General features: G+C 40.1%; 9 protein-coding genes and 1 long non-coding RNA gene across 19 annotated transcripts; 2 read left to right on the top strand and 8 right to left on the bottom strand.

Annotated features, from left to right (window-relative positions):
* Window positions 1-14,301: 14,301 nt before the first annotated feature.
* Window positions 14,302-16,901, top strand: LOC115683056 (L10-interacting MYB domain-containing protein-like). The gene is given in 3 exon segments (XM_056312652.1): window positions 14,302-14,499; window positions 14,596-16,028; window positions 16,111-16,901. Coding segments are annotated over 2 exon segments (915 nt in total). The 5' UTR covers window positions 14,302-14,499; window positions 14,596-15,710; the 3' UTR covers window positions 16,708-16,901.
* An 8,706-nt stretch (window positions 16,902-25,607) lies between these two features.
* LOC115683054 (uncharacterized) lies at window positions 25,608-29,936 on the bottom strand. 3 transcript variants are annotated; one of them, XR_008816902.1, is made up of 9 exons: window positions 29,692-29,936; window positions 29,150-29,252; window positions 28,938-29,045; window positions 28,741-28,850; window positions 28,364-28,471; window positions 28,249-28,294; window positions 27,547-27,678; window positions 26,235-26,368; window positions 25,608-25,993 (listed from the first exon to the last, which is right to left on the bottom strand). XR_008816902.1 is itself a non-coding variant. In XM_030607459.2 (8 exons), exons 1-8 carry the CDS (start codon window positions 29,898-29,900, stop codon window positions 26,285-26,287), a joined length of 900 nt encoding a protein of 299 aa, XP_030463319.2. In that variant the 5' UTR covers window positions 29,901-29,936; the 3' UTR covers window positions 26,064-26,284. The 3 variants fall into 3 exon arrangements, 1 of the variants encoding a protein (XP_030463319.2); XR_008816901.1 differs by lacking the exon at window positions 25,608-25,993 and adding an exon at window positions 26,064-26,120; XM_030607459.2 differs by lacking the exon at window positions 25,608-25,993 and having other exon boundaries at window positions 26,064-26,368.
* A 2,087-nt stretch (window positions 29,937-32,023) lies between these two features.
* Window positions 32,024-32,518, top strand: LOC115683006 (egg cell-secreted protein 1.4-like). The gene has a single exon (XM_030607381.2). It carries the CDS (start codon window positions 32,045-32,047, stop codon window positions 32,456-32,458), a length of 414 nt encoding a protein of 137 aa, XP_030463241.1. The 5' UTR covers window positions 32,024-32,044; the 3' UTR covers window positions 32,459-32,518.
* Window positions 32,519-35,421: 2,903 nt separating this feature from the next.
* On the bottom strand, window positions 35,422-37,501 carry LOC115683009 (tyrosine N-monooxygenase-like). Of its 2 annotated transcripts, XM_056312605.1 has the most exons (3): window positions 36,696-37,501; window positions 36,399-36,596; window positions 35,422-36,245 (listed from the first exon to the last, which is right to left on the bottom strand). In XM_056312605.1, exons 1-3 carry the CDS (start codon window positions 37,362-37,364, stop codon window positions 35,616-35,618), a joined length of 1,497 nt encoding a protein of 498 aa, XP_056168580.1. In that variant the 5' UTR covers window positions 37,365-37,501; the 3' UTR covers window positions 35,422-35,615. The 2 variants fall into 2 exon arrangements, with proteins under 2 accessions (XP_056168580.1, XP_030463242.2); XM_030607382.2 differs by having other exon boundaries at window positions 36,399-37,499.
* A 9,202-nt stretch (window positions 37,502-46,703) lies between these two features.
* Window positions 46,704-120,137, bottom strand: LOC115664860 (probable cinnamyl alcohol dehydrogenase 9). Of its 2 annotated transcripts, XM_056312491.1 has the most exons (5): window positions 119,935-120,137; window positions 111,986-112,099; window positions 110,588-111,101; window positions 110,158-110,311; window positions 46,704-47,101 (listed from the first exon to the last, which is right to left on the bottom strand). In XM_056312491.1, exons 1-5 carry the CDS (start codon window positions 120,030-120,032, stop codon window positions 46,902-46,904), a joined length of 1,080 nt encoding a protein of 359 aa, XP_056168466.1. In that variant the 5' UTR covers window positions 120,033-120,137; the 3' UTR covers window positions 46,704-46,901. The 2 variants fall into 2 exon arrangements, with proteins under 2 accessions (XP_056168466.1, XP_056168467.1); XM_056312492.1 differs by lacking the exons at window positions 111,986-112,099; window positions 119,935-120,137 and adding an exon at window positions 111,808-111,954.
* On the bottom strand, window positions 47,088-48,533 carry LOC130138425 (probable mannitol dehydrogenase 1). The gene is made up of 3 exons (XM_056312495.1): window positions 48,303-48,533; window positions 47,883-48,036; window positions 47,088-47,216 (listed from the first exon to the last, which is right to left on the bottom strand). The coding sequence occupies exons 1-3, from the start codon at window positions 48,423-48,425 to the stop codon at window positions 47,212-47,214; spliced, it is 282 nt and encodes a 93-aa protein (XP_056168470.1). The 5' UTR covers window positions 48,426-48,533; the 3' UTR covers window positions 47,088-47,211.
* Window positions 49,668-51,168, bottom strand: LOC130138426 (uncharacterized). The gene is made up of 2 exons (XR_008816824.1): window positions 51,068-51,168; window positions 49,668-49,943 (listed from the first exon to the last, which is right to left on the bottom strand). It is a non-coding gene; the product is annotated as an uncharacterized LOC130138426 (long non-coding RNA).
* LOC115663047 (probable mannitol dehydrogenase) lies at window positions 53,190-66,968 on the bottom strand. Of its 2 annotated transcripts, none has more exons than XR_008816823.1 (2): window positions 65,823-66,968; window positions 53,190-53,378 (listed from the first exon to the last, which is right to left on the bottom strand). XR_008816823.1 is itself a non-coding variant. In XM_056312494.1 (2 exons), the coding sequence occupies exons 1-2, from the start codon at window positions 66,148-66,150 to the stop codon at window positions 53,219-53,221; spliced, it is 309 nt and encodes a 102-aa protein (XP_056168469.1). In that variant the 5' UTR covers window positions 66,151-66,968; the 3' UTR covers window positions 53,190-53,218. The 2 variants fall into 2 exon arrangements, 1 of the variants encoding a protein (XP_056168469.1); XM_056312494.1 differs by having other exon boundaries at window positions 66,002-66,968.
* LOC115664978 (L10-interacting MYB domain-containing protein-like) lies at window positions 81,822-85,917 on the bottom strand. Of its 5 annotated transcripts, XM_056312487.1 has the most exons (5): window positions 85,415-85,917; window positions 84,130-84,447; window positions 82,685-84,050; window positions 82,373-82,604; window positions 81,933-82,285 (listed from the first exon to the last, which is right to left on the bottom strand). In XM_056312487.1, the coding sequence occupies exons 1-3, from the start codon at window positions 85,415-85,417 to the stop codon at window positions 83,460-83,462; spliced, it is 912 nt and encodes a 303-aa protein (XP_056168462.1). In that variant the 5' UTR covers window positions 85,418-85,917; the 3' UTR covers window positions 81,933-82,285; window positions 82,373-82,604; window positions 82,685-83,459. The 5 variants fall into 5 exon arrangements, with proteins under 5 accessions (XP_056168459.1, XP_030442722.1, XP_056168462.1 ...); XM_056312484.1 differs by lacking the exon at window positions 84,130-84,447 and having other exon boundaries at window positions 81,822-82,285; window positions 82,685-83,199; XM_056312485.1 differs by lacking the exon at window positions 85,415-85,917 and having other exon boundaries at window positions 84,130-84,602.
* Window positions 94,584-96,821, bottom strand: LOC115669566 (tyrosine N-monooxygenase-like). Its single transcript, XM_030590754.2, has 2 exons — window positions 95,751-96,821; window positions 94,584-95,475 (listed from the first exon to the last, which is right to left on the bottom strand). The coding sequence occupies exons 1-2, from the start codon at window positions 96,714-96,716 to the stop codon at window positions 94,846-94,848; spliced, it is 1,596 nt and encodes a 531-aa protein (XP_030446614.2). The 5' UTR covers window positions 96,717-96,821; the 3' UTR covers window positions 94,584-94,845.
* Window positions 120,138-129,558: the final 9,421 nt, after the last annotated feature.

The raw sequence follows: 129,558 nt of genomic DNA, 5'->3' as shown, positions 1-129,558 counted from the left end.
TCATAACTCATTGGCTTTACTTTTTGAACAAACGTGCATTCAAATGAATACATTGATGGGCTTGGGCTTGGGCTTGGGCTTAGACTTTCTTTTGGCGATCTCCCAAAGCAAAGGTATTGGGCATCTTCTGCACTCCCGATAAATGGTATCGGAGTCGATGTTTAATTGGTGGCCCACTCCAAATGTGTATCAATGTTTGGCCAAAATTTTAAGGAAGGAATCTAACCAACACGGTTTTGAGTAGCCTTCATGGTTCAGTCTAGTGGAAGAGACCTGGAGTGAAGGTGAGCATTATGTTGGGAAATCCTTCGAATAGATTTTGAAGTTGACAAAACTATTTATGAGATTTTTATAAGTCTGACAAATGCTTTGAAGTAATCTAAATCCAGGAAGTTATATTCTAGAGAAAGCAAACTCTTACTTCAAGAAGACTAGATTTTACATGAATCAGAAGGAGAAGTTCAGATTCTATATCGCAAGAGATAAAGTTCAAACTTTATATACGATAGATGAAGAACTTTATAACCAGAAGGTTCAGACTTTATAGAACAACCCATTCTGACTTAAGTTCTGAATGCGAAACAAGATTAAGACTTTATCATAAAACGATCACAACGGCTAGTAATCTGGCTTGGATTTCACAAATGGAAAGTCTTGATTGATTTGATCTTAAAAGGCTATTTTGTAAGGATTATTCATATCACAAAATATCTTTGATTGATTGACAATCAACCATGAGACAAGTTTATTTCTAAATGGAGAGGCTCTTCTTATGGAAACCGAAGTCCTGGTTGTATGGACAACGATTTAGCGGATTCATATATTTTCATTCAATAGCTACTCAATCCTCTTTATACAAATATATCCAAGATGAAGATTAGAAGATGACCCTCTAAAGGCTGTCCAACGGCTAGTTTGGAAGTGAATGAGTATAAAAGGAGACAAACTTTTGAGGAGCAGAAGAAGCGAGACGAAATCGAGAATCATCCATTCCAAAGTCTGAGTATACTTCGATCAGTGATACTTGTCTTTTTTGAGCTAAAATCTGCAATCTTGAGAGACCTTTTGTAAGAATGATTAAATGAGATAGAGTGCCTAGGGGTGTGCAACCGGACCGGGTTTACCCGGAAACCGGACCGGTTCTTGTTAGAACCGGTTCTGGAACCAGTTCCATTTTTTGGAACCGGTTAGAACCGGTCCGGTTTTCGGTTTCAAGTAAAACCGAACCGGACCGGTTTTAGAACCGGTTTTAAGATAATGTAAAAAAAAAACCCTAAATGAATATCACATTGCCCTACCTCTCTTCTCTCTTCGCCGCTCCCCTGTATCACTTCTCTCTTCGCCGCTCCTCGTCTCTCGGTTCTCTTCTTCGCCGCAAGATCACGTTCGCTTCCCGTCCGGCTCTTACCGATCCTTTCACTCCATCCACACAACGCCATCGCTGAGACCCCACTCCCTCCTCTCCACCAATTTCGCTGCACCCCGCCCAAACCCATCACCCGCCACCACTACCCCCGCCGCCGCCGCCGCCGCCGCCGCCGCCGCCCCCGCCCCCGCGAGAGCTTTGCCGAACTGTTGCTGAGTAACCGTTGCTCTTGGCCCCCGCCGCCTGCCGCCACAGCTTTTGAGCATTTTTTTTGTCACGATCAGGTAAAGTGGAGCTCGGGTTTTGAAGCAATTTTCTTGAATTGGAGTTTGGAAATGATTGATCTTTAGATTTGGCGTGTGCCCTTTTTGATCGTAGTCTCAATCACGTGAAGCAATGCATGCTTGGTGCAATCGATATTGATCAAAATTAGTTGGTGTTTGGAGTTGAGGGGATTATTCTTGATTAGGATTCTGGAAATTTTTGATAAGGAGAGAAAGTGATGTCATTTCAAGTTTCAACTGTCTCGATTCTCTTCGAGCGCGCGCACTTGTCCCGAGTAAGATGATATACGATTGTTCATCCCTTCTCTTCTTGCTTCGCATCTCGGTCTCTTGTTCCAATTGTTGTTGTCTCTCACCGCTTGATTGATCCGGCTGCCTCTATATGCCCTTCGCTTCTCTTTCCATCTCTCGCACATCACCTTCGTTGAATTACCCCGGCAATGAACTACGCCCAATAAAGATGCATATACATATTTGGTTTGTCCTATTTTTGAAATATCCGTATTATTTGATTCTGGGTATGTTGAATTCTGCCAGAGTTACAAAGGTTACATTGTTGAGATATTTTGCATATTGTTGCGTAGGGTTTGGCATTGTGTTCAGTTGGTGACTATCAAAGGGCTGAAGAAGCACATTTAAAAGCTATCCAGCTTGATCGAAACTTCCTTGAAGCATTGTCTCATTTGACACAGGTTCCATCATGACCGACTTTGTTAAAGGGATTGTTACTTTTGATGGATAGTGATTTTTATTATTCATCTTCTATTTTGATTTGCTAGAAAAAAATGAAACCAGAAAAAAGGAAAAAAAAAAACAGGTTCTCGGGTAGACCCTAAAACCGGATCGGAAAAACAGGGTCGGTTCCAAAACAGGGTCCAAGGAAAACAGGGTCGGTTTTCACCCCTAAGAGTGCCCATTCTTACATTGAGAGTGATCACTCAAAATCAGTAATCTCTTGATTGATCATATAGTGAAATCCAGCTAGTAGACTGTCAGCGTGGGAGAGTGGACATAGGTTTGATCTAAACCGAACCACTATACATCTTGTGTGCAATTTCTCTTTTCCCTAGGAGCTCTTTTCATTTACTTCATTGCACATTTACATAATTGCTATTACAAGACTAACATTGTTCAGACTTTGATCTTGATAGATTATTTCCGCTTTAAATACTTCAAGATCTGTTTAAAATCACCTATTCACCTCCCTTTTAAGTGATCCTTGCTAGTCACCTCACATTACAGTGTAGCAATGTGGTGTGGCGAAAGAACCTAGAGTGAAGGTGGCGTTATGGTGTAGGAATGCGGTCCTAACGATAGCCTTTATGGTTAGGTCTGGAGAAATAAACTTGAATTAAGGTAGACGTTGGATATTCAAGTTGAGATATGTTGGTGTAAAAGAATCTCTAAATTAATGGGGAGAAGATTTAAAATCGAGCTCACTAGTGAGGGGAGGTTGTTGAGATACACGTGTGAGTTATCTTAAAAAAGTCTCACATTGGAGAATCGGCGTTGTGTGAAATAGTTTATATTTAAGTTGACCCATAACTCATTAGCTTAAGTTTTTTAATATATGTGAGTTTAACTAGATACATTAACAAGCTCAAACTTGGACACCTACTTGGCCATCTTGCCAAATGAAGATATTTGTGTTTCTTTTGTACTCCCAACAAATATAACATTGAATTGACTCTTGACTCTAGAAACATAATACATTGAATTGGACTCTACAAGAACATAGAAATACTAAAAAACTCGTCAATTTCTTGAGCAACACTTAGGCTTCGTTCGTTTTACGGAAAATAACTTCCAAGAAAACATTTTTCAGATTTTTTGGCGTTCGTTTCACGGAAAATAAATTAGTCATGGAAAACATTTTCCCTCAAGGGAGAAAACACCTTCAAAAGTGAGGAAAATGTTTTCCACTTTTCACAAAACGGAAAGCATTTTCCATATATTCTTTCACCTCACTTCCTTTCACAAAACACATTTTAATTTTAATTTTAATTTTATTTTTTTTAAAATTGATTTTTTTAATTAGTTTTAATATTTTTCTTTTTCTTTTCTTTTTCTTTCTCTTCTTTTTTCTTTTTTCTCTTCTTCCTTCCTCTGCTGCTGTGGTCGGCGACCGATCACAGGAGACGCTCAGCCTCGCTTGCCAGCCTCGGGTAAGGCCGAGAGTAGCCTCGCCTTCCCAGATTTGGCGAGGCAAGGCCAAGCTCGAGGCTACAAGCTCGAGCCTCACCTTGTTGGCCTCGAGCGAGGCGAGGTGAGGCCGATTTCGAGGATGGCGAGCTCGAGCCTCACCTTGCCAGCCTTGGGCGAGGCGAGGCGAGGCGAGAGCTCGCCGGCCTAGGCGAGTGAGGCCGGCGAGGTTGGCTTGTATCCGATTGCCGGCTGTTGCTGTGGCCAGTGACCGGTAGAGGAAGAAAGAATAGAAAACAAAATGAAGAGAAAAAGAAAAGAAAAAAAAGAAATATGAAAAATAAAAATAATTAAATATTCGAATATTTTTTAAATAAAATAAAATAAAATAAAAAAAAATTATTAAAAGGAGTGCAAGGAAGAAAATCAAATCAGAATGGTGAAAAATATTTTCCAGTTCATTTTCAGATTTCAACCGAACAGCGGAAAATATTATCGTTTTCCTGGAAAATGACTTCCTGGAAAACATTTTCCAGAAACGTCACATTTTTCGCAAAACGAACGGAGCCTTAGTATTTTGAGCGTGACTCTCTCTAAAAAAACTCTAAATTACATGACACTTTATCAATTTGAAGCTAGACGCATAGAGCTTTCCATCTTTATATTACGAGACCACATTGGAGCAGGAAATCATCATCAAAACTGAGTAGAAAGTGATCTTTGAAATTCTGCCCATAAGCATGGACTTCACTCACCCCTAAGTAATTTTGCATTAAGTATCGGATAAGTCTTACTTCTCTAGAAATGATCCTTTATCAAGGTTGCTGAGAACAGGTCTCAAATTTAAACCGTGAACGAAATTCTGCCCGAATTAAAGTGTACAGAAGGTTGATCACATGAAAGTGCATAACCCATGGAGTTGCTGCGGGAAAAGAAAAGTCCAACTTAGACTTTTATCAAAATCATGTATTTTCGGTTTGAGAAACACGACAATTTCCGAAATCAAGTTTGCAGTCGGTCTGATCAAAGGATTTCACCATTATTTAAAACAAATAGTTATTGTTTTGGGATTTGTCAATGTGCTGAGTGCTGTTCGAAGAGGCGCCTTTGATGTGGAGAGAGTGGGTCTGGTGCAATTGGTGGGTTTTCCTTCCCGATTTGGTGAAGAAATTTCATCGTGAACTATACTTTGAAGAACCAATGCCCAAGGCAGAAGAATCGTTTGGTACAGTTCTTGTGTATTCCTCTATGAAATAGAGTGATTATTTTACAAGAAATTGTGACTAGTAAATACTTTGAGAGTTATTCGATATAGTTGAGAGCTGAGAAACATTGAGAGTATTTGAATAACTTGAATGCATGTTGTATCGCTTAATCTGCATTGGAATTTTGTTCTGCTCTTTTGGTGGGTAGATTACATTGACCAAACCACGTAAATTCGGTATCGGAGTTATTTACTCATTTCATTAACTATTGTGTTAGATCGCTTGTTTTGACAATGCTTTTCATTAGGGTCAGCGTGATTCGTCTAAATTTACAATGAATACACCTTATTGCAAATTTGAACTCGAGAGAGCAAGGGTTTATGCATTTTAGAACTTTTTGGCTGACTTAAGATTCGTAATATGTCAAATTGCCAATCCACTTAACGTAGGATCAACTTCTCCCTCCGATAGCTATGCATTTGAATTATCGATCAATGTACTCTCTCCATTAAGAGATTATATGCCAATTTGGCGTTTTGACCAATCTAAAGTTTTTCTATTTCAATTCAACTATATTTCATATATATGCACAACCCAGATGAGTACTTCGAAGGTATTACCCTTTCTTTTGAAATCATGCAAATGTGAGAACCATGAGATAACTGACGAAGGTGCATACTTTAACATTTAAAGCGTTTTGAGACGTACGTATCATTTTTAAAACAATGTTTATATTCTGTCCTAAAGGTAAAAAAACGCACTTGCCCTTTTCATATGATTTCAGAAAGCAATACATTTTGAAGAGCAACATATGATAACAAACTAAAAAAGGAGTTCGAAATTTCAAATGGATTGAATTTTTCTATACCCACCCATAAGTAGAAAATGTCCTAATACATAAATTATCTACTGGTGGATATGATGAAAAACCCAATCCAACAATTTACCATAAACATTAGACCTCATTAAAAGACTAGTCGTCAATACTAACTCGATAAAGAAAATTTCCCCGTTGGATCCTATCGTCTCGTCGTGAAGAAACCCAGTAGCAGACCGTCGTTAAAAGCCAGTGGAGGCCGATTGGTAGCGGTCAATTGCGCGGAGTAGTCGGTGGCGGGTGGTAATGGTGGTTATCTCATGTGGTCTAGCTAATTCAGTACCAACGGGAAAACATGTATCTGTTTCACATTTTCACACATCCGAACTAGAAGAATGCTAGTACTTGTTGCTATTGCTCCTGAATTACGGGAACCCAAATGGTCCGATCACGAGCATTATATTCCGATTCAGTTTCTTTGTGTTTTCCCTTCATTAACACCAGATGAATTCTTTTTCACGATCATCATCTAACGGAGCCCATGCAAGAACTCTTTTTCTTTTTTTTTTTTTCGGTCGAACATGCAAAAAAAACTCTTGAATCGCTAAAACCCTTAGGAAAGTACGCAAAGTGAAGGTAACGAAGAAATAGGATTCATGTCAGAGAGAGAGATCATGATTAGTTAATAATAATTTGTTCTCTTTGATAGCCTTTTAACCCGTAATCTCAATCCAAACTTCACAACGGGAACAAATTATTCATGGTCTTCTCCTCAATGATCATTATACATCCCCCGCATCCACGGGCTCGGTCTCTGCATAAATTTCTGCAATACTCTTGTACTTCCTCTTCTTCTGCTGACGAAGCGAATCGCCTCGATCAAGAACAGCCTCGGTTCCCTTTTTCTCGGTCGCCTTCACCTTGCTCCGGCCCTGATGATTGCTGCCCTTGGACCGACCTTTGACGGCCCGGCTTGATTTGTTACTGCAACGGGTGCTGTTATTACAGCTCTCTGCGTCACTCGGCTGCGTCTGCTGGGTTGGCTGCCGCAGCTGCATGAGCTGCTGTATCCCCTCGATATCGGATGCTGTGAGGCCCTCTCCACTCTGTAACTCGATCATTCTCTCAGTCTTGTCCATTTCTATTGCTTCAGAATTTCAGGAAGAGAGAGGCTGATTCTGATATATAGGTATATAGGGGGGGGGGGGGAGGGGAAAGTGGGGTTTTGGCGATGGCTTAGCTAGTACACATTTCAAGTTAAATCCGGACCATTAGATCTGATGGGACCCAAACGAGATCCATCATTTCTACGATTTGGATTCAATTTCTCTATAGTAGGCTCATGCAATGATCTTTCCTTAAAGGAAGTGGAGTAGACCGCAATTCTCATGATTACGATACGAGATAAGAGAGAACATTTCAATGCTCATTCCATGAAAGGATTGGGATTGGTTATTACACGCTTTATTTTATGGTAATGTTGGTTGAATATCGGAAAATAAGTACTTTGTAAACCCATTTTCTGGAAATAAGTATTTTTTTTGGTACGATTAGACGTGAACTTCTATAATTTCTTGAAATGCAATTGATTTGATCTCAATTGCTTGGGAATTTAAGTCAATATTGGCTCAGGAAAAATATCTTTTTCAATTTTTTTTGGTGTAAAATGTCAATATTATAAAGCGAATGAAGTATAACAGCTTAGGGGTATCCCCCAGCATTACAAATGGTGCTAATAGCTCGAGAAGATGGAGGTGGGAAGTCTCCACATAGTAGCCAATATAACATTTGTTTGAGAAGGTCTAATGTCACTCTACCTCTTACATTTTTACGCATGTTGGCCAAAATAATATAGATATCAGTTGACTTGTTTTGAAACCGTCTTCGGTTGCGCTTCATCCATATACCATAAATGGTTGCTAGAAAGGATACCTTAACGAGTCTAGCCGCCAAATCTTTGCCCCTTGTTGCTCTACTCATCCATTGAAGTTCCTCATTCCATCCTCCCAAAGGATGCCTAATCCCCTGTTGTGCAAGGATACTGCGCCATAAGCTACCTGTCCACTCACACTGGACGAATAAATGTGTTCTGTCTTCTATACTGGCCTTACAAAAGTTACACTGGATATCAATTGAGGTCATCCATTGAACGACGATTTCTACCGTCGGTAGTCTGTTTCTGCAAACGAGCCAGCCAATAAAATAGTGTTTGCTAATACCGCTGGTCCAGATTAGGTCATACCACTCCACAACCGGTCCCGCATGTCTGAGTTCATCATAAATTTCTCCGCAACGGTACCTTGAGCTATGGATAACCGAGATTAAAACATGTAGTAATTTAAGGAGACATCGCCAACTCCAAGCCATACTACCCGTAATATTGATCTGCATTGGTTCCAATAGTTATTAAGAATCGTTTAACAATTACTAAAAATATCTTGGGACAAGAAATGGTTATTTTACTTAACCTCAAAGACACCTAATACTAGTTAACATGAATCTACAACGATATCACAAGTAACTATATCGATTATATTCATATCAGTGTAACAAATAATAGTGCGTAAATTATTTTAATGGATTAATTGTCTATAATTGGTTCGGAAGTAGTTGCTAAAACTAAAGGAAATTACATTTTGTCATTTTATCAACTTTGTTTGTAGACACTAAGCTTGCCTTATTAAATTACCTATGAATGGCGAAATTTTTTATTAATACATCTATTACATTCTTGATTGCTGGAATCATGCTCGAGTGATGAGAAAACACTGTGTGTCATCATTTTATTTTATCAAGTGGATATATATAAAAAAAAAGAACATTAGTGCGATTTCATTTGATTGGATCAGCCGATTTGAAAAGAATTAAGAGTATTGGTGGAAAAATTGTTAGATTGATTATGTTTATGAATGAAATAACCACAAATAAAATTATACACCCACCATTTCGAAAAAAAGAAAGGATAAAATGAAACATCAATTCCTCATTATTTAGGTTTTGTATGTTTGTAAAATTGATACAAATTGACCCCAAACTTTGGTTCAATAAGCAATTTCATCCTTAAACTTTAATTTGATCAATGTGGTAATTGAATCATTCCTAAAATTCAATCTGATTTCTTTAACTTTCAATTTGTTCAATATAATTCATCAACTTTCCATAACAAAGTCAAATCAGTCCTTCAGTACTATTCACAAGTTTTCATAATCACACTATTGCTCAGATTTTAGAACATCTTCGCATTTCAATCCAATTCCTAAATAAAAAAATGTATACATGGCGTGGACTGAATCTATGAACTTGAAGGTGTTTGCTTCCATTCGCTTACCAAAGGTATTTCCTCTCATCGAAAAACCTTCATGAACATTCAATTCGTCAACTACTGTAAGTTTATTGCAATTTTCACCTGTTCATATTGACAATGATAAGAGATCATGCAATAAAAAACATTATTATCGCAATAAATTTTCTTACATTACTTGCCAAAGTAACTAAAATAAACTTAATAACGACAACAAATGACGTGGAATTTTTTAAGTGCAAAAAAAGATACTCAATTTTAGACATAGCATGACTGAACCGCAAGAATTTTGCTCGCTCTTTTTTCCACTAACTTGGTGACATTTGTGACTTAACTTCATAAAATATTTAAGCAAAATTTATTTCATATATGTATACCGAATTTATCGAATATTATATGAATCACACAGTAAAGAGAAAGCACCAAAATCCATCATACAAACGCAAGCTAGTAGTTTATTATGCATTATGGTAATTCTAATTTAATAGACAGGATTACACACATATTGAGTAAGTAGGCAATGAAATCTGATGATTATTAATTCACATTCCATCAAGCCTGTGTATATAAAGGGAAACTTTTGTCCAAAGTGATAAAGCAAAACCTTTATTTATAAAATCGCGAAATAGAGAAACCCAATCTCGCTTGATCATTTTTAAAGCCTCCTCGAAAAGAGGAAGTACAGGAGTATGGTCAAGATTTACTCAGAGACCGAGCCAAATGAATGAGAGGATATCTGATTTATTGATGAGAAGACCCTGAATAATTTGTTTTGTCTATTTTATTGTTCGATCACTTGCTTCCGCAATACTAAACAACAATCTCGCTCCATTTTGTTCTTTCTGACGGCGCTTTAACTTCTATGAACGACTAAAACCACCTAATCTCAATCCAAGCTTACATCCTTAGCTTCACAAAAAGAACAAACTATTCAGGGTCTTCTCGTCAATGGTTATCACATATCCTCTCATCCATTTGGCTCAATCTCAGCGTAAATCTTGGCGATACTCCTGTACTTCCTCTTTTTTGAATGAAGCACCCTGCCTCGATGGAGAAGTGCCTTGTTTTTCGTTTTTCTTCGTCGAAGTCGCCTCACTCAAGCTCTGATGACCGCTGCCCTTGGACCCACCAATGTTTGATGGCCTAGCTCTATTTGTTATTGCAATGGCCGGTGTTGTCGCAGTTCTATACTATTGGGAAAAGGGAAAAGTACCAAAAAAGTTCTCAACCTACTGCGTTGGTATCAATTCAGTCCTAAACCTTTTAATTGGACCAGTTTAGTTCTAAATCTTTTCACATTGGTACCAATTCAGTCCATCTGACCAATTTAAGTCGGAATTCGCTGATGTGGACGCCGGTTGTCCTTCGGGGTATCGCAGACACTAACGTGGACAATTTTTTATGTTTTTTTCCTTTCCTTCTCCTTCCTTAAACCTGTGGCCGGTGACCGGCCACAGGGGAGGGTCACCCACACCGACGAGGGCCACCTCGCTGCTTGGGGGAGGGCCGCCCTTGGCAGATCTCGCGAGGGTGACCCTCGACCAGGCCGCGAAGGTCCAGCTCTCGCCAGATTCGAAGAGGGCCGCCCTCGCCAAGGACGCGAGGGTCTAGGCCCTCGCCGGCCCCTGCTTGTGGCCGGTCGTCGGCCACAAGTCCAAGGAAGGGAAAAAAAAGAGGGGAAAAACATAAAAAATTATTAAAAATTGTCCACATCAGCGAATTCCGGCCTAAATTGATCGGATGGACTGAATTGGTACCAATGTGAAAAATTTTAGGATTAAATTGATCCAATTGAAAAGCTTAAGACTGAATTATTACCAATGCAGTAGGTTTAGGACTTTTTTGGTACTTTTCCCATTGGGAAAAACTCCTAGTATATTTTGAAGTTAACAAATCTCTCCATGAATTATATCGCTAAAATAAATGCAAATGGTGCTTATGTTTCATGTAATATTCGCACTAAAGGAATTCTTTATAATTAACATAGCGTCACTAACAAGTCTAGAGCAATGAGGAGTTCATATTGACTTGGAAGTATCAAGGTTTTATCTATGTAACTATTGTTGTCAAAGTGTACTGATTAGAGTAGTTGATCATATTCAAGAAGCTGGAAACAACGAATTGCGTGGATATCAGTAAGGTAACTGCGTGAATATCAATAAGGTAACTGTGTGGATATCAGCAAGGCAAAAACTATATGTCAATAATAGGGCGAAGGTTGGATATGAGCAAGGGAAATGCTGGATATCAGCAAAGCACTGAATATCACTAGAGTACTTGAATATTTGAATATTAGCAAAATACCTATTCTACCTGCAACGAAGTTTTTACCACGAAAAATTCTTATCTAATTCATTACCACTAGTGATTTGACATGAATTCCTATTATGGAAAGATATCATTGATCATTAATCTCAAAGTATATCTACATGAACTATTATAAATATGTGTAACATCTTTGTGTAGTGGCAATCACCATGAAGACTAAGAACTTTCCATAGTTGAGCTACTATATTTTAGGAATCAAGATTTGATTGTATGGACAACCAAATATATGGGAATTTAGATTGATTGACCACAGCGGCTACCTAATCTTCCCTACAATCGTCCAATGAGTAGATTGGGGATTAATCCTTAGAAGATTGTCCAATGGGAAGCTTGGAAGCTGAGGAGTATTAAAGAAGACCAAAGACGTCGAAGAGGAGGGGAGAAATCAAGAGTTCATAATTCCAAATTCCAACGGCACTTTACATATTTTTCATTGTCTTCCATGAGCACCAATTGTAATCTTTTCAAAGGTGTTGTAACGCCCTAAATTTCCATAAAATTTGAACCTCGCATTTGTATATAAATTAACTTGACTTCCGATAAATAACTAACTTATCCTCAATTGTACAAATAATTTAACTTTAACTAATATACATCAAAACCTCCTGTACAGTATAGAAACCTATCTCCACTTTTGCTACGCACTCTGATCCGATTCTTACTAGTGATCTTCGGAAGCGTTAATCTAATGCCCCTGAACTCCTAACCTGACAAATCTGTATAATATATTAGGGTAAGCCTAAGCTCAGTAAATGAATTCTCTAGGTCTAAGGTAGAAGATTATTCTACCACTCAAACTGGGAGCACAACAACATAAAAACAACCAATATTTCATAACGAAACACTTATAGGAATCACTATAATTAGAGAACGGCCTTTCACTGTCTATATAAATATAACCGATTCTTAATTAATCATGTATTCATAACATAATAATACTCGAGAAGGACTATACGCATCATGTATGATTCAAGCACTCGTCGTCCAACCCAAGTATGACATGTCAAACATTTCATCTTCTACGAACACGCATCATAATATACATCAAAATCTACCTCTTCAACCATATATTCAAATTGCTCATCACTTTCCCACTTTAGTAGCAAGGATATCAACAAAATAACGTGAGTTCAAGACAAGTACAAGATTATTACGTTCTACAAGTGAGGAAGTACATGCACTGCCTTTTCTATCATGATATGATGATGTAAATCATTAATAACATTGCATAAGATTATTCATTAAATACAAGCAGATGGCATATCATTTCATGATGCACAAGTATCATCATAGTAGCTCACCGATATACACAGGTGAGTTCATATTTGTCACTGGCCAGGACCATTTCGATTAATGAGGCATCTTGACTAACGAGGCATCGTCACCACCAATTCGTGGGGAACGGAATCATTCTTACCCTTTGCCATGCCTCAACCTATTCATCGCGGGTGTCCTCTACTTCAACGAGAATAAATACACCACTGTACATCCGCATAATGATAGCCATTTCTTAATATCATACCATGACTATGCAAGCCATGTCATGCCACGACTGCACAAGTCATGTCATCATAGGATTTTATGTCATTTCAACCTTGTAGACAACTGTCTCATACGGTAGAACATCTGACTAACTCCAGAGTCTCATCCACATACTCATACAATGGAATTCGCTCGGTGGCGAATAGGCCATGGCAAAGGTTTTAATCGCGTGGCATCATTCACATACATTTCATAACACACATAACAATCGACAATATGAACATCAATAACTCAAAGAATCGACCACGTAATTAATCGGCAACACTTAGCTAGTATTTCAATAACTTAGTCGAATTACAAAAATATTATGATTATCAAGCCATATTAATTAAATTAAACACCAAAAGCCATTTATTTTTCATCTAAAACATATGTGTATTTCATTTACACTCTGGGCATGCCACATATTTTATAAAATTGCCAAAACAGCCCACTTCAAAATTAATTACACAATTAGGTCCAATTTTGCATAGTTAGATACTTTGTCTAGATTAAGCAATTAACTCTAAAAATAACATAACCACCTATCATAATAAGGTTCCTCCACTGTGAACAGTCCCCATAACTTTCAGTATTTACAGATTCGCCCCTCAACTTGGTGAAATTACAAATTTGCCTCTAAAGTTTATGAACTCATTTTTTTAACCGGTTTGATTTCCTTTAATTAATATTACTTAAAAACCCACTAAATGACACTAAAAATCATAAAATAACACTGTTCTCAGACCCTCTTCATTTTTGTAAATTCGAAATTGCCCCATACCTTGACAAGAAAATTACCAAAATACCCTTTTTATGCCTAGTTTTACCATTTTCTCATTCTTTCCCATCTAAGGTGCAACGAAACCATTTGGGTATTCTTTCAAACACCTTTTAGGCATGCATTAAAGATTTAAATATAGACAAGAAATCACTACAACTCTACTTGTAAATCTTGGAACCTATTTGCACTTAAGATCAAATTTAAACTAAACTAAACTAACAAACATAACCAACCAATGGCCTGTTTGGTTCAGCATTTGAATGCTGCTTTGGGGCTCTAAAGGCCCTTGGGCAAATGCAAAGTTGTTTGGCAAATTTTTTTGCAAGCTTTGAGGAGATGCAATTGCATCTCCAAAGCTCTCCAAGGGCCTTTGGCTGAATGGAGGGATGAAGGAGCATTGGGGAAGTAGCATTTTCGGGATGCAACTGCTTGGTTTAATGAAAATTTGAAAACTTCCAATTTTACCCTCATTTATCACCGTAATTCCATTTTTGCCCATTTTTAAACAAAACCCTAAGTCACTCTGCCCTCTCTTCTTCGCTGAAGACTCGCTCAGGCTTCGCTCTGCCCTCTCCTCTTCGCTGAAGATTGTTGCTCTGGAGCTCTCTTCCTTCACGCCTCGAGCTCTTTTCCCTCACGCTCTTCCTTCACGCCCGCCCTCGAGCTCTCTTCCCTCACGCCCACCCTCGAGCTCTCTTTCCTTCAAGCTCGCTTCCCTCACGCCGCGATTGCCTCTCTTCCCAAGCACTCGGTAAGCTCCCTCCCTCCCTCCCCCCACCACCTTCCCCTTTGCTCTGATTCCGCGCACTAGAATCCGGGTCTAATTAACTCGGCGGTTCTTCTGTAGACCGTCTGCAAGGGGAGGAAGAAGAAGACGATTGAGCACTTCGCCGTGAAGAGCGTCGACAAGTCTCGGAAGAGCAAGGTCCTCTACGAGGTGAGTGTCCGTGTATCGCCCCGCAATTTCGTCAATTTACGCATTGTGGGGGCTTGCGGGTGCTTGGGGGGAATTCGAGTGTAGGATAGGCTCTTTTAAGGAATTCTGGTGGTTACGGTTTGATTTGCTACGGGTGTGATGAGGTAATGTGCAAATTGGATGGGATGATTTGGTTTTGGTTTGTGTTTCTTGGTTTTAGTGGTTTGGCATGTTGATGGGGGGTGGATTGGTGTCCTTTTGATTCGGTTTGGTGAATTGGGTGTTGATGATTTTGCTTGATGCGGTTTTGGGGTACAATTTTGTTCATGCAATTGATTCTTTTCACTGATTTAGAATTTTCATGATTCTTCATCTTAGTTGGGGAACTGTTCTTGGTACTGCAAAGAATTTTTTCCTTGTCTCTCTTCTTGGTTGAATTCGTTGGCTCTTTGGTGGATATTATTATTTGTTCAGCGTTACTTGTTGGTTGCATTATTAGCGCTTAAAACTTTTTAATGGATCCGTGGATTGTTACAACTTGCGGTTAGAGAGCAGTTCTTGCGATCATTGATAATGGGAATTAGAAAGATTTGCAGATAAAGTCGATGTGATCTCAGTTCCTGTATCACTTATGGTCTTGTCATCCTGTAGAACAATTTGTTTCTCTTTGACTGACTGTCCTTTTTTGTCTTTAGATAGAAAACATAATCATCAATGTACATAATTTGTTCTCTAAAACTTTGATAGAATACATATGCTCTGATGTTCAATGATTTTACTGCTCGAATATATGGATACAACTGATGTCTCTATTAGGTCTTTGCATAATCTTGAGTATGGAATTTGAAATAGAAGTTTTTCATTAATTGTGGAAATATTTTTTTGTACAAAATTTGAGTGTATGTGAGAAATATTTTGTATGTTTTTTGGTAGATCATATGTATATGTTTCCCGATTGTGTGTGCTATGCACGGCTGTGCTATTGTTGAGGGTTGTATGTCATTTTTTTGTGCCTGTCAAACTTGTTCATTTTCATATACTAGAAGATGGCAAGTTCAACCAAGGAAAAGGCATATTGGACCACCGAAGATGTGGAAACATTTTGTCAATTGTGCGTTGAACAAATCGATAAAGGCAATCGTCTTGCAACCAACAAGAGGGATGGATGGACAGTCATAATTACTAAGTTTGACGAATTGAGGGGCAAAAAGTATGATAAGAGTCAAATGAAGAGTAAGTGAGATAATCTTAAAGAAGAATGAAAAAGATGGAGGACATTGGTTCATAGTGAAACAGGACCAGGATGTGATTCAAGGAAGAAAACCATTGATGCGAGTGATGAATGGTGGGAGAGTAAAATTCAGGTATTTATCTTTTCTTCTTTTACTATTCCGTTAAGTTCTCATCTTCAATGATACAACTTACTCAAATGTTCTATTATAATAGGCCAATCCTAAAGTGAAGGTTTTTAGGACGAGAGGCATACCTCCTAATCTTGAAGTGTTGTTAGAAAGAATGTTTAGGGATACAGTTGCTATTGGAGGAATCACATGGAATCCTGCTCAAAATTTACGTATCGATGAGGATGTTGAGACCACACAACCTAATATCGGTGATGGTACAGGATCTACTGATGATAACTTGGAGTGTCATGAGGGTGAACAGATTGCTGAACCAACTGTAACTCGGAGCCGGAAAAGATCGGCGCAAACTTCAACGAGCCAAGCTCGAGGGAAGAGAGAAAATAGATTCAGCCCAGTACAACAGCTTGGAAACCAAATTAATAGGCTATGTTCCACTGTTGAAAGTAGGAACGCTGCCCTTGTTGCAGCTCAAGCAAATGAGGGATTCGGTCCTTACAAGGACCTCATAGCAATGTTGGATAGCATACCTGAGATTGCACAAGATGAAAAGTTATACTTTTTTGCAATCAAACATTTTAAGGAAAAGAAAGACAATAGGCAGGTCTTCATGAGCTTGATGAGTGATGCACTAAAAGTCAAGTATCTCAAGCTTGAGTTGGAAGAGCTTAATCATAGTTAGGATGTCATAGCATTTTTTTTTTAACTTTTTGGTATGCTACTTTGTTCTCGTACGACATCTCTAGTTGCATTACGTGTGAACCCAATTTCTATTAATGTTTTAATGTGAGTGTGGTGTTATCTTTATGTGGTTGAGTTTGCGTATATTTGATTGGTGATGTTGTTTCTCTTGATGGATGATCAAGTTTATTAATTGTTGTTCTTGCTCTAACTCAATATTTTGTTACGTTAAGCAGATATGGATGATTCTCCTGAAAGGGAAAATCGCGAAACACAGGAAAATGAATTATGGGATGTTCTCTCAATTGCTCAAGCTTCAGTTGTTTATCAAGCAACGAACCTTTGCAAACAACCTTGCATGACCTCATCATATACAGGTTATGAATGGTTGAGAGAATTGATGGATGAAGATGCTAATCCGATAAGGTGCTATCATATGTTTAGAATGTATAGGGTTGTATTTAATAATTTAACGCGTGAGTTAGTAACACGATATGGCCTTAAAGGATCTAGGAATACTGATGTCGCAGAAATGGTTGGAATGTTTCTTTTTATGTTGGGACATGGTATAGGTAATAGGTTAGCACAAGAGCGTTTTCAGCGCTCCGGAGAAACCATAAGTAGGCATTTTAGCTTAGTTTTAGATAAAGTATGTGACATGGGGAAAGATTTGATTCAACCAACTGATTGCCAATATAAGGAAGTTCCAGAGAAAATCAAGAAAGATCAACGATTTTATCCATATTTTAAGGTAAGTTACGATTATACAATAAAAATGAAAAATGAAATGCAAATCAAGTAATATTTGTGTTGTTTGTGTTAGGATTGCATTGGAGCTATGGATGGTACACATATCCCAGCGGTGATACCTATGTACGATCAAATTCATTTTATTGGTCGAAAAGGAAAGGCGACTCAAAATGTGTTGGCCGTATGTAATTTTAACATGGAATTTGTCTATGTTTATGCCGGTTGGGAGGGACAAGCTCATGATACCCGTATCTTTTATGATGCCATTGGAAGACGTGATGCATAATTTCCTCATCCTCCTGCAGGTTCGTTAATTAATGGTTTATGTACATCCATATGTATTTATGTGGCATTTATTAATTAAATTTACATTATATTTGTGTAGGTAAATATTATTTAGTAGATGCTGGATATCCAAATCTCACGGGTTATTTGGGGTCATATAGAGAAGTTAGATATCACTTGCTAGAGTTTCGGCAAGGTCCTGCACCTACAGGTTATCGAGAAGTATTCAACCGTGCCCATTCCTCGCTACGCTCAGAAATTGAGCGAGCATTTGGCGTATTAAAAATGAAGTGGAAGATTCTAACTACCATGCAAAGTTATCCATATGAAAAGCAAGTGCAAATTGTTATAGCAACAATGGCTTTGCGCAATTATATACGAAGAAATGCCGTGACTGATAAGGATTTTGAAACAGCAACTTTGGATCCCGAGTATGGATATTCAGTTAATCATGATGCTATAAATGAGGAGGCGAGTACTTCAAATGATAATACATCTTCTGACATGACATATTTACGTGATGAAATAGTCTTGAGTTTATGTAATAGTTGAGGAGCTTTGTAATTTTTATGGATAACTTATTTCTTTCATCGGGACATATGTGATCATGTTTATTATATTGAAATTACTCTCTTTTTAATAGAGAAAGATCCACTTTCATGTGATTTTTTTAATTTATAAATTTGTTAATATATCTCTTTTACATTAATCTCAACGCGAAAATGTAAAAGTTACAGTCATTAATTTTTTAATTTTAAACTAATTAAAGTTAAAAAAAAACTTAAATTGGCATAGCAAAGGACTTTCCAAATATAATGTTTACCAAACAGCATTTCCCCCAAAGTTGCATTCCAAAGTACTTTTCAATTACAGTTTACCAAACAGTATTTGCATTTCACCAAACCCCTTTCCTTTAAAGGTATTAGCATTTTCCCAACGGTTTTTCCCAAAAGCCGAACCAAACAGGCCCTAAGTCAAGAGTACTAAGTAGATCAATCTGACTTAGCCCCTAGAGTTTTCACTTACCTTAAATGGGATCTTGAACAACCAAAGCCTTTACTCACTTTGTAAGACTCTTGAAAGTTGAGACTAAAATCACAACTTAATAAGATAGTTGGAGGTCGATCGAAACTTCGAATTGGAAAAAAGTTGTTTCGTTTATGGACGATAGGGAGATGAAGCAATTCTTGAAGTGGAAATTGAAGGGGGTGATGTCTTGGCCAAGAAAGGGGAAAGAGGGTGTTCTTTTATTTTCTTTTTCTTAACTTCACTAATAATGATTGCTACAAACCTTGGTTAAGTTAAAATGTCATGAATGATGTCATTTTGATGACTAAGTTCAATGGCACAAATACAAGCATGTGGGTTAAATACTAGGTCTAGAATCAAGAGAAGTGTTCAAGTGAAAGGGTGACAAGTGGCTTACTTTGGTTGATTAAAAAAAGAAGATATTTGATGCTTCATCAAGATAGTTTGCAATTCAGTAAAGACACAAGAAAATCAGTGCCTGTTCTAAACATTGATAAGTCTGAAAAATATTTTAAACTCAATGAAATTATCCACAAAAGCTATCGAACGTTAGGAAAATCTTAACTTAGTGAATCCATAGGGTGTCGAAAGGTGCTTAGAGACGAAAACCAACCGAGGCTCGGCAATCTTTTGATTCTTGTTGTTGTGGAAGGAGAGCTTGAGTTTGGCGAGACTGTTGAAGAGCTTACAAGAGACATGTGGAAGAAGATGGAGCACTGTTGTACTCGAGGTGACTTGAAGGGCTAGCCTCTTTGGGAATGAGAAGAGGATTTGAGGTTGTGCAGTGACGGTTGCAGCGGTGACGATGGCAATAGTGGTAGTGGTGGTGGTTGGGAAGTAGAGGATGGTGGGACCGGGTGGTTAGGGTTCAAAGGAGATGGTGACAAAGGAGAATATGAACTGAAGTAAAGGAGAAAAAAGAAAATAAGAAAAGAAAAAAAAAAGCCCAAGATGACAATATCTCTGGCCAGGGCTTCAAAAGTAGCATGTGAGATGTACATGCTTGCCAGTTGACATGTGTCGACGAAAATTTGGCTAGCTGATGAGCTTGAAGCCTAATTTGAGATTTTGTTAGTCACTTCAAGGTTTTATTTATGACAAAGTCTACTTTGGGCCATATTATGAAAATAACAGCTCCATTTCGGACCCTTAGATGAATTTTCCCTGACTTAGGCTGTGTTTGTCCGAAAAATATTTTCCGAAAAATATTTTTCGCGTTTTCAATTCGGGGCGAAAATATTTTCCGTGGGAAAACATTTTCCTTCCTCACCCCAAATCCTTCATTGTTTTGAGAAAATGACTTCCGTTTCGAGAAGCGGAAGTCATTTTCCGGAAGTTTGAAGCTCTGCTTTGCTTGAGACTTCTTCCTATTTTCTTTTTTTTTTGTCTTCGCTTCTTCTACCTTAGCCGCCGGCGGCCGGCGACCGGCGAGCTCGGCCTCACTGAGCCTTGCCGATGACCTCGGCGAGGTTCGCCGACGTCCGGCGACTCCGGGTGAGGTTCGCCGACGCCCGGGCGAGGCCCCAGGCTCGCATGGGTCAGAGCTCGGGCCTCACCGGATCCGGCGACCCGGGCGAGGTCGAGCTCGCCCGAGGTCGCCAGATCCGGCGACCGGGCGAGGCCGATCTTGCGAGGCTCGAGCTCGCCGGCCGGCGAGCCGGGCCTCGCCGCCTGCGGCAACGCTCGAGCTCGCCTTTGTCCGGTCGCTGGACGTCGGCCGTGGCCGTGGCCGGCGACCCGCCGGAGAAGAAGAAGGAAAAAGAACACAGGCCGGGCGGCGATTGTTGCCGAACGGCGGAAAATATTTTCGAAACTTTTTCATATTTCAGTTTAACACGGACTAAATTGTGTTCCGGAAAAATATTTTCTAGGAAAATGATTTCCGGGAAAACATTTTCCAAAAACACAATATTTTCCACCAAACGAACGGAGCCTTAAATTACTAGGTTGAAGTTATTCCTCATCATTTTGAAATATTTCTAATGTGAGAACAGTGAGATGACTGATGAAGGTACATGATTTAGTATTTAGAAGTATTAATACTATGAAAAACCTTAAACTAGTACACATGTGACAAATTTACCAAAAACTAATTTTTTGACCACCAAAAAACCCAAATCGGTACATCTATGACAAATTCACCAAAAACCCCAAACTAGTACATTTGTGACAAATTTACCCTATGTTGGTTTCCGTTAAATTAAATTAATACCACGAAAAAACATAAACTGATATACCTGTGATAAACGGAGGATAAAACCCAAAACCGGTACATCCGTCAATTATCACGTGTCATCAAACTCAGCAATTCAATAGTAAAATTTAATGAAAACTACTAGAAGATAAATTTCTCACAGGTGTATCAGTTTAGGGTTTTTTGTGGTCAAAAAATTAGTTTGATGTAAATTTATCACGGGTGTACCAGTTTGGAGCTTTTCGTGGTATTAACCCTATTCAGACGTATCATTTTTAAAATAAGCTTGTGTTTATATTTCTTGGAAAAAGGACACCAAAAATACCACAACTTTGTAAGCACTCATTTCAGTGTCAAAACTTTTAGAGTTATCACTTGAGTTCCAATTTTGTAAACAAAAGATCATCTTAGTGCAATCAAATCCGACGTTGCAACTTTTTAGTTTTATATGTCCGACATGGCTCGTCGGCAAAGTGAGTCGGCATAATTGGTGCTAAACAACATCGTTTAACACATTAATTTGTCCCATATTGAGTAGCTGGGGCTAAATCACAACTGTTTTTCAAACCCTAACCGTAAATTGAGGAATTGGGGCAAAGAGGAAGGCTCTACAGACGAAAGAAGCGGAGAAGGAAAGAACGCTAACCTTTGCTTGAGAGGAAAGAACGCTTTCCCGGAGGGTAGAGAGAACATGAACATTTCTTGGAGGGTAGAGAGAATTTGAATGTTTTCTTCATATCCAAACCATTGCTTTAGATCAAAGAGGAACATCAACAGCAAATCAATTTTCTTCTTTCCTCTGAAACCACAACCCCAAACAACAAAGAAAAAGGCGATGTTCATTGAGTTTTCTCAAGACTCGGGCTTGCCCTCATTTTCTCGGAGGAGAGAGACAGAGGGGAAATGCCAGAAATTCTGGGCTTACGGCATGCGAGGCATCTTCTCACGGTTGCAGTAGTGTCACCACTACTTGCACTAGGAGCTCTACTAAAGATGAAGGGCAAATTGAGCGGATCGAGAAGAGAGAGATGGTGAGTAAATTAAATAAATTTGCCAGGTGATCTTGTCGTTTATCTATATTGGAGATCAATTTCTTTTTATAAAAAAGTCATGTTGGAATTAAAATCTCATTAAAAAGCCACCTAAGACGAACCATAGGAAGAGGCACTAAAGTTATCGTTTTTCATCAACGTAGCACTCAAGTGAACGCTCGAAAAGTTTTGACATTAAAGTGAACGCGTAAGAAAGTTATGTCAATTCTAGTATCTCTTTCGGATGATTTGAGGCGACTAATACTTATCGAAGAGCAACATCAAACAAAGTCAAAAGATGAATTAACTTGCTTGAAACTGCAAATTGACGAAATTTTTCAGTACTCACCCAAAAATTCACAATAAAATTTAGATAGCATCAAAGCTTCGTTTATTTTGCAAAAAATGAATGATTTGGAAAATATTTTTTTTACACTGATTATTTGTAGGAAAATGTTTAGGAAAATGTTTTTCAAATCATTCATTTTTCTGGAAAACAAATAGAGCTTAAATGATTATTTGTCAATAATAACTCCATAAAGGAAATTTCCACGTACGATCCTATGGAAAATTTCTCCTCGCAAAAGAAATCCAGTAGTAGACTGTGTTAAAGGCGGGTGGAGGCCGACCGGTGGCGGCCAATCGTGCCGTGTGGGCAGTGGTGGGTGGTAACGGCAGCTGCCTACTGTCGTCTAGCTTAATTATTCCATAACGATTTCTCATTCTTTGAAATGCAACTCAGCACCAACGGGCAAACATATATCAGTTTCACATTTTTCACGCATTTGAACCAGAAGAATGCAACTTCTTCTTTCTATTGCTCCTCACTTACGCCAACCCGAATGATCCGATTACGAGCATGATACTCCGATTTAATTTCTTCTTCTTTTCCTATCACTAAAACCAAAATAATTTTTTCGTGATCATCATCAAGCCCAGCTCATGCAAGAACTCTCGAATCAGTAAAACCCTAACAAAGTAGGCAAACTGAAGGTAACGAAGAAATAGGATTCATCTCCGAGAGAGAGAGAGAGAGAGAGAGAGAGAGAGAGAGAGAGAGAGAGAGAGAGAGAGAGAGAGAGAGAGAGAGGGAGTGGGGAGGGAGATCATGATCAGTCAATAACAATCTTGCTCTCTTTTGTTCTTTTTGATGGCCTTCTGACTCCTATGAACGATTAAAACCACCAAACCTCAATCCAAACTTACATGGTTAGCTTCACAGAAAGAACAAATTATTCATGGTCCTCTTGACAATGATCATCACCTATCGTCACGTCCACTGGCTCGGTCTCTGCGTAAATCTCACTGATACTCCTGTACTTCCTCTTCTTCTGTGGACGAAGCGCCTCGACTTGATCGAGAACCGCCTTGGTTTTCGTTTTCCCCATCGACATCGCCTTGCGCCGGCTCAGACGATCGCTGCCCTTGGACTGATCTTTGGCTGGGCCGCCTCGATGGAGAACCGCCTTGGCTTTCGTTTTCCCCGTCGACGTCGCCTTGGTCTGGCTCTGTTGATCGCCGCCCTTGGACTGACCTTTGAGTGCCCCGCTTGATCTGTTGCTGCCATGGCTGCTGTTGTTGCAGCTCTCTTCATCGCTCAACTGCATGAGCTGCTGTGCGGCGATGATCTCGGAGGCTGTGTGGCCTTCTTGGCTCCATAATCTGATCAATCTCTCAGTCTTGTCCATTTTTATGGCTTCTCTGGGCTTTCAGGAAGAGAGAGCTTGATTCAAATGGTTCTCTCTCTCTCTCTCTCTCTCCAGAGGCTGAGTTGTGATATATAAAGGCCAATGGCTTAACTAGTACATACATCGAGATAAATCTGGACCATTAGATTTAGCGAAACCCAGATGAGGCATACCATTTCGACTGATCTGGATTTAGTTTATACATACGTGACTCATACAATGATATTTCCTTATAAGTATGGCGTAAACGGCAATCTTCATAATTATGTGAGCGGGATAAGAGAGAAACCTGCGGTACCCACTCCATAAGAGGAATGGTTATGACGTGCTTTATTTTATGGAAATGTTGGTTGAAAATCCGAGAAGTACTTGATAAACTCGTTCCATGAATATGAGTTTTTTTTTTTTTGTGAAGTTAGACGTGAACTTCTATAGTTTCTGGTAATGCGATTGACTTGATTTCAGCTGCTTGGAGTTTTAAACTCCATATTGGCTTGCTGGTATATTTTCCAATTGGTTCTAATAGTTGCCAAGAATCGGCTCATACCTATGAACGGCATAGAATTTCGTTAATACATCTTTTAAACTCTTGCTTGTCGCATTCATATTCGAGTGACGAGAAAACATCAAGTGTCGTTGTTTTATTTTATTAGGTCAATGATATACAAAAAAAAGAGAGGCATTAACGCGGTTTATATTATACACCATATGAAAACAATGGAGCATGAATTTATCATGTATAAAAATTTGATTGTGTCTCATTCAAGGAAAGAAAATTTTTGATTTTGAGTAGTTTTTTCTCCCACATCTTGTGCGAAAAAATGAATTTAATACAAATATTATTTTTCACCCTCTGACCGTCAGATTACATTCCATCAGCTCCCTCGGTCTAGTGACTGGTTCTTCTCTCAAGTAGTTGGCTAAATCTGGTCCAAAAATAAGAGGCCCTCCTCATATTTTTTATATTTTTTTTTAGGTTTGAATTGAATAAAGTACCTAATGTCGACTTTCTTGCTATAGTTAGTGACTTCTAATTTGTTTCAATGCTCAGGTTGGCTAACCGGAACGTAATGCAAAATTAAGTCTATCGTCACACATACCACAATCTTGACTGGGTCCGCCTAGTTCACAAGAATCAAGATTAGATTTGATTATGTTTATGAATAAAGTAACCACAAATCAAAAGATACACCCTTCATCCGGGACGTAAGAGAGGATAAATTGAAACATACATTTCATGTTAAATTGGTTTTGTATCTTGATACATTAGAGATGATTATTTCGATTGAAGTGCAAATGGAAACCGCTGGGGAGAAATTGTACAATTGGTCTTAAACTTATTTTACTGATGTCATTTTAGTCGTAAAATTTTAATTTGTTAATTTAGTTCTAAATCTTTATGCAAAATTTCAATGTAGACCTTCTGGCCAATTTTTTATCAGAAATGACTGATGTGACGGTCTAATCATTGACGACCATCCCACATGACATACTCCCACGTCAACGATTTCTAGCGAAGATTGACTGAAACGACTACATTAGAATTTCGTGCAAATGTATATGATTAAATTGACAAAATTAAAAAAATTAAAGACTGAATTACCATCCGCATAATAGATTTAGGATTGATTGAGTTATTTTCCCAAATCACTAGCCCAAGTGGGTATTAGGAGTAGCTTTTGTTTTGAATTCTCTTTTTTTTTTTTTAATTTTTTTGAGGGTTTTAAATCAGACTATTATTTAATGTTTAGCGCATCAAATATTACAAAATACATACGCAACAATGTTTATAATAACCTGTGTCTTGTTAAATAAAAAAAATTCACGTACGTCCATTTATTTTGGCTCAAAAACTAACATGAACTCAGTATACAAGTCCTTTTTGGGGCCAATAGAGTCATTAGGGAGTCAAGGAAACGGAGCGTTGACGCGACCCGTAGAATAGCAAGACTTAAATTGTTTGGCCAAATTCTTAGCAAGACTTGGTCAATAAAATCATCCTATGTTGATTTTGTCTGCTCTAATGTAATTGGTAAAAAGCCTACTGTTGCGTAAGCACATCATTCATCAAACCCAGGAAAAAGTAAACAGGACCAAAGTCCATATGGTCCATCTCGTGAAAGACGTTTTTCTTTGGACATTCTTTTATCTCGGTGCTTGAAGAGCAAACAGTTCGAAACTTTGCGATGCTTCACCGCGCACATACGAGAGAATGCCGAACTCGCACCTTCTGCGCAATGACAGGAGTGAAGGATACAATACAGCCCTTGATTAAACTGGTATATTTAGACCGCACGACCGCAATATCGTCTGCAATCATATAAGCGAAGCAATGATTAAAGAAAAGGGAAACCATGAGTCCCTCCATCACAGACAAGAATTCGAAATGCAAATTCAGCTCATAGATTATCAATCCCTCCCATCGATGGTACACAACCTGTAAGAAATTTGCTGGAAATGCAATCGGAACACTCCCTAGCTAGAATATAATATACATGAATCTCAGCTTTCGAAATTCAGCAAAAAAGTTTTGCTACCCAAAAGTTATTACCTCCCAATGGAGCATGAAACGATGCATTGCCTGGGGCAAGCTGAACAGTTTCACGTCTTCCACACCTTAATTGTGCCATCCACGGAGGCAGTGATCATACAGTCTTCCTTCGGATGATAACTTACACTTGTCACCTGCAAGAGAAAAGAGACAACAACCACAGTGAATTGGAATATTTACAACTCCGAAAATCTGGGCATTGTGATGAAGATCCATGGTGAGTTCTATCCACAACACTCCAAAGAATCAATAGCATCATTAACGTTGATTGAAAATAGGCTGCCCTTGTGACCTTTGTTCAGGCCGTGGGAATATACCTTTGTCCTCTAGGATTTTAAGGACACTTGATTGCTGGGACTATACCTGTCCCCTAGAATTTAAGGCTGATTGATTATCATCAAGCAAATTAATATGAGCTAAACTCAACCTACAAGGAATTCTGGATGGATCTCAAGAAACAGAATGGCCCATGGAACGAAATAAGAAAAAAAAAAAGTAGGAAGGATTTCCACCATTAAATGACATTCAAGCCACGAAATGGGAGAAGAAGATAAATTTTCGGCAAATCCATGTTGTCGATGCATGAAGGAGAACTTCTATTCTTTCTGTACTTCCAATGAACATGGTAAATTTGGAGAAGTTTCTACATTCTACCAATAAGAATTGGGTCATAGCAAGTTCAGTGGACAAGAAATCTAAGCTTGGCAGAGTGTAAGAGTCCTCCATTAAGAGAATGAGCTCTCTAGTTATTTTCATTACTTTGGAATGAAAAACTCAGAAGGCTATTAAATTGGAAACATATTTGCTATTTAATCATTTAGAGGGCAAAATTCATAAGTTCAGTGCAGTAAAAAAGATTTTTATGGATGTAACTGCTGTGATAGACACTGTAAAATGCATATTCACCCTAATACAAGCGCCTGCTTCCGGGCTTTGTGCTATTTCTGTACATTTCACAATCCGTTGATGCATCTAAAAATAAAAACTTCGAACTAAACCAAGATCACCCCATCTTATGTTCCATCTCAAACACATGTTGAGTTTAAGATCTAGCGGTACGGGTAGGGGCTGGTTACAAGGTATAAACAGAAAGACAAAAAATTAAATCACAAATTGATAATTGAGAAGAAACTCATAACTAATCCTTTTTGTAATATCAGCATCCGGCTTGTTTCCACTAAAGTGACAATATGACAATGCATCTTTCTATATGAAAGGGCACATATAAAATACAACACATGTTATGAACGATCAGCACCATGTATCAAGACATATGGTACAACATGTACAGCGTAAGCAAGAAAAGACTCACCACAGACGCATGAGCTCGGAATTTGGATATCACTGACACATCGACCAAATCCCAGAAGAAGACATAGCCATCCTCAGATCCACCAGTCACATGTGCATCACTATTAGTAAGACAGCAATCCAATTTGTAGGACTGATGAATCATATCAAACAAGAATCATTGTTACTACATAAGGATATGACCCCGCCATAAAAAAATTGAAAAGAATGAGTGCAGAGCAAATTTCGAGTGAGCAAGTGTAACTAAATGGCACATCTGCCAAAGCTAATTTACAGAGGACATTGAGGAATCTAAACAGAATAACTTATCTTGAACCAATGGATGTATAACAGGTGAAGTTTGATACCATGAGATGGCACGGCATGGAAAACAAAGTGGCATTTTCTTGGTGCACCAACAATCTCAGACTAATAATTATCTTAAAAAATCAATCTCTACATTGATAACGAATCACTACTGTAAGAAAGTGTCAAGATTTACTAAATTTTCGAGTGCAGGGAAAAATTTCATGTGAGCGAGTGTAACTACATGACACATCTGCCAAAGCTGATTCACAGAGGACATTGGGGAATCTAAACAGATTAACTTATCTTGAACCAATGGATGTATAACAGGTGAAGGTTGATACCATGAGATGGCATGGCATGGAAATCACTACTGTAAGAAAGCGTCAAGATTTACTAAATTTAGTCATATGAAAACCTTGCAAGTATGGCCCTTATATTCTTGCAATAGCTCACCAGTAGACCTGTCATAATAAAGGACAGTCAGCAGAAGCAGTGAGAGCAATGCAAATTAAATGACTTCAATTGCTTACCTATCTACAAGACGCAGTGTTGAATCTAAACAACTCGCCAATATGCAGTTACCATCATTTGACATTGAAATACAGTTGACAGGTTGCCCCAAGTCGTCAGATATTTCTCTACATGATAGGGTGACAACACAATTATTAGAGAAAGGCATCAACATTTTCTAGCTATATGGAGGTGTCAAATACTTTCAGTTTATTGTGACCTTACAAAGAAAGAAGAAGAAACGAATGCACAAGGTACAGCCAAAATTCACAGTTCAAAATAGAATTTTAACCTTCTTCTAAAGTAGAGAGATTTGCCTTTCTTAAGCTTCAAACAACTTTTACACGCGGTAGTGTTTAGAAAGCAAGAAGGGATGTTCACGACACAATGCACATACCTACCAATACGAATGTCAAATGTTCGAACGGTACCATCAACGCTTCCACCAATTATTTCAGTTTTTGTTAAGCAAACAGACATAACACTGTCTTGAAATGTGTTGATGATCTGCAGTTCAATCAAACAATTCAAGTCAGTTCATTTACACGGGCATATATAATTAAAAAAATTCGACAACGTCAGCTGGCAAGTTACCTGAATCGGTTCAGCATTATGAGATCTGCAGTCCCAAGCACGCACTGAACGATCATAGCCAGCTGATACTACGACAGATGCATATTCGTTAAACTTTACCGTGTTCACCTGTGAAGAGAAAGGGATTAGGTGGACATTATGAGAAATTCTGAGAGATATAGGATATGGCCAGTCGAGAAAAATTTACAGTTCGAATTGTTGTGAGTGCGAACCTCGCTGTCGTGCCCACGAAATTTCCTAATGACTCGGCCAGTCGACACATCCCAATAGAATATCTGCCGGTCACCGCCGCAAGATATCAACTTCGAATTGTCCCTACATTACAAGGCGAAAAAGATTCAGCATTCGGACCAGCATTGTCAACTCTCAGTCGGAAAAAAGAAAAGGGCATCCAATAGATTCATACATCATTTTCCTTTTCCACTTCCTAACACAAAAAATCAACATAGCAAGAGAGCAATTTTCTGATCCTGACAACAGAACCAGGACACTTCTCGGCTCAACACTACACAAACCCATTTCAGATTCACAATCTCGACGAAACTAGTCCAGCCCCAATCAACTGCCGCCTATCGTACACAAAACCATGCAAACCCAACACAAAACTAAAGCAATTCAATCTTCTTCACGATCAAAAAGCATCTACCCTGAGCCTCCGACCGAACACACACGTCAGAGCAAGAAAACCGACGGCATCGTTAGAATTGCAGAAATGGGTCGCGAGATGGCGGGGAAGGAGGAGGAGGAAAATTACGAGGTGCAGTGGACGTCGCGGACTTCGCGGCCGTGGGACTTGTAGGTCTTGATGTGGATGCCACGGTGGGGGTTCCAGAGGCGGATGGTGCGGTCCTTGCCGCAGCTGAGGCAGTAGTTGCCGTCGCCGTTGAACCGGGCGGCCAGAACCGCGCCCTCGTGGCCCTTGAGCACGGTCGCCTCCTTCCGGGGGAGGCCGCTCTCGCTCATCTCGAAGCTCTGAACAGCCGGCGGCGGCGGCGGCGGCGGAGAGGAGAATCTTTTAAACCGGGTTGCCCGCCCGACGGGCCCGACCATTGTTGCGGGCCGGACTATGACTCTGGCTAAACGGGCCGGGCCGGGCGAAACCTATTCCAACCTATAAAATCTTTTGTATCTTAGTTTACACTTAAAAAAAAAAAAAAAACACAAAAAAAAGGTTCTCCATCAAAGTTTATCTAGCTTCAAAAGCTTATGAAAAAATTGTATGTGAATAGACGTGTCGAAATTTGTATATCATGACGGTTTCGGGTATTACGGGTTAAGAAAAAGTCAAATTGCGTTTGTCGCGAAATTTGAATTAATTTAAAATTTTATCTAGACAAGCCATGAAAATTTCTTCATCTTTGTGCACGCATACACGTGTGTGTATGGCATTCTTCCGGTAATTGGTAAAAGAGCATGTCTGCAAATAGAAAAGTGTAAAGTCTTTGAATTTTCCAAGAGAAAATGTAAAATATTTGAATTTCTAGCTCGCCATTTATCATTGTACGAATATGATTATCTTGATGATGTACGTGGGCTTTCGAGAAAGTTAATGGCAAAAGATTGAGGCCGAAATCAAAGGATATTAAATGAGGATCTTATTGACGAGTAATAGCAATTAGACACATCCATTAGTTTTGCCAAAATATACTGGAATTTATATTGCAAATGACGCTCAATAAGGCTGCTCTTGGTTTAGCTTTTCCAATGGGTTTTAGGCCTCTAAAGCCTTTTGGAAAAATTTTGAGTGTTTGGCTAGTTTATTTGGGACCCTTTGGCCAAATTCTGGCCTTGGCAAAGTTGAAAGGTCAGGGCAGGTGGGGAACCTGAGCTTTCAGCATTTTCGAAAGGCTACTTCCGTTAATTAATGAAATTTGATCAATCGCCTTTTTTGCCCTCAAAAGCGTATTAAAAGTCCAATTTTACCCCTTTTAAAATATAAAACCCTACTTCTCATGACGCTTCACTCAGTTAGCCTCCGCCTATTATCGCTCAATTGCTCTGTTCTTTTGCTTCACTCTGTTTCTTCAATTGACCGCTCCATACTTTCGCTTGGCTCAATTTCATACGAGAGCCTCTCTGCCTGTTCGCTCAATTTTCTCATGATCGCTCGTTCTTTGGCATTTCATGTCATATAATTGGGAAAAAAATTTTGAAAAATAATATTTACATACTTTTTGCAATTTTGGCCAAGCTTTGATGGACATATCAAACGTCCCATTGACTCTTTTTTTTTTTTTTCACCGACGGAAGCTCCTAACTCGATTATTTCAAAAATTCGGTTTGATTTTCAAAGAAAAAGTGGGATCGCGAATTTTGAAGAATTGGACCGAATGGACGACTACAATATTTTCTTCAATATCTGATGGCCGTGATTGACCCTAAATAACTTAGAAGATTAGAAAGCTCTAAACCTGACAAGGTCCTATGTTGTAGGAAGTTTAGGTCAAATGACTGAGTTAACCTCGTTCAATTGCCCAAGCTGAAGAAGATATTTTCAAATGGTTTAATGCAACTATCCCAACTTTGGCATTTGAGTGTAGAAGGGTGCTTCGAAACTGAGGAGATCATCATTGTATCCGAAAATCCTTGCTTGGACTCAAGAACAATTCGAATTCTTAAAATGCTAGTACTTCACGATCTTCTGTAGAATGACTCATTGATTTCCCTTTAGCAGGAGAATGCTATCAATTTAAGATCCATTGATGAATGCTATTTAAAATTATTTTTTTCAAATATGATTAATAGAAAATTCTCATACTATAATTGATAAACCTAATCGTTGGATCAGCAATCTTGACCTGGTAAATATAATAATCTATATCTATAATAAAATAATCTAAATCTGCAAGTCAGGTACTTTATTAATTATCTATGTGCATCTATCATGACATTTGCAAGAAACCTTTCATATCCCTAAATTCCTCCGTTTATGAACAAATCCAATCGACTTATTATTACAACATTAAATCATATTTATTCATGGCATGCGATGAAAGTCCTTTCATTCCCCTCCCATCATCGTTATAAATATACACCAAGCCTTCACTATTTCTCCATCCTCTCTCGTGGCCTTAAGCCTTCCGTAGTCGTGCATCCCAGCTTCAATCATGGCCTTGAAATGCTTGCTCCTCTTGCTCGCCCTCGACAGCATACTGGCTGATGGAGCCGCAGCTCGCGAGATAAAAGCCCCAGTCGACCACTACAAGCCGGGCCTCGACTTGGCGGCGCGGCTCGAGGCCGTCGAAGCCAGTGGAGGGCTGGTCGAGTGCTGGAACGCGCTGGTGGAGCTCAAATCGTGCACCAACGAGATCATCCTCTTCTTCCTTAATGGGGAGACCAGCTTGGGGCCTGGGTGTTGCGGGGCCATCGACATCATCACCCGCAACTGCTGGCCCGCGATGCTCACTTCGCTCGGTTTCACGGCCGAGGAAGGGAGTATACTGCGTGGGTATTGCGACGCGGCGGTGGCGGGAGCTCCGGTTGGCTCGCCGACTCCATCTTTGGACATGGGTGTGGCTTAGACTAGGATGAGGTTGATGGAGTTAAGAGAGGGCAAAAGTGTGATTCCGTCTGTTGATAAATAAAGTTGGATTTTGAGAGGCTTGTTATATCTGTGGGTGTTGCTTCAAGGGCACAAGTGAAATTTTGGTATTTTTCTTAATCTATATCTATACTATCTATCTAATACTTATCTTCTTCTATGTTTTTACTAATTATATAGAGAAATATCTTATCACCCACCAAAATATCAAAATGGTTAGAGAAATGCATGCCACTTATCTACTATCTCAAAAATATGATAAATCGCTTACAATGGGCTCCACTTATCAGCTAATTCGTGCCACTTATCCACCAATCCATAATACAATATCTATTCATAATTGAGGCACGTGCACATTGCTGCCAATCTCTTACTACATGATTTTTTTTTTAGCAAACTCTAAGTTTTGAGTGAAACATATGTTGATTCGCGCATTACTCAATTTGGTTCTTCATATTTACATACACATTGTTTTGGACGTCGACATTGAATGAGCTTTTTTATGGCACCAAAAGAGCATGAAAGTAACCACGCATGCGCAGAGTGCGTGCTCAAGGTCTAATCTATGTAGAGCCAAAATTCAAATGGGATGCCCACCCGCGAATAGACACATAAAAACCCTACCCACTATTAGACAATCCCTAGAAAATGGAATGAAACATGGTGAAAATGTGGAACCCCTTGGCAGATATCAACATGAATCCATCTTCTCTTGTTCTGCACTCGAACGAATCATGATTTTGGCTACAAAAGAAGAACGTATACATAAAAAAAGATCGTCACATCTTTTGAAAGTGGTTTGCCTGTCATGAAGCTTTCTCAGCTTTCCTTAGCTGTTTGCGTGAAAAGAAGTTATATGCTAAATTTAGTAAGTGCGACTTCTTGCTTAATCATATAGAATTCCTGCATCATGTGATCTCGAAAGGTGGCATTTCAGTTGATCCAAAGAAAGTTGAAGCTGTTGTTCAGTGGAATCATCTTACTAATGTTACAAAAGTGGCGCCTCGGTCCAATTTAGATCGCTGCCTTGACCCTCGCGCTTGAAGACCATGCAAATCACCAGGTGTGATCACTTGGAAATGGCTTTCGGAGGTCACTGTGTGGCCTTCGAGCTGGCCTCAGACAACCATGAGAAAGCAGTACTCCCATATAATTAAATTAATCATGCATGATAAATCGATAGTACTACTATTAAGAGAGAGATTTGGCGATGGTCTTTCACAAAATTGGCCAATTTACACTCACTATAACTTCTCTAAGTTCTGCTACCTTCTTTAACTTCCACGTTCTTTTCTGTGCATTTATTCTTCTATATTTTGATGAACGTTTCTCCTATACTAATGTAAATTTAAATGAGCCATCGAAACATGTGCCCATAGTGCGTGGGAGCCTTGTTTATTAACTGATTGATAATTCTGTATAATTGAGAGAATTATATTTTGTTTTGTATGAGATGTAATTTTTTACATTTTTAGCATTTATTGAACCTACTATAATCGGTCGAACACAAAAGATATAGTAGCAAACGTTCTGCTAGAGCGAATTTTAAGCAGGGACACATCATATATATTAAATTGAAGATTGCATCTACATGTTGTTCTTCATCTATGGTTGGTCCTCTATCTTGCCTTCCCTTGCCAAGGTATCTCTTGTTGAATATCAACCTTCTTATCACATTCCCACAATAGTGCCACGTTGTGGTTCTCAAGTTCACTTGATAACCTGAGGTTTTGCATAGGTTAAAGACATGCTTCACTACGTTATCGGCTTCCTCCGCTCTCTTGTTGTGGAGCCACTTGTGCCGCGCCGGGCGTACAACCTCTAATACCAAGACCTGCCTCATCTTCTTCTATTACTCAATCAAACCGACCTTGAGGCGAATGACTCGTCCTGTTTTTTGAGGAATTCTTGGGCGATTGTTGGATTGATTACGGGAATGACGTGCATGCTCCCTAGACGGATGCACGCTATCTCGGTGTTCCATCTTCTTCATCAGGCAATAGATCCACGGGAACATGGGCTTGTTGCAAAGCATGCCCAGGGCGCAACGGACCACCGGCCACGGGACAGGGCCTGGAGGGAGTGGGAATGGATTATGTTGTTTTTGATGATTTTGCGACAAAACTGCCGTTTCGCAATATTACATAAAGTGAGGAGTGCCAAGAGAAGTAGGTCATAGATGGTGGCCGAGAATAAATACCATGATCGAATGCGAATTAAAAGCGCGAGCAAAATTAACATGCACCAATGCAATAGGTTTAGGACCAAACTTGCGCATGCATAGTAAATTGACACTAAATTGGCACAAAATTGGCACCAAATTGGCACAAAATCAGCACAAAATTGGCACCAAAAAAAGATTTATGACTAAATTGGCACCAATGTAATAGGTCTAAAACTTTTTTGACACTTTTCCCATGCATAGTAAATGAAAATGAAAATGAGTTTTCCTACTTCCTAAAGTGTTCGATCAAATATAAACCAAAAAAGAAAAAAAAACTGTCCATCCTGATTGGTGTCTCCAACATGAACATGCACGACCTAATATGCAGGAGATTATGATTGAAGCGGTGGAACAATCCATCAAAAGCAGTCGAATGGGGCAATGGCAGAGGTTGATCCCAAAAACCATGCTTTGCATGTTTAACTAGAACACACAAAACTTGCGCATTATAGAGTGTCCCCTACCTTTCTTTTCCCATGTCCTCTACGCGTAAAATTACACTGAATAAATTTGAAAGTGCAGGGCTTGAAGGTAAAACAAATTATGATAGGAAAAAAAATTGATATATAAAGACACAACTCTTGACATCTGAATGATTAGAAAATATGAACGAACAACAAGCAAAAATCCTATAATAGCAACTGCTCCAAACAACTTCATAAATAATGGTAATAACACACATACAACTGCTGGACTTACACAATTTCAAGAGGTGGAAATTACATTGAAGACACGGAATTTCTACGTCACTACGTTAAAATACGTCTCGAGTATGAGCCCGTAAATTACATTGGAGAATTCTTATTTGGGATGTCCGCCTTTTATCCAATGGACATCTGATTTTATTTTATTAATATCGGTTATGCATATAATGCATCAACAGAATTACATCACCATGACTTTGTACTTGTATTTATGCAAGATAGAGATGACTTGGCAACCGCAGCTCCGCTTGAGCTACTAGTGGTTCGGCGAGGAACAGGTCATTTCTCGCCTCGGCAAGGTTGATGCTTGATAAATTGGAGGGTTTACTCCAACTAAACCCTTGGATTAGCCTCGCGAGGAGCATCACGGTCATTGTTGTCCCAAGCGTGGCGGCCATGCACCCGCGTCGGCCAGTGCTGAAAGAAATGAAGCGCAAGTTGGGTTCCGTTAGCACGACCTCCGCTTGGTCACTCATGATATGCCGGTCTGGCTTGAACTTGAGGGGTTCATCCCAAACCTTGGGGTTTCTACCGAGGCCGACCCGGCTCAAAAGGACGTGGCTGCCCTTGGGGATGCGATAGCCGGCAACCACAGTGTCTGACATCGCTACATGTGGAACGTTGAAGGGCGCGATTGGGTGGAGCCTAAAAGCTTCCCGAGCACATGCTTTGATGTAGTTGAGCTGGGGGATATCGGATTCTTGGACTAACCTCTCCTTACCCACAACTCTATCTATTTCTTCTGTGGCTTTGTTAAGGAGTTCGGGCTGATTTATCATCTCTGCCATTGCCCATTCAACTGCGTTTGATGGATTGTCCACCGCTTCAATCATAATCTCCTGCATATTAGGTCGTGCATGTTTATGTCAGAAATTAAACTATTTAGACTACTTTGTGCCCGTGGCCTATACATATTGAGATACCAATCAGGATGCACAGTTCTTTTAGTTTATATTTGATCGAACAATCTAGGAAGAAGGATATAACTTTACCATAATCAGGGCTCGAACTTCTTGTGGCGTCAGCAATGGCTTCCCTTGTGAGTCTTTAAGCATAATCAGAACATCTAACAAGTCTTGAGGCTCTTTTTCATTACTCTCCGAACTCAAATCGTCCCTCCATTGTTTGATCCTCTCGCTTATGATGGGTTCATGCAACCTCCTAAGAGTCCTCGCACTCTCTTTTACTTCCTTCTCATGCCCATCAAGGTCAAGCCCCACCAAGAATGGAAAGTAATCAGAAACACAAAATGCATAGAGATAGAACAGTGCATTGAAGATTGCATCTACATGTTGTTCTTCATCAATGGTTGGTCCTCCATCTTGCCTTCCCTTGCCAAAGTATCTCTTGTTGAACATCAACCTTCTTATCACATTCCCACAATAGTGCCTCGTGGTAGTTCTCAAGTTCACTTGATGACCTGAAGTTTTGCATTGGTTAAAGACATACTTCACTAGGTTATCGGCTTCCTCCGCTCTCTTGTCGTGGAGCCACTTGTGCCGCGGTGGGCATACGACCTCCGACACCAAGACCCGCCTCATCTTCTTCCATTGCTCCCCGTAGGGCGAGAGGGCTGCCGTCAAGTAGCCACCACTAATTGTGCCGGACGCCATAGTAACCGGCCTCGAGGCGAACGACGAGTCCTGTTTCCTGAGGAATTCTTGTGCGATTGTTGGACTGGTGATGGGAATGACATGCGTGCTCCCTAGACGGATGCACGCAATCTCAGTGTTCATCTCCTTCATTAGGCGATGGATCCACCGGAACACGGGCTTGTTGCGAAGCATGCCCAGGGCGCAACCAACCACCGGCCACGGGGCGGGGCCTGGAGGGAGTGGGAATGGATTGCGTTTGTTTCTATTGATTTTGCGACAAAACTGCCGTTTCACAATATTACATAAAGCGAGGAGCGCCAAGAGAAGTAGGCCATAAATGGAGGTTGGGGTGGCGGAGCTCATTGTGGCGGTGGCACTCGGAGCGTTTGACGATGGCTGTTGCTATATAAATCTTTGCCTGTGGAAGTTTTCGGCCACTAATCTATGAAGAAGGAAAAGGGGAGTTTGCATGGTGAAGTGAACATGCACGTAGGACGCCTTTAAATAGAAGCGGAGGGCCAACTAATGTGCTGACTGTTCTCAACAAGCGTCCGTATTCATTCCAATGACAATGAGTCTCGTTGCGTGGAATGTTGTGTGTTTCGAGATAAACGTGCATGGTGCTTCTTTGCTTGCCTATTTTTAAACACCCGGGTCACCCAGATGAAGATAAACATGGGTTTCAAACGTGAATTTTTACGAGACATGCCATTATGCATTTATATCTTTAATTTGTCTTCCCTTAATTGATTGGCATTCTTGTCTACTCTTAAGGAGCAGCAACCAATTAGGATTTGTTTGGCAACTTGCCAAATAGTGATTGATTCTGTTCTTTTGTTCCCAGAATCAGTTTGGGAACAGAAATCCGTTTGTTAATTTTTTGTACCTGGGCACAATTTTGTAAAAAATTGTGCCCAGAATCAGTTTTGGAACAAAATCAAGAATAAAAAAAAAAGTAGCTTCTTGATTCTGGAACAATTTTTTAAGAATCGATTCTTCTTGGTTTTTTTTCTTTTTTTTGGTTGTCGCTATTTTTCGGTCCCGCCACCCGCCGGCCACAGGCTAGGGCCGGCGAGGGCGGCGGTGAGGGCCGCGATGCCCTCGCCGGCCCTGGCCTATGGCCGATCGCTGGCGCCGGTGGCCGGCCATGGCCAAGAAAGGAAGGGGAAAGAAAGAAAAAAAAGAAAAAAAAAAAAGAGAAAAAAAAGAAATAAATATTAAAAAATTGAAAATATTATTAAAATATTATTAATAAAAAGAAATTTTGTATAGTTACCAAACGCATTTATGTTCTTTTTCTATTCTATAAACAAAAATTTTGGGCAGTTATCAAACATTTTTAAATGCTTAGAAATTATTTTCGGGCACAGAATTAAAAAAAATTATTTCTTTGCAAAATTAGATTCTGGACACAAAATAATTGTCATGCGCAACCTTAGAGTGTTGTGCAGATTAGTTCACAGCTCCCAACCACCTAGAAAAGCTCCGTTAAGGAAAATGATTAGCTAACCGTACCGTCAATTCTGCAAAATGCACGGTCCAACGTCAGCCACACATTTTTATTGAGGAAACAGGAACACTGGTTCTACCGGTGGCAATTTTTTTTTTTTTTACTTCCTATGGCTTCCTATTTTCTTAGCTTAATTTAGCATTTAGAGAATTTAAAACAGTACTGAAATCACAAAAAGAAAAATTGCAGTAAGTGGATATTTTTCCATCAAAGAACAACACCGCAAAAAGGCTTAACTTTTTCAAAATATCCTTACATTCTTGGGTTAATACCACGAAAAACCATAAACTGATACATTTGTGAAAAATTTATTTCGAACTAATTTTTTGACCACCAAAAATCCTAAACCGGTACATTTCAAAACTAATTTTTTGACCTTCAAAAATCCTAAATTGATTCACTTGTGACAAATTTACTCTCCGTTAAATTGAATTAATATCACGAAAAATCACAAATTGATAAACATGTTGGAGGGGTAAAACCCCAAACTGGTAAATCCATCAACTGCCACGTGCCATCCAACTCAGTAATTTGACGGTGAAATTTAACGAAAACTAATGGAGAGTAAATTTATCAGAGGTGTACCGGTTTGGGGTTTGTAACGGTCAAAAAATTAGTTTAAGATAAATTTGTCACATGTGTGTCGGTTTGGAGTTTTCATGGTATTAACCATACATTCTTTGAAAATTCACACATATACCAACCAAACTCCCAGCCCAAGATGAAGATATACATGGTTAAAAACAAATAATTTGTTGGTTACAAGATGTGTTCTCATAACATTTACATCTTAAATTTGTCTACCCATCCTTAAAAGATTAGCAACCAAATAGAAAGTACAAATCAAACACCACCCAAAAAAAAATTGACTTTACCAAACTACCCTGACATTTTGTAAAATTCACAATATACCAACCAAAATCCCAACCCATGATGGAGATAAATATGGTTACGAACATGAATTTGTTGGTTACAAGACTTGTGCTTATATATTTGCATCTTAAAATTGTCCATTGTTGAAGGGAAATGAGAGGATGACAGCACCGTGAATCCCATTTGGTGGGTTCCACCAAGCGGGGGATTATTTAGATTTAAAAAGCCAATAAATCAAATTTAAAAAAGAAAATAGAAAAAAAAGTCTTATTGAAAACATCATCAATATAAAATATCTTTACATTCAATATAAAAACATCAGTTGAACATATTTATTATAAGGTAAATTTAATGTAAGATATTTATTAACAACATCTTTGTAATTGTAAAAGAAAATATTCATCATTTAACAAAATGAATACAATTGTCTAATTTTAAACTCGAATACCTAATTTACACAACTTAAAGCATAAATAAATCCTACTAGAATTAAAAAATTTGGTCAATCCGGCGGTCCAAGTTAACTCTTTAAAACAAAAATTTTCCCATAGAAAATAATTTTTATAAACCCTTTACCCCAAAAAAAAGAAAAATTTTTTCAAAAAAAACCCCTAAAAAAAAAAAAAAATCCCCCCCTTCCGCGCGCCAAGTTAACTCGAAATCAAAACTATGATCATCTCCTGACTAACTAAAAATGAAATCCATCGAAAACATTTGAAGTATATAGGATTTGTTTGATTAAAAATTTTCACCTCACTGTTTTTTCTTTTGGTACAACCCTACCTTTTCACCGTGCTACCCAACTTTCAATTTTTTTCACTTGTTCGGTAATCCTTTGTAATCTTATAAATTAGGTTGAAATACATGCGTGGGTTGGTAATTTGAATTTCATTGTATCTAGAATTGGTGAAAATGTTTTCGTGACTACACTGCAAAAGAATTGAGTTTTGCATTGAAGTATTTATTCAAAGTACCACAAAAAGTTTACAGGCATCAAGTATATTGCCTTCTTGATGTTTTCATTTTCTTTATGGAAAAAAGAGTTCTTGTCCAATATTTGAAAATTTTCCGTCAATATTTATTTTCCAAATTTGTTCCATGTTATGAATCCGGTTGCCCATTCCCATCGAATGGCAATTTGCGGTCCACAGGGCACCGTTATTCCCTGTGAATAACCGTGCCATTCCCCAAGGGAATAATGGTGCCACAAAGAGAGAGAGAGAGAGAGAGCTGCTGTAGATAGGGGTATAATCGAAGTGGAATCGAATAGTCTCCACCCCAATATTCAAGACCCGATATTCGTCTCGAACTCAACTTGAATATGTTTTCAAATAAACTTAAGCTCAATTTTGCTCATCTTGATTGATCGATAAATCTTACTTGAATTTTGAATAATCTCAAACTCGAGCTTGAATTTCGAAAATACATATAGTTGAAGAGTTAATAGTGAATTCATATCAATGAGCGTACATATATAACTAGTAAATACAATTGTTTGATCAGCTGGTCACGAGCTACTCAGGTTAAAGTATTCAGGCTCGAGCTTGTCTCCACTGTTTTCGGGTTCTGAATCGCGTGGAGCTTGAACGCCAACATAATTGGGCCGACTTGAATGCCAAGGTTCACTTGTTGAGTCATTCCGGTGGCGCTCGTTGCACCCGCCAGTTAGGTTAGGATGACAGCGACGGTTTGCTGCCAATCTCCCGTTCAAGAAATCCCATTCTCAAATGCAAAAACTCTCTTTCTCCTTTTCTTTCCTTTTTTCTGGGCCGTTTTACTTCTGAGACATAAAACTTAAACGAGTTCGAAGTAGCATTTTTCGCAGCAGCATCAAAAGCAGTTGTCTCGGCTCAAGGAGCAGGTCAGAGCTCATTTCATTTTGATGCGAAAACTTTCCAGATTCGATATCGCACCACCGTCCAGAACAATAACGGGGTTGTTTCGCTTCGACCATTGTATCAGTCAAGATGTGTAAGTACAGAAAGAGGGAACTTCTCCATCTCTTATTGTGCGACAGAAAGAGATGAGTTTTTCATTTCGTCTTGGTAATCAAGATTCACGTGTAATCAGTTTCTCACGAGAGAGCTCCGTGTAAGATGGAGAGATGCTAATGTTGGTTACGTAATGTGGGTAGGTCTGAGTGGTAGAGACAGAAACGTGAAGCCCCATATCTGTCCCATGTGAAGCCCCATGTCCGTCCCATGTTCCTGTCTCTCGAGCTGTTTAACGTGTAAAACGATTCTTTTCCATTTTCAGATCACTGGCCCACTCAGCGCAGTTTCGACCCTCTCAGTTACGTTGTTTGTTTTGCTTCTTCTCTTAAACGTTTGTTTTGTGCCCTTCAAACTCTTTTGACTCGTGCTCGTCCGTGTGATCGATTTCTTCCTTGACCAGGCATTAGCAGCTTCGTCAATTTGCTCACGCGGCAAAAATTGTGGCGTGATGCTGGCGTGGCACTCCATGTTGGAACGAGAGAGAGAGAGAGAGAGACGCAACACCTATTATTTCGTGCAATGATGCGCGATTCTGCACAAACAAATTGTGAGAGTATTTAAATATTAAATCACGCCTTCATCTAATGGCTTAAGCTTTTTAAATAGTTAACAGTGACTCCACAAAATCTCCATATTGGTATGAGAGCAGGAGTGTCTGAGTTCAAAACTTTTCAGACCCCAATTTACCTCCCAAATTATATCTTTTCACGCTTTAGACTTAAGCTAAAATTCAATTTACGTGTGAGAGATAGTGTTAGAATATTTAAATATTGAGTCACTGTTTTCGGGTTCTTAATCACGTGGAGCTTGAAAGCTGACATAATCGGGGCTGACTATCATGGGTGGATGGTCGGGGGGGCCAAACATCCTCTCCTCTTCTTGTTTTCGAAAGTGATATGCTCCATTATCGCAAATACTATGTTTGGAGATTGATATCGTGTGATGCAAATGTTAATTGGGCCTACTCAGTTTGACTTGTGGAGCCATGTCCGTGGTGCTCGTTGCAGTGCCGGCTAGATTGGTGACAATAGCGATGGTGTACTGCGACTCTCACGTTTTAGAAGTGCCATTTTCAAACTCGAACATGCGTGCATTCGTTTTGTGAAAATGAGTAATTTGAAAAAGATTTTCCGAAAAATAATCGCTTACAAAAATAAGTAATTGAAATTTTTTTTCATTGCCCACGAAAATAATTAGACATAAATTGTTATCGATAATAAAAATACTTTCCGTTGACTAATTTTTCTAAATGATTTAAGCAATCATTTTTCGAAAAATGATTTTCAAATCACTCATTTCTCGCAAAACGAACACACATTTTCTTCTGAGACCATTTCACTTATGAATTATGAAGGCTAGAGTTGGACCTGCAAATAAATCTTTCCCCCTTCTCTTTTCCTCATAGTTAACATTTCCACTAAAACTTAACGAGTTAGAAGTTGCATTACTCCGGGATGATCATTGCGCAAGTGGTTCATTTTCATTAAAATTATCTGAAAAGTCCTAAACCTACTGCACTTTTGCCAATTCAATCATAATCCTTTCAATTTTGTCAAATGAGTCCATTCGATCAATTTTGGCCGCAAATCGCTGACGTGAACTCCAGGCGTCTTACGTTGCACGACCGGCGATGATGTGGTCAATTGAAAAATTTATGACTGAATTAACAAAAGTATAATAAATTAAGAATTTTTTTGATAATTTTATTTATTTTCAGGACGGCATCGAAAAAGTAATTGTCTTAGCTTGAGGACCGGGTCCAAGTTCATTTCTTTGTCCAAGACTATGGCTTTACATGATTGTACGTCCGTGGTGGGGACAAGAGCGTTTGCAGCCCCATATTTTTCCTATGGTTTCCTGTGTCTCGAGCTACTTAACGTGTGACACGATTCTTTTTCCTTTTTGCAAATCGGTGGCACATAAGTGCATATTCGTCCCTCTGAGTTGTTTTTGCGGTCCAAATTCGTCTCTCAAACGTTTGTTTTGTCACATCTGTGCCATTCAACCCCTTTCAACTCGTATTCATTTGTGTGATCGAATTCTTCTCTGACCACCCATTAGCAACTTTGTTGGTTTGCTCACATGGGAAAAATTGTTGGGTGATGCTGACGCGGGAAAAATTATCCAAAAAGTTTTAAATTTATTGCATTTTTACCAATTCAATCTTAAATCTTTTAACTTTGCCAATTGAGTTCTAAATATTTTCATGTTTTGCCAATCGAGTTCATCTGATCAATTTTGGATTGAAATCACTGATATGAATGCCAGACATCTTACGTGACACGATCGGGACTGATGTGGATAATTTAAATAATATTATATTATTTTTTCGATTTATTTAGTTATTTATTTCTTTTTTTTTACACCTTTACTTGCAAGGCCGACCGTCACTGGCGACCCTCACCTAGGTCGAGGCGACCCTCGCCTAGTCTGGCCGAGAGGTTTGTAGCCCTCGCTGGCCATAGGCGAGGGCATCGACCCTCAACTCTTCGTCTTCGACGCCATTGAAGACAAACTCATCATCTTCCCCAAGTGCATGGAGAGAGAGAGAGAGAGAGAGAGAGAGAGAGAGAGAGAGAGAGAGAGGTTTCAAAGAGTTGTCCCTCGCCAGATCCAGATGAGGGCTGCAAATCCCTCACTTGTGGCTAGCAAGGCATCGCGGCCCTCGCTTGGATCTGGGTGAGGCCCAACGCCCTCTCCTATGGCCGATGAGGGTGCAGAGAACCTTGCCGATGGCCGGTGAGGGCGTGACACCTTCGCCCAGACTAGGCCTGTGGCAGGCAACCTCGCTGGCTAGAGGTGTAAAAAAAGGAAAAGAAAGAGTAAAAAATTCATAAAAAATTGAAAAAATATTATTTAAAATTGTTCACATCAACAGCGACCGTGCCACATAGGACCGCCAGCGTCCACGTTAGTGATTTCCAACCAAAATTTCCCAAATGGACTTAATTGGCAAATCATGACAAAGTTTAGGACTCAATTGGCAAAATTAAAATGTTTAGTACTAAATTGTCAAAAGTGCAATATCTTTGAGACTTTTTAGATAATTTTCCCTGCTGACGTGGCAATGCTTGTCGGAGATCAACAATGATTGCACTAGGCCGACCATGCATTAGGTCCGACTATCATGGGTCACTGCTGGAGGGGCAGCATGGCCCCCAACGAACGCTCTCCTAAGGTGATATGCTCCATTTACTCGAATACGATGTTTGGAAACTTAGGAAAATGAGGATGGAAGCTTGGACGAAAGATGGAAAGAATTTCGAAAATTTTGTGAGAAGAAAACATTGAGGAAATTTGATATTTGTTATAGTTTCTGTCCTGATTTTCGTCACTCCATCCTCCCAAATAGAGAATAAGAGGAAATTTCCATTGTGAGATTTTGTAAGATCACTGTCAATTGTTCTAAAAACTTAAGCTGTTTAATGAATGCATGGCTTAATATTTAATTATTAAATCTCACGCTTAATCTAGAACAGTTGGCAGTGGTATCACAAAATCTCAGATGGTATCAGAGTTGGAGGTCCTGAGTTCAAATCTTTCTAGGCACCCATTTGCTTCTCCAATTAAATATGTCCACGCTTAGTACCAAGTAAAACGACCAGACTAAACGTGACCGGGAGCGTTAGAGTAATTAAATATTAAACCACGTCTTTATCTAATAGCTTAAGCTTTTAAAGTAATTGACTGTAATTCCACCAAAATCTCACACCTATCATGTCAACAAATCGATTTGCCAATTGCAGGAAATGGAAGAAGTATAAAGTCAAAAGAACTTGGTTACACAAGAAATTGGCTAAGGGCCTGTTTGGCAACTGGCCAAATAGTGAAAATTTCTGTTCTTTTGTTTCCAGAATCAGTTTTGGAACAGAAATCCGTTTGTTAAATTTTTTGATTCTAGGCACAAATTCTTGCAAATTTGTGCCCAAAATTAGTTTTGGAGCAGAATCAAGAATAAAAAAAAAGCAGCTTCTTGATTATGGGGACAAAAATGAGAATCAATTTTTTTTCTTCTTCTTTTTCTTGGTTTTTAATGTAGCTTCTAATGTCCGGCGTGAGGACCACCCTCGCCGTATCTGGCGAGATTAAAATATTTTAATAAAAAATATTATTAATAAAAAAAATATTTTACTGGCCATGAACAAAAAAAAATTATTTTACCAGCCATGGCCAGCGACCAAGCCATGAAAAAAAATATTATTAATAAAAAAAATATTTTGCCGGCCATGGCAAAAACAAAAAGAAAAAAAATATTTTCAATAAAAATATCTTTTATTAAAATATTTTAATAAAAAAATATTACTAATAAAAAAATATTTATAAAAAAAATATTTTACCGGCCTTGGCCAAAAAACAGAAAAAAATATTTTTAATAAAATTTTTTTTACCGGCCATGGCAAAAAATAATTAAAAAAATATTTTTAATAAAAGTATTATTAATAAAGAAAATTTTTACCGGCCATGGCCAAAAAAAATAAAAAAAATTATTTTTAATAAAAGTATTATTAATAAAAAAAATATTTTACTAGCCATGGCCAAGAAGGAGGAGAAGAAAAAAAGAAAAGAAAAAAAAAAGAAAAAAAGAAAGAAATATTAAAATATTATTAATAAAAAGAAATTTTATGCCGTTACCAAACTTATTTATGTTCTTTTACTATTTCAGGAATAGAAATTTTGGGCCATTACCAAACGCCTTCAAATACTCAGAATCAGTTCCCGGGCACAGAATCATTAAGAATCATTTCTGAGTAAAATCAGTTTTCGGGCACAGAATCATTGTCATGCGCACCCTAAATCTTGTATTCAATAGCTTGTAATACTTGCAATTGATTTGAGTACGGCCCAGTTCGATTCAAGTTCAAGTAGCACGTTGGAAGTCCTTTAAAACGTGACTTCTATGGCTTGCAAACATAATTAAAGCTGCTAGTGCAGTGTCATGCTGACTGTGACTTCATTTCGATGATCAAGTCAATTCGACTCAACCTCGAATGGGTCTTTCGCTTTTGAATTTGGCTTTCATCCTTTTACCATAATTTAAAGTTTGAAAGCAGATTATTTTCTAAGATCTTGCACACGAACCATTGAAAACATAATTAGTGACATCGAATGTCGCCTCTAAAATTTTAAAATTGCAACAATATCTTTTGTTTAGACAGGAAATTCAAGACTTTCTGGTTGATGTAAATGCCAAACCAAATATATGCTCTTCTGCTGAACATCAAGTCAGACATTCCTCAAACAAGTCCAGGAAGATGGCCGACCTAGGGGAAGTCCCTTACCAATTGATACAACCCTCCCCAAAACCCGCAGAATATCAAAGATGACTGAACAAGCGAAAACAATCATACGAGAAAGCAGAACTAGTACATTTAATCAAGCAAAGAAAGCCGAACTACGCGGAAGGAAAATATAACCGGCACCAACCAAAGTGCGCAAATTCTTAGCACCGGCAAGTTCCTTTTTATTCTAATAAAAAGTCCTTGAAACTGGCAGATGAAATATCCGGAGCGCATCACCATATATCTACTGCGACAAAGAGCTGGCCACATCGATCACAAACCGGTACTTCACATCATACTTCGCAAGCCTCTCCATAGCTGTATTGATGTAGTCCATCCGGATTACCTCCACGTCTGCAGTGACACCATGTTTCGCACAAAAGTCTAGCATCTCCTGAGTCTCTTTCATTCCTCCTATCTCATTGCCACCCACGAGCTTGCGGCCTGAAAGAATTAACAAAGTCGGAATCATTGCCGTTTGGTTCTGCACCTTGCAACTCCAGCATGACCATAAGCTGAAACTTCTACCATCTCCAGTGGTACGAAATGCAAGTCTATACTGATGAAGAAAAAGTCTAGCATCTTTTCTGCTCATATGCATTGGCTGGTAAAATTAAAATTAATCTATTGAAAGGAAGCTAAAGAGAAAAGAAAATAAAAGTTTGTTACTGAAGAATCTTTCTTTTGGATAGCTGCGAGTTTGGTATAAGCAAGTCAAACTACTCGTGAGCTACTCAAGCTTGACACATAGAACACTCGGATTCAGCAAGATCATTCTCGAATTCAAGTAGCTCGAGTACTTAATCCAGTCAAGCTCGAGTTTATAGATACTTAGCTCGGATCAATTGAGCGGTTGAACTTCTATATATCTAAAGATAGTTATACATCTGTAGATACTATGAAGAAGCACATAACATTATTATATGTTATTATCATATTCTCAGAAGTAGGGATCAATTTCATGCTTAGCTAGAGCATAGACTAAAATTCAGCTGTAAAAAACAAGTGGAATCGAGCTTGAGCTCGAGGTTATATAAAACTTAATCAAGTTGAGCTCCAGTTTGAGAAATCATACTTGACCAATTGAGCTCAAGTTGAGTTCAAGCAATGGAGAATCGAGTTGAGTCGAGCTCCAGTATTAAAATATTTCGACTCAGACTTAAATTTGCAATTCCATTTAAACAATTTAACCACCCCCTCAATGCGGCACTAGTTTATCACTTACCCAGAACCAAGGGAAAGATGGGCAGCTCTAGGGGCTTAATAGGCATTCCCAGAAGAACAAGTTTCCCATTCACCTTGAGCAGACTGAGCAATGGAAGAAGAGGGTGTACAGCAGAAACTGTGTCAATGATGTAGTCCATGGTTCCCAAAGCTGCCTGCAAGAAGCAAGTAATTCCATTAGGAGAATTTAAGGTACTCTACTCTCTCCGTAACTGACTTAGTAATCCCCTTCTATTTGGGTTTATCTACATTATGTCATTTCCAGCTTTCGATGGAAAATTGGTGACCCTGTGCATATCTATTCCGACATCGCAAAGATTTCAAATTGTCTCGGCTAGAAGAGGATCGCAGGGCTGGATAAAGAAATGATTGACATGCTAGTCCTCCTACCAATACAAAACTATTTCCAAACTTCATTTACCTTCATTTTTGTGGGGTCACTGTTCAAAAGGAAGGAATCAGAACCAAGTCTTTCAATCGCGTCAGCTTCCTTTTTGGGAGACGAACTAATAACAGTAACTTTCAGTCCAAATGCCTTGCCCATTTTTACGGCCACATGACCAAGCCCACCAAGTCCAGCCACGCCAAAATGCTTCCCAGGCTGTCATGCCATAGTATTTCGTCGGGCTATACACGGTGATTCCAGCACATAATAGTGCACTACAAAAAAAATAAGGTTTTAGCCACGAATTTTGCCACGAAAAATTCGGCAAAAATCGTCGCTAAATGAATTTGCGATGAATTTTGCGACGAAAAAAATTTCGTCGCTAATTCGGCGTCGCAAAATTTAGCCACGAAAAATTTCAATTTTCGTCGCTAATTTGCCACGAAAAAAAATTCGTCGCAAATTTTTCGTGGCAAAATTCGTCGCAAATTATTCGTGGCAAAATTCGTCGCTAATTTGCCACGAACTGTATTCGTCGCAAAATTCATCGCTAATTTGTCACGAACTATATTCGTGGCAAAATTCATCGCTAATTTGCCCCGAAAAAACAAAAAAAAAATTCTATTTTTTTAAACAAATTTTTTTTGCCACGAAATGTATTCGTCGCAAAATTCGTCGCTAATTTGCCTCGAAAAAGCAAAAAAAAAATTATTTTAAAAAAAAAATTCTATTTTTTTAAAAATTTTTTGCCACGAACTGTATTCGTCGCAAAATTCGTCGCTAATTTGTCCTGAAAAAACAAAAAAATATTTTTTTTTTTTAAAAAATTTCGAAAAAATAAAATTTTCAAAAAAAATTCTATTCTCTAGCTCAGAAATTAACAGGGATATAACCAAGAAACATTTAAACTGTCTATTTCTCTGAGACAGCTAAGAAATTAACGAGCCGGTGACGGAAAGATTACTATAGCAATGTGCAAGTTTGGTATCAACGCCTAATACGCAAATCTCCTGTAAAAACACTAAATGGGATTGTCTATCGCCTATCACATATGTAATGGATTTATCTCGAGTCCTTTTTTTTTTTGCCGTGTATGTCAATACTTGACTTTGGCTAAATTTCTCAGGTAACTTTAGACCTAAAAGAATCATCATGTAACTAACTCGCATCCTTGTGTGTACATGCTTATTCATTGCACCTATGATTTAATTCTAGGACATCTTACAAAAGGTATTTCCTTTGCATGACTTTCAAGCATCCGAAATAACTCCACAAATTCTAACAATATGTTGAAAGACCAAGCAGTTCCAGAAATGAGTACCATTCGGTAACATAGATATAAACAGCAAGTACCATCTATGTTCAAGGAAATGGAGATGTAAATGTGACAAATTCGGAGGGTAATATAAAAAGTCAGTTCACATAACTATTAATTGTCAAATGCAAACAATAACAACCAATTGACTGAAGAGAACTTAATGAGATCAGAATTACAGCGTCACGAGACCTACCTAAATGACAAGCATAAGAACAAAAATAGTCACTAACATTTTCTACTTGTTGAATTCAGATCCTATATACATTCAAAAAGCAACAGTCGACAAGATAATATAGGAGCATGAAACTACCTTGACTCCCCCTTAATTCAGAGATCATAATAAGATACGCCCACTTCACCTACAAGTCAAAAGACATATTTATTGAGAAGAATGAACATGGATACCAACAAGAAGCTACAACATTAAATCCTCAACTTAAGATTATTTCCAGTGATATCATGGACTATATGCAAAGTTGATATTATTCAAGTAATATCCACCATTTCTTGGAAAATAATCTCACAAACGACATTCAAGAACTGCTCAATTCGAAGACTCTGATGCTATGACATAATTGTCGAGAGGGTAAATCTCCCATTATGAAGAGAGAAAATAGTAGGGTAAACATAAACTACTGTCCATCAGCCAATATTACTGCCATCAATACCTATATCCATATGTATCCAAAAAAATTCCAACAAGAAGAGAACTACATCAGAAAACAAAAAAACTGTTACGGTCCAGCATCTGACGTTTACTTTACACAAACTTACTGGTATATCAATATGTGTCAAATACTTTCATCTAGAATATTTTAAACTGGCTGCTTGCAAAGAAGACTGACAACATGATCTCCTGATGAGGTGCCCACAATTAGCATTACATAGCTAGCTGTAATAAGAACCAAAAGACAGAACTCCACCACACAAAATGGCAATAAAAACTAGCAAATTTGAAATAATGAGGATAAGGAACTCTAGGAACAGAAAAACAGCAAGCATACTCCTCCTTAAACATTGTAGAAAAATCGTACGAAGAACCGTTCTCTAAACACAAAACTAACAAATGCTCAATCAAAACACATAGTACGCACTCGCACTACAAAATGAAAGCTTACAAGAACTACACTCCAGATGAAGGGAACAAGATACAAGACAGAAAATGCGCCACTTAAATGCGACAGATCAGAACATAAACAATACAACTCCTAATAAAGCCAATTCTAAGCTTGTTAAACTTCCAAAAATTATAATCATCCATATAGCAACTAAGAAACGTAAAGGAAAATCACTTGATAACAAACAAAATTCTAATAGTAAACCAATGAGCACCACTGATAAAATTAGTCTGCAGCTGAACTATGTATATTACCGGAAAACATTGGCAACTCATCAGCAGAAACCAAACTAAGCTGCTCACAAGCCAACAGACAATTCACATACAAGAATCCGAAAACCGATACTGAGATCGAACTTCATTTACCTTGTTGATGTGGGGCAAAGAAGAGTCCCTTGCTTGTCTATCTTGCCAACTCGAATCGAAACAAGTGGCATGCAAAAGCATATGGCCGGTATTCCAACTTCGCAGGCTCGAAATGCGATGATTAAAAACAAAAGCAAATCCAATAAGCCAAAATCAAACAACAACTTGAACAAATTACCCAAACCTTCTCAATAACGGTCCAATCATGCAATATCTCATAAGGGACTCTGAACCATCCGTACGAAAATTAAAATTGAAAAGAGACTCCCTATCATCAGTAGCACGGTAAAGCGTTTACCCCTCACAGGCCACCAAAACGTAGCCATACATGCTACATACGCCGCGATTATCTCGAAATCAATCCTCAGGCAATGAAATAAGCAAAAAAACCCTAACGCTTCGAGCCAGATAGACACTTAATCCGGATCGAAACAATAAGTACCTGACTGAGGTGAGCCAACAACCGATCCGCAGCCGCGCTGCTCGACTCACTCGACTTCAACAATGGCTTCAATCTCTCATCCGCGCGGCAGGCCCCAACCACTTGCATATCGAGCACCTGCAGCCACTATAGAACCCTATCCTCCCGATCGCTCCGCTGCATCAACAGATCTCCGTCGCCTCCCCCGATGAAGACGTCTGTCAGCCTCTCCGCCATCCTAATCTCCTCGGCTGCCCCCCTCGAGACCCTCGAGCTCGGCCCGGACTCCACCGAGGACGCGTCGATCGACGACAGATCGCCGGGCTCGTCGCGGTCCAGTCGCGTCCGGCGGTTCTCGCCGTTCTCTCCATCGCCGGAGCTAGCCATGGCGAATCTCGATCGCACCTCGCCGAATTCAGGCGAACCGCTGGAAGAAACTCGAGATAACGAACCGGAAAACCACTGATTCCGAGCTCCGAGGGGGCGGAAACCACCGGCGAGAGGCGAGAACAAAGGGAGAAGGGGGAGGGGACTATTGTTGCCATCCATTGTCGGAAGCGCCGCCGAATCGATCGGGTTTGGAGTCAGGAAAACCCTAGACGCGTGCGGCGATCGCCGGAGGCCGCAAGAAGCAGCGCCGGATTCGAGATCGGACCTGAGAATTCACGACGATGAGGCATCAAATTCGCCGAAGACGCAAGCAAATTAGAGGTTGGATTTTGTAGATCAGGGTGACTTGAGAGGCTTGGGGGTGTGGGAGAGGGAGGGAGAACAGCGAGGGGGATCCGAGAGAGAGAGAGAGAGAGAATCGGGGTGAGGGCGGGCAGATAAAAGAATTTAGCGACGAACTTCTGTGTTCGTTGCAAAATTCGCCACGGAATAAAATTCGTGGCTAAATTCGTAGCTAATTAGCCACGAAAATAAATTTTAACTTCACTTTTCCTGATTTTTTTTATATTCGTGGCTAAATCTGGAGCTAATTATCCACGAAATAAATTCGTGGCACAATTCGTGGCTAATTAGCCACGGATTTAGCCACGAAAATAAACTTTCGCTTCACTTTTCCTACTTTTTCACGTTCGTGGCTAAATTAGTAGCTAATTAGCCACGAAATAAATTCGTGGCAAAATTCGTGGCTAATTAGCCACGAAAATAAACTTTCACTTCACTTTTCCTATTTTTTTTACATTCGTGGCTAAATCTGTGGCTAATTAGCCACGAAATAAATTCGTGGCAAAATGCGTGGCTAATTAGCCACGGATTTAGCCACGAAAATAAACTTTCGCTTCACTTTACCTACTTTTTTTTACATTCGTGGCTAAATCCGTAATAACCTAATTTGAAAAGGGAGCATGGTAAGTACACGACCTCAAAACGATCGGTCCATGACTCAGTCTAATTGTTCCCTTTTATTCCCATTTTTTATGACATTTTTCATTATTCCTTGTACTTGCGAAAATGATGGCAAACTTCTCAGGAAATAATGACCCATGACACATCTAGGAAAATAAAGACATAGATTGAAAATAAATTCTCCAAAAGAGCTTTCTTTGTTCTTCTTTTTTTTTTTGTTAAAAAAAAAGGATTCAATGAATATTACTTTCAAATTTAAAACCAACTTAGACCTATCATGGACCGACCCGAAAATTGTAATAACTAAGTTAATTGCAAAAATGAGAGTTCGAAGACTTACTTCACCATAAGTTCTTGTTCCATCTGGGAAATGGGCATTATAGGTAAATACTGTCTGGGGGCAGTAGTTTTCCAGATCCTGCTGGCAGCTCACAATTCTTGCAGGAGCCCACTATGACCCCAACACCTACTCGCTCACCCACTTTGAATTTCTTCACATTGCTCCCCACTTTCATCACAGTTCCAACAATTTCATGCCTGTAGATACACAATAGAACAGTACCTAAGGGTACAAGCTCCTCGCGAACTTGCAATACTTCGATTAACACCATTGAGATCAACATTTCAATTCAACTGTCAATATCGTTATAATGAAAGCAAGTCACTCTCTCAATTTCATTTCACATCTCAAGAAATATAGACAAAAATAATTGTAGAAGCTCCTTGGGCCTAAAAACATAAATAGCATGCATTCAAATGAAAAAAAGTTAGGTATACATGTTCTCTTTCAAATTCCCAGCGTATTGTTAAACTACATAATCAGAAACAAGATTTGTTTTTCTTCACAGTTAAAGAGGCAATGGTTAACAATCACGCCTCCCCTTATACCTCCCATTACTAGCAAAAACATTTAACACCTAAAATGTTAGGGACGTACAGGATCCTCACGCCAAACAAAAATATTTTTGAAAAAAAAAAATGGCCTAAGTCCACTAAGAGTTTTAACTCAAGTCCCCGGAGTCGCAAGTTGTCGCGACCTAAATTTCTTAGGCTAATGGATTATTAAGACTAAGCCTAACTCGGGCCCTCCCAAGCCCTACCAATTCGCAACTTAGGGTTTAAATTTTTAACATGCAAAAGTTTTCATGCTTGGAGTTGCCACTAATCTATTTGTGGTAGGTCGATTAGAAACCTAAATAAAACATAGGGAGATATGTTTTATTCCTACGAACCAGAGATTCTAAGCTCGGGGACTTGGTTACGCTATATCTAGTCTAACGCCCTTTCGGTACCTTTTCTTTTCAAAAATGTTTATGCAGGCAATCTGGATCCATTTTATTACCTAATTACTAACATGTGAGGTGTTCATGCGGGTGCGCAAACCATCAATTTAACACCCAAGAAAGCAATAAATAAATTGCAAGATTAGGAGAATGACGTACCTTAGAGCAACGCAAGCATCTGCATTGTTAGTAGAAAATCATACAAACAATCCTAATATGATTTCTAATTACCAAAGCAAGGCACTCAAGATGTTCTTTAGGGTTTGCGCTTTATTAAAATGCAAACTAACTTATATGCAATGACGTGCAAAAAATGACATGCGATTAATGCAACCTAGCATGCGAACTATATGTCATGCGACGACGTGACCTAATTCTAATGACGGACAAATGATTTATTTTTTGTATTTTTCCAATGAAATTCGAAATAAAAAAATTGTCTAAATTAACATGCAATCTATCTTAATCTGTCCTAAAGTGACTCATTTTTTTTGGGATTTTCATGGAAATTCGAAATCTAAATATCCTAAATAATCCACAAAGATTAAAACAATTTCTAATTTAAACTAGGAAATATGCTACTCTAAATCCCAATTTAAATCAAATAATTATCTTACTCTCTTGGATATATTTAGGATTCTTTAAGCATGCAAACTTTTAATTTAAATTCTAACTAACATATTTTTGGATTTTCTTTATTTAAAAAAGAAAGCAATCAAATAAAGATAACAACCGCATTCAAACAATCCACGCAATCCACAAGATTCTTCTTATCAAATTTGGATTAGGAAAAGAAATCAAACTAACGGTCATATCTATAGGGTTATAGATATCGACGAAAAGTTGATTGTTTGAATTTGGAAAGCGAATAAAATCTATTATCGTATACAAGTGATTATGGATAAGATAATGATTTTCCGTATCGCCGCATATCGTACCTTAGGGATAAGATCGGATAGTCGTCCGTATACGTTGCCAAATTAGGTAAAATTCCTAATTTTGAGTATTTTAGAAATTTGCGGATATTGCGTGCATTATCCCTAAGATCTAGCAATCCACCAAATATTCACTGAATATTTAAAACACCTAAACTAGGAATTTAAAATATTCTAAAAAAACATTGGATATCGATCGTACCTAATTTGGCGGATATTTCCAAATTTGAATCGCCGGGATTGCGGATCGGGACCGGGTGGAGCATACGGCTGGCGGGTGGCTGACGGCGGGTGAGGCCACGGGACTCACGACTGATTGGAGAGCTCGCGGAGCGACCTCAAACGAGCTTTATGAGATTGGACTGGTACTCTCGGTGTGCAGCTGCTCGTTGTGAGGGGACTCGTAGCGAGGCTCACAGCTCTCGAAGAGAAGTCTCGATCTTCAAAGCTCAGACGATGTGCTCCGTCTTTCTATCTATAGTGTCTCTTCTTCCCCTTTTGGCGCTTTCTGCACGTGGAATTCAGTGGGGGTGCAAGAAGAAAGAGGAAAAGAATAATAATGGGATGCAAATATTGGATATTGATGAAGAATCAGCCTGCCCTTTTTTGTCTTCTTCTCCTCAACAACTTATATTGGCCCCGTGAAGAAGCTAAGATTTGGGCGAGAATTGTTGAAGTGAAGTGTGGATGACCAGTGCACTCCGTCACGAACGTCTTCTTCCTCGTGTACCGTGGGTGTTGCCGAGGAAGCAACACTAGCCTCCCTCTCTATTTTTTTTCTCCGCCGTGAATAGTCAATTGTGAAGCTCCCCTCACGATTTCATCTCTTTATTCTCTGGCCGTCTCTCAATGTGGCCGTGTGATTCAATTGTGTGGCCTCGTGGCTTGGCGGTGAAGCTCAGCAGATCAGTTCAGGGGGTGTCGGCATCGGGGAACAGGTCTGCAGCATGTCGAGGCTGGAGCAAGAAGCAGCTGCGACTGTCGAGGGATCCTCGGCTCGGACGGAAGCAGTAACTCTTCCCGGTGCAGGGCAGCGGCGGGCGTCAAAGGACAGCAGCAGCGGTGATTGTCGAGTTACAGCAGCTGCGGTGATCGTCGCGGTGGTGGCTCGCGGGATTGGCGACGATGAGGAGCGGTGAAGACGGTGCGGTCGCGAGGCGGCGCAATGGTGGGGCGGGCACGTGAACGAGCTACTCTCTCTCTTACTCTTGTTCTTGGTCACGTGTCTCCGTGCTCTCAAGAATTGTGTTCTGGAAATAGTTATGAGAGCCCCCTTGATTAAGGAGTATAATCACATATTTATATCGCAACCCTAGGTTAATTGGCCGGGCTTTCAAGACCTAATAAGCTTTGGCTTAGGCTTCATCCTTTAATTTTGATTTAATTCTAAATGGGCTGAATTAATTTGGGCTTTTCTTTAATTAAGCTTGATGGGTTGATTTAAGCTCAAATTAAGATAATCAAGGCCTTTTGGACTCATGATCTTCGGCCCCTATCCCCTAGGTGAGCCGAGTTCCGTTTGGTGTCCGAGCTCGATTTATGCGATGGATTTTCAGCTTACTCACCGCCGCCGATCCAATGTGGAATGTAATTAAACTATATGATCCTAAACTATATGCTATGCGATTTTGATATTTTTGTTTAGGGGTTAAAATTTAATCCTTAATTTTCTATGCAATTAATTACTAAATGATGTGCCAAAATTTAGGTGTCAACAGCTGCCCCTCTTTGAAGGGGAGTTCGAAGAGGTTTCATTCAAAGACAAAATGATACCTAAATTTTGACTATGCAAATGCAATGAGAAACATTAATCTTTTTGTTGAGTAAACGGGATCTCAATGAGCCCACACCCATTCTCTAATGTGATATGTAGATGCTAATGCAAAAATAGAAAACATACCTGCACTTACTTACCTGAAGATTTGGGAAAGCAAACTTGGGCTATTGAAGAGCTTTTGAAAACCCGCCAAGTATCTAGAATTCCCAATAGTATTTGAAAGCTCGAAAATTCTTTTCGGATTTTCGAAATAAGACCTGAAATAAACTCGAAAATTCCCTTCGGATTTTGAGAGAAGATGCTTGAGATGAGATGGGCTCGAAAATTCCCTTCGGATTTTCGATAAAAGATATCGAATAATTCCCTTCAGACTTTCAAGAAAGATTCCTGAAACTCCAATCGGGTATTTGAATGGCCTCAAAAATTCCCTTCGGATCTTTGAGAAAGATACTTGAAACTGAAACTGCAATCAAATATGGATATGCTTGAAAATTCCCTTCGGATCTTCGAGAAAGATATCTGAAACTACAATCAGATATTTGAATAGGCTCGAAAATTCCCTTCGGATTTTCAAGAAAGATATCTGAAACTGCAATCATATATGATTAATAGGATCGAAAATTCCCTTCGGATTTCCGAAAATAATACTTGAAACTTCAATCAGATATTTGAATGGGCTCGATGATACCCTTCGTATCTTCGAGAAGATATCTGAAACTTCAATCAGATATTTGAATGGGCTCGATGATTCCCTTCGGATCTTCGAGAGGATATCTGAAACTGTAATCAAATATAATTAATAGGATAAAAAATTCCCTTCGGATTTTCGGAAATGATACCTGAAACTACAATCAGGTAATTGAATATTCAAAAATATTTAGACAAATATGAAGCTTCAAAAAGCAACTGTAGCATTGGGAATTCTTGAGTCTTTGAGGAAACATTACCTGTCAGACATGACTAGAGCAAAACACATATGCATTCATCAAAGAGATTAGCAATCACGGCTATTCTAGAATTCACATTTCAAAATTAATCAATTCAATTGAGATTTATGCATGATGGTTTTACCATATTTGCATTACCAAATTTCCACTGGGGAGAATCATTAATTAAGACAATTTTCACTCATAACGTGAATTTCTTAAGAGTGCTAAATGAGAGACTTTCAATTAGAAAGGGCTTTCACTCACTCTTATTCAGAAGGGCTATTTTATGAGAATCACTCCATCTCACCATCATCATGTCGATAAGGATCTGAGTATTCTCGCAAGCGGTACGACCTTACCAATCTAAGAGGTCTTTATCAGGACCGTAGCGTCGGTTTGGTCAATGGCTTAACAAAGGAGACTCTTCGAGTCGAGGCTATTGAAAGAAAATACTCCACAATCGTCTCTGGGTTTACAAGTCAAGAACCCTGCAAAATGAGATAGAAATAGACTTGCTCGCACTTCTTCGAGCTAAGCTTATAAACATATGAATTCTACGTTAATTCAAGTCCCCTAATCCGAAGAGACTTTGCAAAGGACGTAACGTAGGCTGGGTTCATTGGTTAAGAAACGAAAGGACACATCAGGCTCAAAGATGTGTATAAATAGGGTGAGAGTTGGTGATCATCTAGGCATTATCACCGGTCCTCTTTTTCTTCAGGGATTGTCTTCTTGGTAGATGCTCCATTGGCCTCGAGAGCTTGTCACTTGGCTCCTTAAAACTGTGGATATCTTTGTGACTTTGACACATCATATCTCGACATTTTTTTCTCTAAAGTTCTCCTTTTTTTTTGACCTTTTTTTTTTCAAAGGCATGGCCTTGCTTTTACCAGGCACACTGCTTTTTTATGTCCCCTAGCTTTCATTTGTTTTTTTTGACATACACTGTCTACAATGCATACATTGGCCAACCATACTTTGGCTTGTTTTGACCGAATGACTAAAATTTGGACTCTCAGGGTCTTCATCTTCTATTGGCGCTCTGGATATGCTGCGTGGACAGTGATGGCTTTTACCTTGCCCCAGTGTGGGGGATGATCACCAACTAGGTTCATATGAAACGAAAATATAGGCTCAAGTGGGCTAAGCAATGGATAAAGTGTGTAAGATAGAGAAAGAACCGCTCTTCATCATTATAAGGCACTTGAATTAATGTTTGAGTTCATTTGCAATAGCAACACTTGAAGATTGATGCAAGTGTGAGCAAGAAAATTTCTATCGATTTTTCTCACCTCGCGATGTCAACTTACCTCCAGTTTACCCCGATGTGAGGTGATTCTTGACAGGGGTAATTTGAAAAAACTTCTCCAAGTGTTTAGGCTCAAAGTGGTGAAACAATGGATAACCTGTATTGTTTAGGATAGAGAAGTGAACTGCCTCTCGTCATTTCGGTAGTCGTACCTTTCGCGAGATAACGCTTTACCTTGTGGACATGGAATTTTTCACTCATCTCACAAGTGTATGAATAGGGGACGGTGTATAGGATATGGCTTGCCTTTCATCATCCCAACATATCTCATTTAGCATACTCAAGCAATTCCACATCATTCATTGAATTGTCCATCTTGACAAATTTCAACATGAAATTGATGGGTCAAATAGGTAAACTTACCAAGCAAAATTTCTTTTCCTTGAAAGATGTGATCATTTCACAAGCTTATCAACTTCAAGCACAAAAAAGTTTGCAACTTCCGAACACATTTATCATACTCAAAAATCTCATCATAAGCATGAAAAATATGGCATTGAGCATTCAAAATAAATGGTCCCTGCAAAAGGTGTGAGAACATCAACATAGAGAGACATTTTTTGGAGTGGGAGCCCTTTGATTGCCCCTATTTAGAAGGAATGGACACATGAATGCTCCATCGTTGCTTTTGCCCCTACACAAAAAAGCGTGCATGAATAGGATAGTAAGCAAATGTGAATTGAGACTCAGAAGATTCCAATTAGAACTATGACATTATTTCAATTGGATTTGTCAGTCCATTATCATCATCAAAGTTTGACATGCCCCTCAGTTCGTCATCCCCTACTATTGAGCACTCATTTTCATGCCCAAGTAGGTGTTGATCTTTTGCCCCATAGGTTCATCATCAATAGAACTCGATGTGTCAATTCCTCATCACAATAAGCTGGAGAATTATGCTCTGAGACATGAAGTAAATGAGTCAGACAAACAAACAGGGTTTATTTGATGCACGCTTTGAAAAAGTTTTTTTTTAAAACAATGAAATGCTTTTTATTTTCGAAAAGTCTTTTTTTGGAGCGAGCATGAGAAAGCTCAGCCCTAAGAATTTCTCCTTGGATGATATTTTTTCTTTTCTTGGTTGGATATCATCACCGGGCTAGTTTAATATACTTTAACATGCCCTCAAAATGAAAACAAACTTGTAATTTCATTGAATAGAATCATATGAATTACATTATTGGAAGGGAAATGCAAATAATCAAAGCCCTACGAATCAAAACATAAACATGAATTGAAATCCTAGAAAGCAGGAAATCCTAGAAAACACTTGAAATTCTAGAAAGCATGAAAGACTCCTTCGCAAAGGAGTATAAAAACAGAAATTTCTCTACTCAATAACAGCATCTGCACTTCCAGCATGGTTGGGTAGAGGGTTCCGCTGGACATTTGGTTGATCATTGCGGAAAGAGAATGCCTTTGTGTCCAAGAGGTCTTGAATTCTATGCTTCAGTACGTAACAATCATCAGTAGAATGACCGACCTCCCCCATATGATACTCACACTTCTTAGAGGAGTCATAACTAGAGACCACTCGGGGTTCGGGCGTTTCGGCTCATTTGAAAGCAAATTTTTCTTTTGAAGTATAGGTAGAACTTTGGATAACGGCCCAGGCAGAGATGTGAAGTTCCTTTTAGTACCTTGTTGTCGACTAGTGAATTGGTGTCCACCTTGTTGTTTGCTAGTAGACTGCGTTGTCGGGGCAGTGTCACGGCTTTGTTGAGAGTAGGCTACATTCACTTCAGGTGCCGGTTCCTTATCTTTCTTGAGGGTGAACTTCTTAGCGGAGGTAGCCTGCTCAGTGGCCCAACCATCGCACAGAGCGATCTCAATGCGTTCTCCCGCAGGTATCAGCTCAGCTAAAGAATTGAAATTAGAACCCAACATTCGATTACGAAACTCGAACGGTAAAGTCTTCATGAAGGTATCGAGCATCTCTTTCTCAGTTAACTCGGGGGTAATTTGCACAGCTAGAGCTCTCCACCTAGTGGCATAGGCCTTGAAGGTCTCAGTCTTTTTCTTCTCATTGCGAATCAAATCCTCATGTGATGGGGCCACGTCAATATTGAATTTGTATTGATGGATGAAAGCATCAGATAAATCCTCCCACGTCTTGAGCGAGTGGATCTTTTTCAAAACGAACCATTGCAAGGGGGGTCCGGTTAAGCTATCTTGGAAAGTGTGGATCATGAGTGGCACATTATCGGCATACGGCGCCATCCTCGTCGTGTAGTATTGTAAATGGACCTTAGGACAGGAAAGGCCATCGAACTTATTAAACTCAGGCGCCTTGAACTTCTTAGGGACTTGAACCTTGACAATGTGAGCAAGACCTCATGAGAATTGATCATCAAAGCCTTGCATTTGATGGAATTTTTCTTCAAGCTTATCAATACGCTCAGCCTCCTCACTCTTTGGTGGCTTAGAAGATGCATCGCCTACATTTGTAACCATCGGACGGACTTTGTCAGTTGAAGTTGCACCATTCTCGATCGAGGAAGTGCCAATGGCAACGCTTTTTCCCTTATCTTTTGACTCGATAGGAGGAGAGTCATGGGGCAGTACGATCTCTACACTTGGTTGAGCGGGTGCAGATAGTGTGGACATGCTTGTCTATAGGGAAGCAACTTGTTTGGTGAGATTCTCGAGCACATTCAGGACTTGCTTCATCTCGGTTTCAAGGACAGCAACACGAGCCTGCTCATTTTGGTCAGTCATTCTTGCTCTTGAGCAAGTACGGATTGGGGAACGTTGACAGTCCGTAATAACCTAATTTGAAAAGGGAGCATGGTAAGTACACGACCTCAAAACGATCGGTCCATGACTCAGTCTAATTGTTCCCTTTTATTCCCATTTTTTTATGACATTTTTCATTATTCCTTGTACTTGCGAAAATGATGGCAAACTTCTCAGGAAATAATGACCCATGACACATCTAGGAAAATAAAGACATAGATTGAAAATAAATTCTCCAAAAGAGCTTTCTTTGTTCTTCTTTTTTTTTTTGTTAAAAAAAAAGGATTCAATGAATATTACTTTCAAATTTAAAACCAACTTAGACCTATCATGGACCGACCCGAAAATTGTAATAACTAAGTTAATTGCAAAAATGAGAGTTCAGAAGACTTACTTCACCCAGTAGGACCATGGCAACCACATAGACGTGCGCATGAAATGTGAGGTTCGATTTCTATCTAGACTCTGGCTTGCAAAGTGGAGACGCGAGGATTGCCGAGCTAAACTAGTCATGGTGGTGGTTAGGCTGGGATTCCCCTGACTCCGGCTTAGTCAAGGAGCCGACCCGGGTTGCAAAAGGTGCAACTGTGGTGGGAACTCAATGACACCATGAAAGAACTTTCGGGACCAAGGAGGGTAACCCGTACCACGCGGGTGTGGTCGGGGTGTCCGCTGTCTCAGTACCATCCTAAACCTGTGCCACCCAGGTCCGGTAGCGGGTAGTGTGTGCAGTGTAGTGTAAATGCAAGGCACGCACAACATGTTATATCATATAGCGCTTCGTGCATAAAATAAACCATTCATCCAAACACCTCTCTGCAAAACAATGGTTAACAATCACGCCTCCCCTTATACCTCCCATTCTGCAAAAACATTTAACACCTAAAATGTTAGGGACGTACCTGGGATCCTCGCTGCCAAACAAAAATATTTTTTGAAAAGAAAAAATGGCCTAAGTCCACTAAGAGTTTTAACTCAAGTCCCCAGCGGAGTCGCCAAGCTGTCGCGACCTAAATTTCTTAGGCTAATGGATTATTAAGACTAAGCCTAACTCGGGCCCTCCCAAGCCCTACCAATTCGCAACTTAGGGTTTAAATTTTTAACATGCAAAAGTTTTCATGCTTGGAGTTGCCACTAATCTATTTGTGGTAGGTCGATTAGAAACCTAAATAAAACATAGGGAGATATGTTTTATTCCTACGAACCAGAGATTCTAAGCTCGGGGACTTGGTTACGCTATATCTAGTCTAACGCCCTTTCGGTACCTTTTCTTTTCAAAAATGTTTATGCAGGCAATCTGGATCCATTTTATTACCTAATTACTAACATGTGAGGTGTTCATGCGGGTGCGCAAACCATCAATTTAACACCCAAGAAAGCAATAAATAAATTGCAAGATTAGGAGAATGACGTACCTTAGAGCAACGCAAGCATCTGCATTGTTAGTAGAAAATCATACAAACAATCCTAATATGATTTCTAATTACCAAAGCAAGGCACTCAAGATGTTCTTTAGGGTTTGCGCTTTATTAAAATGCAAACTAACTTATATGCAATGACGTGCAAAAAATGACATGCGATTAATGCAACCTAGCATGCGAACTATATGTCATGCGACGACGTGACCTAATTCTAATGACGGACAAATGATTTATTTTTTGTATTTTTCCAATGAAATTCGAAATAAAAAAATTGTCTAAATTAACATGCAATCTATCTTAATCTGTCCTAAAGTGACTCATTTTTTTTGGGATTTTCATGGAAATTCGAAATCTAAATATCCTAAATAATCCACAAAGATTAAAACAATTTCTAATTTAAACTAGGAAATATGCTACTCTAAATCCCAATTTAAATCAAATAATTCTCTTACTCTCTTGGATATATTTAGGATTCTTTAAGCATGCAAACTTTTAATTTAAATTCTAACTAACATATTTTTGGATTTTCTTTATTTAAAAAAGAAAGCAATCAAATAAAGATAACAACCGCATTCAAACAATCCACGCAATCCACAAGATTCTTCTTATCAAATTTGGATTAGGAAAAGAAATCAAACTAACGGTCATATCTATAGGGTTATAGATATCGACGAAAAGTTGATTGTTTGAATTTGGAAAGCGAATAAAATCTATTATCGTATACAAGTGATTATGGATAAGATAATGATTTTCCGTATCGCCGCATATCGTACCTTAGGGATAAGATCGGATAGTCGTCCAGATACGTTGCCAAATTAGGTAAAATTCCTAATTTTGAGCATTTTAGAAATTTGCGGATATTGCGTGCATTATCCCTAAGATCTAGCAATCCACCAAATATTCACTGAATATTTAAAACACCTAAACTAGGAATTTAAAATATTCTAAAAAAACATTGGATATCGATCGTACCTAATTTGGCGGATATTTCCAAATTTGAATCGCCGGGATTGCGGATCGGGACCGGGTGGAGCATACGGCTGGCGGGTGGCTGACGGCGGGTGAGGCCACGGGACTCACGACTGATTGGAGAGCTCGCGGAGCGACCTCAAACGAGCTTTATGAGATTGGACTGGTACTCTCGGTGTGCAGCTGCTCGTTGTGAGGGGACTCGTAGCGAGGCTCACAGCTCTCGAAGAGAAGTCTCGATCTTCAAAGCTCAGACGATGTGCTCCGTCTTTCTATCTATAGTGTCTCTTCTTCCCCTTTTGGCGCTTTCTGCACGTGGAATTCAGTGGGGGTGCAAGAAGAAAGAGGAAAAGAATAATAATGGGATGCAAATATTGGATATTGATGAAGAATCAGCCTGCCCTTTTTTGTCTTCTTCTCCTCAACAACTTATATTGGCCCCGTGAAGAAGCTAAGATTTGGGCGAGAATTGTTGAAGTGAAGTGTGGATGACCAGTGCACTCCGTCACGAACGTCTTCTTCCTCGTGTACCGTGGGTGTTGCCGAGGAAGCAACACTAGCCTCCCTCTCTATTTTTTTTCTCCGCCGTGAATAGTCAATTGTGAAGCTCCCCTCACGATTTCATCTCTTTATTCTCTGGCCGTCTCTCAATGTGGCCGTGTGATTCAATTGTGTGGCCTCGTGGCTTGGCGGTGAAGCTCAGCAGATCAGTTCAGGGGGTGTCGGCATCGGGGAACAGGTCTGCAGCATGTCGAGGCTGGAGCAAGAAGCAGCTGCGACTGTCGAGGGATCCTCGGCTCGGACGGAAGCAGTAACTCTTCCCGGTGCGGGGCAGCGGCGGGCGTCAAGGGACAGCAGCAGCGGTGATTGTCGAGTTACAGCAGCTGCGGTGATCGTCGCGGTGGTGGCTCGCGGGATTGGCGACGATGAGGAGCGGTGAAGACGGTGCGGTCGCGAGGCGGCGCAACGGTGGGGCGGGCACGTGCTCGAGCTACTCTCTCTCTTACTCTTGTTCTTGGTCACGTGTCTCCGTGCTCTCAAGAATTGTGTTCTGGAAATAGTTATGAAAGCCCCCTTGATTAAGGAGTATAATCACATATTTATATCGCAACCCTAGGTTAATTGGCCGGGCTTTCAAGACCTAATAAGCTTTGGCTTAGGCTTCATCCTTTAATTTTGATTTAATTCCAAATGGGCTGAATTAATTTGGGCTTTTCTTTAATTAAGCTTAATGGGTTGATTTAAGCTCAAATTAAGATAATCAAGGCCTTTTGGACTCATGATCTTCGGCCCCTATCCCCTAGGTGAGCCGAGTTCCGTTTGGTGTCCGAGCTCGATTTATGCGATGGATTTTCAGCTTACTCATCGCCGCCGATCCAATGTGGAATGTAATTAAACTATATGATCCTAAACTATATGCTATGCGATTTTGATATTTTTGTTTAGGGGTTAAAATTTAATCCCTAATTTTCTATGCAATTAATTACTAAATGATGTGCCAAAATTTAGGTGTCAACAGATCTACTCAAAGGTAACTTTGATAGAGACATGTTTTGAAGACATAAGAGAATAAAGTCAAAAGGTACACTTAGAAGTCTGAAATCTGAAATTGATCCACTGACCATACTGAAATTCACATTGGCATCAGACTCTGAACACAACTTCAAACAACCTTCATTTTGCTTAAGAGTGCTACACAATGTCCAGTTCTTTGCCCCCTTGTTTAAATGATTTGATTAGGCTGTAAAGGTGAAAAGGCAGAAGAAGATAATCTAATATCTCGAACATTAACAGAACCTACCCAGGAACAACGGGGTATCTTGTGAATCCCCATTCAATCTTGGCAATGTAATCGTCAGAATGACAAACCCCACAGTAGAGGATTTTTACAGTGACATCTTCATCACCATTTTCCCCGCAATACAGTACAGATAGTGTCACACATGCCATTGGATGGTCGTCAAATGCATTGCATCCCCTACTTTGAGGAGCAGATTCAATTTGTTTGTTAGAAAGGTGTTTGTTCCCAAGTTGAGTTAAATATATTCTGTATCAAATTAATTAATCAGAAAAACTGCATTCACAGATGCATCATCAGCACCAGCTAAATTTCAAAATGAGATGGTCAAATAAAGAACGCCCATCCAGGGATCAGATATCAAAGAGGTTTCAATAACGATAGAAAACCAACCCTTAAAAGCTCTAGCTGTCATCTCACTAAGGAGAACATCAGCTCAAAAGAAAAGTTTCCCTGAGATCAATTGTATACCTTTCAACTTTCCTTTTCCTCTGTTTTCATCCCTATAACCTTTTCTTTATCTCGACAAACCTATCACCTCAAACCATGTGTTTTTTTGCCATCCTCTGGCTATCCACTGGAGACTAGTCTAAAACTCGAAATAGTGTAACCTTAGGGTCAATTATAAAACAAAACTTTCACAACATGTCCATGACTAATTTTTGGCCATAACTCCAGGCATAAGAAAGCGATACGTCCTTCTCAGTTTATTCAGGAAGAAACAATCTAATCTACTTTATTGCACTGCAGATCTGATAAAGAAAGCCGTGGAAACCCCCTTGACCTGGAGAACTATTGTATTAGTCAACCAATACACGGCCAAAAGTAAAACTCGGACCCCCACCAGAATATTTTATCACCTAATCCACAAGTAAACAAATCAGCCATGGATCGCACAAATCAACAGCGCCGACCAATGCGAGAGAGGCACGTCCAGAACACACACACACACACACACTCTCTCTCTCTCTGATGCCGAAGCGCGATAAAAATTAGGCTAAACAGAAGAATCGAAAGATAACGAGGAACAAACTGTTCTCTCAATTGATTAACAATCAAAATATCCAAAATCTGATAAAACGAAATCCTAAAACAAGTTTATATATCCTCAAACCTAACCCTACTAGGATTAGTAAACATCAAAACGTAAAATTACGAAACTGCCCTTTACTAAATTAACCCATAAAAAATACTAAAAAAATAGAAAAACCCATCTAAACGACCCCGAATCGCGAAAATCCATCATTATTCGTAGCCAAAGGCTACGTGTATTGATCAGCACGCCGACCAAATTTGAGCTCAATCCGACATCGTTGACTTCAAGTCCGCCGGTTCGTCCAGTCGCATAACGGGTCCGCCGGTCCCCTAGGTGCATCATCCTCCCCTGCTAGAGAAAGATTCGTCCTCGAATCTGCTTCGTCTTCATTGTCGTCAATCTCTTCAGGGTCTTCTTCCTCTTCAGTGTAGTAAGGTGACAAATCTGCTACATTAAAAGTTCCAGAAACATTGTGCTCACCCGGCAACCCAGGTGGCAACTCTTCCGGTACGACATCAGCAAACTCCTCAAGCAAGGGCAGAATTTGGGTAGAAATTTCGGGACTGTCAGAATTCCGCTTCATCACTACAATGGCAAAAAGCCCAGGCTCGTTCACTGCCTCTTCTTGAAATTCTGACATGGACACTAGATTATTCTTCACTTCCTTTCTCAAATCCGAAGGACCTAGGGTAATGGTTCGGCCATCCTTCTTGAATGCATAGGTATTTCTGAAACCATCATGCTGTGTCTTTCTGTCAAACTGGCACGGCCTCCCCAATAAAATATGGCAAGTATCCATTGGGACTACATCACACCACACCTCATCGATGTAATTTTTTCCAATTGAAAATTGCACAAGACACCTTTTGCTCACCTTCACCTCGTTCCCTTTTCTAAGCCACGACAGCTTGTATGGTTGAGGATGATCTTCTGTTTTCAACCCCAACTTTTCCACCATAGTCGTGGACACCACATTCTCGCAACTCCCACCATCTATTATCATGCTGCATACTTTTCCTCTACTAGTACACTTAGTATGAAAAATATTATGTCTAAGCCATGATTCATCATCCGCTACAGCAACATTTAATATTCTTTTAACGACTAGGGACTCACCAGAATCAGCATAGATAATCTTTTCCTGTTCCGCATCCGCATCCTCTTCTTCGCCTTTAGATTCATCATAAACTGAACCTTCATCAAAGACTGGATTATCTACAAGCGTCACAATCTGTCGGTTCGGACAATCAGCAGCAAAATGCCCGAATCCCTAACACTTGAAACACCGCTTGGCTGCAGTTCCTCTCCTGCTAGTTCCAGCACTACTCTGCCCCTCGTTGGATGCAGATTTAGAATTCGCATCCTTAACTGCAACTAATGTCGAATTTACTGCAGATGTTCCCGCTTTTCCTTGGGATTCTTTATCTGACCACTTGGAACTGCTGCTTGACCACTTAGAATTACTGCTCTTTCTTTTAAAATGCCCCTCCACCTTTAGGGCTAGTCTGCACACATCCTCATATGTCAAATACTGCTGTAATTGGACAACATCAGAGATCTCATATCGCAGTCCTGCCAGATATCGTGCAATCGTCTGCTCGTTTTCCTCCGCCACATCACAACGCATCCGCAAGCGATCAAATTCTTCTGTAAATTCCTCAACTATTTTATCACCTTGCTTGACGTTATGATACTCGATAAACGCCTCTTGCCTATAATGGGTAGGCAAAAATTTCTTTTGCAATAATTTCTTCATCTTATCCCAGCGATCCACCTTCGGCTTCCCCTCTCTAGCGCGTTGCTTTTATACGTGTTCCTACCAAATCGAAGCATGTTTTCGCAGCCTAATAGCCACTAACTTCACTTTTTGCCCCTCAGTTAGGTCTTTAAGATAAAAAATCCGTTCTACCGTATGCAACCAATCAATAAACTCATCAGGATGAGCCTTACCATTAAACTCGGAAATCTCGATCTTCATTATGAAATTTTGAGAAGAGCGCTGATTTCCAGGTCGTACTCCTCGATTCTGCCTCTGGTTCAGAACCCCGAAAGGGTTTACGTCCTCCTCTTCATCATCGGATGGATCCTCAGATTCTGCTTCTTCTTCGGATTGAACGCCCAACCTCGCCTCCGCAAGTTGTCGCTCCAAATCCTGGATTCGTCTTTTCTGTTCTTCAATTTCTACGTCTCGCAGATCTCTTAGACGCGGTTGGTCGTCTGCTTCAGGAACGCCTCCACGCCCCCGGCCACCACGAGCCCGCCATCCACGACCGCGATTCTGTTCAGCCATTGATTCAAGCAACCTGTGCTTTGATACCAATTGATGCCGAAGCGCGATAGAAATTAGGCTAAACAGAAGAATCGAAAGATAACGAGGAACAAACTGTTCTCTCAATTGATTAACAATCAAAATATCCAAAGTCTGATAAAACGAAACCCTAAAACAAGTTTATATATCCTCAAACCTAACCCTACTAGGATTAGTAAACATCAAAACGTAAAATTACGAAACTGCCCTTTACTAAATTAACCCATAAAAAATACTAAAAAAATAGAAAAACCCATCTAAACGACCCCGAATCGCGAAAATCCATCATTTATCGTAGCCAAAGGCTACGTGTATTGATCAGTACGCCGTTTCGCTTCAGCCGACCAAATTTGAGCTCAATCCGACATCGTTGACTTCAAGCCCGCCGGTTCGTCCAGTCGCATAACGGGTCCGCCGGTCCCCTAGGTGCATCACTCTCTCTCTCTCTCTCTCTCTCTCTCTCTCTCTCTCTCTCTCTCTCTCTCTCTCTCATGCACGACTCCATTCGCGAATGTTCACATGCGCGAGTCCGCAGACGGATCGCCAAGAGAACCACAGCGAATCCACACGAAACATGAACCCGCACTTGTAGTCCAAGCATTATCGCTAGCTAGGTGGATAAAGCCGAAAAAAACGAACGCGATACGATACCTCCGAGAGAAATGGAAGGGCGAGAATAGGCCAGACTTGTCTCGGGCAGCCCAACCGAAAGCCTTTTGAGGATGCTCTTGCTCCTGTGATTCCGCCATCACTTGCCTCTCCAATCAACGAAGCAATGAAAAGCAAATGAGAGAGGGAAAGAGAGAGATGCGTCAGAATCGGCAAAGAGTCTTCTTTCTTCGTGCTCCATACCTTTTTGACGGAGAGAGCCAGAGAGGTTGACGACGGTGGACCATTGCAGAAACGAGCTGGTGACACTGACAGAGTGACAGGCGAGGACGTGAACGTGAACGTGGAGCTTTTAAAGCTCTGGATTGACCTTGCCATATCAGCATGCCACGTGTCATCACTTGGTGCTCTCTCGACTCTGACCTTCTTGAGCATATTATTAATCTCCACCAATGATTAGTCATCGGAGCGCGCGGGCTCGTAGATTTAGGCGCGTCTTGCATTGGGGAGGTTTGACGAAAATCAATTCCGAAGTATGGTTTGATTGAACTATTTCTGAAGTTTCGTGTGCGAGTTACATATAACGGACAATACGCGTAACAAAGAAAGATGAATTTTCACTATAAACGAGTTTTTTCATTAGCACATAGGAGTCGTTTTATCAATTAATAAGCGTAGTTAGTCGAGTCATTCGTTAGACTAATGTATTATGCAGACTTTGATATCATTTTTTGATTAATTGATAGGACTACAAGTATGTCGACTTAAGTAACCTTCGAATATTGGTTTTCAGCTTTCCCATGTGAGTAGTACCAGCTCTTCTATGAATTTACAAACTCGTTCTTGAAAATGATAGAGATTTAATATAGTACCAGTTATGAAAGAGTATATTTCTTGCATAAATTGGATCGAGCTTTTATTACCTTTTTAGTCGATTGACAAGGCATTGGAAGGTATTATTTGAAATAGTTTGAAATGATCATTTGTAACGTTTTGATTAAATGCCCTATGAAGGGAATTGCCAAAAGCTATATGTATTGATTGCGAAATATTTTATAAAATGCATTCTATTTGATAAATGAAATTGTGAAAGGTTATATGATTTGGTTTGTGAAACCGGTTTACGAAATGATTTCTGTTGGTTGTGAGTTATTGGAGATTGAGATTGATGAATTGTGCTCATGATGCTATATTAGAACCCATTGAGGGATTAAGTATGCATACTGTTATGAGATCATCCTTTTAGGCTGAATCACCGGCTAATATAGGTGGAGACCTAACCAATGGGGTAAACTTGGTTGCTTTTGTCATGGGTGTTAAGCATGACCATAATCAAATGTTGAACATTTTGTTATTCAATGGAATGTATCATCAACATTGATTTGATTGAGATTAATCAATGGAAAAGACCATTGATGGCTGATATTATTGATTGATCTTTTATGTAAAAGTTTTATTGGAAACTTATCATCCGATTTTGATAATTTACACATATCGTATACTCGAATTGGAATTGATGGGTGATGATACGATTTTATAAAGATGCATGGTGAATTTTTTAACCACATAGAAGAGATGTATTTTTCATTGGACTGTAGTTTTTCATTCCATTCATCTTACTTGCTTTTCAAGTTCTTCAACAAGCCGCAAGTAGAACGAGAGCGTTATTTTTATCAGGAAGACATTTTGGTAGTGATGATTTTTGGGTATGAGTTGTATATAGCTATGACTACAGGTGAGCGGTTCCAGGTTTCTTACAAATTCCACTTGGAACTTGGAACTTATCATTGGGTAGAGGTTCTTCATTTTTTGGAACCTAGAACCTACCCTGTCACAAGTTCCAAGGTCAGTTCCAGGGTCTATCTGGGTTCCACCTGTATTATTAATTGAACAATTGTAGAGAATCATCACCTTTAATAATCACCATTTACTGTTACGAACCACTAATCACAACTTATATTTAGATATACGAAGGATATAAAACATTAACAGTTCATAAAATGAAAGTTCAAAGTAGTGGTTTCGGATTATATACTCATTATCTAACGCCATAGAACATCGTAGGATCATGCAAAGACATAGATTAAGAAAAAACACAAAAAACTTATTTAAGGTATAGGTTTCAGGTTCCAGATTCCAAGTTCTACCTACCTAGAACCTAGAACCTATCTGTCGAAATAGGTTCCCCAATTTTTGAAACCTGGAACCTACGCTGCATACCTTGAAACCTGGAACCAACAGGTTCCCATCGGTCAGGTTCTTAGGTTCCAGGTTCTACCCTAGAACCATGCTCTTCCCTAGCTATGACGAGCTTCTAAGTTAGTTGTTAGTTGAATATGTGTGTATATCTTTTTGATGGATTATAGAAATTTTGATATTGTAACATGAAGACTTTTTAACAAATAAATATGATGTATATATTTCGATATTAGGTTTAGTTATTGTTAATTTGGGGTTGCGTCCTTTAGGTGAAACAACAGCCGCGTCATTCCCTCTGTTCTCATAGAGTTGAGGCTGTGACATTTGTTGGTTATGATTTTGGATATATATTTTATGGGACGTTGTGAGATTGGACGATAGCTTTTAATGCATTAGTCTATAAAATATTAAGGTGTAGTTTTATTCTTGGATCCAAGTAATCATGAGTTCTCAGAGTCGCTTACTAAGGCAAATGAATTATTAACTCTGATACCAGGAATGTGCGTCAAGGTTCTCGAGGCGCAGCTCCGATAAGAAGACAAGACCATCACAGTGATACAAGTTTGAACTCGCAATAAACAAGAGATGAGCACCAGCAGCCTATCACCAAGATGATATATCTGAAGCTTATCAAGTGGTGCTTGATTTTCATCATCAGTTCAAAGAATTAGGTAGAACTGGAACTATTGAATCTGGAAATGATAGAGATTGCACATTTTGCTAGTTTAGAAAGGCGAAGCCGCTCACTTATGATGGGAAATCTGATCCTCTCACAGCGGAGCGTTGGATTAGAAAAATTGAGGGGATTTTTAGAGCTGAATGAGTTCCCGATGATCGGAAAGTTGACTTCGCTACCCAATTTTTAGAGAGGGAAGTTGAATATTTAGAGAGTGCAGTATATAGATAATCTTCAATCTTCATCTTCCAGAAACCAAAATCCTTCTCATCAAATATGTCGATTATCACTTTTCCTTATTCAATCGCCATTGATTCACTTCAACTTAGCCAAACTTAGCTCTGATACCAATTGTTACGGAAACAAGCGATGTTCACAGAACAAGAAAATAAAGCGAGCACCATATTTACGTGATTTGATCGTAATGATCTACGTCTACGGGGAGAGCAATAACGAATTTTACTATAGATTAAGTGATAAAACGGAGATTATAACCACACTCGAGTCATTCAAATATTCTCAGTGTTTCCCAGCCCCCAATCACAATGTTTAGCCCCATAAGATTTACTTGATTTCAACACTTGAATTCTTGATATAATTCCGCGAACAAATCCACCAAGATAACCTGCTGCCAAGCACTCTCGGTAAAAGGTGCGTCAATATTACATCAACAACAGCGTGTTTTTTTTTTTTTTTTGCGGCAAAAGTACATCCTATGTACTTATCATCTGAACCTTCGTCGATTCAAACAAGGAATATAATTTCCTTTGCTTATTTCTTTCCTTACACATACCCAAACAGAAAATCCAAATTTTCCTTGTTGAAGTCTTCTTTTCAGGGTCAAAGTCCACCGTCACTTTGGACTCCAAAGTGGAAATACGAAATTGACTCCAATTTATATAGGGAAATCCACGTGTTTTGCTTTGCTCGAACTTTTGGACCGTTCATTAATTGACCGGATTCCTTAAAGTTCATCTCGGGTCGGGTTTCGTTGACGGGTTCAAATTCGAGACATATTTTAACAGAATATTTTGTCGCCTAATCCACAAAACATGAACTTGCGCTTGTAGGCGAACCATTATTGCTAGCTAGGTAGATGAAGCCGAAAAAAACGAAGGCGATGCGGTACCTCCAAGAGAAATGGAAGGGCGAGAGAAGGCCAGACTTGTCTCGAGCAGCCCAACCGAAGGCCTTCTGAGGATGCTCTTGATCCAGTGATTTCGCCGTCACTTGCCTCTACAATCCACGAACCAATGAAAAGCAAACGAGAGAGAGAGAGATGGGTAAGAATCGGCAAGAGTCTTCTTCATGCTCTATGACGCTGCTGTATGGAGGAAGCCAGAGAGGTTGACGACGGAGGACCAAAGCGGAAACGAGGTGGTGACAGAGTGACAGGTTAGGACGAAAATGTTTGAGTTTTCAAAGCTACGTTCTCCCCGCTCCCCAGCTTCGCCTCTTCTCTGGAACGACCCTGCCATATCAGCATGCCACGTGTCATCACGTGATGCTCTCTCGACTCCGGCCTCTTTGAGGATCCGATTAATCTCCATGAATGACTAGTGGTCGGAGCACGAAGGCTCGTAGATTTAAGCTCCGTCAATAAAATACTCGTGCAGTTTTTTTGACCAACTGTTTTTCACGTATATCATTACTAAAATGCAGTAGGAATTACAATGAAGAATGCAGCAGCAATAAATGCAAGAATAATTACATGCCTATCTCATTGTGTTTTTCTTTTGTTTGTCAGTAAGTGGGGATTTATTTCCATAGAGATTATACATCTTTCACCTGTAAATCCAATGGGATGAATTACATCTTGATGATATTGAATCGGATTAATATCCTGAATAACAATATCTCAGCTATCAAACCAATTCATCATCGAGTTCTTATTATTTGTTTATGTGTTATGATATGAAAATACCATATCAATTTGTTACGTACAGATGATGACGATCCATTGATACTGAGCCAATTCCAATATATTTATTGGGAATTATCGATACAATTATTATAAGCTGCAAGCTGCGCAAATTTACGAGAAAATGTTCATTCTTTACCAGTAAAATTATATAGTTGTATATCAAAACACGTTGCATTAAATTTGAATAGAAGTACTTTGTTATTTAAATATTTATTCATCTCTTTTGATTATTTCTTTTAGTTTCTTAGAAAGGACAAAATCGTTAGGTCAATATGATATTTGTGAAGTATTTCGCAATAAAATAGTCTTTTATTGATAGACAAACCTTCTAATTGTAATTTTCAAATAATTACACATAATGCTAGAAAAATTAGTACACTAGAAATTGGGGGGGGAAGAACAGGAGAAGTGCCAAAAGTAGTGTACGGAGCTCACTTTGGTGCCAAAAGTTTCAAACGGATCACTTAAGTGCCAAAAGTTGTGAAAAATGATCACTTAAGTGCCACATCGCCGGAAATCCGACGTGGCATTTTTTTATTAATTTCTCAAGCTGATGTGGCTCGCCGGAGGCTGATGAGGCATTTCTTTTCTTTTTTTTCCTTTCTTTTCTTTTTTTATTTTCTTTCTTCTACCATGGCCGGTGGCGGAGGCCGCCCACCGGCCATGGGCCCTCGCCGGGCGTCGCCTTCCTCCGGGCGAGGGCCGGCGAGGCCGCCGTGGCCTCGCCGGCCCTCGCCCGGAGGAAGGCGACGCCTCGACAAGGCGAGGCCGGCCCTCGCCGAGGCCACGGCGGCCTCGCCGGGCCTCGCCCGGAGGAAGGCGACGCCTCGGTGAGGCCGCCGTGACCTTGGCGAGGGCTCGCCTCGCCAAATCCGGCGAGGCCGGCCCTCGCCGAGGCCACGGCGGCCTCGCCCGAAGGAAGGCGACGCCTCGACGAGGCCGCCGTGGCCTTGGCGAGGGCTCGCCTCGCCTGATTCGGCGAGGCCGACCCTCGCCGAGGCCACGACTGCCTCGCTGGGCCTCGCCCAGTGGAAGGCGACGCCCGGCGAGGCCGGTGGCTGGCCTCTGGCCACCGGCCATGGTAGAAGAAGAAGAAGAAGAAAGAAAAGAAAAAAGAAAAGAAAGAAAAGAAAAAAGAAAAAAGAAAAGAAAGAAAAAAAAATCAGAAAAAATATTTAAAAAATTGAATTATACACGTGGAAATGCCACGTGTCATTAAAATTTAAATATAAAAACCATGTATTAAATTTGGTCGAAATTTCTCGCCATTGGCACTTAAGTTATCGTTTTTTCTCTGATTTGGCACTTAAGTGATCGCCGGCATAAACTTTTGGCACTCAATTGATCCGTTTGAAACTTTTGGTACCGAAGTGAGCTCCGTACACAACTTTTGGCACTTCTGCTGTTCTTCCCCCCTAGAAATTGTAAACATTTACGATCTAATTGTTTGACAAGTGCCTTGTCTATAAAATCTTTTACATTTATTTAGTCTCAAATATGAGGTTTGAGAGAAGATCGTCGAAGATAGCTAAAATATTCTATGAAAAAAGTTGGTGGAGATATTTAATTACGGTATTACTTACAAGATCTTCATGAAATAGCCATTAAGATACAAGTCTTGTTTACAAGAGTCTCGATACTTTTAAGTATATTTGAAACGAATATTTTGTGTATTAATTGCTCGGAAGACGTGTCACTCCATATACTTGTCACGTGGATGGATGAGTTTATATCCTTACACATGCCAATGCCATGGAATGCACTTTTGAACTCTCCATGAAAAGCCATGCTTCTACTAGTACATAAATGTACATTCAAGATAGCCCGTCAAGTAGCTGAGTTAGGTCAGTTTTGAGTAGGATCGAAAATGATCCGACTGAAATTGACTAATTTTTCCTGTTTTGACATATTTTTATATAAAATAATTTCAGCGATCCATATCCGACTCGACAAGGGATCCAATTCACAGCAATTTTTCTCCAGGACTGCATGTGCTTATACCGATGCTTCCACAACAAGCTCTGGTTCTGCTATTAACTGAATGACTGGTTAAACTCTTTTAGGCAGCTTTAATCGAGCTTACATAAGCCTGTATATTGTAGAGGAGTGTTAATAGAAAGGCTAAAAGAGAACCCTAGATGTTCAGTTGATATTACTAATCTCACAATGACCAATGTTAATGATTTTAAAGATATAATGTCAAGGCGGAGCTATTTCTGGCCTTATTTTGGATGGACCTATACCATTTTGTTTAATATAACAAAAACATGATTATGCCATCAATACTCAATCACATGGGAAAATGACACTAAAAGTGCCATAGCTTTCATATGGCGCTCACCTTGGTGCTAATACTTTTTCCCGGATCACTTAAGTGCCACTTTTGAAAAAACATGGTCACTTAAGTGCCAACTCCAATTTATGCGGTAAATAACTAAATAGGATCGCCAAAATTTAGGTATCAATAATAGGCAATTTAGACTGTTAAATAAAGTTGAAGGCAAAGTACAATTTGAAATGCTTGAGAGAAAAAACAAAATAACGGAGCGTGAACTTTCTCAAGCTCATACCAATCGCAACTTTAGGATTTTGATTTAATCAATTTAACATGCAATTTAATTCAATTAGGAGTCACAACCAATCTATTTTGAGTCAATTAGTAACCTAAGTAAGATGTTGAAATGACATTAGATTTTATTTAGCGTAATCAAGTCCCCGTATCCACGATATCTCTAGTTCACAAAAGTAAGATGTGCAAGGTAAAAGTCTAAGAGTAATTTGAGAGTCAGAGTATGACAGAAAAAAAAAAGAGATGTCAGAGAACATCTTACTTCTGTGAACTACAGATATCGTAGATATGGGAACTTGATTACGCTAGATAAAATCTAATGTCATTTCGTTCACTTTATTTCAAAAATGCTTTGTGGACACTCTTGGTTAATTTTTATCTTAAGCCACTAACATGTTATCGGTAATCATGCGGGTGTGCAAACAAAAAATTTAACACTCAATAAATCAAAAGCAATAAATAAATTGCTAGAAAAGAACCTCAGTGCATTACGCAAGGCAAAAGAGAAGCTTTAATATCATCCGATGCACTGAGTGTTCCGCAAAATGCTAACTAAAAACCAAATGATGATGTGATGTATGCATGATCTAGGCTAATGCAATTAATTCTTTTCGGTTTTTCTTTGAAATAAGCATGAATTAATTTAATTGCTATATCTATATGAGTTCTAATCAAACATGCATTGATTAACTATATATAAAATTCTAAATGACATGCAAGCTATATTATAATTCAACTGAGTGCAACTTATTACGCAATTCTAATGACATGAAAGATGATCAATTATGAATTAACCATAACCATGTGAGATTTTTTTTGTGCTTTTCTTTTTATAGATAAAAGACTAAACTTCAGGACACTAAACATGACTTCTATTTGAAAGGATAATGACCTAAAGATGCAGTGCTAGTATTTTGTTATTTTTCTCTTTATAAGAAATAAACTACATGCAAAGTTTTCTTACCAAAAAAAAAAACTATATGCAAAGCATGAAATGTAATTATTAATTTATCTACATGATGAAGTTATTAAACATGGACCCTAAAGCAAATGAAACACTAAATGACATGCATATGTGACTAACTAATGCAATTTACATAAGATTTTTATTTGATTTGTGTTTAATGAAGATTATAAACTATCCTAAGTCTATATGAATTAAATGCATGGTTCTAAACCTGAAAGCCCTAAACCATGGATGCACCTAAGTTTTAAACATGCAATTAATTTATGATGTGTGATATGCATGACTATTAATTCATTCAATAGTTATATGTATAACTCATCAACTCCATTTGATAACATGTTATTGAAAGCAATCAAATTTCAATTAATCAATAAATCATAACAATCACACAAAAGACAATATTAGGGGTCCAACCTCTAGTCTCAAAGATCGAAGCCTTAACATGTCTTAATTAATGCAAGAACTAGTCAAGGTATAATGAAAATAACCTAAGATCTAATCACTATATAACACGCAATTAAACTATGTAATAAAATTAAATAACCCACATAAATTACCAACCTCACCGGTAGCTTAGGTTATGGTTTTCACCTAGTGATGACCGTGAAGATATAACGCGAGGTAGGAGCGGCCGTCAACGTGATGAAAAAGCCGTCGGTGAAGCGGGGAACGCAACGACTGAGCTAAGGATTGTGCTGGAAATTCGTAGGGGAGAGCCGAAGGTTGTTGGCACACTGAAAAATTTGCTATGGGACTCTGCCGGTGCTGGACAGAAACAGTGGGAGTTGCTGGTGTCACTGGAAAACCTAGAGTTCGCTGGTGTAGTGGGGCATGCGCGGCTCAAATCACAACGAGTAGGTGTCGCCAGTGCTGGACTGCTTTCAACAAGCGTGTAACAAGGTGCCTCCGGACGGTTGGGATGCTGTCACACCCCTAACTCAGCAAGAACAAGAGCATAACACGGCTATCATTTTACCAAAGAATGCGGCCTCAACATAACCGAAACTTAACCAGATATGAATATATATATTATATATATATATATATATATATATACAAAAAAGTCATTTTGGTACAATATTAGGCTACGTTCGGTCGTCCGGATATTTTTGCTGGATAGGATAATGTCAGATAGGATAAGGATAGGATAGTATTTTAAATATCTCATCCAATGTTTGTTAACGTCCAGATATAGCATGGATTCAAATAAATATTATACAAATGAGTATTTGATTTGCAGGATTAAAATTAAAAATAAATCATAAAAGTCGTAAAAATATTCATCCTTCCACAATCCGCCATCGATGTCGAACATCCGCCGCCATTGACCCCTTCCTCTTCTGCGACGAATCCATCTTCTCCTTCTTCAATCAAACACAATTTCTCGCTATTCCCACTCCTACACACACGCTGTTCCCCTTCAATACCTTCTTCTCTCATCAAATCCAAAGGAACTGATACAAGGATCACACCGAATCTCGATTGCAGCATCCGACAATGGAGGTAGTACAGACAAGAGTAGAGTCATGGATCAGAGATCAGTAGGCAAAGTTCCTCAAGGTGTCATGGGGCCCGCCAAGATGGCGCGTAGATCCGATTCGCGAGCGAGCAGCTCCTCCGGTCCAACTTGCTCTAAGTGAGGCAGTTGGGGAGCTCTGTCGCGCTGGCGCCTCCGTCGAAGCGGAGGCACCGGGCTCTAATTGGGATTATGAAGGTCCCTGCCAGGATGGAGTTGAGCAACATAAGGAGGCAGTGAAGAGTATGGCCATAGTACTTGAGGAACCACCAGCGAGAGAGGCGCGGCCAACAGTGATAAAAGGCATGGATGCAGTGAAAAACGATCTAGATGGTCAAGGCTTTCGAGAACGAAAACAGGAAAACCCGTGAGTAAATAAAGTAGCAGACTTTTCAGGAAGTGCTGGACTTGCTGAGATTGTAGGAGTTGCTGCAATTATTGTCGGCAACTGTTGTTTGTTTGCTGGGAGTTTGCAAGGACGCTTCATTGGTGCACATGGAGAGGTGGAGTGTGACATCTGGAAATTTCGTAATAATATGTATGTGATATAGGAAATTTTTCGTGTTCGATAATGATAATTTAAGTATCATTAACTTAGTATTCGTGTGAACACGTAGAAATCGTAGTTGGACCGTAAATTTGTGAGGCGCGGATTCGGAAACATAATCATTATGAGTTCGACGTGTTTAAAAATTTTAAACGTTGTTATATACGTTAATAGTAGTACAATATTAATTAAATTACCATTGTCTTGGTAATTGATGTGTGGTATTGTTAGTTTAAACTCTAGTTAATTTGTGTTAAAATTAATTAATTTCTAATTGGCATTAAAGGGAGAGGATATTCTGTTTCTACTTAATTTTTTACAAAAAACCTCTCTTAAGACACATTGCTCTCACATGGCTTATGGAGGATTCATGCATGGCCATATTTAGAGAAATCAAGCATGCCACATGCCCTTCTTAAACCGAGTTTGTTGCATTAACTTGACACATAGCCATAAGCCATCATTACTTGGGCTATTGCTTATCTCTAATAAGCCTTAATTTCTTACACTTGGCCGTAGATTGGAAGAGGAAATGCCACATATGAGTACATGCAATTGTCCACCTAAAATCTACTCCTATGCTGCATTTTCATCTTGGAAAACATCAAAGGAATCTTCATCTTAATCGTAATTCTCTTTTTCACCTTCTACTTTCACCAACACCTGATCCAAAATCTACAAGAGAGCTTTAACTTTGGGTATTCAGATTTTGCGCAAGATAAGTGAAGACTCTGGAATTAAGTTAGAACAATCTACCTGTCACTTTTAACTTGGATGGTTGTGATATGCTATTTTGAGATGTTACAGTTGTGAGAACAAGGTAATCTGTGGAATTGTTTGGTTAGTCTCGAGCATGTTAAAATGGGTGTGTTTCGTTACCTTAAAAGTGTGGTATAATTGGCAAGTGCAATTGTTAAATTTGAACGTGGAAATGATATCTTTGAGGTGATTGTTGAATTATTCTTGTTGGTTTTATGCATGTTTAAAAGATAGTTGATTGTTTTACTCAAAGTAGAATTCATTTGGTGAGTGGAAATGATGAATCAGAACTTGGAAAAGCTATATTTGTGGGTTTAGACTTAGGCTGCGTTTGGGAAAGCTTTTGGGGAAAGCCTTTGGAGAAAAGCAAAGACCTTTAGTTTAAAGGGTTTTGGTGAAATGCAAAAACTGTTTGGTAAACTGTAATTGAAAAGTGCTTTTGGAAGTAACTTTGGGGAAATGCTGTTTGGTAAACATATATTTGGAGAAAGTCCTTGATTTGACCAATTTAAGTTTTTTAATTTTAATTTGTTTAAAATTGGAAAAAAAAATAATGATCGTAACTTTTATATTTTCACTTTTAGAATAATGTAAAAGAGATATATTAACAAATTAATGAATAAGTAAACCACATCTTTGCAAAAAGAGAGTACTTTAATTATAATAAACATTGTCACGTATGCATCGAGGAAAAAAATAAATTGTCATTGAAATTTACAAGCATCTTAAGTATTTACTAAACTCATGGCTATTTGATCACGTAAACGTGCCATGTCAGAAAATAAATTATCATTTGAAGCACTAGCCCCGTCATTCACATCATCAAGATCAACTGAATATCCATAATTGGGATCCAAATCTGCTCTTGCAAAATGTTTATCACTGACGACGTTTCTTCGTATATAATTGTGCAAGGTCATTATTGCTACAACAATTTTCACTTGCTTCTCAAATGGATAACTTGGCATATGCTTTAGAATCTTCCACTTCTTCTTCAATACACCAAAGGCTCGCTCAATTTTTGATCTTAGCGATGAATGATGACGGTTGAATACCTCCTGATAACCTGAAGGTGCAGGACCTTGTCGAAATTCTGGCAAATGATATCTAACTTCTTTGTATGGCCCCAAATAACCTGTTTGATTTGGATATCCGGCATCTACTAAATAATATTTACCTACACAAATATTATGTAAATTTAATCAACATATACCATATTGATACATACTAATGCTCTAATGCACAAAAACCATTAATAACAAACCTAGAGGAGGATGAGGAAATTGTACATCAAATCTTCTGAGGGCTTCGTAGAAAATACGAGTATCATGAGCTTGTCCCTCCCAACCCGCATAAACATAAGTAAATTCCATGTTAAAATTACACACCGCTAATACATTTTGAGTCGGTGTTCCTTTTCGACCAATAAAACGAATCTGATCGTGCAAAGGTACCACCGCTGGGATATGTGTGCCATCAATAGCTCCAATGCAATCCTGAAACGAAAACCCAAACATTATTGTGTAATCGAAATTTATATTTAATTATTCCTTTATATTGTATAATCTAAACGTACCTTAAAATATGAATAAAATCTTCGATTATTTCTGATCTTCTTTGGAACTTCCCTAAATTGCCGATCAATTGGTTGGATCAAATCTTTTCCCATTTCACATACTTTATTTAATACTAAGCTAAAGTACCTACTCACGGTTTCCCTGGAACGTTGAAAACGCTCCTGTGTTAACTTGTTACCTACACCGTGTCCTAAAATGTGAAGAAACATTCCAAGCATTTCTGTAACATCAATATTCCTAGTTCCTTGAAGACCATAGTGTGTCACTAAGTCATGCATTAAACTATTAAATACAATCTTATCCATTCTAAACATTTGATAGCACCTTATCGGATTAGCATCTTCGCTCATCAGCTCTTCTAACCATGCATTTCCAGTATGTGAAGATGTCATACAAGGTACTTTGTAACTGTATATTGCCTGATAAGCGACTGCACATTGACCAACTCCCACAAGTTGCCAATATTCCTCTTCCCCATTTTCATGGTCTTCCCATTCAGGAGAATCATCCATAACTGTCGAAGTAACAAAATATAGAGTTACAATAAGAAAAGTGATGAATAATATAGATCATCCATCGATGGAACAATTATATCATCCATCATATATATGCAAACTTTACCCAATAAAAAAAACACCAACTGAAAACATGTCTCACATTAGAACATAAATAGAAATAGCGTTCACAAGTAGTGCAAACACAGTGCAAAACACCAATTGAAAATATATGTCACGTTACAATAATGTAGAAAGAGTTCAAACAAGTAGCTACATTCTAGCGATGACTATTGTGCTCTTCCAACTTAAACTTGAGCCACTCGACCTTTTCTTCATCTCCATCCAAGTTCATGAAAATTTGCCTGTTGTCTTTCTTTTCAGCAAAATGTGAGAGTGCAAAAAAGTATAACTTTCGGTCTTGCTTAATCTCAGGGATGGCTTTCAATGTTTGCATAATTTCTTTGTAAGGATCAAACTCCCTTGCAATAGATGTCGCATTGCTCCTACTTTCAACAGCTGAACAAAGTCTGTCAATTTGCGATGCTAACTTGGTCGGTCCAGTCACTTTTTTTTCTTTCTTCCCTCGAGCTTGCCTTATTGAACTCTCCGCCGCTCTTTTATGGCTATTACTTTGACTTGGTTCAACTACCTTTTCACCTACATTGCACTCTAAAGTATCATCAGTAGATCCTACACAATCACCAATATCAGCTTGTGTGGCCTCAATATCCTCATCATTGCATAAACCTTGGGCAGGATTCCATGTGATACTTCCAGTAGCAACTGTACCCTCGAACATTCTATCCAACAAAGCTTTAAGCTCCGGATGTATTCCTTTCGTTCGAAAAACTTTAAGTTTAGGATTGGCCTGTTATAATAAAACATTTTCATGAGTTGTATCATAAAATATGAACTTACCAAAAAGTAACAAAAGAAGAGACAAACACCTTAATTTTCCTCTCCCACCATTCATCACTCGCATCAATGGTTTTCTTCCTTGGATCCCATCCTAGTCCCGTTTCCTTTTGAATCAATTGCTTCCATTTTTTCCATTCTTCCTTCAAATTATCCCACTTAGTCTTCATTTGATTTTTATCAAACTTTTTGCCCCTTAGCTCCTCAAACTTGTTAATTATGGCTGTCCATCCATCCCTTTTATTGCTTGCCGGCCGATTGCCTTTTTCAATTTGTTCAATGCACAATTGACAAAAAGTTTCTACATCTTCCGGGCTCCAATATGCCTTTTCCTTTGATGAACTTGCCATCTTCCAATAAAATAACCACAAACAGATTTGAAAAATGCAAACAAACGAGATTAAAGTATGACCCAATTCCGTAAACATGAATGAACACATGCGTATGCAAATTTTGATAGAACATTAAAGATAGAACATAAAGCTACAGCACAATTCGATATCCAACAAAAGTATAACAATTCTTTTTTCTTGTTGAACCCCCTTTTACCAAAAACTTAAGCTATCGAAAACAAGCCTACAAGTATATCAAGCCTAAATCTCAACAGCCCCTTGCACGTGTAAGTTGAACCATACACATAAAACATAGAATTTAGATGTAATCACACCAAACAATGACAAAATTGATTGAGCATAACTCGCCCAACAAAACCACTGATTTGAAACAAACCCTGTGAAAACAATAAAGTAGCTATTTAACACAACAGTGCGTGCGGAGGCAAGGGTGGTACCAGGACACAAAGGGTGATTGTGAAATTACACGAGGCTCTAGCGCATTGCTTTCATATTTTTCTAGCATAGAAGTTAAATAAAGTAGTGCTCAACATGCTTGTAAGGGCTCCCTGCGTATAGAATGACGTACGTAGACCTCAGCTAACTAAATGCTATAAAGTTCAATCCCAGCCGCCCATAGAGTCAAATTGCCATGGACATCAAGGGAGGGATCCCATACTAAAAACTCAAACGGGTAGCAATTAGACTAAAGGATCCCCATCTCGCTCAACCTCTGGGAAAACCCAAAAAACGGCCAAGAATTTCTCGACGCCGAGCACCACGAAAGAACTTACCGAATGCTCAGCATAACATTGCTGCCATTGCAATGGCTAAAAACCTCAACTCCAAAAACCAAGACTGCAAGCAGAAGCAGAGGAGCAACGCAACAAATCCGAAAACCACAAGCACCAAATCAAAAGCTGCTGAGGCACACCAAACATAATCGAGCGAGATGGAGTGCATGCGTGCGAGTGAGAGAGATTACCATCACGAAGCAGCGTGCAGATGCCCAAAGAGGGGCGGTCGGTGGGTGTAGGCGCGGGAGCCGGTGCGACGAAGAGAGGGACGGACCAGCGCAGGAGAACAAGAAACGAAGGCCACAGGGGAGAGAGCGCAGAGAGGGGATTTGAGGATTAGGGTTTGCTCTTCTTCTTCTTTTTTTCCTTGGTTTTGGGAGGGAAGCTCTACGTAGTAGCGTTTCTCTGGAAGGAGGTGAAGGGCGTGGGGTTGCGGCTGAGGCGTAAGGGATGGCTTTTAGGGTTAGAAGCAAAGAAAGGGTTAAAGTGGAAATTAGGTAAATTTATGAGGGCAATTTCGACAATAAAAAAGAATTCTTTATTCCCTCCTTCAGCTTGCCGAGAATGCTGAAATGCCCAATGCTCCTCTCCTGCTGCCTTGGGCTTTTGGCCTTTTGAAGGCCAACTTTCCTTCAATGGGGTTTCTAAAAAATTTCCCCAAACACCAATTTTTAGCCCAAAGGGCTTTAGATGCCTAAAGTCACTTGCCAAAGCTACTCCCAAACGCAGCCTTAACCATTGTTTGTAAAATTTATTGATTTCTCAACCGAGTAAATTTTAATCTCAAAATCTGTATATGCCTATTTCTAAACCTGACCATATTTTACTTTTAAAGTCTGGATATACTTATTTTTGAACCCAAACAGATTTTACCGTCAAAATTTGGACATGTCTATTTTTGAAACCGAGTAGATTTTACTGTCAGAATCTGGACATGTCTATTTTTAAAAACGAACAGATTTTACTGTTAGAATCTAGACATGTCTATTTTTTAAACCAAATAGATTTTACTGTCAAAATCTGAACATGTCTATCTTTGAAACCAAGCAGATTTTACTGTTAGAATCTAGATATATCTACTTTTAAAACAGAACAGATTTTACTATCAGAATCTGGACATGTCTATTTTTAAAACCGAATATATGTTGACATGTCTATTTTTAAAACTGAGCAAATTTTACTTTCAAAATTTTACTATAGAATCATGATATAATTACTCTCTAAAACTTAAATATATTTACTTTTTAAATTTGAATAGATTTACCTTATATTGAACTTGATAAGGTTTTAGCCTTTTAAGTCTAAACACGTATTGCCTCGTACTTAATTGCCTGAATTATGGATTTCATTGTTTTAAGGGATATATAATGTTAAAAGAAGGTGAGTATATGCAATAAAATACCTATTTATCATGGCTTGTATAAGAATAATATAATTTCCATCACCCACAAATCAACGGCGACGATGCCTCGTGTGTTGGGATGCTCCGTTGGTTGGGATGCCTTGGAGGGTGTACCGAGATACCTCGGGAGTCGAGATGCCCCGTTAATCGGGATGCCCTGAAGGGTGTACTGGGATACCTCGGAGTTGAGATGCCCCGTAGGTCGAGATATCCCGGAGTGTTAGGGAGGAGAAGTAATGAACCTAACGCTTGAGTATGAATACTATATATCATATGCTTGCGTCTGAATGAAAACAATGTGGAATAATAGTATGATCAAATTATTGTGGCATACCCAAATGGGAAAGGTATAACATTTATTTAAGTTCTATGCATATTGTTTGTTATGCATGTACGTTGGTGTTAGGTGAAGTGGTAAGCTGATTTTCCTAACTTAAAATTAGAGATTTCATTTACTGGGTCTTGGCTCATTTCTTTATTTTTCAGATGTGTAGGATGGATGTTCCACAACCTTTGCGTTTTGGAGTCCCCGTGTATTGTGAAGGTGTCAATGAAACGGTGTTTGTACTTGAGTCTCAAGCACTAAATACTAAATGTAGCTCTACTGTCTGGATCAACGTGGGTTTTATGGAGTGGGTTCCCTATCGTTTTGTTGCATGGTACTGTAAGCTTGATGGCGAGTTAGTTGGTTCGTTGAGGGGCTTGGACATTGATGGTGAAGGTCTTGCAACGAAGGGCAATAAGTTATTGATCCATTACGTCACCAGACTTTTTGTCCAGGCAGACTTTTGAAGTATAATCTAGTATGGAGATAGGCAACCTCGACCTACCTAGACTTTTGTTTTTTTTTTTTTTTGTGATTATATGATGTTTGACTGTACTTGTAAATCTGATAAGTTATGATAATAAGAAGCATAAGAACTTTGACTAAACTTGTGGGATTTTCATGGTTAAGAAATGTTCAGATTTTAACTTCTGCTGGCCTAATTATTAATAAAGATTAATAACTATTAAAAGACATGTGTTGCGCGTAACGTTTTGGGGCGTCACATGAGACCAACAAGCTCCAACGCCGCTTTTCCTGGTGGCCGAAGGCGGGAAGCAAGTCATCGTTGGTGAGAGGAGTGGTGGCCACTGGAGTCTATGATGGTGCTGGGCAAAAGAGAGGAAGAACGATCACCGCACAAGTGGGGAAAGAACGTATGGTTTTTTTTTTTTATCAATTTTCCATATTTCGCATATCCTATTCGGGTCTATCCCACCCCTTGGTGGGACTTTTTTATTCAAACTATATCCGGCCTATATCCAGTCATATATGGATTTCGCGTCACTCCAAACACTAGGTAGGATAATAGTTATCATATCTGGTATTTTATCCGGCCCACCAAACGCAACCTTAGAGTTTTTTATAAACCATCAAAAGGCTATATATACATCTCCATCCAAAAGCTAACTTGGAAACTCAATAGTTATATACAATTCATACCAAAAAGCCCCCTCTATCAAAAAGTCCTCCACTAACAAAAACGCTCACAACCTACTTACGACTCGCTAAAGAACCTGAAAAGCAAGTAAGATTAAAGGAATGTGCTACCACGGCTCAATGAATAATATAGTTCTTCTAAGTAGATTGAACATCCACTATGCACTCTTGCGAAACAAAACCATCTCATTTTAGCCAAATCCAGAATATGACAAACTTCAAGTTCAAAATTCGTTATATACTATTTTAACAAAACATATTTATAGCAGAAATACCAATTTCAATCAATAATATCAAAGGAAAAATCAATGGTCCAACACACTGATCAATCTCATCAAAACACACGTTAATGGTTCATTCCATTAACCAATCTCGTGCTCATATGTCTAGCCATAATCACGTATAACGCCCTATGACAAGGTGACCAAGATTTCTCCTTGACTAGATCTCCACATATATTGTCGGTGGCTCGGCCCACGAGGATATCTTATATTAGTATGCGTATACCCACAAACTACTCAATGGGTTCACAAAGACACTGAGCATCAATACTTACCCACAACAACATTCTCCGTAATCCACAAAGCCAAATCCATAAACCATTTCATATATCACAATACGTTTCCCAAATCTTTTCGGAATTCATTTCGTAAACCAGTTCACAGATCAGTATATAAGATTTCATAAACCAATTTAAAGTTGAGAGCTCTTCATAATTCTTTCACAAACCTATTTGCATGCAATCAGCTCAAACCCAATCAAAAAAATAACTTTTCATTTCAAATTGACAAAACGCCAGTAAATGCTCGATCTAGGTTTATGCAGCAAAAATGCCATTTTTTATCTCATAACATATCTAATCCATATCGTTTTCGAAATATGAGTTTACAAACTCAAAGAAAAGATAATACCACTCATCTAGGAAAGTCGAAAACCAACATATGGTGGTTAATTGAGCCGATGTACTCGAAAATCCTAACAATTAATTAAAAAGCGATATCAGAAATTGAGTAAATCAATATTTTAACAAATGACTCGACTAATTATACTTATTATTCGATAAAACCTGTGACATTCCGAATTTCGGCCCATTTTTGGGATTTATAAAACGGGTATTTCGTCAGTGCGATTATAATAAAATCTCGTCCGGAACTGATCACTCTTGGGTTATTTTTAAATTAGAGATTTCGCTAGAATCGCACTCGATCAAATTTGGCCGTTATTTAGAGCCCGAACTTTGGTATCGAATTTCTCGGAGTTCCGGGACGAATTTAATTGGACGGTGTTGATATTATTGTGGCCAGCCTTGAGATTGCCCGGGATATGTGAAAAGTGGATTTTTGACCGGGTGCGAATTTGGACTAGTAAACCTCCATCGGGGTAGTGTGATTTAATTAATTTGGCTTTTGTCCCTTATTATATTCTAGGATTAATTTGGACCGTTGGATTGTTTTCGAATTCGAACGTGAGCCGTTGGATCGTAATCATCGCGTTGACTTTTTGTTCTCTCTCTGCCGCGTCTGCGCCCTCTGCCCCATGCACACCCGTCCACTCCCCCTTTTCCCTCCCCCATGCAACGTCCCTTTCCCCTCTCTCTCTCTCCTCCTTTCTCTTTCCTTCTTACTCCTCTCTTCTTCTTCTTCCTTCTCCTTCGCCGCGCCATTGTTTCTGGTTCTGCTCCTGCTTCTGTCCTGCTCGCCCGACTACCGCTCGACCGTCCCTCCGCCTCCGCCCGACGCCGCCCCACCAGCTGCCGACGCCGCCATCACGCCGCCGCGTCGCTCGGCAGCTCCGCCCCTACTCGGTCTTCTTCTCCTCCCGGGCGCGCGAGTTCAGCTTGCCGCCACGCCTGCCGACTCCGGCCTCTTCTCTCGTCCACCCCGCTAACTCAACTGCTTCGCCTGGCCCCCGGGTCGCCGCCGTGCCGCCTCCTTGCGCCGCCGTGCCGACCAACCGCCACCCGAGCTGTTTATCGTTTCCCGGCGAACCAGAGGTCGCCGCCGCTTGCCGCCGCGTCCGACGAGTCCCAGCAGCCGTCCAGCCATCCAGTCAGCTCCCCAGCACCGCCCCGACGCCTGAGCTCCGCCGTCGCCATCGCCCAGCGTCCCCGTCGCTGCCGCGACTCCCCTCCCTCTTCTTCTTCGCCTTCCGCCGTCTCCGCCGCGTCGCCTTCGCTGTCGCCGTCGCCGCCGCAGCTCGCCGGCCAACTAGCTCGCCGGCCAGCCAGGCCAGGCCAGCCAGGCCCGGCCGGCCCAGGCCAGGCCAGCCCGGCTCGCGGCCAAGTCGCCCGGGCCATTGCCGAGCCGTTGCCCGCTCAGCCCAGGTCGCTGCCTGTCGCCTAGCCCGTTGCCCAGCCGCGCCCAGCCGTGTGCCCAGTTGTGGCCGAGTCACCAGGCCGTGTGCCCAGTGGTGGCCGAGCCCCGCGCCCGTCGCGCCCTCGCAAGTGCCGAGCCTAGCACTGTTCACCCGGGCCATTTTAGGCCATGCCGATTTTTCCCGGGCCAAAACCTAGTAAGTGACTCCCTAAACGTTACCTAGTACATTGGGTATTAATAGACTTGTTTAAGGGTTATTAGGATTAGTTTAGTAGTTAATGGATATGGTTGAATTGTGGGTTGGACATGGCTGATTTGTGGAATAATTAGTGGGGATTTGGAGGCCAATTAGTGGCTATCCTTGGCTGATAGGATTGCTATGATTATGGATTAATGTCATGGCGTCGATGGTTGGAATGTATATTGAAATGTGATGTGTTGGTGATTGTGTGCGTGGCCGGTTCATCGTGGCACATGGGAGTGAAATTTGATACTAAGTGTGATTGGTTTGTGTTGAGTAGGGGGCTGAGTTGATTTAATGTTATTGAAACTTGAATATGGCGTGGAAATTGATTGAATCACGTGGCGTATGTGATTGTGGCGTATGTGATTGTCCAAAGGTCCTGAAGCGTGTTGACACGGGACGAGCCCGAATTGATCGGAGGGCTGACCTGTGGGGTGTTGACTCGGGTCGTGTGAAAGTTTGTTTTTGAAAGATTCTGTGGGGTGTTGACCGGGACAGAGCCTAGATTGATCGGAGGGCTGACCCGTGGGGTGTTGACCCGGGTCGTGTGAAAGTTTATTTTTGAAAGGTCCTGTGGGGTGTTGACCTGGGACAGAGCCCGGATTGATCGGAGGGCTGACTTGTGGGGTGTTAACCCGGGTCGTGAAAAAGTTAGATGGATGCGCATGTGTTTTGTGCATGGACGAATTGGGTGAATGTACATATGTATGGCGTTCGAGTGATTGTGATGTACTTTTGGGAAATTATTGCATTATCATGATTTGACTAATGTGCAGTGTGGGCATGTGATTGGATCGCGAGGTAAGTCAATTATGTGAATTATATATATGTTATCGGTTAGATTGCATGCTGAACTTGTCTGGGTACGCATTGGCCTACGTGGGGTTTAGGGTGTTGCTTATTGAGACTCGTTCTCACGGTTATTATATAACCATTTTCAGATCCGCGACCGTGATTGATTGGAGACGCCACCAGGGTATCTCGGGGATGGAGGACGGGTCAAGTTACCCCGTATTTTGTGTGCCCCCTTTTTATAGAGGAGTTAAGCTTACAAACCACCGCTCTCTTTTGACAATTGTGATCTGAAGTTAGTAGCTTGGGTTGTTGTTATGTATTTGTGAATGCTGCAAGTTATACCGAGTATGTTATGTATTTACTTGATTTGCGTTATTGTTACCCCTCTGTCATATTTCATTGTCTGGGTTGTTTTAAATTTCGCTTTCGCTTGCGTACGACTTTCAGTGTTTCGTTTGGGGTTGGCGACGCGTCCTCGGACGTCGCGTTCAATACGACCATCGAAGGAGTGTCGCGAGCCCGTTGGGGTTCGGGGCGTGACAAAACCACACCTACTTGCCCAAAGAAAAGATCGCCTAGAATGCACACCCTTTTTCTGTCCGCCTTGCGCAGCTCGCACGCTAAATTTATTCGCGCCATAACTACCGAACTCCATTTCAATCGAATTTACAATCCAAAGAAAGCCCTTTCGATGTACTACAAAACCTCCAACTTCACCAAACTTCAAAAATTCACTTTGATCAAACTGTAACTCCAAATAAATTTTTGTCAAATCCCACGGCTCCACAACATCCTATAATTTCATTTCTATATATATATACACACACGTAGTTCAAAAACCCTCAATCGGACGCAATAATAGAAAATTGACAGCTTCAAATCTGTACCATAAATTCGAAAATTCCTTTGATTAGACGAATAGAGGCTTCGATTTCTTACCCGACGTTGCAAATCGGCATTTAATCGGCTTCGAATAGTGAACGCACGATGATTTTCTCTCTTTCTTCCTCTTTTTCTCTCTTCCACGAGCGAGCTTCTTCTTTTCCTTGTTGTCTCTGCCGAACTTTCTTCATTTGCTAAAGAGAAAATGAGATGGTGGGCTGGGCTTGGGCTTTGCTTAAACAGAAATGGGCTGGTTGGGCTCATATATTACATTGGGGACTTGCAACGGGGCTGGTGGTGATTCGCTGGAAAATCTACTGGGACACGGCTCCTGTAGGTTGTTGTGGAGACACCTTGGCGGTGGTGATCTCGGACAACAGTTCTTTGTCGGAGCAACGGCAGCAAGAACTGAACGGCGAGGACCGAGCCAGGCGAGGGCACTGCTCGCACCCGAACAGGATGGAGTTGAGGTGCATACGGCGGTGACGGGAGCTGCTGCAGCATAGTTGGGATGGAGGCGAGAGCCTCGGCTGCCTTAACTTCAGCGTTGCTCTGTTATATTATATCATCTTCGTAATATTTCTTCTCCATCTCACTCACGAAGATATTGCAGAGAAAGAGAAAATGGGTCCCTCGGCTTGAACGTCCCAATTTTCCTCCTGTTTTTCTTTTTTGCTTTTGCTATAAAAGTTCATCGAGAGAAATCCCATGTGAATAACTTATTTTACAATCCCCACACCCACTCTTTATACTTTCCTGTTCTCTGTATATATTGCTTTCCTTGCATTGGAGGAGTGGAAACGTGAATACATGTATCGGGTTCAAGAATAATTAAAAGAAATCCACCAATTTCCAGAATCTTTTTACTTTCCAGTTCTTTTTTTTTTCTTTCTAATTAAAACGTAACTTATCTGGGACACGATGCTATTAAACGAAAATGCTTCTGATTATGCAAATGTAATTTAACAATATTTTATTTGGGGGCCGGGTCGATCCATAATCTTTCTATTCAATGAAAGACTAAATGGGTCATCAAATTTAGGTGTCAGCAGTCCTAACCTATTGTACAATAGCAAATTCATCTCTAAAATTTTCAATTTAGTCTTCAACCTTTTGATAGGTTTGTCAAAAGGTTTAAGACAAAATTTTCAATTTGGCCAATTTCGTTGACATGGCTATCTAGTCAGCATTGGCTATCCTATGTGGCACGACCGGTACTACCATGGACAATTTGTGCGCTGACGCCCCAGCGATTGGCAGAGGGAAATATGGAAAAATAGAAAAATGAAAGAAAAGAAAGCAATGGCAAATATTAAAAAAATAAAAAGTTCAAAATATTCACAAAAAATTTCAAAATTTGTCTCCGCTAGAGCTGGCTAGGCCGTGTAGACTGGCTAAGTTCACGTAAGCAGTTTCCTGCCAAAATAAGCTAGAAGGACTACATTGGCAAATAGTCAAAAGTTTTAAAACTAATTGACCAAATTCAAAAGTTTTGGACTGAATTGGTCGCTATTCAATAGGTTAGGATCTTGTCCTTCTTTTGGACAAGTATTCCTATTGCCAATCTTTTTAGCTACATATTTCAACCCTCTTCTTAAAATATCTTACAAAAAAATATCTATATATTTTTATTATAGCTTGAACGAATCTAGAATTCTTGGAGAAGAAAAGTACTACATCTTTTTCTTCAACAAATATGACTTGTATCTAAGCAAGATAGAGATGACTTGCGCATGCATAGTAAATTGGCACTAAATCAGCATTAAATTGTGCATGCATAGTAAATTGGCACTAAATTGATACAAAAAAAAGGTATGTGACTAAATTGGCACCAACGTAATAGGTTTAGGACTTTTCTGATACTTTTCCAATGCATAATAAATGAAAATGAAAATGGGTTTTCCTTCTTCCTAGAGTGTTCGATCAAATATAAACCAAAAAACAAAAAAGCAAAACTGTCCATCCTCCCAAAAACCATGCTTTGCATGTTCAACTAGAACCGACAAAACTTACGCATTATAGTGTCCCCTAACTTTCTTTGCCCATGTCCTCTACGCATAAAATTACACTGAATAAATTTGAAAGTGCAGGGATTGAAGGTAAAACAAATTATGATAGGAAAATAAATTGATATATATATATATATATATATATATATATATATATATATATATATAGACAACTCTTGACGTCTGAATGATTAGAAAATATGAATGAACAACACGCAAAAGTCCTATAATAGCAATTGCTCCAAACAACTTCATATATAGTTGTAATAACACACATACAACTGTTGGACTTACTCTATTTCAAGAGGTGGAGATTATATTGAAGACACAGAATTTATGCATCACTACGTCAGAATATGACTCCAGTATGAGCCCGTGATTCACTCTTATTTGGGGTGTTTGGCTTTTATCTAATGGACATCTAGATTATTTTATTAATATCGATTATGCATATAATACATCTACACCACCATGACTTTGCACTTGTATCTAAGCAAGATAGAGATGACTTGGCAAGCGCAGCTCCGCTTGAGCTACTAGTGGTTCGGCGAGGAACAGGTCATTTCTTGACTCGGCAAGGTTGATGCTCGACAAATTGGACGGTTTACTCCAACTGAACCCTTGGATTAACCTAGCGAGGAGCATCACGGTCATTGTTGTCCCGAGTGTGGCGGCAATGCACCCGCGTCGGCCAGTACTAAAAGAAATGAACCGCAGGTCAGGTTCTGTGAGCACGACCTCCGCTTGGTCACTCATAGTGTGTCGGTCTGGCTTGAACTTAAGGGGTTCGTCCCAAATCGTGGGGTTTCTTCCGAGGCCGACCCGGCTCAAAAGGACGTGGCTGCCCTTGGGGATGCGATAGCCAGCCACCACAGTGTCCGACAAGGCTACGTGTGGAACGTTGAAGGGCGCGATCGGGTGGAGCCTAAAAGCTTCCCGAGCACATGCTTTAATGTAGTTGAGCTGGGGGATGTCGGATTCTTGGACTAACCTCTCCTTACCCACAACTCTATCTATTTCTTCTGTGGCTTTGTGAAGGAGCTCGGGCTGATTTATCATCTCCGCCATTGCCCATTCGACAGCGTTTGATGGATTGTCCACCGCAGCAAGAATAATCTCCTGCATGTCGTGCATCTTTATGTTAAAATTTAAACTATTTAGACCAATATACCGCAAATGAAAGGGCAAATATACTAGAATTATCAATACACTACTGATTCCAAAAATGTTACTATATGTTCTTACAATTTCCAATAGCTACCGAAGCAATCAAGTTTATAAAGTAATCCTGCTTCGTGTCGATGGCATTTAAATATGAAGACATCAATTCGGATGGACAAGATTTTAAAGTTCATATTCGATCGAACACTCTAGGAAGAAGGACATAATTTTACCGTGGTTATGGCTCGAATTTCTTGTGGCATCAGCAATGGCATCCCTTTCGAGTCTTTAAGCATTATTAGAACATCCAATAAGTCTTGAGGCTCTTTTTCATTACTCTCTGAACTCAAATTGTCCCTCCATCGTTTGATCCTCTCGCTTATTATGGGTTCATGTAACCTCCTAAGAGTCCTCGCACTCTCTTTTACTTCCTTCTCATGCCCATCAAGGTCAAGCCCCACCAAGAATGGAAAGTAATCAGAAACACAAAATGCATAGAGATAGAGCAGTGCATTGAATATTGCATCCACATGTTGTTCTTCATCAATGGTTGGTCCTCCATCTTGACTTCCCTTGCCAAAGTATCTCTTGTTGAACATCAACCTTCTTATCACATTCCCACAATAGTGCCTCGTAGTGGTTCTCAAGTTCACTTGATGACCTGAGGTTTTGCATAGGTTAAAGACATACCTCACTAGGTTATTGGCTTCCCCTGCTCTCTTGTCGTGGAGCCACTTGTGCCGTGCCGGGCACACTACCTCCGACACTAAGACCCGTCTCATCTTCTTCCATTGCTCCCCGTAGGGCGAGAGGACTGCCGTCAAGTAGCCGCTGCTTAATGTGCTGGATGCCATCGAAACCGGCCTTGAGGCGAACGACGAGTCCAGTTTCCTGAGGAATTCTTGGGCGATCCTTGGACTGGTGACTGGAATGATGTGCGTGCTCCCTAGACGGATGCATGCTATCTCGGTGTCCATCTCCTTCATCAGGCGATGGATCCACCGGAACGTGGGCTTGTTGCGAAGCATGCCCAGGGCACAACCGACCACCGGCCATGGGGCAGGGCCCGGAGGGAGTGGGAATGGATTATGTTTGTTTCTGATGGTTTTGCGACGAAACTGTTTTTTCACAATATTAGATAAAGCGATGAGTGCCAAGAGAAGTAGGGCATAAATGGTGGCTGGGGTGGCGGAGCTCATTGTGGTGGCGGCAGTCGGAGCGTTTGTCGATGGCAATTTCTCTATGTATGTTTGCCTGTGGAGGTTTTCGACCACTAGGGTTTTACTGTGAAGAAGAAAAAGGGAGAGTTTGCATGGTGAGGTGAACATGCACGTGGGACGCCTTTAAATAGAGGCGGAGGCCAACTACTGCGCTGACTATTCCCGACAAGTGTTCGTATTCATTCTAATTACGATGAATTTCCTTGTGTGTTTCGAGATAAACGTGCATGGTGCTTCCTTGCCTGTTTGAACACCCGTGTCCTAACTATTGGGGATTGCCTCAGTGGCCACCCTTCTTACTTGAGAAGGGCAAGGTGAAGAGTTCGATTCCGTACCTTTTCGGGGGGTTAGGAGTGGGAACGCGTAATTTCAAGTGTGGATTTCAATTCCCACGCTCTACAAGAGGCATGACAAAAGTCTAAAAGTGAGACAAGAGGTAGAGTAAGAGTAGGACTGATAAAAAAAAAAAAAAACATCCGTGTCCCACGGATGAAGAGAAATATAGTTCCAAACATGAATTTTTCGGTTACGAGACGTGCTTATGGATTTTTCTCTTCAATTTGTCTACCCTTTAATGATCGGCATTTTGTCTACTACGGATCAGCAACCAATTAGAGCGTCAGATTAGTTCACAGTCCACACCACCTAGAAAAGCTAAACTTTGTCAAAACGCCTTTATATTCTGCGAAAATTCCCACATACTAACCAAAATCCCAACCTAAGATGTAAATAGACATGGTTACAAACATGGAATTTGTTGGTTACAAGACGTTTGCTTATAACATTTACACCTTAAATTTGTCTACCCTTGAATGATCGCATTTTGTCTACCCTTAAAGGATTAACAACCAAATAGAGCGTACAGAATAAACACCACCGCAAAAAATTCTTCAATTTTCCAACATGCCCTTACATTCTATGAAGATTCACACATATGCCAACCAAAATCCAACCCAAGATGAAGATAAATATGGCTACAAACATAAAATTTGTTGGTAACAAGATGTGTGCTCATAAATTTAGAGCTTAAGTCTGTCTACCCTTAAATGATCGCACTTTGTCTATCCTTACATGATTAGCAACCAAATAGAGTGGATTAAACACTGCCCTCAAAAGCTTGACTTTTCCAAACTGTCCTGACATTCTGTAAATTTCACAATATACGAACCAAAAATGGTCCAATTGTCTGGTTTCCTTGAGAAAACTGTGAATCCCATTTGGTAGGTCCCATCAAGTGGGGAACTCTTTAGATTTAAAAACCAATAAATCAAATTTAAAATAGAAAATAGAGAAAAAACTTATTAAAAACATCATCAATATAGAATATCTTTACATTCAATATAAAAACAATGGTTAAACATATTTATTATAAGGCAAAATAAATTTAAGAGATATATTAATAACATCTCTACTGTAAAACATTTTTCACACTTGTAGTCGTAAAAGAACATATTCAACATATAACAAAATGGATACAATTGTCTAAATTAAAACTCGAATTCCTAATTTACACAACTTAAAGCATAAACTCGAGTCATAGGGTGTGTATGGTAACATTTTTGTTCTCGGGAACAATTTTTGTTCAGAAATAGTTTTTTCTATATCTATTCCTTTGACGAGTTTCTGAGCAGAAGAACCCATTTGGTAACTATACAAAATTTCTATTCTTGGAATTGGAAAAAAAATATAAATGCATTTGGCACGACCCTAAAAATTAATATTCCCAATTTTTTCATTTAAATTATAAAAATATCAATTGAGACTTAACAATTTATATTTAGATAAAACTAGACTTTTGTAAGGACTTAACTAGTCAAGATATTCTAAGATGGCCTCAAAAAATCCAACATAATATGTAATCAAAGATGGATAGCTGGAAATGGCAATAGAGAATTCCATTGGTTTATAACTCGCAATATGAGGAAGTTGATAGTAAATCTTTGGGCATTACTATAAATAGGTGCATAGACCTTTTGATCTTTAAGGTGTCGGGTGTAAAGTTTAAGTGTAGGGTGTAGGGTGTAAGGTGTAGGGTTTAGTGGTTTAGGATTAAGGATTATGGTGTAGGGTGCAGGATTTGGGATTTAGGGTGTAAGGTGTATGGTTTAGGGTTTAGGGTTTTAGGTAGGTTAGGCTAAGCATGTTTCTCTAAAATGACCTTGTTTCTCTTTTTGTTCCCAAGAAAAAAAATTAGTTTTTTTTACTTCTTATTTCTATTCCAAATCTATTCCCTGGCCACTGATCTATTATTGGGAATGGAAAAATTAACTGACGTACACAAATAGATTTCTATTCTTTTTCTGTTTTGGGGAATAAAAGAACAGAAAACAGAGAAACAGAAATGCTATTAAATGGACCCATAGTAGTCCAACTTAACTCGAAAATCAAAATTATGATCATCTCGTGACTAACTAAAAATGAAATATATCGAAAAATTTAAAGTATATTGGATTTGTTTGATTAAAGTTTTTTACCTCACTGCTTTTTTTTCTTTTCGTACAACCCCACTTTCTCACCATGCTAGCCAACTTTCAAATTTTTTCACTTGTTCGTTAATCCTTTGAAATTGGGAAAATTGTCTAAAAAGTCCTAAACCTATTGCATTTTTGCCAATTCAGTCTTAAATCTTTCAATTTTGCTAATTGAGTCCATCTGGCTAATTTTGGCTGGAATTTGTTGACGTGAGTGTCGGCCGTCCTACGTGGCACGGTAAGCGCTGACGTAGACAATTTATAATAATATTTAAATATATTTTTTTTTCTAATTTTCTATTAATTTTTTATTTCCTTTTTTCCTTTTTTCTCTTTTCTTTCTTTATTTTTCTAAATTGTGACTGGCGAGGTTCACCGAGCCCTCATCGGCCACTAGGTGAGGGGCGTCGGGCCCTCGCCCGGCCTCGCCTAGATCTGGCTAGGCGAGGCCAGATCTAGGCGCATGGCTTTCGATTTCGGCTTCCTCTTCGCGACATGAACGATCCTCTGCTTGCCGTTCCGAATTTGGGAGGTAAGTGAAATAGGGCAAGAAAGTTCAACCAATTCCAATCGAGGAAAGTGTGATTATTTACCAGAGGAAGGTGAGATTTGAGGCGACCCTAGCCTAGAAGGCCATCACGGCCGCGGGTGAGGGCCGCAAGGGTCCGTGGCCGGCAAGGGCCTGGCGACCCTGGTTGGCCACAGTACAAAAAGTAAAGAAGAAATAGAGAAAAAAAAGGAAAAAAGGAAAAATAAAATAATAATTAAAAAAATTCGAAAAAAAATATTACTAAAAATTATCCACGTCGCTGACGGCCATGCCATGTAGGACCTGGCATCCATGTCAACAATGATGGACTCAATTGGCAAAATATGAAAGGTTTTGGACTTAATTGACAAAATTGAAAGGTTTAGGACTGAATTGGCAAAAGTGCAATAGGTTTATGACTTTTTGGACAATTTTCCCTTTGAAATCTCATAAATTAGGTTGAAATACATGTGTGAGTTGTTAATTTGAATTTCATTGTATCTAGAATTGGTGAAAATGTTTTGGCACGTACATTGCAAAAGGATTGAGTTTTACATTTAAGTACTTATTCAAAGTATTACGAAAGTTCACAAGCATCAGGTATATTTCCTTCTTGATGGTTTAATTTTCTTTAAGGAAAACAAATCATTGTCCAATATTTGAGAATTTTTTATCAATATTTGTTTTCCAAATTTGTTCCATGTTATGATTACGGTTGCCCATTCCCATTGAATGGCAATTTGTGGTCCACAGGGACTAACGGTGCCTTTCCCTAGGGAATAACCATGCCGTTCCCCTAACAAATTCCATAAATGATCAACAACAAAATAGAGTGTGCATATTAGTTCACAATCAATGGGAAAATTATTTAAAAAGTCATAAATCCATTGTGCTTATGCCAATTCAATCCTAAATATTTTAATTGTATCAATTGAGTCATAAAAATTTTCATGTTTTGCCAGTTGAGTCCATCCGGCACGACCGGCGCTCATATGGATATTTTTAATGATTTTTTGAATTTTTTATAAATTTTTTCTTTTCTTTTCTTTACTTTACTTTTTTCTTCTTTTTTCTTAGACTTAGGGCCGACGAGGGTCGCCGGCCAACCCTCGCTGGTCAAATGCGAGTGTGTAATCTATAACTACTAGTCCGAGCTTCTATTTTCGGCCATATTTATGACTGAGAATTTTACTTTATTAATATTTCATATTTTTCGTATGTCTAAATATGAGTTGTAGCCAATAGATTGTAAAAGCAAATGGTAATCATTAGAACTGATGATTCACTGCAATCTTTCAATTAAGAATATAGATAGAATCTGAGTAGATCATGGAACCGACTCTAGAACCTGTGACAGGGTAAATTCCAAGTTCCGAAAATTGAGGAACCGGTTCTAACGAGTAGGTTTCAAGTTACAGGTGAAACCTGGACAGACCCTACAACTATTCACCTCTAATTTTTTTTTTTTTTGGTTGCTGTTCACCTCTGACTCGAATGCTGATATAATTGGGCCTGAACACCAGGTTGGCTTGTGGAGCCATACTCGTGGTGCTCGTTGCGCCGCCAGTTAGGTTAGGGATGATAGCGACAGTGTACTGCCAGTCTCCCCTCCAAGAAATCCCATTTTCAAACGCAAACTCTCTTTCTCCTTTTCTTATTTTTTTTTCTGGGCCATTTTACTTCTGAAACACAAAACTGAATGAGTTAAAAGTAGCATTTTTCCAGGATAATCGCAGCGCAATTACTGTATTTTCACGGCAGCATCAAAGCAGTTGTCTCAGCTCAAGGAGCGGGTCGGAGTTCATTCCAGTTTATGCAAAAACTTTCCAGATTCGAAATCGCACCACCATCTAAAACAATAGGGTTGTTTCGCTTCGACCATTGTACAGTCAAGATGTGTAAGTACAAAAAGAGGGAGCTTCTCCATCTCTTATTGTGTGACAATGAGATTCACGTGTGATCAGTCGATCACGAAAGAGCTCCGTAAGACGGAGAGATACATTGTCGGTGACCTAATGTCGGTGGTAGGGACAGAAACGTGAATGAGCTAGGGTCTTCGACACATCGGATAGCCACGGTATGTTTGTGGTCCTAGGATTTCTTTGTAGGCTTTGGTTTTTGTATTCGAGTCATCGTACGTGAAGGACAAAAATGTGTTTGCAGCCCCATATTTTTCGTATGGTCTCGTCTCTCGAGCTATTTAACGTGTAAAACTTTTATTTTCCATTTTCAGATCATTAGCACATAACTGCGTGTTCAACCCCCTCAAATACGTGATTTGTCCAATTTCGTCTCTTAAACTGTTTTGTACCATTCAAACCCTTTCAACTCGTGCTCCTTTGTATGATTGAATTCTTCCCTGACCCTGCGTTAGCTACTTCTATTGGAGCTAGCAATATCACCTAAAGGGGGTGAATATGTGATTTTAAAAAAATGTGACAATTTAAAGCGGAAGTAAAGTAGAGTCTGAACAACGTCAGTGATATGATGATGTCCACAGAGCACTAAAGCCATAGTCTAAATATTAATAGAGGTGCAATGTGATTCAGTACAATGCACAAGTCTATCAAAAGTAATTAGCAAGAGTTTTGAGATAGAAGAAATTGTACACTGAATATATAGTAGTTCGGCTTAGATGAAGCCTACGTTCACTCTCCCATGCTGATAGCCTACTAGCTAGATTTCACAAATAAATCAATAAGAGGTTACAATTGTTATATGAGGTCTCACTCAATCACTCTTTCAATGTCTCTCAAAGATTATAACTTGTAGCTCACGAAAGACAAGTATGTAAGATCGAAGTTCTCTTGCACTTTGGAATTTTTTATTTTTGACCTCTCTTTTCTCTTGCACCTTGGTTTCTTTTTATATTCCTCTACTTCCAAACTACCCGTTGGACATTCTACAGGGGATCACTCTCCACTCAATCGATTGGACGAGAATACATAATGGAGATCGAGTAGCCGCTGACTCCCTGTTAATTTGGTCACTCATACAAGTAAATCTCTAGCTTCCATAAGTAGAGTTGTTCGATTAAGTAAAATAGCTTGTCTATAAAGTGATTGTCAATCAATCAAAGATGTCTTACGTGAAGGATTTTGTTGCAAAACAATATTTAAGATCGAAGATCAATACTTTCCAAAGATAGAAATTCAGGCCAGATCACTAACTGTAACGGTTAAAGTTTTGCATCTAAATATATTTTCATTCGTCTGAAAATATTGCATTTGAATATGTTTCCATGAATAGATTTTGCAATATGAAGATATCCAGCTTTAGTGTAGAGTCTGAAGTAATCATATGCATCCGCATATCAAAATAGCTTATATCCATACTGTAGCACTGATCATATCCAAGCAATAATTCTCTTTATCCACAACACTTGAACAATCATAAAGTAGAGTGTGAGTAATATCCAGATTATTATAGACTTTTCTTCATGGGCGAAACATTCAAGCCTTAATAGATTGAATCTGAATAAACTTCTCTTCATGAATAGTTCCCGTAAGAAAGACACTACTTTTCAATTATCAAATTTAAAATAAATTATGGATAGTTTTGTCAGCTTCAAAATCAAGTAGAAAGTTTTCTCAACAATGTCGTTTTGCTCACGTGGCAAAAATAGTCATGTGATGTTGACAGGCATTCCATCTCGGAACGAGAGAGAGGTGCAACACGAATCATTTTGTACATTGATGTGAAATTTTTGTGCAACTAATTGTTAGAATTTAAATATTAAACTACGTATTCATCTAATAGTTTAAACTTTTTAAATAGTTAGTGGTGGCCCCACAAAATCTCTCACATGGTATGAGGGCAGGAGATCGTGAGTTTCAAATCTTTATAGGCCTCTATTTGCTTCCCCAATTATATATTTTCACTTTTTAGGCTTAGACTAAAGTTCAGTCTACGCGTGAGGAAGAAAGTTAAAATATTTAAATATTAAACCACATATTTATTTAATAGCTTAAGTTTTTAAATGATTATTAGGCTAAGGTGGTGTAAGCCAACCAAATCACTTTATTAGCGTGATAGGTATCCCAACTAACGTTATTGTTCAATTTCGAAACTTCCACTTTGCAATGACCGATCTTTGTTCGTTGCTAATCACATGGTATGACTATTAACGACCTCATCTAGGGGAGGAAGAGTAGCACCATCGGCCCTTGGCAGCAGGTGAGAGCCAGCAATTCTCGTCGTAGATCAGCCATGACCACAAAAGGTCGACCGTGCATTGGGGCCAACTATCATTAACGCGAATACTATGTTTGGAGATCGAAATCGGGTGATGCAGATGTTAATTGGGCCTACTCAGTTTGACTTGTGAAACCAATGTCCGTGGTGCTCGTTGCACTGCCGGTTAGGTAGAGGAACAAAAGCTACAAATGTACTACTCCTCTCACGTTTTAGAAGTGCCATTTTCGAACGCAAACTCCGCTTTCTTCTGGGACCATTTCACTTCTGAATTATGAAGGCAAGAGTTGGACCTGCTAATTATCTTTCCCCCTTCTCTTTTCCTCATAGCTAACGTTTCACCTAAAACTTAAACGAGTCAAAGGTTGCATTACTCTGGGATGATCATCGCGCAAGTGCTTTATTTTCGGGGCAGCATCAAAAAGTAGTCATCTCTACTCAAGGGCCGGGTCCAAGTTCATTTCGTTGTAGGCAAAACATTTCGGATTCGGTATCGCACCGCCATCTAAAACAATTGGGGTTGTTTCGCTTCAACCATTCTGCACCATTCCTTGTTTTGGTGCACTTCGATTAGAAAAGAAACGAGATGTGGAAATACATAAAGAGGGAACCCCTCCATCTCTTTGGTTGTTTTCCCATCTCGTCCGGGCAAAATCTTCTTCCCTCAATCAAGATTGGGGTGTGAACAGTGTGGATCACGAGAGAGCTCCGTGAGATGGACAGATACCAACGTCGGTCACCTGTCGGGGATTGTAGACCCAGAAAAGTGCAAATGAGCTTAGGGACTTCCACGCGTCGGAGAGCGACGGTATGTTTGCGGTCCTAGGTTGTCTTTGCCCTAGTCTCTGGTTTTAAACGATTCCACGTACGTGATGGGGACAAATGCGTTTGCGGCCCATATTGTTCCTATGGTCTCAGCCTCTCGAGCTGTTTAACTTGTGAAACTATTCTTTTTCCCTTTTTTAAAGCATTGAGATATGAGTGCATTTTCGACCCTCTTCGTCATTTCCGCTCTCCAATTTCGTCTCTTAAACGTTTGTTTGTGCCATTCAAACACTTCCGACTCGTGTTCATTTGTGCGGTTGAATTCTTCCCAATTCTTCTCTGACCCCTCTTTAGCAGCTTCGTCGGTTTGCCACGGCAAAAATCTTCGGGTTATGCTGACGTGGCAATACATGTTGGAATGAGAGAAAAACGTGAGGGGGATTATTTCGTCCATTGATTGTAGGACTGAGATAGTGGAGCCAAGCAATTAGATTATCAGCATGATAGATATCTGATGCAGGCCAGATTGATAATGCTGCCCGCATCGAAGACGAGCTCACTCGACCAGGGAGATCAGCCCGCATCCGAGCTCGACAAGTCACTCGACCAGTCTTGAAGATATTGAAGGGACGCAATTCGAAGACCAAGAGTCTCATCCGCGAGTCCATGCCACAATAAAGTCCTTGTCTTTCCCTATACATCGGAAGTCTAAAAGATACTTTGGGATGATCAAGAAGACGTTGGGCATTTATCTAGTTTATAGTTTCTAAGTTCTTTAATGTTTTATGCTTTCTAGGGTCTTTAATGCTCTTTAGTCTCTTCATTTACTTGAGTCTTTTCATTTGTTTTTCTTTGGCTATAAAAGACCATCTACTTTATGTATTCGACAGATGAATTTGATTAATGAAAATTTTGCATCAAGCAATTATCTTGAACCTTGAAGAGTTCATACCCCTGAAAACCTAGAAGAGTTTTCACTCCGTCCTTGAAGAGTCGGAGGTTTTCAAATCTGCATCCTTGAAGAGTTGCAGTCATCGATCTAGAAGAATCGGTGCCCTATCCACTTCCTTGGAGGCCTGGAAGAGCAACCAACGAAGTTCTATCTTTTCCTCTGTTCTGTCCATTTACATCCATCCACTTCCACCCCGATTTCGTCCTTCCTATAGTGCTTATTTGAGAAAACTCAAAACAGAGAAATTGTCAATCCAGAAGTCTTTGTTCAATCAGGTCATTCCGATCTGTATCGACGAAGTTACATCCATTTTCCCGAGCTTGCGTAGGACTGTAATTACTGTTCGTCCTGTTCCACGTGTGCAAGTCACTCTCCCGATCCTAACGTTCGAGTAGCCTACACCAGGCTGCATCATTTGGTATCAGAGCTTTGGAGGAGAGAACCATGCTGCCAAGACAAGCTAGACGCCGTGGAGGCAGAACCATCCCACTGAATGAAGTGCATACGCTCGCTGACAATTTGCAGCAACATATGCAACAACAAATTGATGAGTTGACGCGGGAAGTTGAGCGTCTGAGGGCGGAAAGAAACAATTCACCACCTCGTTCCAGGATCGAAGATTCCAATGGTGACTCTTCATCTTTGGAGAATGTTCGACATCACGAGCAAAACATTCGTGAACCGGAGTGGGCAAAAGAAGTTAAAAAGGATATCCCGGAATTCTCAGGTAATGATTCTCCTGAAGAAATTGTTGACTGGCTAACACTTGTTAATGAAGTGTTTGAGCATCGAAATGTTCCGGAGGATTGTCGAGTCGGGATCATCGCTATGCGATTCAGAGGTAAAGCCATCGCTTGGTGGAGGCGTGAGAAGCAAACTCGCCAATCCGTTGGCAAAGCGCCAATTACCTCGTGGAGGAAGATGGAAGACAAGATCCGAAAGTATTTCCTACCTAAGGGATACAAGAGAGAGCTCTATCAACGGTACCAAAATCTGAGACAAGGTACGCGAACGGTGGACCAATACACCAACGAATTCAATGAGTTGGTGATTCGCAACAACATTCAAGATCCGGAGGAGATGCTTGTGAGCAAGTACTTGAATGGCCTTCAACTTCATATTCAAGATGCCTTGGAAGTCCTTGACATTTGGGACTTAGGAGATGCACACCAACGAGCACTCAAGGTGGAGCGTTCTCGCTCAAGGAGTCAACAATCCTCTATCATGACCAATCGACCCGCTAGGAGTACCCCTGGCACCACCAAAGTTGCTGAGGCTACGACGCAAACCGCTAGTAAGTTTCCTAATCAGCCCAACATTTTGAAGCAACCAACTACGTCCGATATTCATTGCTATACTTGTGGTGAGTTGGGTCATCGTGCTAGCAATTGCCAAAAGAACAAGAATCGACAAGCCGGCAAAGCCTTCTTAGTGGATAACGATTCTGATGAGCATGTGGAGGATCCGCTCGAAGAAGAGGTGAATGATGTCGAAGAGTCCGCAAGTGACGAGCAAATAGTGCATGCTGATTCTGGTGAATTTCTGATGGTGAGAAAAATCTTTCTAGTTCCTCGTGATGAGACCGGAGATGGGTGGCTGCGCACCAACATTTTTCATTCCGCTTGCACGATTAAGGGGAAGGTATGTCAATTGATTATTGACTCTGGATGTTGTGAGAATATAATTTCTGAAAGCGCAGCGAACAAACTAAAGTTGGAGTTAAGGCGCACCCAACACCTTATAAGATGTCGTGGCTATCGAAAGGCACTGAGATAACCGTTTCCAAACGCTGCCTTGTTAATCTATCCATTGGTTCTGTTTATTTCGACAAGATATGGTGCGATGTTCTACCGATGGATGCTAGTCATGTTATTCTTGGGCGACCATGGCAATTCGATAGGCGGACTACTCATGATGGTTATCGAAATACGTATTCTTTTGAATTTGGAGGGAAGAAGATTATATTAGCACCTAGTAAGGAGCCTTTAAAAACTTCTGTTGTCGAAAAGTCTTCATTGCTTTCGATGAAGGATATAAAAGGTGCTTTAAAAGGGGTTCGTATTGTATATGTTTTACTTCACAAAGCAGGTGAAGTTGCTTCTTCTAATCGGGACACAAAGTTTCTTAGTCATTTTTGGCGACAATTGTGGAAGAATGTCGGTACTAAATTGCAATATAATACTGTGTTTCATCCCCAAACTTATGGGCAAACTGAAGTTGTCAATCGAACCTTGGGAATTCTATTGAGGACAATGATTGATCCTCGCTCTTGGGAGACACGATTGTCACATGGCGAATTTGCATATAATTGTGCTGTAAACCGTACGACTGTGTATAGTCCTTTCATGATCGTGTATGGACAACAGCCGAACACTGCCCTTGATCTTGCACCCATTCCTTTTGCTAAAAAGTTGAGTGGCAATGTTGAAGATATTGTTTCTCAGATGAGAGCAATTCATGAAGATGTGCGCCAAAGGTGAGAAAGCAAGACAGAGTCCTATAAAAAGGACGTCGATAAGCGGCGGCGTGAAGTTATCTTCGAACCAGGAGATTTTGTTTGGGCTTACTTGCCACCAGAGCGCCATCCTGTTGGAAGCTATAACAAGCTTAGTGATCGAAAGCTTGGTCCTCTTGAAGTTCTTGAGCGCATCAATCCCAATGCATATCGCTTAAGGCTTCCTTCTCATATGAAAACACATGATGTTTTCAACGTTCGGCATTTAACACCTTATGCTGGTGATTCCTCTAATGATGACATGAATTCGGGGACGAATTCTTTTAAAGAAGGGGAGGATGATGCAGGCCAGATTGATAATGCTGCCCGCATCGAAGACGAGCTCACTCGACCAAGGAGATCAGCCCGCATCCGAGCTCGACAAGTCACTCGACCAGTCTTGAAGATATTGAAGGGACGCAATTCGAAGACCAAGAGTCTCATCCGCGAGTCCATGCCACAATAAAGTCCTTGTCTTTCCCTATACATCGGAAGTCTAAAAGATACTTTGGGATGATCAAGAAGACGTTGGGCATTTATCTAGTTTATAGTTTCTAAGTTCTTTAATGTTTTATGCTTTCTAGGGTCTTTAATGCTCTTTAGTCTCTTCATTTGCTTGAGTCTTTTCATTTGTTTTTCTTTGGCTATAAAAGACCATCTACTTTATGTATTCGACAGATGAATTTGATTAATGAAAATTTTGCATCAAGCAATTATCTTGAACCTTGAAGAGTTCATACCCCTGAAAACCTAGAAGAGTTTTCACTCTGTCCTTAAAGAGTCGGAGGTTTTCAAATCTGCATCCTTGAAGAGTTGCAGTCATCGATCTAGAAGAATCGGTGCCCTATCCACTTCCTTGGAGGCCTGGAAGAGCAACCAACGAAGTTCTATCTTTTCCTCTGTTCTGTCCATTTACATCCATCCACTTCCACCCCGATTTCGTCCTTCCTATAGTGCTTATTTGAGAAAACTCAAAACAGAGAAATTGTCAATCCATAAGTCTTTGTTCATTTGGCTTTGGAATCAGGTCATTCCGATCTGTATCGACGAAGTTACATCTATTTTTCCGAGCTTGCACAGGACTGTAATTACTGTTCGTCCTGTTCCACGTGTGCAAGTCACTCTCCCGATCCTAACGTTCGAGTAGCCTACACCAGGCTGTATCAATATCCCTACTAACGTTATGGATGAATTTTGAAACTTCCATTTTTTTTAAATAATATATATATTTACAGTGCCACAGTCACGTAGTACGACCATTATACATAGGGATGTGCAAAATGAACCACCCTAATCGGAAACTGCCTGGTCCGGATCGAACCGGCCGGTTGGATCTGATTCCTAGGGATGTTGTCCGATTCCCGATTCCTAAAAGTGAAACCGGTGTTCAGGCGGTCCAGTTCCCGGTTCCAAAGTGGAACCATATCAGATCGGACAAATTGTATATATTTTTTAAATTTTTTTTTTTGATGACCCAGGGAACCCCCGCACGGCCGACAGCCGGGAGGTAAACCCTGTGGGCGACACGTGCTAGCCACCACACACGTGCACCGGTTAAGTCACCCTGCAGCACCCGGGATTCGAACACTCAACCTTTTTGCAAGAGGAAGAGTGCGCGCTCCAGCAGCGCCACCCAGGCGGGTGGTTGAACTTCTATATATTTAACGATAGTTATACATCAGTAGATACTATAAAGAAGCACATAACATTATTATTAGTTTTTATCATATTCTCAATATTAGAGATCAAGTTCGTGCTTAACTCGAGCATAGACTAAAATTCAGCTGTAAAACAAGTAGAATCGAGCTCGAGCTCGAGCTTATGTGAAACTTAATCAAGTTGAGTTCCAGTTTGAGAAATCATACTTGACCAATTGAGCTCAAGTGGAGTATCAAGCAATGGAGAATCAAGTTGAGTCGAGCTCCAGTAGTGAAATATTTCGACTCAACTCAAATTTGAAATTCCATTTAAACAATTTAACCACCCCCTCAATGCGGCACTAGTTTATTGCTTACCCAGAACCAACGGAAAGATGGGCAGCTCTAGGGGCTTATCAAACAATCCCACAGTAACAAGTTTGCCATTCAGCTTGAGCAGACTGAGCAATGGAAGAAGAGGGTGTACAGCAGAAACTGTGTCAATGATGTAGTCCATGGTTCCCAAAGCTGCCTGCAAGAAGCAAGAAATTCCATTAGGAGAATTTAAGGTACTCTACTCTCTCCGTAACTGACTTAGAAAATCCCTTCTATTCAGGTATATCTACATTATGTCATCTCCAGCTTTTGATGGAATATTGGTGAATCCGTGCATATCTATGCGCACATTGCAAAAATTTCAAATTGTGTCAGCTAGAAGAGGATCACAGGGCTGGATAAAGCAATGATTGACATGCTAGACCTCCCACCAATACAAAAGAACCAGTTACTATTTCCAAACTTCATGTACCTTCATTTTTGTACGGTCACTGGTTACAAGGAAGGAATCAGCACCAAGTCTTTCAATTGCCTCAGCTTCCTTTTTGGGAGAGGAACTAATAACAGTAACTTTTAGTCCAAATGCCTTGCCGATTTTTACGGCCACATGACCAAGACCACCAAGTCCAGCCACACCCAAATGCTTCCCAGGCTCTGTCATGCCATAGTATTTCATCGGGCTATACACCGTGATACCAGCACATAATAGTGGCGCACCACCCTCTGATGGTAAGTTGTCAGGGAAACGAAGCACAAAACGCTCGTCAACGACTATCATATCAGAGTAACCACCATAAGTTTTTGTTCCATCTGTGTAATGGGAATTATAGGTAAATATTGTCTGGGGGCAGTAGTTTTCCAGATCCTGCTGGCAGCTCTCACATTTCTTGCAGGAGCCCACTATGACTCCAACACCTACTCGCTCACCCACTTTAAATTTCTTCACATTGCTCCCCACTTTCATCACAGTTCCAACAATTTCATGCCTGTAGACACACAAGTAGAACAGTAACTAAGTGTACAAGCTCCTCGCAAATTTGCAATACTTCAATTAATACTGTCAAGATCAACATTTTAATTCAACTGTCAATATCGTTATAGTGAAAGCTAGTCACTCTCTGAATTTCATTTCACATCTCAAGAAATAAAGACAAAAATAATTGCAGAAGCACCTTGGGCCTAAAAACATAAATAGCATGCATTCAAATGAAAAAAGTAAGGGAATACATGTTCTCTTTCAAATTTCCAGTGTATAACCAAGCTACATAATCAGAAACATGGGTTTTTTTTTTTTTTTTGTCTCAGTTATGAGGCAAAAGGAGCAAATACATGACATCTCCTCTCATGCAATGATAAGAGGAGGCCACACAAGAACTAAGCAAAGAACTTTATCATAGACGAAAAATGTAGGACTTACAGGAAAAGCATGCACGTGCACATTAGGCATTTGGAGACATGATTTCTAACACCCACATCAATTCATCAAAATAACAACTTAGACAATACCGTTGGAATACAAAGTGCCCTTTGCTCGTTACAAGCTGGTGCTTGATACATTTCTTAAACAATACAGAATAACACCATGCATGGACCCACCCAAAGGTACCTTGATAGAAACATGTTTAGGAGACATAAGAGAATAAAATTAAAAGGTACACTTAAAAGTCTGAAATCTGAAATTAATTCACTAACCACACTGAAATGTACATTGGCATCAGACTCTGAACACAACTTCAAACAACCTTCATTTGCTTAAGAGTGCTACACAATGTGCAGTTCTTTGCCCCCTTGTTTAAATGATTTGATTAGGCTGTAAAGGTGAAAAGGCAGAAGAAGATAAATTCTGATCTCGAACATTAACAGAACCTACCCAGGAACAACCGGGTAATTTGTGAACCCCCATTCATTCTTGGCCACGTGAAGGTCAGAATGACAAACCCCACAGAAGAGGATTTTAATGGTGACATCTTCATCACCATTTTCCCTGCAAAATAGTACATTTAACGTCAGACATGCTCGTCAAATGCATTGCATCGGTCACTTTGAGAAGCAGACTCTATTTGTACTTTCAAAAAGGTGTTTTGTTCACAAGTTGAGTTGAAACTGTTCTGCACCAAATTAGCTCATCAGAAGGACTACATTTGCATAAGTATCAGCGGCGCCAACTGAATTCCAAATCTAAATGAGATGGTAAAGAAAAAACGTCGATCCAGGGATGAGAGAGAAGTCAAAGAGGTTTTCGATAACGATAGACAACCAACCCTGCCAAAGCTCTGGCTGTCATCTCACTAAGGAGACCATCAGCTAAAAAAAAATGTTTTTTAAAAAGGAAATCAACCCAAGTTTCTTTCTTGTTTCCCTGAGATCAATTGTATACCTTTCAACTTTCCTCTTCCCCTTTTTCCATCCCTATAGCCTTTTTCCTTATCTCGACAAACCTATATGTTATTTTGCCATCCTCTGGCGATCCACGGGAGACCAGTCTAAAACTCGAAGTAGAGGGTAACCTCGGGGTCAATTTACTGAAACAGAACTTTCACGACATGCCCATGACTAATCATTGGCTATGAGCCCCAGGCATGAGAAAGCGAAACGTCCTTCTCCGTGTGTACTCAGGAAGAAACAAATCCAACCAACTTTACTGCACTGCAGAGATCTGATAAAGAGGACCGAAAAGCCGTCGAACCCCCGAGACTTGGACACCCATTGCGTTAATAAATCAAGACACGGCCAAAAGTAAGAACTTGGACCCACCCCAGAATATTTTATCACCTAACCCGCAAGTAAACAAATCAGCCACGGGTCGCGCAAATCAACAGCGCCGACCAACGCGAGAGAGAGGAAGACCCAGAACTCTCTCTCTCTTGTTGGCCGGCTCGTATGGCTCGGCCGAGCGCCTTAGGATCACCATAGCGAGATATTAACGGTACGGTAAAAGGATGGATAGAATTTGTGCACCTGATTTGGATTCCATCGGCCTGAATGCGGAAATGACGATGAACCGGTGCCATAGGTCTTCTCCCCTGTCACCCCGAAGTCCCGGCGCTATGAGACTGCCTCAGCCAACTCACGGAAGCCTTAGGTGAGTTTGAGAGCGTTTGAGAGAGATTGGAGAGAGTTAGGTGCAGATGAGGAACCTGCGGCTCTATTTATAGAGTTTCCGGCCAGGCCCTCTCATAACGGGCCCGGCCGAACTCGGCCCACATAAGCCGGGCCCATATCCGACTAATTAAGAAACCTTATATCCAACCTTATTAGACCAGACCCGTAAGCGGGTAATAACAATCTCAATTAATGTAACCCACATACAGGAAAACGTTACATTCTCCTACTTGGGCTACATTAATTGAAATCGTACCTTATGTGCACCTTTATTTGGTCTATGGATAATTCTTAATAGTCAATCCGATCCCATAAAGTTTCAAACACCGAATCATGGCGGTAACTGCATGTAATCACGTAGAGCCTTCCATGGTCACAAGTGCTTTAGACTTTATTGATATGGATTCGATATGATTGTGTGGCAAACGGATGACACCTCATAAAGAGCGATACCTCATATGTCATCTCCTTTGTCAGTCTTCATTCTCTTTCCTTGAGTGTCACAAAAACCTGATGTGTCACTAGAGAATATCTTTATGGTTCCAATGAACCTACATATGTCTTATCCTTATTGTTAACATTACCTTATGTGTAATAAGACATATCCTTAAGGCTAATAACTGAATGCCCATAGCCTTTACTCAATGTTTACACAGTACCTTAAGATTTTCACCTTATATGTGTATTTAACATGACAACAATGCATTCAGAAACACCTTATTGAATGCAAATGAGTTGATACACATCCAAAATGTTACAAAGAGTAACAAAACACAGATGTAAACTTTATTAGAGTATAAATAAAAGCAGCTCCCACTAAACAACAGTATCCCATGATACTCCTAAGCCCATGCTAACGACATGTCGTTAAAAAATACAGGGGCGAAGGCCTTTAGTTAGTGGATCTGCTACCATATCATCTGTGGAAATGTGCTCTACTGTAATGTCACCATCCCTGACTTTTTCCTTTATGGTCAAGTACTTGACCTTCATATGCTTAGACCCCTTGAGACCTCTGTTGTTGTTAACAAACAACACTGCAGAGTTATTGTCACAATACAACTGTATGGGCCGATCCACAAAATCAAATACGGTCAACTCCCTAATGAGGTTCCGGAGCCAAATTGCCTGAGTAGCGGCCGAAAAGCATAATACAAACTCCGCTTGCATGGTAGAGGATGTCATTGATTTCTATTTCTCACTTTTTCATGATACTGTACCTCCTGCTAACTTAAAGATGTAGCACGTTGTCGACTTCCTTTCATCCTGACAGCCAGCAAAGTCTGAATCCGAATACCCTACCAGCTGTAGGTCTTGAACATGTCTGTAGATCAGCATATAGTCTTTTGTCCTCTTTAAGTACCTCAAAACCTTCTTGGCAGCAACCCAGTGATCGTGTCCTGGATTTGATTGATATCTGCCTAGAAGTCCTGTTGCAAAAGCAATGTCTGGCCTAGTGCAAACTTGAGCATACATGATACTTCTAAGTGCACTAGCATAAGGTACATCCTTCATTTGGATTTTCTCAACATCCGTATGAGAACACTGTGACAGACTCAGTTTATCACCCTTTATGACAGGAGCAATTCCTGGCTTGCAGTCCTGCATACTGAATCTTTCCAGAATACGATTAACATATGTTCTCTGAGACAAACCCAATACTAGGCGAGAACGATTCCTATGGATCTCAATGCCTAGGACAAAAGACGCATTATCAAGGTCCTTCATGTCAAAATCCTTCGACAACATTCGCTTTCTCTCATGTAGTAATCCAATATCACTACTTGTAAGCAAAATGTCATCTACATAGAGTATGAGAAAAATAAATTTCCTCTCACTGACCTTGCTGTATATACACTGATCCAATTTGTTCTCAACAAAACCTAATGAAGTGACAACACTATGAAATTTTAAATACCATTGTCTAGAAGCTTGCTTAAGGCCATAAATAGATTTCTTCAATCTACATACAAGCTCACCTGAATCATCAGCTGCAAAACCTTCGGGTTGCAACATATAGACTTCCTCATCAAGGTCTCCATTTAAAAAGGCAGTTTTAACATCCATCTGGTGTAATTCCATATCAGTATGAGCTACCAATGCCATGATCACTCTGAAAGAATCCTTAGAAGATACTGGTGAAAAAGTCGCCTCATAGTCTACTCCTTCTCTTTGAGTGAAACCCTTAGTAACCAGTCTGGCTTTGAATTTCTCAATCTTTCCTTTGAAGTCTCTTTTAGTCTTGTATATCCATTTGCAACCAATGGGCTTGTAACCTTTAGGCAATTCAACAAGCTCCCAAACACCATTATATCTCATAGACCGAATCTCGTCTTTCATTGCATCCACCCACATATCTGATTGAGGACAAGAAATTGCATCTGAATGAGTTACTGGATCAACCACGCAGCCTATATCGTAGTCATGCTCTCTTAGATAGACCATATAATCCGGTAGTATAGCCGATCGTCTCTGCCTGATAGATCTCCTGAGTAGAGCTACTACTTCCTCATCCTGCACCTGAGAGGTTTGAAGTACTTCATCAAGAGCTGTTTCAATAACAGGATCCTGGACCACAACAGGCTCAGTCTGTTGTGTAGGGGTTTCTATTATCGTCTGTACAGATAGAGAAATCGACACTGTAGTACCTACCATATTATTATCCTCAATGGTCTATGAGCAACTACCCTTCTCGGCTACATCAAATTCCAAAAATTTCGCTGTCTGTGATTCGACAATTATTGTGCCTCCATGGGGACTGTAAAACCGATACCCCTTCGAATGATCTGGGTAAGATACGAAGTAACATCGAGTGGTTCTGGATTCCAACTTGCTCAATGTTGGATTATATAACTTTACTTCTGCAGGACACCCCCAAACTTTAAGATGATTTAGGCTAGGTTTACGTCCAGTCCATAATTCAAATGGAGTTTTTGGAACAACCTTGGTAGGAACACGATTTAGAATATAGAGAGCTGTTCTCAAGGCTTCACCCCATAGAAAATCAAGTAAGTTCGTCCTGCCAATCATACTCCTCATCATGTCCATAAAGGTGCGATTTCGTCTTTCGGCCACATCGTTTTGTTCAGGACTCCTGGGCATATTAAATTGAGCCACTATTCCAGAACCTTCTAAGTATTTGGCAAATGGCCCTTTCAGCTGTCCAGCATCGCCATGCCTGCCATAATATTCACCACCTCGATCGGATCTGACAACCTTTATGACTTTTCCCAGCTGTTTCTCGACTTCAGTCCGAAAAATCTTGAACTTATCAAGAAACTCAGACTTCTCCTTAATCAAGAACAGATAACCATATCGGGAATAGTCGTCTGTAAATGTGATGAAATAGAAATTTCTACACAATGTTGCCGTATAGGGTCCACTGATGTCAGTGTGAATGACTTCCAACAGGTCAGAACTACGGACTGCGACTTTCTTCTTTATCCTGGTCATCTTACTCCTACAACAGTCTACGCAAGTATTTAGGTCACTTTCAAGAGTAGGCAGGATGTTTATCTTTATCAGCCTTTCCACTCTTTCCTTATAAATGTGACCAAGTCGTTTATGCCACAATGCATAAGACTGTTCCTTAGGTAGAGGTCTTTTGGAAACAACCCTTTCAGCTGTATAAGCGACGTATATATCATTGGGAGATAAACACAATCTGTACAATCCATTCGATATGTTGCAGCACCCAACCTTATTTGAATCAAAGAACATAGAAACCATATTGTTCTTTATTTCAAAAGAGTAGCCACAAACATCCAAACTTGATATGGAAACTAAGTTCCGTCTGAAGGAAGGCACATAAAGGTGTTTCTTAACATCATATTAAAACCCGAATCCAAAATTAATATGACATCTCCCACGAACTCGACGTCGACTCTCTTGTTGTTTTCTACAGTGAGCTTTAATTCATCCTGATTTGGCTTCCTTCTGTTTGTGAATCCCTGTATGGTATACGCAACATGATTAGTTGCACCGCTATCTAGCCACCAAGAACTGGATGGAGCTTCTAATAGGTTGGATTCTAAACAAGTGCCAAAGAATTAATACCTGACTGCTCACGCTTGGACAACCAAGCTTTATATCTATTGCAGTCTTTTTTCATGTGACCCTTCCTCCTACAAAAGTAGCAGTGAACACCATTCTTCTTCAAAGGTGTTTTCTCAAGACCCAGATTGTCTAAATGACCGGTGGTTTCGGGAGTTCCTTTCTAAGTACGATTCTTGAACTTACTACTCTTCCTGCTACTGGAACTAGAGGCATAGAAAGCAAGATTCCCTTTATCTTTCTTCAGTTTCTCTTCCTCTGCCACAACCCTAACTATCAGGTCATTGACCGACCACTTTTCATCTTGGGAATTATAGTTGGTCTTTATAATTCCAAACTCAGTAGGAAGGGTGTTCAGGGCTTGATGCACAATGTAAGCATCAGAAAGGATAATCTCATGAACCTTTAGTTTTGTCTTGAGGTCTACCATCCTAAGAACGTAATCCCTAACCCCACTTGAACCATCATACCTCATATTATTGAGTAACTGCATGTATGTCCCAGCCTCAGCATTAGACGAGTCACGGTTCCTTGCTTGCAAGGTTTCCATCATTTCTTTAGCAGTGCAGTCAGCTGGTAAACTACTCTTCAAATGGTCCTTGATGGATCGCTTCATCAGTAACAAGCAAATCCTATTGCTCTTTGCCCAGGCGGCACTCAGTGCCTTTTCCATGTCCATACTTTCAGCAGTGACATCTGCTGGCTTATCCTCAGTAAGAGCAATATGAATATCTGCCAGCTCCAAACCAAATAGAAAAACCTCTTTCCATTTCTTAAAGTTTGAACCAATAAGAACCTTAATACTTATGGAGCTGCTGTTCAGGGAGAAGGTGACTGTTAAAAACAATTAATATCTATAATCAACATCATGTGAGTACTTTCCTGAGAGTTACACACATCATCATATAATCACCTTTGGGCAGAACACATGATATGCAATTGTATACCCTCTACATTACAACGGCCATGAGAATATATTCCAATCTTTTATGAATTCACCACCTTTGGGTGTATGAACCACTAGGATCAGTCATTCCTCACGCATGCTGTATATGCATCCCTCCATGAATCAATACATAATCACCTCCTTTGGGAGTATAATAACACATTAGAACATGAGACATCCTAACAATACGAGACTGATATTTCTCAAACTCAATCAAGTGTGCCACTTTGGCAGTCACTACCAAATTGAATCATTGAAACTCTCTCATACTAAGGATATAAGCTTTATGTCTCACATATACTAGATAGATGTAATTCTAGACTGGAAGACATGGGCAATGTCTCTAAAATTACATACCATGCTAATTACATTGCTCTATACATTGATATATGTCAAACCTTATACATACTATCAATGAAACATGATCTACACGTCCTTATGTCATCATATACATGTAAGATTTAATCTGTATCTCTTAAACCATAGAGAAATACAGGAAAATACGAAAATATACCCTAAAAATACACATATATAGGGTTCTGTATGTATTTTCACATCCTTAAAAGTATCAAACATGTAAAATAAATATACCATAGTGTAGAGTATCTTTATACAAGCACGCCGGTACCTTGCACGCTCCAAACGAAGGTCAGACGCGCCCTCACGCGCCTCCTGAAGGTGCGGCGCGTGGGACTCATGTGCCGACACCTAAGCCGGCCAAAAAGGCCAGTCCGACCGGTCTGACCGTCGACCGGTCCGACCGGTCTGACCGCCGACCGGTTCGGTCAACGGGTCGGGTCCGGGTCGGGTCAATCCCCGGGTTGGGTCAACGGGTCGGACCCTAGGTCGGGTCCGGAGTCGGGTCGGGTCAGCCGGATCGACCCGGCTAGCGGAAACCCTAGCGCGTGCATTGCACGCGCCTGGGAACACCCGCGTGTGGCTGTATATGTGCCGCCGGGGCTCTCCGACGCCCTGGCGCGTGGCGGCGCGTGCGGCCACTCCCGGCGGCCCCTGGTGGCCGGCGACCACTCATTTAACTCGTCTCGCGACGATTTATCCATCTATGTGATTTATTCTAACACCCAACGGATGAAAAAAAATAAAATCACACATGAACAGTACCGGCCCGTTTCTCGACTATGGCGGCTCTGATACCACATGTTGGCTAGCCCGTATGGCTCGGTCGAGCGCCTTAGGATCACCATAGCAAGATATTAACGGTACGGTAAAAGGATGGATAGAATTTGTGCACCTGATTTGGATTCCATCGGCCTGAATGCGGAAATGACGATGAACTGGTGCCGTAGGTCTTCTCCCCTATCACCCCCGAAGTCCCGGTGCTATGAGACCGCCTCAGCCAACTCACGGAAGACTTAGGTGAGTTTGAGAGTGTTTGAGAGAGATTGGAGAGAGTTAGGTGCAGAGTAGGGACCTGCAGCTCTATTTATAGAGTTTCTAGCCAGGCTCTCTCATAACGGGCCGGGCCGAACTCGGCCCATACAAGCCGGGCCCATATCCGACTAATTAAGAAACCTTATATCCAACCTTATTAGACCAGACGTGTAAGCAAGTAATAACAATCTCAATTAGTGTAACCCACATACAGGAAAACGTTACATCTCTCTCTCTCTCTCTCTCTCTCTCTCTCTCATGCACGAACTCGCGCTTGAGGGGCCGAAGCACCATTCACTAGCTAGGGGGGGATAAAGCGTATATACCTCCGAGAGAAATGGAAGGGGGAGAGGAGGCCGGACTTGTCGCGGGCAGCCCAACCGAAGGCCTTGTGAGGATGCTCTTGATCCGGCGATTTCGCCATCAGCTCGCCAGCCTCCACAATCTACGAAGCAATGAGAAGCAAACAGAGAGAGAGTGTGTGTGTGTGTGTGGGGGGCAGATGAGGGTCTTCTTCTTCTTCCTCTTCTTCGTCTCTGACCCTGCTTTATGGAGAGAGGGAGAGAGGTACAAGGTGGTAGTGGAGGCGGCAAAGTGATAGGTGAGGACTTGCATGTGGAGCTTTTAAGGCTCTGTGCTCTGCCGCTCTTCCCCCCACCCACCCACCGTCACCTCCCTATCTTTACTCTTTGCGACTCAATTGAGTGTGAAAAGACTATTCAGAAAGTATTGTGTGTCGTTAATTATTCGAAAAGTGCAACTTTCTTATTGGATTTGGCTCGGTGTCAATTGAACCTCGTGCTATATTGGGCAAAATTATTATAAAAAAGTCATAAACTTATTATACGATGGATAATTCATCTTTAAACCTTCAATTATGTCAATTGATAATTTATCAATATAGTCCATCTGAGTAATTTTGATCGGAAATCATCAATGTGGACGCCGGCTGTTCTACATGGCACGGCTAGGAGGGCGAGTTATGTAATGTTGTCCCTGAATTTCTAATTTATTCAATATAGTCCTTAAACTTTAACCCAATGCGTAATGTCGTCCCTGAAATTTTAACTTGTTCAATATGGTCCTCGAACTTTTTGTACATGTTCAATTTAGCTCCTGGGCTATATGAAAAAAAATTCAATGTTGTCCCTGGACTTGAATCAATAAAATGATAAAATTGTATATTTTAAAATAGTCGAAGGATTATATCAAACATTTACCAAAAGTTCAGGAATCACATTGAATAATTTAAAAGTTCAGGATTGACATTGTATATTAGGCCAAGGTTCGATAACCATTTGTATAATCTAAAAAATCTATGAGGTGTTAAATCTACATGTTTTCGTGCTTCGACGACTAGTCATTGCACGTTGCGGTTGTGGAGATTATTCGGATGCTTGAGAACCCCGACTCTAGGAGGAATCATGTGACGACACGTGGCACGATGACATGGCAAGGTCTATCCGAACAACAAGAGGGAGGAGAAAATATTGGGTAGGCCACCCCTCCATGTGGCCATGGGTCGAGCCATCCATTGATCACCACATGGAGGGTCTCACTTTGTCAAATTTTTCAGAACACCTTCGCTTCTCTCTCCCTTACTCTCTCTCCCCCTCCCATCCGTCTCTGTTACTGACACACACTCTCTCTTACTCTCTTCATGTTCTCTTTTCTTCTTCTTCGTTCAAAGAACGAAGGTCTTCCTCATCCGAAGGTGTCTCTCTTCGTTCCAACCACGCCTTCGCCTCCTCCGTCACCTCTCCGATTCGTTATCTGCCGTCTCCATTACTTGTCTCGGTTCCAACCGATGGGAGTAGACAATGGTTGACATGGCCACTGCAACATATCCAACATCAGATCGATATGATAATTCTAGAACTCTAGTCAGGATTTTAAGCTGTTCTTTCATCTCAAATTTCTCACTCGTTTCCTTTAATTATTGAAGTTACGTTGGAAAAGCATGATTTGCAGACTCCATCTTGGCATAGTTTGATACTTCGGTTCAATTTGCTTGTGGTGGATTTTCTCACTTGAAAGGCTAATCCACTGTGCTTTTGAGGTGAATTAATTTTTCTAAAATTTTTTATGGTCCATAGAGAAGCTCGAGACTCGGGTTGATGGCTAGTAAAGTTGCCCAATCCGTGGCGAAGACGACTGCAGAGTACCAGTACCCGTGGCGCGAGAAGTCGGTGAAATACAATAGCGAGCTATCCAAGGGCGTGTGGGGGTCCTAGGAGTTGGAAGCGTGGGAGCCGCTTGAAATTAGCACCCTTTGCTGAGCTAGGCTTCGCAAGGAAGTCCCGCTCGCCGGCAAAGATTGGTCATATGACCCTAAGAGGAGAGAGATGAGAACCAAGAGGAAAGGGCACAAGTGTGACAAGACAGCCACGGAGAGACAAGAAACACCGCGAGACTTATGGAGAAAATGCTGGATATGTTGTTGGTGTACAAGAAGCGGAGATGAGAGAAGTTGAAATGTTGGAAATAAAAAAGACTTTTCGTAATCCAAGCTCATCTCGTGAATTGGATTCTTGCAATTATTATCTAGAGACTTGGAGGAAATTGTTATCGAGGAAATTAATGTTTGCTTATTGTTGCTTGTTTTGAAGATAGTTTTTAATTGTTCTAGTTATCTAAAGGGTCTATAAATATTATGTAATCCTTCAAGACATATTTGAATATCAATTCCAAATTTTATTATTCCAATGTTTGGTATCAGAGACAGTTTTGGCTGAGTTTTGTGAATTCAACCTAGAAAATCTCGTGTCATATGGCCTCTGTGAATGGTGCCGGGACGATCCAACCTCAACTCCCAAGGTTCGATGGGAAGAATTTTGAGCATTGGAAGATCCAGATGGAGGTGCTGTTCGAGTTTCAAGAGCTAACCAAGATTGTGGAAGAAGGATTCGTAGAGCTAGAAACGCCGACAGATTTGATAACGGAGGAGCAGAGGACGATAAAAGAAAATCGCAAGAAAGATTGTAAGGCTCTCTTTTACATCTTTCAAGCAATAGATTCGTCAATCTTTGAAAAAGTGGCGAATTCGAAGACGGCAAAAGAAGCTTGGGACTCTCTCATCAAAATATACAAAGGTGTTGAGAAGGTCCATAAGGTTTGGCTTCAGACTCTTCGTCGACAATTCGAGCTCCTTCAAATGGAAAAGTCGGAGTCCATTTCCGACTATTTCTCACGGACATTGGCTCTTGTCAATCAAATGAAGGCCAATGGTGAGACTATTGGTGACCAACAGATCGTTGAGAAGATTCTTCAGACGCTAACTTTACGATTCGAATATATTGTGACTTTCATTGAAGAGTATCGGGATCTCTCTATTTTGACCATTGATGAGTTGATGGGCTCTTTACAAATGCACAAGCAGCGACTCAAGGAGAAATCCAAGACGGTAGAGGAAGCTCTACAAAGCCAATTGGTGTTGCCCGATGAAAAGAAGAAACTTTCTAATCAAAGGAAAGATAAAAAGTGGCAAGAGAAGCATTCTGAACAACAAAAAGACAAGTCTCATATTCAGTGTTTTAATTGTAAAAAGTATGGGCATTACCAATCTGATTGCCGAAGCAAGAAGATTGGTGGTCCAAAGTTTCATGCCAAGGTAGCAAGATTTGTTGATAGCGACGATGAGCATGACAATGCTCTTTTATTCACGTGTGATGCTGCGGTGGAAAACCAGAAGAACGTTTGGTACTTAGACACCAGATGTAGCAATCACATGTACGGCGAGAAGGAATTATTCTCAAAACTTGATGACACCTTTCGTTCGGAGGTGAGGTTCAGGAATAATGCCAAAGTTCCTATCATGGGAAACGGGACAATTAAAATCAAGGCGAAAGATGGGTCGGTTCAAAAAATTTTCGACGTTCATTATGTTCCCGGTCTACGAGAAAATCTCCTAAGCATGGGATAATTGTCCGAGCGAGGCTATCACATGACCATTAAAGATGAGCTTTGCACGATTCATGATGGCAAAGGAGGGTTGATTGCGAAGGTAAAAATGGCTCGAAATCGACTTTTTCCTTTGTATAGTAATTATATTACCTCGTGTTTTAGTGCCTCGGTGCAAGATTCTTCATGGCTTTGGCACAAGCGGTTCGGGCATGTGAATTTTGACAGCTTGAAGTTGTTGTCTCGAAAGAAGATGGTGCGTGGACTACCCGAAATTTCTTCTCCGAAAGAAATATGTGAACCATGTGTTATTGGAAAAAAGTGCAAAGAAAGCTTCCCTTCGGGACAATCATGGAGAGCTTCAAAGCCGTTGGAGTTAGTGCACTCCGACCTTTGCGGACCGCTCGGTGAATCGTTAAATCGGGGGTACAAGTATTTTGTTACCTTCATCAACGACTTTAGCCGAAAAACATGGGTTTATTTCTTGAAGCACAAGTCCGACGCCATCGATGCTTTCAAGGAGTTCAAAGCCTATGTAGAAAAATAAAGTGGGCACCAAATTTGGATTCTCTAAACTAATCGTGGTACATAATATTTGGTTGGTGATGGCTTTTTCAAACAGTGCGGCATCAAGCATCAATTGACAGCACGGTATACTCCTCAACAGAACGGAGTAGCGGAGAGAAAAAACCGCACTATTGTTGATATGGTTCGCACCATGCTTTGTTCCAAACAATTGCCTAAGCATTTCTGGGCGGAGGCGGTTGCTTATGCTGTTTACTTGTTGAATCGGTGTCCTACTAAAGGTTTTGAGTTCAAGACTCTGGCAGAGGTGTGGAGTGGTTGAATCCCTTCAGTTCAGCATCTTTACGTGTTCGGGTGTATTACTTATGCCCATGTGCCAAATGAACTTTGCAAGAAGCTTGATGAGAAGAGTGAGAAGTGCATCTTCCATGGTTACAGTAATGAGACCAAGGGTTATCGGTTGTATAATCCGGTAACAAAGAAGGTGGTTATCAGTCGAGATGTCACCTTTGATGAGGAAGGTGAGTGGACTTAGAGCACGGAGTAGAAGAAGCAGTTTTCACTTTGTCCTGGACGAGGAGAAGTCGGTTCAACCCAATTCAGATAGTAAATCTAAACTAGTAACGGCATCGATGCAACCTGATCCGGTAGCAGAGACACTTAGTCAGATTCTGCTGAAACGTCCCCACGTCCACGACGAGAACGAGCTTTACTGGCTCGTTTGAGGGATTGTGTGTTTGTCCAATGATGATGATCCCTCTGATGAAGAAATTATTAATTTTGCTCTCTTTGCAGATTGTGATCCGACAAACTTTAAGGAGGCTTCCCAAGATGATGGTTGGGTTTGTGCTATGGATGATGAGATATATGCGATTGAGAAAAATGATACGTGGGAGCTCACTTCTCTTCCAAAAGGCAAGAAGTCCATCGGCATGAAATGGGTCTATAAGACCAAGTACAAGCCTAATGGTGATGTTGATCGGTTGAAGGCTCGTCTTGTAGTCAAGGGTTACAAACAAAAACCTGGGATTGACTATTTTGAGGTATTTGCTCCGGTTGCAAGAATGGAAATTATTCGCGTGATCTTTGCTTTGGCTGCTCAAAGACGTTGGAAAATACACCAAATGGATGTCAAGTCCGCATTTCTCAATGGCGTACTTGAGGAGGAGATGTATGTAGATCAACCCGAGGGGTATGTCAAGAAAGGACAAGAGGGTTTCGTCTACAAATTGAAGAAAGCTCTTTACGGTCTCAAGCAAGCACCGCGAGCATGGTATACCAGAATTGATTCTTATTTCATGAATCATCGTTTTAACTGATGTCCTTATGAGCATGCTTTATATGTGAAGATTGGCTTGAACGATGAGATGCTCATTGTTTGCTTATATGTTGATGATCTCATATTTACCGGAAATTGTCAAGGGATGATTTCTGACTTCAGGGAGGCCATGACTCGTGAGTTTGAGATGGCGGACATGGGTCTCATGTATTATTTTCTCGGCCTTGAAGTTACACAATAGGAGGATGGTATTTTTATTTGTCAACAAAAGTATGCCAAGGATATTCTTGAGCATTTCAAGATGGCTACTTGTAAACCAATTAGCCCTCCAATGGAGGAAAGATTGAAGTTGACAAAAGATGGAAGTGGCTCCGAAGTCGATGCCACATATTTCAAGAGGCTAGTCGGGAATCTACGATATTTGACTTCTACTCGGCCAGATCTTGTTTATAGTGTTGGGATGGTAAGCAGATTTATGGAGACTCCTAGACAATCACACTTGCAGGCGATAAAAAGAATTCTACGGATGTACTGTGGATGATGGTATATTCTACACTGTTTCTAATGATTTTCAGCTTATGGGATATACAGACAGTGATTAGGGAGGTGATATTGGAGAAAGGAAGAGTACTTCCAGTTATGTTTTCTCTTTAGGAAATGGAATTTTTTCTTGGTCCTCGAAGAAGCAACATGTGGTTGCTTTGTCTAGTGTGGAAGCGGAATACATAGCAACGGCTTACTGTGCTACTCAAGCAGTTTGGCTACGTTTGATGTTTGCTGAATTACGTCATAAGCAGGAGCATCTGATGGTGATTAATTGTGATAATAGGTCAGTAATTGCCCTTGCAAAGAATCCGGTCTTTCATGGAAGAAGCAAGCACATTGATATAAAGTATCATTTCATTCGAGATCTAGTGAAGTCTGAGGAAATTGTGTTACAGTTTTGCAAGTCGGAAGACCAAGTGGTTGACATGTTTACTAAGCCGTTGAAGACGGACTCCTTCCTTAAACTCAAGAGAATGATCGGCATGGTCAAGATGAGCTCGGTTTAAGGGAGGTTGTTGGAAATAAAAAAAACATTTCGTAATCCAAACTCATCTCGTGAATTGGATTCTTGCAATTATTATCTAGAGACTTGGAGTCTTGGAAATTGTTATCGAGGAAATTAATATTTACTTATTGTTGCTTGTTTTCAAGATAATTTTAATTGTTCTAGTTATCTAAAGGGTCTATAAATATTATGTAATCTTTCAAGACATATTTGAATATCAATTATAAATTTTATTATTCCAACAAAAAAGAAGAAGACAAGAAGTAGTGACAATTTTGTCTCGTCTTCCACCGGTTGGAACCAAGACGGGTAATGGAGAGCACGGTTAACGAATTGGAGAGGCGACGGCAGAGGTGCTAAATATGTCTTGAATTTTATGTTCTCGGTCCGGTTGAACACCCGACCCGACATATTTTTGTGCGACCCGAAAATTGAGATTTAGTTCGCGATGCGGAGAGAGAATTTTGTTTGGGAGCACTATTTATACCGCGGCTAGGTTTTCTCATTGATGCACAGAGAGAATTTTGTTTTCGAGAGTTTTTTTTTAGCCGTGAGCTTTTGTCATTTTTTCGACTTCTGAAAACTGTACTCTCTTTGATTATAGTGGAATCTTGTCTTGCCTCGCCCGTGGACGTAGATCACGTTGTGATCGAACCACGTAAATCCTCGTATTCTGTGTTTGCTTTTCCGCGCTTGCTACAACAAACTGGTATCAGAGCTGCGTCCGATTCTAGGGTTCGAGCAAGATGGCATCTTTGAAGTTTCAGATCTCATCTTTTGACGGACAGAACAACTTCGGATTATGGAGAATAAAGACGAAGGCTTTATTGAGGTGAGAGGGTACGGTTAGGGCGCTGGACGGAAAATATCCGGACGATATGACCTCGGCTGAGATTGAAGAGATGGACGAGAAGGCACATAGCGCGATCCAGTTGTCTCTTGATGACAAGGTTTTGCGAGAAGTCACCGATGAAGAAACAGCAGCCGGTCTCTGGAAGAAACTGGAAAGTCTCTATATGAATAAATCTCTAACATCGAGACTTTATTTGAAGCAGCGTCTTTATACCCTAAAGATGCGTGAAGGTACGTCTGTTCAGGAACATTTGGATGAGTTTAATAAAATTGTTCTGGATATGAAAATTTTAGATATTAAACTCGAGGATGAAGATCAAGCTTTGATCGTGTTATGTTCACTACCTGCCTCATACGAGAATTTTGTGAACTCGATGCTTTATGGACGTCAATCCATAACTTTGGAGGATGTCAAAGCATCTTTGAATTCTGCAGAACTGAGAACAAAATTGAATGGGAATACCAGTGAGAACAAAGCAGATGGTTTGTTTGTGAGAGGCAGGACCAAGAGCAGGGATAAAGCTTTCCGAGGGAAATCTGTTGGTCGTTCAAAATCTAAGCCACCTGGAGACAAGATGAACGTTGAGTGCTACTATTGTCATAAAAAGGGACATTACAAGTCAGATTATCCTTCGCTCAAGAAAAAGGATAAGCAGCATAGTCAAAAACAAGATTCGGCGAATGTTGCAAACGAAAATGAGGCTAATGCGTCAGACAGTGTTCTTACAGTATGCTCTGCTGTTAATTTGTCCAATGATGTTTGGATAATGGATTCAGGAGCATCATATCACATGTGCCCAAACAGGGAATGGTTCACCACATACGAGCCATTGAATGGTGGATCAGTCTTGATGGGGAATGATGCTGTATGCAAAGTCGTGGGTATTGGTACTGTTCGGATTAAGTGCCACGACAAAGCAATAAGAACCTTAACTGAAGTAAGATATATACCAGACTTGAAGAGAAACCTTATCTCGTTGAGCAGTTTGGATTCCATTGGGTGTGTGTACTCAGGTGGAGGTGGAGTTCTCAAAGTTACAAAAGGCAATCTGGTTGTGATGAAAGGAAGCAAGGTGAATCACTTGTATCATTTGCAGGGTAGCACAGTTATGGGTCCTTCGATTGGCACAAGCAATTCCGTTTCTGATAATGATAGAACGAAATTGTGGCACATGCGTTTGGGCCACATGAGTGAGCGTGGCATGTCAGTTTTGAGTAAACGTGGTTTACTTTGTGGGGAGCAGACGACCTCGCTAGATTTCTGTGAGCATTGTGTTCTTGGCAAGCAATGCAGAGTCAGATTCAGTACAGGGACGCATTCGACAAAGAGCACACTCGACTATATCCATTCCGATTTATGGGGACCAGCACAGGTTCCATCTAAGGGTGGAGCTCTTTACTTTGTGACGTTCATTGACGATTATTCCAGGAAGGTTTGGGTTTACTTTCTGAAAAGAAAAAGTGATGTGTTTGAAACCTTCAAGAAGTGGAAAGCTCTTGTTGAGAATCAGTCAGGGAAGAAGATTAAACGTCTTAGGACCGATAATGGTCTTGAGTTCTGTGGTGGCGATTTTAATGAATTACGTGCGAGATGCGGGTATTGTTCGACACCGTACAGATTAGGCACACTCCGCAGCGGCTGGAGTGGCGAAACGTATGAACGAGAACTCTATTGGAGAGAGCAAGATGCATGCTCTCTAATACTGGCATGGAAAAGGATTTTTGGGCTGAAGCTGTTAACACGGCTTGTTATCTGGTTAGTCGCTCTCCTTCAACAGCAATAGAATGCAAGACTCCTTTTGAGATGTGGTCAGGTAAGCCTTGTGATTACTCTAATCTAAAGGTTTTTGGATGCCCTGCTTATTATCATGTTAAGGATGGTAAGTTAGAACCTAGAGCAAAGAAATGTATTTTTGTTGGGTATGCTGATGGGGTGAAAGGTTATCGTTTATGGTGCCAGGAACCTAACTCACCTAAGTTCATTATTAGTAGGGATATTACATTTAATGAAATGCATATGCTTGATCAAAGGAAAGTTGCTGATGAGTCTGCAGGAAAACATGAGAGTGATATGAATGAGGTGAAGGTTCAGGTGGAGCTTCGAGAAAAGACCTCTCAGAATGTTTTGAACGAGCAAAATGCTCCTGTTGATTCAAGTTCAGATGAGGAAGCTGTAGATGAGGTGGAGCAGCCATACTCTATTGCTACTAGCAGAGAAAGGAGGCAGACCCGGCCTCCTCAGAAATATGGGTTTTCTGATCTGGTGGCTTATGCTCTTACGACAGCAGAAGATATGGGTATTCAGGAACCTTCTACCTATACGGAAGCTGTTACTTGCACAGA

The sequence above is a fragment of the Syzygium oleosum genome, unplaced genomic scaffold, assembly GCF_021117445.2.
Source record: "Syzygium oleosum isolate NSW1041296 unplaced genomic scaffold, Sole_v2.1 Sole_v2.06, whole genome shotgun sequence".
In the NCBI taxonomy this organism is placed as follows: Eukaryota; Viridiplantae; Streptophyta; class Magnoliopsida; order Myrtales; family Myrtaceae; genus Syzygium; species Syzygium oleosum.
The sequence above is the reverse complement of the archived record's forward strand: the minus strand, read 5'-3'. Positions and strand labels throughout refer to the sequence as shown.

What these genes read in the sequence shown, in the direction of transcription:
- LOC115683054 (XM_030607459.2), bottom strand. Translation starts at nt 29,900, where the DNA reads ATGAGCGAGAGCGGCCTCCCCCGGAAGGAGGCGACCGTGCTCAAGGGC. An exon ending in ATAAGGGCCATACTTGCAAG is followed by an intron (nt 27,679 to 28,248) that starts GTTTTCATATGA and finishes ATGATTCATCAG; the next exon opens with TCCTACAAATTGGATTGCTG. An exon ending in TCCGAGCTCATGCGTCTGTG is followed by an intron (nt 26,369 to 27,546) that starts GTGAGTCTTTTC and finishes TTTCTCTTGCAG; the next exon opens with GTGACAAGTGTAAGTTATCA.
- LOC115683006 (XM_030607381.2), top strand. Translation starts at nt 32,045, where the DNA reads ATGGCCTTGAAATGCTTGCTCCTCTTGCTCGCCCTCGACAGCATACTG.
- LOC115683009 (XM_030607382.2), bottom strand. Translation starts at nt 37,364, where the DNA reads ATGAGCTCCGCCACCCCAACCTCCATTTATGGCCTACTTCTCTTGGCG. An exon ending in AAGTTCGAGCCCTGATTATG is followed by an intron (nt 36,246 to 36,398) that starts GTAAAGTTATAT and finishes CCTAATATGCAG; the next exon opens with GAGATTATGATTGAAGCGGT.
- LOC130138425 (XM_056312495.1), bottom strand. Translation starts at nt 48,425, where the DNA reads ATGGGCAAGGCATTTGGACTGAAAGTTACTGTTATTAGTTCGTCTCCC. An exon ending in GTGACCCCACAAAAATGAAG is followed by an intron (nt 48,037 to 48,302) that starts GTAAATGAAGTT and finishes TGCTTCTTGCAG; the next exon opens with GCAGCTTTGGGAACCATGGA.
- LOC115663047 (XM_056312494.1), bottom strand. Translation starts at nt 66,150, where the DNA reads ATGGCATGTGTGACACTATCTGTACTGTATTGCGGGGAAAATGGTGAT. An exon ending in AGATACCCCGTTGTTCCTGG is followed by an intron (nt 53,379 to 66,001) that starts GTAGGTTCTGTT and finishes GTGTATCTACAG; the next exon opens with GCATGAAATTGTTGGAACTG.
- LOC115664978 (XM_056312484.1), bottom strand. Translation starts at nt 83,197, where the DNA reads ATGGATGATTCTCCTGAATGGGAAGACCATGAAAATGGGGAAGAGGAA. An exon ending in GATTTTATTCATATTTTAAG is followed by an intron (nt 82,605 to 82,684) that starts GTACGTTTAGAT and finishes TTTTCGTTTCAG; the next exon opens with GATTGCATTGGAGCTATTGA. An exon ending in ATTTCCTCATCCTCCTCTAG is followed by an intron (nt 82,286 to 82,372) that starts GTTTGTTATTAA and finishes ATATTTGTGTAG; the next exon opens with GTAAATATTATTTAGTAGAT.
- LOC115669566 (XM_030590754.2), bottom strand. Translation starts at nt 96,716, where the DNA reads ATGAGCTCCGCCACCCCAGCCACCATTTATGCCCTACTTCTCTTGGCA. An exon ending in AAATTCGAGCCATAACCACG is followed by an intron (nt 95,476 to 95,750) that starts GTAAAATTATGT and finishes CACGACATGCAG; the next exon opens with GAGATTATTCTTGCTGCGGT.
- LOC115664860 (XM_056312491.1), bottom strand. Translation starts at nt 120,032, where the DNA reads ATGGCGAAATCGCCGGATCAAGAGCATCCTCACAAGGCCTTCGGTTGG. An exon ending in CCCTTCCATTTCTCTCGGAG is followed by an intron (nt 112,100 to 119,934) that starts GTATATACGCTT and finishes ACTATTTTGCAG; the next exon opens with GGAAAATGGTGATGAAGATG. An exon ending in CATCTTTCCGTTGGTTCTGG is followed by an intron (nt 47,102 to 110,157) that starts GTAAGCAATAAA and finishes TAATTCTTTCAG; the next exon opens with GCCGCAAGCTCGTGGGTGGC.